At 37.7% G+C, this 116,549-nt stretch overlaps 3 protein-coding genes across 3 annotated transcripts in view; 2 read left to right on the plus strand and 1 right to left on the minus strand.

Annotated features, from left to right (window-relative positions):
* Window positions 1–627, plus strand: part of LOC145785720 (uncharacterized) — a 7,736-nt gene extending 7,109 nt beyond the window's left edge. The window contains exon 4 of the mRNA XM_082597415.1: window positions 1–627. This exon is cut by the window's left edge and continues 1,563 nt beyond it. The gene's annotated coding sequence lies outside the window, so the exon portion shown is untranslated.
* Window positions 628–14,195: 13,568 nt separating this feature from the next.
* LOC145785715 (uncharacterized) lies at window positions 14,196–21,937 on the plus strand. The gene is made up of 8 exons (XM_082597409.1): window positions 14,196–14,416; window positions 16,013–16,202; window positions 16,369–16,552; window positions 16,728–16,815; window positions 17,468–17,606; window positions 18,025–18,277; window positions 18,705–18,803; window positions 19,440–21,937. Exons 1-8 carry the CDS (start codon window positions 14,276–14,278, stop codon window positions 21,505–21,507), a joined length of 3,162 nt encoding a protein of 1,053 aa, XP_082453535.1. The 5' UTR covers window positions 14,196–14,275; the 3' UTR covers window positions 21,508–21,937.
* Window positions 21,938–23,300: 1,363 nt separating this feature from the next.
* Window positions 23,301–112,869, minus strand: LOC145785265 (uncharacterized). Its single transcript, XM_082596945.1, has 63 exons — window positions 112,599–112,869; window positions 106,166–106,310; window positions 105,703–105,842; window positions 95,513–95,566; window positions 95,028–95,158; window positions 94,642–94,729; window positions 93,911–94,140; window positions 92,870–92,984; window positions 92,468–92,641; window positions 91,765–91,924; window positions 89,162–89,347; window positions 88,902–89,046; window positions 88,206–88,401; window positions 84,777–84,942; window positions 84,346–84,452; window positions 83,116–83,265; window positions 82,352–82,474; window positions 81,418–81,737; window positions 80,496–80,683; window positions 79,709–79,862; window positions 79,257–79,417; window positions 78,884–79,008; window positions 78,100–78,268; window positions 77,315–77,504; window positions 76,495–76,687; window positions 75,557–75,646; window positions 75,246–75,348; window positions 74,307–74,428; window positions 73,643–73,795; window positions 73,269–73,479; window positions 72,582–72,771; window positions 72,004–72,196; window positions 71,643–71,732; window positions 71,126–71,228; window positions 70,766–70,923; window positions 69,434–70,238; window positions 68,302–68,488; window positions 67,641–67,833; window positions 66,263–66,352; window positions 65,789–65,891; window positions 65,017–65,174; window positions 64,025–64,514; window positions 63,158–63,347; window positions 62,492–62,684; window positions 61,834–61,923; window positions 50,722–59,736; window positions 48,964–49,233; window positions 43,204–43,440; window positions 37,834–37,969; window positions 37,425–37,579; window positions 36,664–36,822; window positions 35,868–36,047; window positions 34,236–34,315; window positions 31,136–31,180; window positions 30,305–30,481; window positions 29,790–29,870; window positions 29,397–29,450; window positions 28,637–28,663; window positions 27,773–27,905; window positions 25,654–25,752; window positions 25,010–25,090; window positions 24,600–24,668; window positions 23,301–23,833 (listed from the first exon to the last, which is right to left on the minus strand). Exons 1-63 carry the CDS (start codon window positions 112,867–112,869, stop codon window positions 23,643–23,645), a joined length of 19,182 nt encoding a protein of 6,393 aa, XP_082453071.1. The 3' UTR covers window positions 23,301–23,642.
* Window positions 112,870–116,549: the final 3,680 nt, after the last annotated feature.

Raw genomic sequence — 116,549 nt, forward strand, 5'->3', positions numbered from 1 at the left:
CAATGCTTCCTCGTGCAGCCAAGATACGGTAGTTGGGTCCAGTTGTCGACTACCAGTGATTCCACTTAGGGGCCGTAAGATGGAACATTCGTGGGAGTATGTGTTGCATGGTTTGTTCTACCGCTCCGCAGACACATATCGGCGAATTATACAACCCTCACCTAAACAGATTAGCTCCAGTGCAGCCAACGTCACATCTGATCTTGTTCAATGTGACCCATGCCTTTCTTGAGAGGTCTGCTCCAGGAGGGATGGAGAGTGCTGGTATAACTGAAAACTGGAGAGGGATATGTGGCAGCTCGTTCCATTCCTGGGCCCATGTTTCCATGTAGCTGAAGTTCTTATCCACATGTTGGTTAGCATATCGATGGAATGGGCGCCTTGATGATAGGCGTTGAGATCTGACTGGTCCATTTGTTTGGGAGTGACTGTGGAGAAGGTGTTGAGGATCGAGTCTCGCATGCAAAGCCAGTTTGTGAGAGGCTTCTTCCCTACAGACGTGAGCAGGAGCAATGCCAGCCAAAGTTGGCAGATAAGCAGTAGTTTTGATTTGTAATGACACAACTGTACAAATATTATCAGTGTGGTAAACTCTGCAGTTCCTAACTCTCACCTTGCGGAATAAAAAAAAAATTGAAACAGACGCAAAAAGTGTCGTTTGTGCAGAAGCTTTATTGGATTTATCAGCACCACAGCCTACATTACCAAAGATGTAGCCTATATTTAGAAAGGAGGAGGAGAAGGGTTAATTTTTATTTCAAGTTTAGCCCGGATTTTAGGATACAACAGGACATTTTAAGACCTCTGGACATTTTTTTTTTTAATTTCTGTCCAAAAACCTCCCTCTACCCTAAAAATTACTTTTTGCGTAAATTGCTTTGTATTGCAATGACGTCACTTTTTGTTTATGGCATTTAAAGTTTAAATATTATTTTCTATTGTACTAAAACACGTTAATAATGTTGCAAGACAGCCGCAAACAGTTTTTTTAGTCTTGGTTCATCATAAAACAAGAGAAAGTAGTCATTTCGATTTGTGCGCATGACTAGCCTATAGGCTACGCGTGCGCAAAAGCGTACCGAAACTACACATATTCTGTAGTGAAGAAATAGAGAATAGGCTATCACAATAAATTGTCAAATTGATACAAGGGTATTGCACAGCTTTTGCCCCGGGACTACAAAGAAGTCCCGGCTTTCTCTGCAGTTCCGATTTTTGCTACACAAGTATGGTTTCTTAATTAAGTTTACACAGTGGCGTATCCTGGTTGGTGGAGCAAGGGAAGCAATAAAACTCGTGGGGGATCAGAGCGTGCCGAAGGCACGTGTTTTCTAGGGGGTTCCGGGGGCATGCTCCCCCGGAAAAACTTTGCAAAATTACACTCAAATAATGGATTATAGTGCTTTCAGGAAACACTTTTAGGGTAATATTTGTATGAAATTTATAAGCAGACAAACAGCTATTAACTTATTAAAGGTAGCTCTTACACACAAACGGGCAAAAAATGCGGCTAAAATTAGAAAACACCGAAAACTCAGCTGCAGCTACCTACTGCTGTAGTAGCTTAAGCCAGAATTCATTTCAGTCAAGTTTAGCCTAGACCTCACATATCCTGTTTTCTGCCAAAGTCTATCCAGCCAGGATAGCAGTGTAAAGCCAACATTTGGCTCAAAATTTTGCTTACTAGGCCGATATTATAACCATAACAGGTTAACAGCGCCTTAATTTTTTTCATTTTCAGCCCACTGGCACAAAATCCAACAGAGCAAAGTTGCCAGACTATGAAAAGGTCTAAAAGCTAAAATAATACAAAAATAGGCCAAAACAAGAAAAATATTATACAAAAGGCCAAATGGATATATTTACCTGTTTCTATTAAAAATAATAAAATGTACATATATTTTATGACTTGTAGCGGATTTCAATAAATTGTAGCAAAAATAATTCTAAAAGTATAGCCTGAAAAATAGCAAGTATAAAAGGACTGTAGCGGATGGGTTTTAATCCGCCACATTACGAATATTAAACAAGTATAGAACATGTATTTAACAATGTTGAACATGGTTTCATCTGGTAAGGTTACAATATTTGAGAAATATTGATGATTATGCATTTTGAAGAAGTAATTTAAAAAAGCCTAATTTGAGGAATTTGGCCAATCTGGTAACCCTGCGACAGGGAAGCGATTGAAAAGTTGCTTCCATGGATGAGTTAAAAGAAACGTAAATCGAGCAAACTTTGCGCTGCTTTTTTTTCCTTTTTCTCACTTGTTTCTTAGTATAGCAAAAACGAGAGCAAGGGAAGCGATACGAATGTTTGCTTCCGTAAGCTTCCAACTTTATTAAAATTAAAGCCGAGTTGAAATACGGGGCATGAGTTAGAAACCGTTCTAATTTGTATTCAGGTAAAGAAATTACTAAATCGTTTTACTGAAAAATATCATTTTCTCTTTTTTCAATTTTGACAGGGGAAGCAATGCTTCCCTTGCTTCCATTGAGGATACGCCCCTTGTTTACACATTCTTACAAAAGTAGAACTTTAAACCTTTTTTGATAAGATAAATATGTAGTCACTAACCAAGCCACGATTGTGTGACAAACACTGCTCAATACACTTGAATTTATCAATTTAGATCTTGAAGATTCTTGTTCCATGGAAGTCACACGCTAACCAACTGAGCTATCGGAACGGACTACTCGGCTTTCCACATCAGACAGATTTTGGAAAATTTACTGAAAAACAATAGCCTATACAAACTACAGTACACAACTCTATAAGCCGACAACAACAAAAAGTCGTCAAAAATAAATTTATTGTAATCCTTCCGTGATCGAAAAAAATCATAATTTCAATTTTAGACCAAATCTTGTAAGATATCTAGGCTACAGCGTTTACAGAAATATAGCCTAGTTCAGGGATGGCGAACCACTGACCCGCGGGTCACGAAGTGACCCATCACAGATTTTCAGTGACCCACTTATCTTTTTTAAAATAATGAATTTTAAACAAATATTTCAGCAAAGAATAAATGTTTCACTAAATATTTGTAATAAGGCCCCACCCTATTTTAATCTAGTACCGTACCTAATTGCCATATAGCAATCTGACACAACTAAAGCTAATTAAAGCGAATTGTTGGAAGAAGTACAACTTTTTTTAGCTGAATAAAATCAAAAATATCCAGAGTTAAGCGAAAGTAGGCTACGTGGTTGAATGATTTACATTTTTTCGCTGATTTCACAATGCATTACAATAAGTTAAATTCTTAATTACAAGGCTGTGGAAATATTGTATTATCCGTGTTTGGGCACATTAAAGCATTTGAGAAGAAACTCGCTATTTTTTCTGTAGACCTTGAACAATGAACAAGGTCAGCTGAAATATTTTCCTCAGTTGTTGAAGCACTTTACCAGCACCAATTTAACTTATGAACAAAAGCAAACTGCACTCAACAAGTATGTATGTTTTACTTACGAAACAGCCCAAAATGTAATGTCAGAAAGGTTTACCCAGTTCCGAAATGCAGTTCATTTTTTTCCCGCATGCAATTCAATTTGAAAATCTTGAATTATCACACTTCGAATGGCTATGTCTTTACAACTTTGAAATGGAAATGATAGACTTTCAAGAAAGTGCAGTTTGAAAAACAAAATTTGTAGACTTAAATCATCTACAAAACATTGAAATGAAAGCGGATATGGATGGTTGTGACTTTCCTGCTGTTGAAAACCATGCTGAAAATATAATTCTTACAGAGTGGAACTCCCTGCCAAATTCGTTTGAAACTATGAAAAGATTTGCGGTAGCTCTGTTAACGTTGTTTGGTTCTTCATATTCGTGCGAATCTTTATTTTCGCACATGAATTTTATACAATCAAGTACACGGAATCGTCTCAGCTCAGATATGAGTGCTGCATGTGTGAAGCTAAAAACTACGGATTACTAACCAAGGATAATAAGACTTGCAGAGAAGATGCAACAGCAAGTTTCGCATTAACATGTAGTTTCGCATTAACATGTAATTAAATGTATGACCCACTTTTGCTTTTTCAAGGATTAAGGTCTCTTTTGTGACCCATGCACCAAAAAAGGTTCGCCATCCCTGGCCTAGTTGAAGCCAGTGGCGTTGGTCACAGCGGTAAACCATAATCTCTTCGTGGGAAAATTGTAACATAAAGTTCCCGGATCCGTTCGTCTGCATGTAATGACCGAAAAAGAAACACTCCTCGAAACGTCTATTCAAAAAGTGTATTCCTGTAAAATTAGCCCGCGGCTATCGAAAATGGAACGCAACACCGTACGCCTCTAAAACTGTCACTACAGAACAGATTACTTGGATAAAAGACGGAAAATTTGTCCAGCTAGCAAGCACCAAGCAAACAGTTAAACTTGCGACTGACTTCCAACAAACAATTTTACGAATGACTAAAATAATTTGCGATATCTCAAATGCACGTACACAGTAACTGTGACGCAATAGTGAAACCCATTGTCACGCAATTCAAACCGGTGTTCAAACGTAGTGATGCAATATTTCATCAGGTCTTACGACCGATGGTGCAATATTTGGACATTTTCTAGCAATTTCCATGACGTAAGATGCCAGCTAGGTTAAGTAGACCATAACGGTTTTTATATGACGTTTGATTTGGTGAACAATTGGCTGGAACAAGCGTAGCCAGGAATTTTGAAAGGTGGGGGGGGGTTGACGGCTGGCGGGCTTCCAGTGGCGGGGGGTCTGGGGAACCACCCCCAAAATTTTTTAAAAATTACTTTAAATTTCGTGCATTCTGAGAGCATTTTCAACAAAATTGTGGGTATGCATATTTCTGTAAAATGATGTTGTCCGATGGCATATCAAAAGGATAAGATCATGTTTTCTTCGGCATTTTTCGGAAATAAAGCTAAATCTCTATGTTTTCTTGTTGCAAATTTTGGCTGAGATATTTGAATGTTTGCTTGGTAGCTATTGGCAAAACTCGTTCTTTTAATGCAGTTTCGTTTACAATTAGGGCAACTTTGTTTTAGAGACATAAAGAGACTGAAAGCATCATTCTCAATATCGTGACGTCACATGCATGCCAAGGGGGGGGGGGGGGGTTGAAAACCCCCAAAACCTCCCCTTGGCTACGTTACTGGTTGAAGCAAGTGTTATTTTAAATGACTTGTGTCACTGCTGGTGTGGTGAAGCTCAAGTTGATTTTTGCAGTCAATTAATAGAAAGTTTTCTTCACAAAATGCAAATGAAACATAATTCAATTTCCCATTGATGGGTCACTTTGATGCTTCCAAGATCATCATATAAATTCAGATAGGCTATAGCCTACATCCAGCAAATCAATTTGTTTTCACATAGACATAAATTTTGCAGACGTTGTATCAATACAAATAAGAACCGATTTTGCAAAAAAGATTGTTAAAACAGATTTACCAAAATTAAGTTGGAATATGTAGGCTATTCTTGAGATTTATTTTATTCATAAGTAGGCTATGCAAAGGAAAGTAATGAAAAATATCAATAACATATATAGGTTGCAACTGTTTGCAATTGATTTTGTGTGTCAAGCTGTTGAAAAAAATCTGCAAGTCTGACTTCACCTTCTGTTATCACAAACATTCAAACTCTGTATCCGGATCCTGTTTTTCAAATAACGCCAAAAGTCCTGCTCCAGATCCAGCTCAACTTTTGCTCCCTTCTGCTACTTGGCTGTGTAAATACGTTGAGGTGCTCGTTCTGAGTTTCATTTTCAGTTTGAAATTATTCGAAAGTGTATAGGCTACACTGTATACTCAGTTTTCTGCATCGCAATTTAGATTCAATAAATTTAATTCTTTTGATGAAGTGATCGGCAATGATTTGTTGAAGTCTTGTGCCTCGTAATATGCCCGTCCCGCTGTGCTGATAAGTTAAATTTTTATTTTTTAGCAGTAAAATTTATTTGGTATTAAATAGTTTAATTTAAATATTACAATCATTTTTTTATTCACTTCTCCACTTTCCAATTTCTTTGTTGACTTTCGTAAATGGAAAATTTTGTTTGTGCACTACTTGTCCACACATATTTGCAGTTGTGAAATCAAAGAAAGATCTGCACAGAGTTGCCAGTTGTATCTTAAGGGCCAAATTTTAGTAAATCCAGAATGGCCAAATTCTATTTAGTGATTAACTTTAGCCATTTTTTTTGAAACGTAAAAACCTCTTTGGCGTCTTAATCATTGCAGCTGTGCATAGTTATAAAAACTCAAAACAATGAAAACTATTAATACTACAAAAAGTGCTCAATGCTAAACAAAAAAGCAAAGCAGAGCGAATTAAATCAAATATGGTTATTACCAGTACTATCTGATGCATAGACTCCTTAAGTAAGTCCATGATCTGATGTACTTTTGCTCCTCATAATTGATTCTGGAATCTGTGCAATTCTTGCAGACTTATAGTTTATTCTTGCGCTTTTCACAACCTTTAAGACTACAATTCCACAGAGCGCGTAGCCGCTCTCTAACAATTGCGTTTCATGTACACAGTTTTGCATCCATCTTGGTTTTTAGTTTGTTGCGTGCTGCTTGTACTTATAAGTCGTGGCCATGTTTGTAATCTAGAATTAGTTCTTAAGCTAGAATTAGTTCATGGGGCCCGGGAACATGAAGCAGCCACAGCGTAATCTTTTGATATAGTGAGCTTTTCTTACAAACATCTTGTTTTGAGGCCCAAGAATCACATTGATAAAGACTGAAGAATTGTTGGATATGCTAGAGATGAGAGAGACCATAGACCAACTGGCAAGGGCAAATGGAGTAAGATGGTATGAACATGTGATAAAGAGGGAGGAAGGAAGTTTTCTTAGAAAGGCACTAGATCTAAAGGTGGATGGGAAGAGGAAACGCGGTCGTCCAAGAAGAACGTGGAAACAACAAGTGAAGGATGAATTTAAAAAAGTCGGACTGAAGGAGGAAGATGCAAGGGACAGGGTGAAATGGAGAAGAGGGATTAAAACAATTGCTGCGCGGAAACAATCGGCCACCCCCACTAGTGGGGAACAAACCGACGATGGATTATGATGATGATGATGAAAGGGCCTAAAATATCGTCTCAACGGCTCTGGTCATTGAAGTTGGTAGAGTGAAGCTTCTGGTTGTTGGGTTGTTTTCGGAAAAATATTTCACTCATTAATTGATGCAGAATAGGCTTGTTGCTGTTTTTAAAGTGTGTAACATGTACCATGTTTTTAACTAACAAATTTATATTTTAACACTTCACCGAAATTTATCAGAATTGGAAAATGCATTTCAGCACTGCAAATTCAAAACCTAAGTTCCCACGAAACTTAGGTCACGCTTCCTGTTTAACCAATGTCACACGGAATTTAGCTCAACACATCTGTATTTCTAAAGCGACACAACTATGTAACCGGTATCACTTTGATTAATAAAAAATGTTTAATCCTATTTAATTCGTTTGCTTTTTTGTAGGAAGTCATACCCCTAGACTAGACAGACTCAAGCCTAAATTATCCTTTTTTAATTAGAGACTTAGAGTCTCTCAATATTCTTTTTTATATCCTTTTTATAAACAAAAATTACAGCTATCAGATAGCCCAAAACCCTACGCTGGGGACTTAAAATTAAGAAAATCCCTACAAGTGCGTTGTTAAAGCACAATAGCACTCTCTTTCAGAGTACCACCATTACATCGTTTTTTGTTTTGTTTTTTTATCTATTAGTTTATTTGTTTGCAAAGTTAGCTATCTCTTTCAGTTGTATATTCTCATTTATTCTTTTATCAGGTTTAAAAATGTTTTCATTGTGTTTCAGAATTTTAAAAACTATGAAATTTCATAATTTATTGCTAGTTACCACTAAATTTAAAGGCAGGTTTCAACAGATTTCTGCAGCAAAACTGAAGTAAGCATTTTCGCTCTTTCTAATTCAAAGTGTTTGTAATTTGAAATAAACATGGCAACACTACTTTTCATTCTGAATTCAGCATCAGCTGGAGTTTTCCAGCACACTGCACAGGAGAGGAAAGGCATATATAGGAGCATGAGTTTTGGGGTATTTAGGTGACCACCGCCCCCGTTAGCTCAGTGGTTACGCACGCGGCGCTGGTTCGAATTTCGGGGTGTGCGCTTGAGCAGCGCATTTCAGGACTGATCTCCATTCAGCAGCACCTAGTGAATGGAATAATTCCCAGGCTGCAACAATCGGAAAACTTCACTCTGCCAATCTCGGTAACCTGCCCAGCGTCAAGAACCTCTACAAGTATGCGAAACTACCAGGAATAACCTATCAAGGCTTTGTCAGTCCGAGGATAAAGATTCAAAACCCAACCATTCTGGCAGAATAATTTTTCCTCTTTGCGCCTAAAGAAGTTATTCGTGAATAAGTGCGAGGCATAAAATGCGATCTGACCTACTTTCGATAAATCTTAAATCAAACTATAATCCGCAACAGATGCCTCTTAAATTTTACATGAATCGGATTCAGTATTAACTTACCTTTCCGGGGATGTGCACTAATGGGTGGGCATTTGGAAGGAACTCCCAGCAGAACTTTGGAGTTCCTTCCATGAAGCCATTACGATATTGAAGAAATTAATTTGAATATTGAAATTAGCTAAATTCAAATGTTTTCCCACTACATGACGTTTGAACATAAGGGGAAAGGAGTTTTAGACTTCAACTGAAAATAGCAACCAGCTTTGAATGTTTTATAGACCGGAAAAATCTTATAACATTAACCTTTAAAGCAATAAATCTGGACAAACGTGGGGCAAAACGTTTGGATTCCTTACCAATAAACGGGATTTTTAGAAAGTTCTTAAACTCAGGCTCCTTAACTGAAAACGTAGCAGAAATCGAATTCAAAAATCCTCTGAGAACCTTATTACCACCAAATTGGATATGTTACCGTACCATAGTGATTAGCACCAAAGGGATGCTACCAATGTTGTCCCCTGAACACGTCTTCCCATGCCGATATTGTCCCACGTCGATGTCATTCCTTGAAAGCAGTGTTGCCATATGTTCAAATGTTTTTGTCTATTTAAATGTAGGTAAAAATAAGAGTTGTTTGAAACGAACTTTTTCAAGTCGAGACGAAATTTTTGCCTGTTCTTTTTTTTTAGCAAATACAGTAGAACTCGGTTAATCCGGATTCGATTTGACCGGCGATTCCATCCGGATTAGGCGAAGATCCGGATTAACCGATGACGGTTCTATCAAACCTGACTCATTTGTACTTCCAGTTTCATCCGGATTAGGCAAAGATCCGGATTAACCGAATCCGGATTAACCGAGTTCTACTGTACTTAAAAAAAAATAGCCTAGAAATTAATTTTTATTTTTAACATGTAATCGAATAAAATCAGGGACTTTTAAAAAATGGTAAAGGTAAAGGTGAGTCCCATACTTGATTCAAGCCTCGGGGAACGAGAAGATAAGGTTCTCATTAGACTAAGCCTTCGGCATTAACGAGAGTAGGGTGGCCAGTTCCTTTCTCTCAGCCGCCTTTCCTTCAGCAACTACGCCCACCCAATTTGTTACACCCTGGGTAGAGGTGAGCGGTGTTTTTCAACAACCAGGTTAAGCCGGGAGTCGAACCAGGATTGCATGATTGGAAAGCGAAAAAATGGTAGCAGGCCTCGAAACAATTTTTTCCGGCGGCCAAACATGTCCGACTCAAGCAAGCTGTTCGGTGGCCAATCATAAGCAGATGGCGGCCATCGAAACTTCGACACGCTTCAATAATGATTTATCGCATCAATAATGTGTATTGTGATGTCACTTGCATCCTGCTTATCGTCAGACATCAGTTGCTTGGTCAATCAATAATGCTAACAATTGAAGCATAGACAGTGTGTATTGTAATTTATCGGGTACTTTGACTGCTTTCTAATCCTTTGTGATTATAAGTGGCAAAGTATTTTATTCACAAGGTCGCTTGCATAAAAATTTTCTCGGAACTTCATGGCAGACAAATGCAGAAGACGGAAGGGCGAGAGCCGTGGACAAAATGTTGGTTTTTGTAGGTTAATCGCGGCGATGGCTGCCTTCAGTTTCGAGGCCTGGGTAGTGGGTAGCAGGGTTCGAGCTTAACTTTTTTTCGCACTGGCCAACCGAACCAGTGGCTCACCATTTGCACTGGTCCGCACGAAATCGCACTCGTCCATCTCGTTTACTGATAAAAACAAGATTGTCGTGGGAAGCACGAGGCCAACCCAGGGAAAACCACCTTAAAACGACAATAATGAATGGTGGCAATAATATGGAAATATACAATGGCAATAACAGTAACAACAGTTTATCTAGGCAAGAGATTCAATCTACGTTGAGTCTTCAATCTACTTGGGGCTCTTCTTCAATTTCTGAATCCGATGATAGGTCATCATCATCATAGGTTCATCATCATCATAGGTCATAAACGGAATCTGATGACGGGACGATCACAGGGTCATAATCAGACTCCGATGTGTGTTTGTCTGGCCTTGTAAACACATGGCCAGTGTCGGGCCTTCTTGACCTCACAGATCAATCGTTTGGGGTTGAAATCTTTTATTTCTGCTGACTGTAGTTGGATGGTCAGAAGATCTGTTACGTGGTCAGCCCGGAGCCTTGACCTGAACTTCGTTTTTCTTACAATTTAACACCGTTACGTTGCGATTGCTTTTTTCGTACGATTTAACACGTGATGTTGCGATTGCCTTTTTTTTTGGTTTAACACGCACGGATCACGTGTTTTGTTGTTTGAAGAGAAGCGCAAACGAGAACCACTCACTCTAAACAATCAAACGACATAATAAGATGATATTTTCGCACTGGACAGTCGGACCAGTTCGAAACGATTCGTACTGGTCCGCGGGGAACTCGCACTAGACATTGGCCAGAGGACCAGTGCTAAGATCGAACCCTGGGTAGCCTACCAAATTGATTGTTTGTTATTTTGTTTGTTCATCAACTAATTCCACAAGTTGTATCAAACTGAAAGAATAACATAACAAACACCACAATAAATATTGAAAATGTAATAGCCTACTTTCGCAATTCTGCTTTTGTAGCCTATGCTTCAGCAAAAAAGCATATTTCCAGTGAATATCAAGTCTTTTTCGGCAGCGGTATTCATAATCAGTAATTACTCACTGGGAACGACACGCGCATTGAGCAGCGTGATTTACATATCACTCGCCTGGGTCAACATGGGCATTGGCGCTCAAGCTTAAATTCAACAGCCCACCGCATATGAAGCTTTTTCTGGTGAGGTAAATGATTGCGCGACTCAATGTATGAGGGGACAACATCGGCGGGGACGACATCGTCGCTACCCGCACCAAAATTCGAGCATAATTTATTGATTTTATTGTTGAAACAGTCATTGTTCGAGCAAATGTCTCAAGCTTGCGAAATAAGGTACTTGATTAAAGCAGATTTGTAATTTGACCGGCAATCAGCGCTGGAATTTATAAAAAGATTAGTATTTATAGGTTTACGCCAGACCCAAGCATTAAATCCATTACCATATATTTATCTTAATTTTTACACCCAAAAAAAGTATAGTTTCAATGGCTTTTTCTACTGTGAAAGTTATGATGTTGCGTATTGAGTACTTCTAGAAACTGTGAACAAGAATTATTGTTATCAAATATGGCAATAATGTCATTAATATAACGTAAGTAGAGCTCGACCGATATCACTGTATCAGGCCGATACCGATATTTATGAAGTTTTTAGGCCAATACCGATATATTTTAACCAATATCAACTACGAAAAATTTGTTACCAACGAAGTTATTAAGCAACAAACCAGTCCAAGAAAGTTTATGCATTGGTTGCTGTAATGGAAAAATCATTCTTAACACTAATCACAAAAATACACCAAATAAAAAAGAAACAACCAAATGCAATACTGTTTTGTGTTCAATTCAATAATCAAAGTTTCACAGATTCAAATTGTAGGTTAAAAAACATGGTTTCTCAGCATTCGTGCCAAGAAGAGAACATCTTTTGTCATCGTAAATCGGTACAACACGACAAGAGTTTCTGCTAGGATTTGCACAAAGACCGGTGTCATCGCCACTAGCCTGATAAACAGAAGCACAACCAGGCAGCACCAATTAAATGGGCAGCTAGAAGAGCGCCCTTCCACGTGCACAATACATTCAAAAGCATACCCACATGCTGCCTGCAAAAATGGATTGCTTGTAGCCGCTTGCACTTGTTGCACGTGATTAAAACGAGAGAGTTTAAATGCGCGTTTGAGCAACTTGTGTTTCTTCTAAAGGCATGTATCACTGGTTTTGAGTGTGCTTTTGCTGGCCGATGTTTATCGGCGAAAATTAGCCGATACAATATATCGTCTACTTCTGATATCGGCCGATAAATACCAGCTGACCGGTATATCGGTCGAGCTCTAAACGCAAGTACAGCTTGGGAAAGAATTGAGAAGTAGTTTCAGAAAAAAATCTTATTTTCAAGTTGTGCTAGAAAGAATTTGGCAAGAGTGGGACCCAGAGGTGAAGCCATAGCCACTCTGTCAATTTGCTTGTACACTGTACAGTTTATCTTTGAATAGAAATGTCTGTTTATGGTTTAGAAAAGTTACCTTTCTACCCAAATTGTATTTTTATTTAGACCTAAAAAAAATTTTTTTTGCTTTACTTTTAACAAATTTTAACTTTATTTTGACTCAACAAAATTGCTTATTTGTAGACAGTACAGTTCTTCCTTGAATTGATACCAGTTACCCAAACATAACTTTTTGTCGATTTTAGACCTAAACGTAATATTTTGTTAAAAAATCAACGTGTTTTATGGATTATAAAAAGTGTGTCGTGTTTTTTAGCAATAGGAAAATCTTGACAAATTTGTCTAACTTTTGCTGAAGACGATTTAGCTTGCTTAGGAATTTTTGGATTATATACAGAATACCAATAGGCTATTCCTAAAATCCAAACTGTTGATCTTCGAAAAGACCACGTTTGTGAAGAGGGAGTGTTGTATAAAAATTATTTAAATTCGTAAATTCAATGAATAAACAATGGACAATTTGCGATAAAAGTTACTGCTGATCTAAGTGGGCGTTGTGACATATTTCCTGCTTTTATGGGTTAATATGGTTTAATTGTGTTGGAGTTCCTGATGTACAATGCTTCCACGAGGATTTTTGACAAAAATTACTCTCAAGAAACACAAAAAGTTTGTCAAAAGCCATAATTTGACAAATTTTGACTTTATTTTGACCTATTTACTTCTTAGAAACAGTCCCCTAGGTGCTGAAAACAACTTCATTCTTTGATTCAAGGATAAACGAGGTCCTTAAGATTTTTTGACTTTTGCCGGCCCTAGTGATAATGTTGTTTGAGAACCAAACTATGGCAGTACCGGTAGGAAAAGAGTTCAGGCAAAAATCTTTCTTTATCAACTAGAACAAAACACTGGAGTACAGAAACACAAACTATCAAATTTAATGATGGACAGGGGTGTTTTGAGAAACTATGTTATTTGTGTCCAGACATGTCCGAATAGATAATTTAAGGTGACTTTAAGAATTGTGGGTACTTTTGATTAATTTAACATGACTTATGGGCACTTCGATCGGCTAATGAGTAATTTGATGTGATTTATGGGTGATTCGTTGTGACTTATCGAAAATGTTGTTCGACTTTGGGTAATTTGTAGGATTAAGTAAAAACAATCTCGTCCTGTTGCTCAACACAACAAACAGTGTACCAGCCTCATTTTTTTAATCAAATATCGATTTCGCTTTTAAAGCATCTTCAGTTTGATATTGTCAAGAGCAAAATAATAATAAAAAATTCTTCAAAGGTTAATTCTTTTTTTATTATTATTTTGCTCTTGACAATATCAAACTGAAGATGCTTTAAAAGCGAAATCGATATTTGATTAAAAAAATGAGGCTGGTACACTGTTTGTTGTGTTGAGCAACAGGACGAGACTAAAGATAAGAGACAGTCAACCGCTTCAAGTGGACAGTTTGCTGGGTGGTTCACTAAAAACAGAAAAGTTTTATTAGTCAATAAGTAAAAACAAGGACTACCGTAAGCTTAAATTTTGCCAACCAGTGGTTGTAACTTACTTCAGAAAATAATATTTTTCTCATGTAATAAAGTTTAAGCTGATTGCAAATGCTTATCCTGTCACACATTGTTTGTTCATTGTTTAGTGAAAGGGTTGTATGCTCTTGTTTGGTAGGAATGTGTTCCTTTATTTAGTGTGTGGTGATTGGAAAAAATTAAAGAAGTGGTATCCTTGGAACTTTCAAAATGACATCAAAACGTAAAAAGGTGCTTTCATTTGCAAAGAAAATGACTCATTTTGATTTAATTGGGAGTGGTAGTTTTGGGAAAGTGTACAAAGTTACCATGCGAGAAAATGGAGCTTTGAAAGATCACGCTTTGAAAGTGGTAAGTATTCAACGTTTTATACCATTACCAATGCAGTACATAAAATCAATTGATAGTGCATTTCATCATATCATGACTATATAGTATATATATAGTTTTAAACATTTTTCAAATATAAATATATACTGTATATTATACAATATACATATACTTTTGGGAAAGTAGGAAGCATCATATCATCGGCAGGCCTTACTGCATTTAACATCAGAAAAACGTAAGATATTTTCCTGAGAGTGTGATGTGAAGAAAAGCAAGACAATGTGCCAGTGCTGTGTTCAGGGTTGGAAAAAATCATGATTTTTTTTATTTAAATCGGATTTTTTTGATTTTTTTTATGTAAAAAAACGTCGAGTCTACTTGGGGGAAGAGATCATTTTAGTAAGATAGCAGAATTATTTTTAACCCCTTGATTGATTGAAAGGCTTTGCTTGCAAGTGTTTAATCATTTTTATTATCATATTGTAGGCTAGCCTGTTTATTGCACATTATTTTTAAGTAGGTGTGATATGTTGCTTTATACTAAATCATAATGTGCATATCGAGATTGAGGTACGTCTCAGACTGTCATCTCCCCACACTAAGATCTTTCCTTACGTTTGAGTGCACATCACTTTGCTTTTTTGCTCAACTGATGCATAGCCTACAACCAGACATTTTGCAAAGAAAGTTTAACTGTGTAATATATGTTACCGACGTACCATACCAAAACAATAAAAGTTCAGATGACACAAAATTGCAGTTTATTTTGCATTGAGAAGTTTATACATAAATACAAGCTTGCCAGCTTTTGCAGTGCCCAATCAATTTCGAATTTCTGATTGAACCAGACCAAAAGTTGAAAATACTTGCTCAAAAACTATGTTTAGTGAACAACACTGTTTGTGAACTGCCAAGTAAACTAAGTTGCCTTTCAAAGCATGCATAGCGTATAGCCTTAAGTATTTAAATATAACTTTTGTATTACAGAGAAGCAGTGAAACGTTTGTTGATGTATTTATTTTTATTTCAGCAAATAAAAAATCATTTGATTTTTTTAATTGATTTTTTTTGTTTGATTTAAATCATGATTTAAATCAATGATTTAAATCATTTGATTTAAATGAACCAACCCTGGCTGTGTTGCATGCAGAAGTAGGCTATCATTGGTAGTAGTGTTGCTGTGCAAGACTGCAAGTGCATATCATAATCTCTGCAAATGGCTGTTTCACCATTTGAAAGAAAATCAGTGAAAATGGTGCTAGAAAGTGTTAGTATATATTTGTGATGATTTGATGTGGAATGACTCGATATGAAAGTTATGGTTTGAGAATTAGTTATTATAGGACCTAAATGCGCACTGTGTGGTGTGTATGGTACTGTACATTATGTTGTATTGATGTTTTATGGTAAGTCGTGATAAGTCTTTAATGTTTTCACTTTTTTAACCCTGGCCAATATACTGGCCAGGTAGATGCACCTTCGTTGAGAAGCCCTGATTCTAATGTGTGTGCCGTATGAGGACCACAATAGCTGTGTGCATTGTGGTTCAATTGAATTTAGAGCATATTTTCGAACATAAACTTGTATAAACAAAATCTGTTTCATATCTTTTTATAGGTGCAATGTAATTCATCTGAAAATACCGAGCTGGCTCTGCGTGAATCCAGAGCACTGAGTCATTTGACTGACCACCCCAATATTGTAAAATTTAAAGTCGCATATCTGCAAGTTGAAGAGGAACTCGATAAAATTGATCCAAACAATAAACCTAAAGGTCTTTTATCCCTCATTGAAGCTTCAATTAAAGGTATTTTTCTGGTTGCATTACTGAAGCTAGATATTAATGGCTGTACCAAAATATGTTAATTCCATTATTGCTGTAGATTATGTATTTTTTTGATACCAATCACACTATGTTTTTTTAATTGCTAAGCTAAAGCTATTTTAATTTAACTAACAAGTTCATTGTGTAGGTGAGGTAACCAAACAAATGAAGAAGGGGAAAGTGAAACTATGGTTTCAAATGGAATATTGCAATCGAGGAGACATGAATAGTTACTTACTGGACCGAGAGCCAAACTCTCAATTAAACACTTCCGTATTGCGTCAGTTGGCCAAGGGGATTTGTTTCCTGCATGAAAATAATATCATACACAGGTTGTTTATTTATGTATTCTCTTAAATTAGTTTATTATATTTTGCATTGATTTATATCTTGGCATGCTTTCGAGATCACAAGCCGAAACAGCAGGGTCAACCAGTTGTCTACAGTGACTCCTTCATTTCTCTCGCATCGTCGGCATTTTCAATTTTTAAGTTTAATATTTTACAGGGATCTGAAGCCTGAAAATGTACTGGTGAATATCGAGGACAGTGAAGATATGCCAGTATTTAAAATTGCTGATTTTGGTCTCTCGAAGGTAAATGCAAGTTACATAAATCGGCCAGCCTCGGTAACTTGTGTAAATTATTGACACGGCGACGGGTATTGAATTTTGCGACTATTGACATCGTAAAGATGGCTTCTTTATTTTCTTATTCAAATAAGCGTAACAATATCTTTTTGTCAACTGCTTATTTTAATCGCTATTGAAACTGGTTAAAATGCTATATGTCGGCTCTTTCAATTGGAAAAAGTCCTTGTAGTGTGGAACCGTGTGGAAAGAACAATCCATCTGGCATCAGCGCAAGGTTGAGTTGAGTGAGTGTAGCATAAATTGACAGCGATGGCCCACGAGAGTGGGCGCAACACATGTCTGTCGCTGTCAATTCATGCTACACGCGACTGCTGAGAAACAGTCCTTGGTGCTGTCAGCATGAAGTCACGCGACCGTTTTGCGCCAAAACTACGTGATATTGATTTTGTATCACTGTCAGACCATTTGATGCTGATGTCATTATGACGTGATAAAACTGTCTCGGTAAACCATCTGGCGACCATGGTCAACTTCGGGCTTGGGTCTTAAGTTCTGAACTACATTGCAAAGAATTTGTGTACGATTTTCTTGGTAACTTATCAATTTATATTGAAAAGAGTCTTGCATAGGTTACGTACTTTAACAATGCCAACAGGTGTGCACTGCGAACGACGAAGGGCAGAACACAGGCTTCTATCAGCGTGTGATGTCTTCAGCTTGTGGTTCCGAGTTTTTCATGGCACCAGAAGTGTTTGATAAGAACTATACGGCAAAAGCAGACGTTTTTTCTTTAGGTAAGTGACTGTTTACTTGTAATGCGTTGTTTTAATTTTAACGTGTCAAACTTCCTTTTGCAATATTGCTTGTTTGTTCTAGTTTTCATTTCTGTGCTAGATTTGCAATGCATAGAATTGAATGCACTAATCCATAATATTTTAAAGTTTAGCTGCACCTACTTTAGCAACCGCTGACATTTTTTTTTAAAGCAATAATTTTGCCTGTTTGATAAAAAAAAAGTTACATGCTAATTTAAATTATGTTTTCTTTTTATTGACATGCCACGTCAAAGAATGTTAAATCGCTGTAACTTATTGCCTCAGTGGTTAACATGATAATGCTGAAGTTAGTCCGATGCTACTTTTATAATAACAGGATTCCTGCCTCGGTGGAGGTTTAAAAGTTCAAAATCATTTGAGCACTTATTCTTTTCAGGCATCATATTTTGGGCAGTGATGGACAGGATAACATTTATATCTGCTGGAACACAAAAGCTCCTTCTGGGTACGTATGTCCGTGTGCCTAACAAGGAGGTCATCCCCGTTGGAGAAGCTCTTCTGGACGATCCTACTCTGGATGTGCAGAAACTACTGCGCGCTACATCGAAACGGAAACCCTACAAACGGGAGGACTTGTACAACGCAGACAAATCCTGCACGTTGGTGTTGGGAAATGTTGTGAAACTTCGGTATGGGCACATATGGTTTGGATTAACGTTGATTGTTATTATTCGAGTTTTTTTGGCTTGTGGAAACAAACCCATTTTGTCAAGCAAAATTGTTGAAATTGAAGAAGCCGAGACAACAGTAACACAGTAGTAGTGGTGCACCTTAAAAATGCCTTTCTGTAGTTAAGGTATCCTAATAAAAGTGCTCAAACAGAAATGAAACTCATTGTTACATCTTGTGCAGAGCCTGAAAGTAGCAACAGGTTGTGCTATATAATTTTTTTATTAAATCAGAAAAAAAACTGTTTTAATTGTTTTGTTCTGAATACAGGGATAGCTGTGATAGTGTGATATCGAATGGTCGATAACGATATCGTTGGTTTCTGTTTGCAACCCAGGTGCCACTAGCTAGAACTATACTTAACAAACTTTGGGTACTGTTTCACAGAGACCTTGTCGGCAAAATGATTCTCAAAGATGCCGATCTTCGTCCGAGTTCGCAGGTCTTCCTCAAGAAACTAGAAGCTGCAGTGAAGCCTTCTCCAAGGTATCCGTAAATTTTCTGCTCGTAGTTTGCGGTTATATGACTATATTCTCCATGAACGACTCCCACTATTTATTAGAAGATTTTGGCCACAAATGTGCCACAGCAAAGAAAAAAGCATCTACAATGCGCGAAATGCCACTACGCTACTATATTTTGCATGTTAACTCCAGTCATTCCCTGATCAGCTTTAGAATTGTGTTTTATTCCACCTATTCAACTTTGGGCCCATTATTCCACTGGGTTAAACTTTATCGTAGTCACCGATTCTGATCTTTTATTTCATAACCATACCTAAATTTTTGCTGTACTCAATGGTCGAAAAAACTTCTTTTACCATATCACTATTATTTGCAACAACACGCGTGATGCGTGTTTAAAGTTATTAATACAAAATGTCTTATCAATAATTACGGATGAGTACCTTGTCTATGACGCTTTTTGCGTCATTTGCTTGACTTGTTTGCTTTTTTTTTAATTCCTCAAACAGCAGTGAGTTAATATTTTGTTAGCTGATGACTGACTCGCGTTGTTCTGCTTGTTTTAGTCTGCAACTCTGCATAGATCTTTGAAAATATCATAAAAATGTACAAATCAATTCATGTGCTAAGATTTCAATGTTGTTGCTTCTCTATGTAGGGCGATGGCTTATGTACGAAAGGCAGCTTCCATAGCCTCCCATGCGAGGAAGACCAGGTTTTCCATCAAGAAAGAGGCACAAGCCAAGATCAAGGTGGCGTCCGCCGCTGATCATGTCCAACCGGAGTTCTTGAAGGATGCTGCTGACTTTTCTAAGCGTGTGGTTGTCAGTCCGCCCAGTTCACCGATCAGAATAACTCGAAATAAAAAGTTATCGACCAAAGGAAACCATGTTACCGGGGTCGTCCACACGATTGTTGGCGATGGGAGCTCTGTAAAAGAAGCACCAATCACTTCGGACAGTCAGAAGCCCAAAACTTGTCTATCCGTGAAAAACCCACCCCGTAGATCCCAAAATTTAAAAGCTGCACCCCGACTTGTCAAGACTACAAGAAAAGCTGCAATATTACGAAACAAAGCACTTTTGACCAAGAACAACGATGCGAGAGCAAGATGTCGAAAACGTGCAGAAATTATGAGAACTCTTCGTAGTAGCATTACTAAAAGGCAAAAGTCGCTGAGGTCCTACCAATGTAGCAACGAGCTTAGTTTAACACTCAAACAGTGGAATGTGCCCCCAAAGAAACGCCAGAAAAAAGTTTTTTCGAAGGAAGACCCTATTTCGAAAAACTCCACACACGCTTCTCCAAATAGCCACTCGGCAAATAAGCAAGAGGAGCGGCCTGTGGATGACAACCTCATGTCTGCTTCTGTTAGTGGTATATGTGAAAGCATGGAGGATGATTTTTTAAATTCATCAATAGATGAGTCGAAAAATAATGCAACTAACAACTCGGACTGGAGTCTTTTGCCACTGAAAAAGCAATATTTACCGTCAAGTCCTCGTGCTGAGCTTCTAACAGAAGTTTCATTACACTTAAACCCAGCAACTGAATCTTCTTATATTAATCGTCCATTTAATGATGGCCAGGCCTCTTCTGATGCCCCTACTTTTGTGAAAAAGACAAGCAATGTCACTTCCTCCAGACATCGCATGTCGCTGCTGCAGCAAATTAATGAGGCACCGAAGCAAAAGTTGCCGACACCGCCCAAAATGTCGGAAACAGAAAAAGCTGTTTTAATCAACCAACGGAAGAGGATCGCCGAAGCCATGATGCTGAAGCACTTACCGGATCCCACGAGAGAGCAACAAAACTCTGTCGTGTCCGACAGAGATTTTTCTAGCAACAACAGTATGACAAGATCTACGCAAGATACTTGGAAGAATCATAGTAATTTGTCACAGTACATGCCCATCCTCACGAATGCTATTGCAAGAGTCACCTATACAACCACCGTTGCAAGGACGACACACAAAGTCCAACATCCACCTTTATGGGATAAGTCCGGGAGCCAAGATTTGCTCCCTCCTCCTCCTAAAATTTTTCGACCCCCTATAAAAGTATCAGCTGGGGTGAAACGAAAGAGCCAGGACACTTTCGTTTGTGAGCCGATCATAAAAGTTCGTAAGTTTGCGTTATCTGGCCACTTTGTTAAGGTGAACAAAGTGACAGGATCTCCACAGAGGAGCACTTCAAAAGTCAAGTTAAAGCCCTCCAGTGACGCTGTTATTCAACGTATAGCTCCATCCGACCATGAAGACATTCCCATCATCGACCTCACTGAATCCTCCAACTCTGTTTGTCACTTTTCAGGCAGTTCAACTGCTGCGTCGTGGCCAAGTGAACCTGCGGTTTTTGCCAATGCAAAATTTTCCAAGAAAAGGATCGCTTCATCAGAATATCCTCTTGATCTGACGATGAATCCGTCCTCCCAGCTCCCTAATCGGCCACAGACGGCACCAACATCTCATGTATGTGGTTCCACTGGGGTTTCTGTTTTTCCCTCAAAAGTTGCTTTCTTGTCTTCCGCTCAAGTTCCTCGGCATTCTCATCCATCCAGAAATGCTACGAATATGCAAACAAACCACCTAGTGGCTCCACATGTCAAGTTTTCAGCAGTGTACGACAATGCCCACTTACCACCGGATCTGAAACCTATGCAAGGTTACACTCCGTGGCATCAAAGCTCTATGTCCGCTAAAGAGCATCTGATGGCACCTCATTAATTTATTTTGTCGACCGTAGCAAAAAGGACTCCGTTATTCGATTTGACTTCATAGTAAGTTGCTGTGTTCAAACATTTAGACATGGCTGCACGCTCAATTTTCAGTCAGTGAGTCAGCTATTTTTACATTAATCAAAGTTTTGAATCAATGTAAAAGTGACTGATTTGTTGACTGGGTTGGTTTCCCATCCACAGTGTTGCCGTATGGTTGTTCAGTTTTTCACTGGCGAGTGCTAGAGCTGTGCAAACATTAGCGTGTTACTATTTAATTACTTTTTTAATTTTGTTACATCTAGCTTTCTTTTCTGTTGAAATGCTTGAGCTTGTGTTTGCTGGCTTTTTGTTGACATTGTGGTATTGAGGATGGGAATTAACATCACAGGTCCCATACTTCACTGTGGCTGGCCAATAGGGAACGTTCAAATATTACGTAACGCCTTCGAGGGGGAGGGGGGGGGTTTATGCAAAGCGTTACGTTAGCGTCACATCGGGGGGGAGGGGGTTCAAGCAAAACGTTACGTAACGCTTTCGAGCACGGAGTGGTAGTTTTTTGTGCTGAATTCGTAGTGAAAAAGCGTTACATGGGGGAGGGGGGGGATTGAAAAAAGCATTACGTTGGCGTTACATGGGGGAGGGGGGGTTAAAAATTCGGAAAAAAAGCGTTACGTAATATTTGAACGTTCCCATACTTGTCCTGTCAGTTGCCAGTTTTATGCAAGTTTCGATACACGGGACATACGCTCTTTTAGTTGTTTGGGAGTTTCTTTTTTCGTTTGGTTAATCAAATGAATGTGTTTAGTTGAACCAAAGCTTTGCTCCATTTTTGTATTTCTACTCTGGCTGCTTTTATTTTTTCCAAGCACTTTGATTGGGTCTCTGCGTGACAATCCAATCGTTGACATTTGAAGGCCAAGGGCACGGTAATTACTTTGACTTTGTGCAGTGTTGATATACAGGTAAGCTTTCTTGAGCAAGCTTGCTAACAAGTTTAAAAAATGCTTATCGTACCGTACCTTAGTCAGAGAGTAGTTACTCTGCCAGACTGCACTGTTCAGTATTTAAAGCTGTGTTTACAAACGTGACGTGAGCTTTCTTTTCCGTCTCAAAAAGCGCTCGTGCATGACGACGCATGCAATACGTATCTCCATTCTGTGAGTTCATCTCCGTGCGTGATTGTTCGTCTACATGTATCAAGTCTCACAGGATGTTTTGAGTTGAAGCGAAGCTTGTCTCATAACGAGATTGGCTTCAAAACGGGGTTTACTGTGTTTGTGTTGTGAACTCGTTAAGTTCCCTAATGTAGATTTTGTTCCTTGATACCCGAGACTTTATAACAATACTTGGTGAAGTTTATTCGCTGTTGTGTTGTTTATAAGCTGCTCAATGAAATTGTACATGAATTGTTTCCCAATTGACTCAAAAACTCGCTGTGGCATTTGCAGGTTCAGAATCAATATAAAATGGTTTTCTTGCTGATAGTAATTTTGTTGCCTCTGCTGTTTTGTCTACTTATCGTTGACGGTTGAAAGACATGTTGTTGTTTTGCGCTATCACCTTTTCAGATTTTACTCCCATTTTTTGGACAAGAAGCAGTAAAGAAATAACCAAATTTGGATTTGATTAAAACATTTTGCCTTAAAATTAGATCTATTTCTATTTTAAAATACACAGCTGCAGATTTGTTAGTTGAACATTGTACAGTAGATGTGTGTGATATCTGAAAGGGTGATTATTTTGCAATGATTTCCAGTCACCCTCTTAGAGTTTAAACGTTAAGAATTGGCACGCATCGGCTCTAAAATGGTATCATCTGTATTTCTTTTACAATTGTTATGATACACAAAACGTTGAGCATTTTTCTGGCAGAAAATGTTGCCATTTCAACGACTGGCAACGTCACCAGACGTTGAAATGATGTAAAACGGCAACTTTTACTGCCTGGGTTGTTATTACAAACAATACATTCCACCAGCGCACATTGTGTACTTGTTCCTGCGACCACTGGATATCAAATCCACTCTATATTGGGAGACAGCAAATACAATCGCACATAAAAAAAACACATGGAACTTGTATGAGAATCATCTAGAGGTGATTTGAAGTGTCGGTTAGGGTTAGTTTATGTGGTCTTCAAAGCTACCAGGGCCACCATGTATTCCTCCGCTGGGACATTTCTTCGGAGATTGATCTTTTTCTTCTGGAAGATGAGCATTGTCGCGAGCTGCATCTTCCTGGACTCCCGGTTTTGCCCGCTGGACCCCTTGGGCCCTTTTTGCCTCGAGGCCCGGGCTTGCCTGGCGCGCCGTTTCTAGCCCGGCCTGGTGGACCTAAAACATGTCAAGACGTATTGTATTCAATTCACGTACTTCTGATGTAGTAGTGTACGCACGAATAAGAAAAACCAGTTATGTCAAAGATTTAGCAAAGTCTTCAATTTCAGGCTTTTCCGCCTGTGCGATTCAGCCAATATAAACCTCCAACATAATAATATGTACGAGTTTGTTTGTTTTTCATATCTTTATCCTGCATTGCGGGAAAGCGGACTTGAGCGCTGTGCATCGGTGTACGCCTTCCGACGTACACCTGACCCACGCTGCAGCCGACGGCAATGTCTGTTTCCGGTTGTCTACTCTACTCACGTATGACTACTTTACTTGTGCCTATCCCATTACTCGAAATCGATCACTGGGTAGAGGCAATTATCGTAAAGTTTCTTGCCCAGAGAAACAGCAGCAAGTGCGGGTGGCCGGAGTCGAACATGCAGGCTCTCGACTGCGAGACCAACGCGCTAACCACTCGGCCACTGCTGCCGACTAGATGTTTGTTAAAAGCAGTATTTGTCTAATTTCCATGTACGAGTATGTCGTATATCTTGTAAATGCATGGATGTAAACGGATGGAAGGCAGCCAACAGACGTTGCCTACTAGCCTATTTTGATATCGTTTTAAGTGGGCAGGCTAATGGTCAACGTTGCTAGTTACAAGAACTCCAAAGATAATGGCTACATTAAGAAATGAAGCACTGCAGCCTATCCCATTTTACAAACTAGATTTACACTTCCAACCATCATTTATAAAATTAACGATCCATACCTGCTGGTCCTCTGGGCCCTTCAGTGCCTATCCCAGGAGATCCTCGTTCTCCTTTGTCTCCAATTGGGCCTGATAAGAAATAAAATAATTTTTCAGATGCAAAGTGATTACCTATAATTTAGGTTGCCTTGGGAGAAGCTCAACAAAAAGTTGTTAAATCTGCGTTTAAGGCGATCTGTAAAAAGTAGCGTAATTTCAGTAGTTTGTGATTGGGACACATAGGCTATGATTTTAATTCAAAATGATAACCTATTGCATTTTCTACAAAAGTGTAGTTCACTCCCCTTGTCTACTACAGATTTGTGAAAGATGTAGCCTTAGTGGAACCACTTTGCGACAAACATTGACGCCAACTTACCATCCACGGAAGTAGGCTACCATCCACAAAAATTGAATGCAGGCGAATTTACCTGTATCACCTCTGGAACCTTTAGGTCCTAAAAGCCCTGGATAACCTCTCGGTCCATTAGAACCTTCGTAACCTTGAGGTCCTGCAATAAAAAGTTTCGAAATAAAGTCACTAGGCTACGGATTGGTGGATGTATGATTGCATGACAAACGATGCAGCAACGGGTTTAAACTATGTCTTTCCGTTCGCCCCGATAGCTCAGTTGGTTAGCGTATGACTTCGTGAACGAAGAAGCTTAAAGATCAAGTGGTGCTGGTTCGACCCTCAGGATGTGCGCTTGAGCAACGCATTCAAGGACTGCTCTCCATTCAGCGGCATCTAATGAACGGAATAATTCCCCGACAACAACACTTCAACAATCGGAAATTTTACTCTGCCAATCTCCGTAACCGGCCCTGCGTCAAAAAGAGCCTCTACAAGTATGCGAAACTACCAGGAATAACCAATCAAGGCTTTGTCAGTCCGAGGATAAAAATTCAAAAACTAAAAAAAAATATCAAAAGTTGTCTATCCGCAGAAACTAAACTACGTAGCCTACTATAGGCTAAAACATTTGTTATAAGGTGGCTTGGAGCATTCTGTGTGAGGCAATTATAAAATTCCAAAAGTTTGCACAGTGTCAATTACTGCATTCCATTGTCTAACCTGGGGGTCCTGGGAATCCCCTTTGTCCTTGGGGACCAGGTGGACCGCGTACTGTTCTGATGCGGGACCTGGACGATTCCATGCCTTTTCTTTCGTGTTCTGGTAAAATAATACATGTTTAGGTCTACTAGCAGTGGCATAGCAGCACTATCTGCCGTTTATGGATTATCGCCATTTTACTGCAGTTAGGCTACTACTAAAAGTGTAGACTTAGCTTGAGAGTTTTTACAATATGAAAAAGAAATTATTTTTGAGATAAACGAACTCAAATACAAACAAAACTGACTATTGATGTCGGCCTTATTTGTATGCTAGTCTACTTCAGTTCAGACATCTATGAAGAGTTTTAAAAATAAGTGTAATAGGCTATTAGGCTAGTTTATTTTGATATAGCCTATACAAGATTCCAGTAGGCTATCCACCCATGAACCTGTCGATAAAATAAAATCATGAATTATATTTTAAAAGTTTAAAACTCATCAAATATCTTGTTGTAACTCAAGTTAACAGAGGGTTTTTACGCTGACCAAGAAAAGAATAATTTATATGCGTAGAAACGTAATTTGATAAACTTAACAATCTCTCTATTTTTCTTATCCGCGAGATGTCGCACCTCCACGTCATTCCAGTCATTTAACAAAAGCGTGGGATGGTTTTACGACCGCCTCATACGGTCAGTTGTAATAAATATTCTATATCCAACTTTATGTTTGAAACAAGAGAAACTTTCATGGAAAATTTCCCAGATGCACGCTTGTCAAAACGCAGCAAGTGTCTTTCGACAGCCTTGAGGTACGATCCAAGGCTTGCAACAGTTGGATTGTAGAATAACAAGTAGGCTATGCATGGAGTTGCATATTTTTCTTCACTCGGTGCATCATTTCCATGCGTTAAGCAAACATTACTTTGATGTATTAGCACGTTTGCTCTACTAAACAATAGTCCTTCTTTCAGCAGACTCTAGATTCGATATTATGGCTATAAACTGACTTTCCAATAATTAGGCTACACGCTTAACAAATACCGAGTTGGTTTGTATGGTTTTAAAATCTGTCTATCAGCGAGTTTAGTAAGCAAAGCATATATCGTCACCAATTGTAAAAATCTAATATCATAATAAAATCTTTAATCCAAGACAAACCGCCTGAGATTAAAAGATTTAACCAAAACGTTACGGTTCGTTTCCGCCAGATGGCGCTTTGCACTCAAAACTACACGGTCAAGTTGGCGTGAAAGAAATTGTGACTTGGGTCACAAGTGTCACTCATCCAAGCAGAGATCAAAGACGTTCAGAAAGAGATTTATATTTACACTTCTAGGTTCACAGATTTCTTGAAGATAACGAAATGGTTTTGGCAAAAAAACGTTATGACAAGAAAGGCTACGCATGTACACAAATATTTTAACGATAATTTCCGCTGCTTTTGTGCACTGACATGACGTTTGTTAGAATTTTGCACAAAGCGTTTCCAATCTTTGAAGAAACTTTCACCCTAACCTACTGTATACAAGCATAAACAAAGCGGCATGACATGGCATAAAGGTAGAGTAGGCCAGCCAGTATTTTCATTTTATTATTTTTATTTATTGAAGTGTTTCATTGATTTTTACTGTAACTCAAAAATGAAATTCGCCGCAAATCTTGCTTGAAAGGCACTTCTAGTAATTTAAAACGTTATTTAAACACAAGAAGAATAGAACATCGCACAAAACAAAATGCAACGCACCACACGTAGGCCTACAATGTAAGTTGCTCATGATGTACAAATTTACAACAGGGTGACTTGTATACAACATTATCGTATTAATTGTTTAAATCATAAGCACAAGCGAATGACTTCTTTCCTTACAAACATGTATAGAACTTAACTTGTCAGTGCTTCACTGAGCTAGCGCGAAAATATCTATACAGAAAATGTCAATGCGGAAAATATCCCGACTGAAAAATATCCACCAGGAAAACATCCACTCGAAAAATGTTTCCTTTCTCAAAAAATAAGGATAAGAAAAATAAGAATATGTTCCAGTCGGGATATTTTCCGTATGGATATTTTCCGCATGGATTTTTACTTGCATTCAGTGCTAACTATCTAGACAAAACGTTCAAATTTTCACTTACCTTGTATCATTCCCTGACACACTTTTGTGGCAATTCTCATTACGTCATCTTCCGACAAAATTTGCTCTGACAATGAGCTACTTATTGCAGGTTCTCCAGGAGGTCCAGGCAGGCCAGGTGGCCCACGTGATCCCTAAAATGAAGTCGATTCAATTCTAACTTGCAATCGTGCAAAATGTGTCGTTTCCAAACATTAAATCTACTGTAATTTCTTTCAGCATCTGAAATCAGCCCACATCTTATTAACATAGGTGAACTAGGCTAGCATGATGAAGCGTTTTGATCTCCAAAGTAGCCTAGCTCAGATATTTTTAAATCTATATGTGGTTAAAAATCTAGAAGCCAGCAAAATGTTGATAAAAATCAATATTTGTCGTTAGCGCATAGTATCAGCTATGCTTTCATCGTTTTGAACGTTTTTAGTTTAAAGAAAATCGAGGCAAAAATTAAGTAACAGCACTTGATAGATGTAATTGTAATGTAAAACGTTACAGATTCGATTCAACTTAAGTTCAGCTTTAAATGAATATCGTTAAATGCTTGCAGTCGTTCAAGCTACCTAACTTATGTAGTGCGTTTGCCTCGTTTGAGTTGTACATGTTATGGTTTACCAAGTCCAACTTTACTTTCAAAACATCACTTTTTTGGCTTAAAAAAATTAAACCAACATCAAGAAGCTCACGTCAATTTAATGTTCAATGTCATTGCATAACTATAAGAGAAACACTTTTCATTTTATTTCATATTATTCTTATTTCATAAAAAATGCTTCTACTAAAATTCATCTACCCAGTCTATGCTCACCAAACTATAACAATCCTACTCAAACTACGCCATAATAAAGATACAGAATGTGACACTTACCTTTAAACCATCCACGCCATCCACGCCCTGAATGACATAAAATATTAAATTGAACATAATTACTACAGAACAGACTAAGTTCATGTTGGAGAATCTGCATAACTGGGATCTTGCTATGGAGAACAATTGGGACAATTGTCGCTTTGATAAAAAATACTTTTCATAACCTTAACAATTTTAACTTGATGTGTTAGCATCAATCGATTACAACCTTTTTTGATACTTCAAGTGATTTAGGTCGAAAAATATGCCTCGAGAAAGTTCTCCTGAAATAGCTGTCTCAATTCAAAATGCCATTGCCAACCCATTAGAACCGCTACCGGAGCTCAACACAAGTAGCCTATGGCAGCATTATTATCAACAAAACAGTAGGCTAACATATACCATTCAGAAATATAGGCTATTCACAAGTAGGCCTAACACTTTAAAAAACTAAGCATTTCCAACCATTGCAAATATTGTGTCTGCAGTTGCGCGATTGCTGCCAATGATTTATTCTTCGATTGATCCTGAACAAGCTGTTTTAGTGGGAGAACCCCTTTTTAAAATCTACCATTCAATCGAGGTAAGCGTTTGGCGTGCCATGTCAACATTTGTTGAGGTGTGTTATTCCACTTCACTATGCGTTGGCCTATTATTGCAAACATACTGTAAGTTTACAGCCGTACCAACCACGACAACAACAACTCAGATTTAGCCTAATTGGAATAGTTACTGCTCATAATATCAGTGAAATCACACAAAGTTTAGTCTAGCTTACCGGAATACCGGGAAAACCTGGTTCCCCTTTGCTTCCTTGCGTCCCAGTTTCACCCTGAATGAAACGTAGATATGTTTAATACTGTATTAAATACAAGGCGGGTCCAGTAAGTAGCCTTAGGTGGGGGGCAATTTTAATAGAAAGACAAGAATGTGTAGGGGTCTACATTAATCTGAACTTGCAAATACATACAACGTGAATAAAGTTACTTTTCTGTGTTTTCTTTGGAGAAGGAGTGCAATCTCCCCAATCGCCCCCCCCCCCCCCTTCTTGGGTCAGCCACTGATTAAATAGTATTGACTACATCACTTGCACTGTAGAAAGTTACTAATTATGTTGGTTGGTGGCTTGCAAAAATACAATTTAGCACAAGACAAAACATCACAAATTTACCTTCATTCCAGGTGGCCCAATTGGTCCTTCGACGGATGACGCCTCAGGTTGCAGAAGTGCGCTGTTGGTCCGAGAAAACTCCTGTTTTACACAGAAGTAGACATTTAACGTAAATCGCAAAGTTTATAATCATGTCAACAAAGACCGTTCAAGCAGCTTGTAGGGTCTGTTCTAAACTTTACAAAACATTTACAAACACCCACTCGAAATAGCCTACTTGTCGCACGTTGAAAAACAAGTTAGGTTCACGCAAATGCTTAAAGATACGGTAAGTCTCTTAAAAGCAATATAGGCTTCTCAAAAGCAGCTCCGTCTCTTAAAAGCAGATACGGTAAGTCTCTTAAAAGCGTTATAGGGCATAGGCTTACTGTGTTCTGATTACAAGTATTTACTTTAATACATTATGATCTAACTTGATCAGTTATGAAGCTGTACGGTGCCTGTGTCTGCTTTCAACGGAGTGTGAATATGCTTAGACTCATAGGTTGATCTTATGACATTTTACCAAAACAAACCTCCAAAGAATCCTTGACAACTGCTTTGATATAGTCATCAGGAGGAGGAGCATTATTAGTGTCTCGTGCAATCAAGTTTTGATTAGCACCAGATGAAGTAGAGTTGATGATCCCGGGAGGTCCAGGAGGTCCACGCTTTCCTGTTGCTCCTTGTTTTCCACGAAGACCCGTCTTTCCCTGAAGAAATTTGATAAAACAGTTACTCAGGAGGATCATAGACAGTAATAGTAAAGACATAGAGAAATATGAGATTTGTAAATGAGCGTTTATGAATTATGTTTGATCTGATCTTAAACAAGTTATCAGGTTGATTGACTAAACGCCGAAATTCACATTACTCTCTTGCAATATCTTGCGCTATCTTAGCGAATAAGCCAGGCTAGAAAACCATTTACGCTATAAATACAAAATGTTTCTGGGCAGCAGAGTGTAGCGTGAAGTAACAACGATTGATAGACACGTGTTTCTCCTATGAAGCTGGGCTCATCAGTCGGAATGGCCCGTTTCGGTGAGTCCGATCCCTATTCGATGAGTCCGATCCCTATTCGGTGATTTTTTCAATTTTTTTTTAAATTATCGGGTACCGTAGCCTAATTATCATTGCCGTTTTAGGGTTAGGGGTTAGGAGTTAGGGTTAGAGGTTAGGAACTCACCGAATCGGAATCACCGAATAGTAGCAGACCCCTCATCAGTACCGCGTCACGATTTCATGCCACAGAGCTCTTAACTGGATGTTACACTCAAAAAACTAAATTGTGTGTTTGATAAAAAATTGTTCGAATATTTACTACAGTGCTAACTTTACAGCATTACTATAAAAATTCATCTTACCTGAATACCTCTATCACCTCTATCCCCTTTGTGTCCACGAGGACCCTAAAAGCAAGTTAGCTATTTCAAAATTCTGGTTCAGAAACTTAAAACAATAGACGAAGGCATGACCGTAACAACAAATACTTTTAATTTCGCAAAATGGAGAGAAATTTCTGAACTTCCAGATGGCCAGAAGAAAAAGTTTTTCAACAAGTGAATCAAACAAGGAATCAAATGCAACTCATCAAATAGCTGCGGTCTAACTTCTATAAACTCATCAAATAGCTGCGGTCTAACTTCTATGTGTTAGCAATGAATGTTGGTAAATATTTCTGGAGGGGGTGTTTTCTAGTGAGTATTTTATGGAGGAATTTCTACCGATTAGTGTTAGCAACAATGCAATGCACCTTCATCTATGTAGTCATATGCATACTTGCAATGAAAGCTGAGTTGCAGATTTTACATGTCGTCTAATTTTATGACTTGGGTAATAGAATATTAAAGTGGTGAATGTTAGCTCACATATTGTCGCAATTTTATTACAATGTAGTAAACCCTTTAAAGTTAAAATTGAAGTCACTTATTACACCTACGTGTTATAAAATTTATATATAGAAATTTTAAATGGTTCAAATTTTTTTGTCAACATTGCAGGCGTCGGGCATATGAGAAATTGACAAAAATGTGTGAGAAAATATCACTTTGATACTTAGATTTCACGAAAATGCTTTATAAAATTTTAACCAGCTGTGCAGTGAAAAACACTTCAAGTCTTGATCATATCAACAATAAACATCATCCCACTACAGCTGCAGTTTGACGGCAGATTTGAAGAAGCAATTGTGTAATACTTCAATGATAAAGCATCAAAAACAACAAATGAGAAACCATAAGTGGTATGTAGGAAATACAATCCTTTTACACACTCAACTCAAACAGTCTTTCAACCAATTGCAAGTCTAGTCTCACTTCTTTCACATTGATTTTTGATTTGACACTAAAACGAGCCTATAACAGGTTTTTCAAACTACGAAACGTTCTTTCAATGAACACCTTAAAAAATATGCTCAACGTTTAAAAATTTTAATTCCAGTCAATATTAGAGATGTGAGTATTTTTTAAATAAGGCATAAGTAAATATAAACTTGTTTTCTAAACAATTTGTAAACAAAAATTAAATGCTGGAACAGAGTTCTGCAAGAAAAAAAAGAAGAAAAAAAAACAGGAACAGCGTGGGATAAGTACCCGGTCGGGTCATACCAAAGACTTTTTAAAATGGTGCTGAATCTTGTTTCTGCTTAGCACTCAGCAGAGGAGTGGCCGAGTGGGTTCAGGTTGATGAAGTCAGTTGAGCTGACGTTTGCAAAGCGCTGGAAACATCTTGATACATTTGGGTGCTGTTTTAATTTGATTAACCTTCTCCAAATCATATTTTCTCTTTGCTGCCTGGTTATGTAGCCCCCAGAAAGCATCACGACCTACGAAAATAGATGGCCTAAACATGCACAAACTTTCAAAACTGAAGACTGAAGTTCATTTCAGATTAACCCTTAGAAGGTTGGGCTCTCTGGAGTCTTGCTCAGTTTGGGGGGGGGGCTGTCGATTCTTCTTATGCTTTAGGAGTGATATCTCTGTTATTTTTTAAAGCACGGTTTCAAAACTTGGGATTCACTTTGTAAAATTATTCACGCTGAGCATATCCGAAAATTAAAACTATGTGAGTTTTAGAACTGCTCATATACGTTGAGATGTTGAGGTGACTTATGACGTTTGGGTTATTTGGTATTTTTTGGTAGAGTAATGAAAAACATGCATTGCAATGTTGTGATTAAATTTTTTTTACATAATCTCAATTTGAATCATTTGATTAGCGAATCATTTGATTAACGAGGCCAAATTAATTACTTTCATCCAGCTGGTGGGAAAATTTTGTTCAATAGAATAAGAAATATTTCAGAGGATGTGCTGAGAAATGCCTTATATCTCTCAATTTATAACCTTTATTCGCTCAAAATTTCAGCTCAATAGAGGTGAATAAAAGTTAGGAAAAGTCAAGAAGTCTCATAGTCGCAGCCTCAGTGGTTTTAGAGATACAAATGTTGATACAAAAAAGTTGAATTGACAGCCCCCCCCCAACCTTCAAAGGGTTAACATGTACTTGGATCCCAAAATGTTTTTATTCGGTTGTTTCCGTGTTCTAGTGTTTTACAATTTTTACAAAACCCCATTCAGACTGTGCTGAACAATCTTCAATATCTGCGAATGTGACCAATCAAGTTGTTCCTCGAGTCAATCATGATGCCTTGCAGGTCGTATGTCCCACAAATAGCTTATTTTACTTTTTTACAAAGGCAAACAACAACAAAGTTATTCATTCATCGGATAAATGAAAGCAAGTTGTCAATGAATAAATCTTTCATCACCAGTAGTTGTATTTTAAAATAAAGTGAGACATAAAAAGTACGACAAAAGAACGCCCAACGCCAGCATCTGTTTGACACTTGAATTTGACAAACAGTTTAAAAAACTTTTCCGGCTGTGCCAAGATGGGGCAGTCTCTGTAAACTGAATATCATTGTCAAGAAAAGCAAAGCAATGGGTTTAGAGTTGATAAGACAAAATGAGAGTGCGAACGTGACTGTATCAAAACTAAAATGTATCTAAAATGAGCTTGCACCCCGCATCAGCGGTGTTTAAGTTGCAGTAAGCTAAAACAAAGTAGATGACTTAACACAATATTAAGCACCAAAAAAAAACAAGCAATCTGCCCTTGAAGCTTCTGGTAGCAATGCATGAGGATATGTTGGATGTTGTACTATATAGGAATGTATGAACACAAATCAATACTTTTGTTCAATTCGTGTTAGGAGTAATCGGTAAAAACCCGTAAGGAAAAATTTATACAAGAAATATCATCTGAAAAATATCCCAACTGGAAAATATCCATACGAAAAATATTCCAACTGAAAAATACCCATAAAGAAAAAAAATCTCAACTGGAAAACACTCATTTGAAAATATCCAACAGGAAAATATTTACTCCGAAACTATTCCTTCTCTCGAAGAAAGGATATTTTTCGAATAGATATTTATATCTACATTCCGTTTCAAGACTTACCGTTTCGCCAGAACTTCCGGGTTTCCCGGGTTTTCCATCCTTGCATCCGCATTTTTCTGCAGGCTTTGGAGGCATGCGATCTGAAAAGTAAATGAAACGTAAGAAGAGACATAGTTCTTTGATAGGCCATGATTCAGACGAAAGGACGAAGATCTTTGCAATGGATGATCAGTTAACTGTCGTGCAATGTACTGCTTTTCTTGGAGATACGTATGTGTTTTCATTGCAGGACGGGGGACAACCCAGTCAAAGATTTAATCGATTTTTTTCTCTCCAGAATTTCGTAAAGTAAGACAAAAATTGATGTTAAAAACACCATTTTGCAATGGTACGGACATTACACAGAGTGTTTTTGAAAGGCTAGCCTTCCAAACCCAAAATTCAATGTGTCTATTCACTCGGTAAGCTTACGTCATTAGAAAATGGTGCGTGCTTCACCAAGCACTTATTGTTTATCCTTAGCAACACAGGAAAATCACTACTAATAGATTTACACCTATGTCAAGAGAAGTGGAGTGTTTTTTGCAGTTCAAGTTTCTCTCCTCTGTTTATTGAAATAGTTTTCTGTATAATAAACATTAAAGCGTGCAAATGGTTTGATAAGAAAATATGTCTTTGGTTTGAAAGGCCAATAGTAGACTAGACCAAGATGAGTAATCTATGAATTAAGTTTTGAAAACTCAACACCAGGTTGGTTAAACGGCTGACATGAGTTTCAACGCTTGTTTCTATATCAATGTGATTTTTCAAATGTTTAATGACCTGGAACTCACATAAAAATAGATCTTTTGCCAAAGATTAATCTGCGTAATATAATATTACAAAGGCTAAACCTTTCAGTTTGAGCCACATCGCTTGGAATTCATCAGGATAACAGCCAAGCTAATACAATAGTTAGTTATTATTGAGACAAACAGACCGCCCGGACGATTTAAACCGGCTTCGTAATTGAGATGAGTATGCAATATACATTCACTGTGTCTACGGTGCAGAATAGACGCAGGGAATCCACTTTAGCACATTTAATTTAATTTAAGCAGCTACTTGTCGAAATATCAACTTTAAGGGTGGTAGAAGCTAAGAATGAATAAGGTGAAAAGGTCTTCTAGTTTTCCTCTTGCTAAACTTCAAATGACTCTGAATTCAATAAGAAAATGCTTTCAGCACATTTTTTTCGAGGAAAAGTACAAAAAAGAAAGAATGCTCTGCAACGCAACCCTGCACTATGCATTGCATAGCTAAAAGCAGTGGCTTCAAATTCGCATGAATTCACACAAAAAAAAAATCAAAACGATACACCAGGGAGTCACCACGCTCCATTTTAAAATTGTTGGTAACAATAGTTCATTTCTAAATCCACTTGTACATACTTTTCACATGCCCAATCGTTTAAAACTATTCGCATTGTCAAAACTATTGTGGTAAAATGTATTCGCTTCAGCATTGTGGTAAAGTAAGATCAAACACAGCTGGCAATTGTGCAGACGACGCAACAATCAAAAGTGGATTAGCTTCCAGTGACAAACTGGTTACAAATTCCTCCACGTAGAACCGAAAGTCGAAAACGAATTTTAAAACAGCGGTTACCAGAGAATAATACGCTATGCAAACACACTGATGACGGCGTCTTACCGAGTGTTGCTTTATGGGTTGTTTCTCGACATATTTTCCATTTCATTTTTTTTCTAATTTTCTCCAATTCTCCAAAACTGTTGACATGCATTGTTGACTTCCTCCCTGGCTCTGACGCGACGCTTTGCAGAGCGTCTTTGCTCACGTCATCACCAATACCAACGACTAAAAATCTTACACCTTTAAAAATAAATTGTAGTTTATTACATGAACATTGAACATACTCTAATGTACTTTATACCCGTGAAAACATGGATTAATTCCAGAGTTGTGGAGTTGTACCCTGGAAGATCTTGACCTATGTAGAATTTGCTTCTTAAAAAGTAGGTACAACTCTGCAATGTTGTTAAATGTCTTTCAACAAGGTTCAAAATTCTGAAACTAGCCACTAACTAACAAGCGCAAAGAACGTTTGCGTAAAACAGCCAGTTCGTCTGCATTTGAACATTCTCACATGAAAGCTAATGCGGGAAAACAGCTTAAATAATGAAGCTAACAAAACTGTGGCTAGTTGTACCATAGAAGGATGTCGATGTGATGCTAACAAGTTCAAGTCACTACAGTTTGTTATACCAAGATGAGGCTTTTCGAGCATGCAAACCATTTCAGTCAAGGTCTAACAGCCTCAGCTTGATTTTAGGCAGGGTCATAGGTCATATCAAGTCCGATTGCGTACAGCAGAAGAGAACGTGTTCCTATCGTACGTGCAATACGAAATTGAACATGCAGTCACTAAAAACCTTAACTATTGCAGAGTAAGGATACAAACATCATGCACCACTTGATCGCAACTTACCACTTTGCTTCAACCTGGCAGCTGCCACTCTAGTCTTTGCATCATCATAGTTTCCGCTTGTTGTTAGCAACACCACAATCTTGAGGGACCCAATTCGACTCCCGTTGAGAACGTCCGTTCTCACAACGTTAATGGCATTGGCAACATTAGCAGGACCCTCTAAGAATGCAAAATAAGAGTGAAAGTTATTGGGAAAATAATTAGGACAGTGTTTGAATGTTATGTGATTATAATAATTGAAAGTTAAAATTATTCACAAGATGCTAGTGTGTCAATTTGATTGATTTATAAAACCAACTACGCAGAAACACAGCTGGTACGCTTAAAAGACCATAAAACATCTTTAGGTATCACAACGGGAAAGTTTAGAGTGCATCTCTCAAGATCTAAAATGTATTGCTCAAAGGACACGATGAACTGTAATTCTTTGTGCTAATGTTATTTAAGCTCGATTATGTTAGGTATCAGAGCATTTATGCATGATTCAGTGACATATTCCATCATGGTCTGGGCCTGGCTACTCCGCTGCTAATCGAGGCCCTTAAAATCTTAAGTCATAGAGAGATCCCTAGTTGCCATGTTGTTACAGTGGGCCTTTGTTATCAATTATAAAAGCAATAACAAACTAACCACATCTCACGTGAAACTCAAATACTTTAAGAATAAACTCAAATACTTTAAGAATATTACCATTCGCCCGACGATGCCTGGCTCAGACGAGACAGCTGGTTATTATTAGCCTACTAAATTTGACTGCGTACCCATTTGGTCAATAGAGGCAATCTTATCCCAGACTTTGAACCTTGATGTTGACTCATCCAGCCTCAATTCAACTTTAGCTTCATCTGAGAACACAACCAGACCCACCCTCGTCTTTTCTGAACTATCGTTCCGTTGATTGGCATCCGCATTAGGTCTGTTGCAAAAAAAAAAAAACATTATAAAACTTAAAACCAGGAGCACAAGTTACAGAGAAGCAAAGCTAAACTTCTTCCACTAAAGTAAATGTTAAAACTTATTTTCTTTCATAGGAAAGTGTCAGCTGTATTGTTCCTAACAATCTTGCTTTTTGTTTAGCTTGATTTCTATCATAAGTTGAATGAATGAGCTTATTGTATCTAAAATCCTGTACATCACATTTTTAGCAAATCACTAGTAGTTCATTCTTACTTGTTTTCAACTAGATCGTATGCTTCTACCAACAGTGTTAACCAATCACGAAGCTCTATGAAGTCTTCTTCAGTCACCTGATCCGATCCATCCAATAGGAAAACAAGCTCTGTCTTCCCAGATAAGCACACTGGTTCTGCAAAACAAGAGTATTTAAAAATAAAAATGTTAGAAATATTTTACGATTTGGCACTAATCAACGACATTTTTCAAAATAACATTGCAACAATATTCACAGATATGCTATAAGTTTTATGCAGCCACACACACGTACAAATTTATGTTAGACTATTGACAAAAACTTTCTATTGCATGCGTTGCATTTGTATGTTTTGTTGCTTATTTTTGCGTATTGTGGCTACCTTTTGCCATAGCGTTATTACAGCTCTCAAACTTTCTTCTTCGCTCCGGACACGTTTAATAATAATAACATTTATATAGCGCCATATCTACAGGGCAAACTATGCTCCTGGGCGCTGTACATGACAATGGTGATAATTAATACGCTACTTTCAGTCATAATGCCTCTAAATGAAAACAAATAAAATAGGATGAAATGTAATAGTAAAAAATAAGGTTAGAAAAATGAACAACTGTTGTGGTAACGTAAAGTTATAGTTAGAACGGATATGAAATTAAACTGACTCCAGGAGTTTAGCCAATAGACCACACAATGGAATAAGTCGTACAAAAGCATCTAAAAGAATAAACAGCTTATAGAAATATTACAGAAAAATATTAAGAACTTGGACAAGATCAAAAGAACATCAGAAACTAATGAAATGAAATGATCTCCTGCTCAAAAAGCGCAGACTCTGATCAAACAGAAAAAAAACTTAGAACGCGTTTTTACTAAGGCTACAATATGTTAAAAGCATATTACTTTTTAGTAAAAATACGAATAGTATAAGTGTGATCTTGCGTTTTTTTCTCTGAGTTGCCTGCAAGCAGTTGACATAACTTTGTCCCACGTTAATCTTTGATATCTAAATTCGACATCGACAAGTACAATGTCAAGAACAACTTCATGATACATCATTTCTTTTTTACAGAAGGTTAATTTTTTGCCATTAATTGGAAACTCTAAAACAAGGGACCTAATCTGGAATCCGTAAAGCGAATTGAATTCTCTGGAAGGAAAGCTATGACAGTATAAGAATCGTGGCCCAGTGGCCCAATACAACGATTACGACCCAATACCCTATATTCCAACACCGGCCCAGAGTATCACTCTATTTCAAAATGCGACCTAAAACAAATAAAAATCTTGATAGGCGGTAGGCCTGTTATAATACCGTAGCACGTGTGGATATATGCAAAAGCTTGAGAATGTGATAAAATTACAAATGATATCACTTATTGTAAATTTTGCAACGTCGCAACTATTACATGGCTTCGCTAAACGCGGAAACAGCAAATTATTTTCAAGACGAGGTTCGCAATAATAATATTTTGAAAATACACCGTATGACCTTTTTGTTCAACAGTAAACAATTTGGTTTTTACAGCTTTTTTGTCCAACCAACATTAAGTTGACAAAATAATTTTTGGTTTAATTTTCGTCAATAAGCATTGAATTGATTTCAAAAGTAAATCAAAATTTATTCACAACGAAACATGATGTTTGTAGCTTTAATATCCCCATTAGCTGAAGAGACCTTTGAAATTCACTTAAAGGAACATAAAAGGCTTATAAAAACAATACGACTTCAATTGTGTAAAGTTTACACGCTCTCCAGGCAGCGTACCTTTAATCGGGGCCACCGTGAAATTTGGCGGAAACCAAATCGCCTGATTTCAGTCGAATTATTTTTGTTTACTCGGTCCTTCCGTTTTGCTGGTTTAGGTACAGGTTAAGGTTTCTTAAGCGGATAATAATACGAAAACAAAATTGCCTGTCAAAGGCATTTAGCGGCATTGACATTAAGGCTCTTTAAACTTGATACTCAAACGATTATAGTCGAATTTCACCAACAAAGTAGTTCTTACCGAAAGCTGAAAGTGAAATAACCTTTGAAAACATTCATATTCGAATATTTCAGGATTTTTATATTAATTTGAAATAAGTACTGCCATATGATTGCGTTTGAGCACACACTAAACCAACTTATACACAGTAATTTAAGCATAAAATCATTTTGTAAGTTATGTATTTTAAATTATATTAGTAGGCCTAATTCGTTAGTCTCGTACGAGTGCAGTTTTGAAACTATATTTTAACGACACTTAAATGCATAAGAATTTAATTGCTCATCCGTCAGTGCAACTGTAGTACTGTACCATTGTGGCAATGATTCAATATTTTAAATAAATCTCCAGCAAAAAAAAACATTTAATCGAGATAAAATTCTTGTACTTATTGCTAATTTTGCTACTGCTGTAAAGGACTTGCGTCACAAATAGTCTAGTTGTTAAAGGCATAATTTCCGGGTTTGTTGAAAATAGCAATGGGCCTATATTGCACCTTTTGCTGTCGCTGTTATGAGATTAAAATCTATATGCCTTTACATTTTTATACAGCAATATCGTTGCAAACTTTCCGTCTGGATGAACACAATTCATCCCTGAGGAATAAAGTTATTCTATTTAAGAATCCCGAAGCTAAGGAATGCAGACAATGAGACAATGATGTGTGATGCAACAGATACAGAATATGAACCTTTCGTAAAAGATGATCACGGGAGTCGTGAGGATTCTCACGCTACCTCATGTGATTTAAAAAAAAAAATGAAGTTTACATGAGTGATTATATTCAAATTCTAAAATGGCATGACATATACCTTTTGCTCGTCTCATTGTTGGTAATTTTGGTTTCAAACGGCCTAAGTAGAAAACAAATTGCAAAAAAACTCAAAAACATCTAGTTTTGTTTCAGGCATAAACGAAATGAATAGAAATGCAACTAGTTTTGTAGCAACAATATATTTTAAAACTTCGAGAATATTATAATAGTTTTGTAACTTCTTTTCTTCAGCCAAATGCTTTACCATAGACCTATAACATATTACAAGTATAGAATGGGTTTATTTTGGCCGATTGCACAAAGAAATTCCGACAAAAGTATTTGAATGCGTGAGGCACACTTCCATTTCGCACAAAGCAGAATGTTTGAACAATTAAATCGGGTGACATCATAAATTTTATGGCAATGTTAGCTCCACAGTGACTGAGGGTTCATGAAATGTGTCACATAGTCGCTTACTACAGTTACAGAAAGATTTAAGCAACCAAAATCAACTTTGATCAGCTGGTATAAGCCTACAGCCAATAGGAAATGCCTTTGCCCGAGGACGTATTCCAAAAACTTACTATAATAGCAAACGGAAACACTTAACTTTACAAACAAATGATGCGCAACAAGGCCAGGTGAAAGGTCACAATCATGACTTTATGAGTCACTTTTCTTTGAGCGTTTAGCACACAGCAATTTAAAACAAAACTCACAACCTACAAATAAATGATAGGTAATTTCCTTTCAAAATACCAGAGGCGAAAAAACAGCTCTCTAGTTCAAAATAACTTAACAACAGGCAAGTGTGTGGAACACTGTGACAGACATTCGTCACAAAATAAGTTTACTACATATTCTTTCCCGAACAAAAATTAAACATTTTGTCCACACTGAAACCTAACACATAAGAATATTTTTAACAGAGTTTTTTTGACATTTTCTGCTGTGAAACGGTATTATTTACGTATAGATTTAAGTAAAATCAAGCTTAGATGGAGAACTTCTGTCTTTTTTGGAAAAATACATTTCCTTCCTCTAATGCTGTGTGTAGGCTATTCATTGTACGCCAATAGAAAGCATCTATGAAACATGTTTTGCTCTTGAGATTTCATAATCCCATGCATCTGTGAAGAGCGGAAATATAGCAATTGTCAACGTCAAGTCACAACTACTGATCGAAGAGACGGCTTCTGTAGGGCGATGAACAGTGTGGAAATTTGACAAAATACAAAGATAAATCTTTCAAAAAGAGTGCATTACAAGATTAGAAAAAAACACAGCTAAAATGACAGAACATTATGTTTAAAATGATAGCACGGCAAATATTTCGTATTCCTGCCCTGATTTTCAATAATAAGCTAAGTTAGTCATTACACTCATCTACCTTTTCACAACGCAATAAACAGGAATAATGTTTAGTATATTTTTAATTCATGCAAACATTTCTAAGGGTAGCCTACTGATGTCTCGAGCAACGTTTGCATATGATTACTTGCTCTTAGAAAAGGCGTTTTATGTCGAATGAAGCCAGAGATTCATAGTAGTACTGTAGTAGTAGTAGTAGAAGTTAAACTGCTTTATAGTGGAAGTAATTCTATGAATTCTTGAGTGAAACTGTAATAAAGTAGTGAAATTTTAACGTTGTTGGTATTATTTGGCTTGCATCAGAAAGTGTTGCCATCGTGATTGTTCACTGAATGTTGATATCATTAAACATTGATCAGGATTGTTTTGTTTTTATCAGTTGCTGCATGTTCATTTGACAAAATAAATAGTAAAAAATATGAAGTGCTTTATAGGCCGACTTTACTGAGTTTTCTGTTTTTATTTCTGCTACCTACTGCTGGAAAATAACTATAGTTTGTAACACGAACAAATCGTTCTTTCAACTTCTGTAGAGTATTGCCGGGCTTCAAACTCAAGCAAGATAATACAAAATGTCCAAAAAGCTTTTTTTTAAATGCTTTGATAAATCAGGTTTGCAACAGGACTGATGTGACCTAATTTTGCCCAATACTCTGTGCAAAGTATATGTGCCATTCCAAGTCACAAATAAAGTACCGTAGTTGAGAGAAAAGAGTTAATTTCAAGTGTCGCGTGCTAGCTTTGGCATCTTGATATTTTATGGTACTTTGTGGTAAACATCACTTAACCTTTTAACGAATTACCAACAACTTAAAGCAATCTTCGTGAAATTGCCACATTTACAAAAAGCCTACGCCAAGACTTAAGTATTGTTGAATAATAGCCTATTTGCAACCATGTGGAAGTCCTTGTGATGTTTTTTTTACACGTGGATAGCTTTTTGTTAAGAGCTGCGGAAAAATCTGCATTTATATTTCTCAAATTGTTTTTGCGTTAATATTTCTCAAATACTATTTCACTTGTTTAAATAAACTAACGCGCTTTTTTGTTCTTTTAAACAATAAACACATCAAAGAGCTGATGCTCAAATGCCTCATTTGCTCGATCGTATAAATTGCAGGTTAAAAGTCACAAAGTGAATTGAAAGAAACTGGGGGAAGGTACAGACGTTGTGTTCAACTGACTAGCCAGACAATTGCAGTCATGTTGCTTCACACACAATTGAACATTCAAGTCAGAATACACGTCACGTGATTTTATGCATCATCGCTTACCATGCATGATCGGTTCTTCCATTTGCATTGCCCCAAAGTCCATTTGCATGATGTCATCATCCATTGCCGCCATTTCATCAGGTGCCATATCCAACATGTCATTACTGACGATCACAGTCATTATGTCATCCTGACAGCTTACCAAAGCAATTGCAATCAGGCACAGAAACTGAGTTGTCAACCTTGATACGTGATGCCGACGATACCCATTCATTCCGACAAGATGTGGATTTAATCCTTATCTGCCCCGATTACAAATGCAGTGTCTACAGCTATTTGCATAAATCCCTGCTTCGTACAGAATGTATCATTTTGCTAAACTATCTCTGGCTACTTCAACATAAAACTGCGTAAAATCAAGCTTTAGTTAAATAAAAGTCGCTATTATATTTGCGTACCAAAACAGTAGCCTTCAGCACACACAAAGCCGCTAGTAACTATTGTATTTACAAAGCACATTTCTGCAAACGAACACCAAACTTAGTACCCGAAGTACAGCACCTTGGATGTGAAATAAAAGTTGGTTTGCTTCTTCATTTGGCGAATAAGATCTTTATCGAAGACAAGCGGAGCAAAATTTTGTGTTAAATAAACGCTTAGCCACATTGCAAAAACGTCTTATCAACGTAAAAACATCAGTTATCAAATTTTGATTACAAGTTCAATGATGGAAAGTGGCAGTTGGGAACCTGCTGACACAGTTTGCACTACACTAAAGCAAACATATGCTTTTCTAAGATAGAAGAAAAGTGCCGTTTCTTAATGTGTTGGCTTTGCGTGATATCAAAAGCTTCAATGTCTCACAAGCCAACTAGCCTTGAAATTAGTCAACTCAAATTTACCACACATCATGTGCATATTTGCACACGTGAAAGTGGATAAAGCACACTTATGACATGATACGCGAGTGCAATCAAGACATTAATTGATGGTTTTGGACTGAGCAACTATTGAACCGAGTAATGAGATAAAACGACATTTGTTTTAGCATTAAAATGTCTTAGAAATTGATGATAAACTTTTTGCATATCGCGATTGACAGTAGAAGTTATTTTTTATGAACAGTTAAAACTGGAACATGTAGTTGGCGAAAGAAAGTGTTAAACAAAACCTTGCACACCAACAACCAATACACTCAGTCCTGGAGTAGCATGAGGCCATTGTGGACGCACGTCTGTTATTTTACTTACCCTAGTGAGAAGGGTTTCAGATCTCTACTTTAAGGTTAGCGGTGTGCAACAATTGCTTTGGGTTATTAATGTAAAAACGCAAGACTTTATCTCGTTTATGGTCAAGTAAAAATGGCAAGTTAGACTTGGTTACTTGACTAAATATTTCACATTATTTCATTAGTTCCTCCGCCATGGTTCCTCATTTATTTAACTAAAGAAATTCAACAGCTCGGTATCAAACGCTCACGTTTGGTTTGCCTGGAAGCACTACAATGCCGTAATCACAAAGACAAAAAATGTAAAACCTTCAATGACAACAGATCTATAAACTTTTGCGGTTTCCATTGCTCATTGTAAACAACAGAGGTTAGGACTTTTAAAGTGTTACCAATGATACAAAACCACAATGAACTGATGATTTAACTTTACTACAAAAATACTATTCGTCAATTTTCTGTATTAAATCCCATGCTACATCACTAGGCAAAGCTTGAACTGCAACATGCTAGCCTTGTCTAAACAAGAAAGAATGATGGCAAATACACTTAGGCCTTTTATTCTGATCCAGTCCGAATTTCAGCAAATGTTTGAGCTGCAAACCTGTTGTTTGACTACATATTATTTTCAATGTCAGATCTTTCATGTTTTTTAGTCACAGATGTAAAAATTGTAATGCTGTGCAGGCTACTTCTTGTTTTTCGTGCAAACTTTTTTTTCGCCACGCCAAGGCTGAACAATAGATTTGTTAGCGAAAAAAGTTTTCTTTAAGGGAAAGTGCCTTTCACCCTTGCGTTAACGTTACTAAAACTTGTAAAATAGATTAAGCAAATTTGTATGAAATACAAACATATTTTCTCTATTGCTCCATTTGAGGTAATTCATTTTAAATTTAATTAAACCATAATACCACTAATCAGCATATCACTTGTGTAGCGATTTTTCTTCCAGCTTTCTATAGTAAAAAAGACTAAAACTATGCTGAGGACTCAGTAAGCTTTATATTACTATTTACAGATATTTCTGTGACAACAAATAAAATCATAAAATAATTGAGAAAGGTCTTTTTTATTGGGCTGCTATTTTTTAAATTTCTACTAGTTTTAAAAAAGCAAGTAACATGTGGTCGGGTTTAAAGTTTATTGATAAATGGTAACATAATTTGACTTGGTGGAGAAGCTTATTTGTTTACAAAAGATGAAAAAGCATTTAAAAATGAAAATTTTACCCTAATTTTAGCGTGATATAAATATTGAGTTGAATAGGCTACTGAGCGTATTTTTTGACAAAAAAATTGCTTAAAAGTATGCAATTATTTTCTTTTTCAACCAAAAATGCTAAAAGTGTGTCTTGTGATATATAAAACCTTCTTAAACCTAACCTTTCTAACAATACAGTAATAGCATTGTTTAGTGACTTAGTCATACCCATGTTTTAACTGCCTTTTGCAAACACTTAAAAGCTTAATCAACAACTGACATCGTAAAGATATGGCAACTTTTTTAAGCCTTTTTTCTGCTACAAATACACTCTGCTTGCAAGCCGAAACCCTATGATTTACATTCCGTTTTAACAAACAGGAGCTTTTCTTTTTTTCTACAATCCATCAGTATAGATGCCTTTGCCCTTTGATATAACGTTTTCTTACTATTTTGTGGCCTTTGAAGCGCAGTGTGACTTTCGAGTCAATTCAACAAGCATTAATCAAATGTTACCTTGGCAAACACGCTACAACCTTTTGACATTTAAAATCTTTGAACTCGATTTTCGTATTTTATTGTAACTAACCTTCGTAAAGACATAAAAATGCTTCAATACTTTACCTTTCGAATTTGGCTATTTGAAAAAAAGCTCGACAAACCATCTCTTTATTCTTGTCAATGAGTCCTTGTCTAGCTAGAACTGTAAAATATAAATGCGAGAAGCCCTTTCCAGGTAGTAAGTTGTAGTTCTTGTCATTGTTTCAACCTCGCCAGACGTTAAAATGATGTGACAAGGGAAACTTTATCTAGAATTGTGGCCAGCAATCAACACTTCACTGTTATTTTACAGTGGATCTCCTGTTGAATTATTGTCTTTCATCGACACCTGTTACAAACGCCCGTAGATTCACAGTGACCTTTACTTTTGCATTGTTCGACTTTCCAAGAAAAGCAGTTTTGGGTCAGTATAACAGTTTAAATCTAAATTATGTTTTGGTATGGATATTATTTCATGTTGTGAAACATCCAATGGTTAGATAAGCCGAAAAAAAATTAATGCAAAACTCACGGCTGAGAATTAGCAACACAAAAGTGTTGAACTTCTATATTCCACGTAAAAATGCCATGTTAAACATGCCTAACGAGTAGCCCAAAAGGGAACTACTGCATCACAAGGTTGGGTTCAAACTACGGCGAAAAACCTCTAACGTTGTGAATATGTTTGTCAAATATTGCACCAATTAATTTTGCAAAAACGTTTCAGTAGTACAATAAGTGTGATATTTTAGTCAGCCTATAAACTTTCAGGTCATAACATTTGCAACTTTTTTTTAGCAATTTTAGTGCATAGATGAGTTGGTATGAAGTTGCTTTCGAATAAGTTAGCGCAGTTTTACAAATTTTGAAATTGTGGGCTAATTTAGGAAAATATATAGACGAACGCCAAGCAATACATTTGAGTACTAACTCTACTCACATCCTAAGAAAACTCCAAGATGGTAAAATAATAAAGTACTAACAGTCTAACATCCTATATTATTTAGCACAAGAGTCTCAAACTTTGGCCCGGGAGGACTTTTGGTGCGGCCCACAATGCATTTTTAAACTTTGACATAATTAACAATTACAGCACTTTTTTGCTATACATTCAGAAAGTCAAAACGGATTAGGGTTCTGAAAATGCAATCTAAAAATGCCCATCAAACTTCACAGGACCTTTTAGCGCTACTGTCGCGCCATTTTATTGCTTGCGAGAAACTCGTATTGTTACATCACAATCACATTGCCTATTCACTTATTGTAATCGTAATGGTAACCTTGGTATTTGCTGAAGTCGGTTCTTCAAGAGTTTATTTTTTCCGCGCTTTTTGAAATTTAATTGAAAGATTTTTACTCTTCAGTTCTGTCGTTTCGTTTGCGTTTAATTGCGTTCGTACAATGTTTTACCATTGCTTTGTTCTTACTACTTCTTTCTTTCGATCTTATGTTCTTGGTGCGTTCTTACTACCTTTTTTATTGCGTTTTAACTGTGGATTTTGTTTACTGATTTCTTATTGTGTATTAGGGTGGCTCGTTTTTGAACTTTTTTTTTAAATTCTCTTGGGGTAGTGGGGAAATGGTGCCAATGAGTGAGAAAACGCTTATGACGAAATTTGAGATGCGTAAAAAATTGTCTTCAGCCTCCTCATGGGGCCCAAAAATCGAAAAATGGGGTCAAAAACGCATTTTTTTTCAAATTTATTTTTAGTTTGGGTAGATACAATATTGTGTAGATATATCTAAGTAGCCTAAGAAAAAAAATTGAAGTCATTTGAACTATTCTTTCAGCTTCCTCACAGCTTATGAAAATTTCCATTTTGCTGAAAATTTCGCATTTTTGTGGGTGGTTACAAGATACATAATTGCGTTAGACATTTTGCCAGCTATGAAACGTCATTGTATTCCTCTTTATAGACCTGCCCTGAGCTGTTGCGTCATTTTTTAATGAAATTGGGTTAATTTGGTAGGAAAAAGTGACGTCTTATATTTCAATTTACGTCACTGACGAAGTTATGTAACCACAAACAAAAATGCGAAATTTTCAGCAAAATGAAAATTTTCAGAAGCTGTGAGGAAGCTGAAGGAATAGTTCAAATGACTTCAATTTTTCAAGTGGTATCCATCTTGATTCTTGACTCTGAGCGTTGCGCGAAAAGAAAAAAAAAAAAAGAAAAAAAAAAAAAAAAAAACTTCAATTTTTTTTTATAGGTTATTTAGATATATCTAAACAATATTGTATCTACCCAATCTAAAAATATTTTTGAAAAAAATTGCGTTTTTAACCCCATTTTTCGATTTTTGGGCCCCATGAGGAGGCTGAAGACAATTTTTTACGAATCTCAAATTTTGTCATGAGCGTTTTCTCACTCATTGGCACCATTTCCTCACTACCCCGAGAGAATTAAAAAAAAAAGTTCAAAAACGAGCCACCCTATTGTGTATTCGGGTTAATTTACGAGTGTTCATTTGGCCTTCAGAGGAACGAGTTTAAGAACCTTGCTTTAAAACATGTTTTCATTTCAAATCTATACAAAACTTCAACACACTGAGGTCACACTCAATCTGAAACACCGATTGTACAAAAACACTGGAAAGATCCATTAGGCACAAAAAGGAAGCTGAGAAGTTTCATTCACAGAGCAGTTTCCCAGCAAAATGAATCAACAAAGTACACCATCAAGATGAGGATTGATTAATGGCCTGTATGATTAAATTGGGTTGATAATGGTGACAATATCATATCATCTTATCTTGATACAATCACGTGATTTTTCAATTGAATTTGCTGTGTGCTGAACATTTGCAGCCATGAAAATAAATTAAAATACTTTAAAAAATAACAAACGTACCCAGACGTTGGCCTGAAACTGTTGTTGGAGATATTTCACTTGAGTTTCCTTTAAGATCATCATGATCATTATTAACGTCATCATCAACATTAGGACCTATTGGGTCTTGATCGTCAAAGCTCAGTTCTGGTTGAAATGGGTAATCTGCATCAGGAAGTTCACTAAACGGCTCATCGGCATCGAGATCAGAGACAAATGGCTCATCGGCATCGAGATCAGAGACAAATGGCTCATCGGCTTCAGGTGTAGAAATGGTGGATGACTGTCCTCCTGAACAAACAAAAACAATCTGCTTAAATACTTCTTTTTTGAACTTAACTTTTATCAAATACTGGACCCGTTGTGTTGTGTGGACAGTGGCGTATGCAGGGGGGGCATTGTCCACCTCCCCTTCAACAATATTAAATTTTTTTAGCGTTGTTGTGAATGTGTAGTGCAAACATGTTATTGTTCAAGAGTGGTCTTGGGTAGCAGGGCCGTATTAACCGTCCCTGGTACCCTCGGGGGAAGGTAGTCACGGCTGTTTAGGGGCCCACTCATTTCAGTTTGTTTAATGTTTTTTTTTTGTCTATTTGAAACAAGAAAAATGTATTAAATAATGCTACAGAAGCTCGATATTCAATAGCTTAAATTACGCAAGGACCTATTTACCGCTTCCAAAACCCCGGTTAGTGGGCCCAGTTTCTGTTTAGAGGCCCAATCATATCAATATTTAGTTGGTGCAGTGTTTTTCGTTGATTTTAAATATAAAATCTGACAGTATTGCTACAAAAATTCCAATTTCATAGCTTAGGATGCATCCATCGATTTTGCATTGCTGGTCACCATTTGGAATGACTATTTTAAATCTGTTATTTTGTTGGAGTTTAGAGGAGAAATAGTACAGTGACATACGCAAAGACGGTGAGAGCTTATATTATAAAGACGGTATTTAAAGACGGTGAGAGTTTATATTTCACGAACAGATAGCCTCGGTTACCTTAAACTTTGGTCAGACTATACTGTAAAGTAGCATTAGCCTACTCTTGATAAAAAAAAAGTTAAATTATATCAAACGCCCCCCTCTCCCAGTAAGAATTCCTGCGTGCGCCACTGAACGTACCCTCAATACGCGTGGTTCACTGGGTTGAATAAGTTAACTACGTCGTCTACGTAAAATATTATATGCGACGTCAAGTCAAGAGTGTTGTATCACATTTTTTGTTTTCAGTACAAAATCTTTCTGAATGAGTAAACTAATTGTTGCAAACTGAAAAAATATTGTCAATGCAAGCTATGGCACACAAATCTTGCAATATATGACTTACTCTTTATTATCACAAAATGGGCGTTTTTTAATTCGTTTTAGGTTCGATTCGAACAACTTTTCGAAAGCCCCCCCTTGAGAAAATCCTGCGTACGCTACTGTTGTAGACATGTCGTATGTGAGCAGGATAGGCAGTTTTCAACGCTTAGATTAAACAACATTTTTTATGTTACGCTGTGTTTTTCTAGTATTTTCTCATGCAATGCTTTCTTTTAAAGGCTTGAAAAGTACTATATAGGCTATGTATAGTCGAAAATGTTGGTTTAATTTCAATTTTGTGTTATAATGTTAAATGTCGTATTGTTGCTGAGATATGTCTAATTATAAACAAACAATTAAACTAAATCAATCTACATGTTTACACTCATCGAATTGTTATTCCCACATGCAACACACTTTAAAGTGGCCACAGTCAGGAAATATTATAAACACCAGTGCATCAAGAACTTTACCTGTTGTAAATCTTTCCAGGACACCAGGATTACTTTCTACTCCAGGAAAAACTGTCGATGAAACAGATGGATATTTCTTGTTACCAGACGAGTCTTTGCTTTCATCATGTGGAACGACCTCGGGATTAGATAAATGTTTATCTCGGCGGATAGGGTCTCTGGCAGTGGCATTTGGATTTCTATCCCGAACGTCCGTGTCTTTGTCTCGACCAGTTGAATCCTTGTTTCTATCATTGGGTTCTCTGTCCCGACCATTAGGATTTTTGTCTCGATCATTGGGTTTTCTTTCTCGATCATTGGGATCTCTGTCTCGATCATTGGGATCTCTGTTACGATCATTGGATTCTTTGTCCCGATCATTGGGTTCTCTGTCTCGATCATTGGGTTCTTTGTCTCGATCATTGGGTTCTCTGTTTCGATCATTGGGTTGTCTGTCTCGATCATTGGGATCTCTGTCTCGATCATTGGGTTGTCTGTCTCGATCAATAGGGTCTCTGTCTCGATCATTGGGTTCTCTGTCTCGATCATTGGGTTCTCTGTCTCGATCATTGGGATTTTTTTCGCCATCATTGGGGTTTCTGTTGCGATCATTGGGTTGTTTGTCTCTATCATTGGGTTCTCTGTCGCGATCATTGGGTTGTCTGTCTCGATCATTGGGTTCTCTGTCTCGATCATTGGGTTCTCTGTCTCGATCATTGGGTTCTCTGTCTCGATCCTTGGGTTCTCTGTTTCGACCATTGGGATCTCTGTTGCGATCATTGGATTCTTTGTCCCGATCATTGGGTTCTCTATCTCGATCATTGGGTTCTTTGTCTCGATCATTGGGTTCTCTGTTTCGATCATTGGGTTGTCTGTCTCGATCATTGGGTTCTCTGTCTCGATCATTGGGTTGTCTGTCTCGATCAATGGGGTCTCTGTCTCGATCATTGGGTTCTCTGTCTCGATCATTGGGTTCTCTGTCTCGATCATTGGGATCTTTTTCACCATCATTGGGGTTTCTGTTGCGATCATTGGGTTGTCTGTCTCGATCATTGGGTTCTCTGTCGCGATCATTGGGTTGTCTGTCTCGATCATTGGGTTCTTTGCCTCGATCATTGGGTTGTCTGTCTCGATCATTGGGTTCTCTGTCGCGATCATTGGGTTGTCTGTCTCGATCATTGGGTTCTCTGTCTCGATCATTGGGTTCTCTGTCTCGATCATTGGGTTCTCTGTCTCGATCCTTGGGTTCTCTGTCTCGACCATTGAGATCTCTGTTGCGATCATTGGATTCTTTGTCTCGATCATGGGGTTCTCTGTCCCGATCATTGGGTTCTTTGTCTCGATCATTGGGTTGTCTGTCTCGATCATTGGGTTGTCTGTCTCGATCAATGGGGTCTCTGTCTCGATCATTGGGTTCTCTGTCTCGATCATTGGGTTCTCTGTCTCGATCATTGGGATCTTTTTCGCCATCATTGGGGTTTCTGTTGCGATCATTGGGTTGTCTGTCTCGATCATTGGGTTCTCTGTCGCGATCATTGGGTTGTCTGTCTCGATCATTGGGTTCTCCGTCTCGATCATTGGGTTCTCTGTCTCGATCATTGGGTTCTCTGTCTCGATTCTTGGGTTCTCTGTCTCGACCATTGGGATCTCTGTCTCGATCATTAGGTTGTCTGTCTCGATCATTGGGTTGTCTGTCTCGATCATTGGGTTCTCCGTCTCGATCATTGGGTTCTCTGTCGCGATCATTGGGTTCTCTGTCGCGATCATTGGGTTTTCTGTCTCGACCATTGGGATCTCTGTCTCGATCATTAGGTTGTCTGTCTCGATCATTGGGTTGTCTGTCTCGATCATTGGGTTGTCTGTCGCGATCATTGGGTTGTCTGTCTCTATCATTGGCTTCTCTGTTTCGATCATTTGGTTCTCTTTCTCGATCATTGGGATCTTTGTCGCGATCATTGGGTTCTCTGTCTCGATCCTTGGGTTCTCTGTCTCGATCATTGGGTTCTCTGTCTCGATCATTGGGTTCTGTGTCGCGATCATTGGGTTGTCTGTCTCGATCATTGGGTTCTCTGTCGCGATCATTGGGTTCTCTGTCGCGATCATTGGGTTGTCTGTCTCGATCATTGGGTTCTCTGTCTTGATCATTGGGTTCTCTCTCTCGATCATTGGGATCTTTGTCGCCATCATTGGGGTTTCTGTTGCGATCATTAGGTTGTCTGTCTCGATCATTGGGTTGTCTGTCTCGATCATTGGGTTGTCTGTCGCGATCATTGGGTTGTCTGTCTCTATCATTGGCTTCTCTGTTTCGATCATTTGGTTCTCTTTCTCGATCATTGGGATCTTTGTCGCGATCATTGGGTTCTCTGTCTCGATCCTTGGGTTCTCTGTCTCGATCATTGGGTTCTCTGTCTCGATCATTGGGTTCTTTGTCTCGATCACTGGGTTCTCTGTCGCGATCATTGGGTTGTCTGTCTCGATCATTGGGTTCTCTGTCGCGATCATTGGGTTCTCTGTCGCGTACATTGGGTTCTCTGTCTCGATCATTGGGTTCTCTGTCTTGATCATTGGGTTCTCTCTCTCGATCATTGGGATCTTTGTCGCCATCATTGGGGTTTCTGTTGCGATCATTAGGTTGTCTGTCTCGATCATTGGGTTCTCTGTCTCGATCATTGGGTTGTCTGTCTCGATCATTGGGTTGTCTGTCTCGATCATTGGGTTCTCTGTCGCGATCATTGGGTTCTCTGTCTCGATCCTTGGGTTCTCTGTCTCGACCATTGGGATCTCTGTCTCGATCATTGGTTTGTCTGTCTCGATCATTGGGTTCTCTGTCGCGATCATTGGGTTCTCTGTCTCGATCATTCGGTTTTCTGTCTCGACCATTGGGATCTCTGTCGCGATCATTGGGTTGTCTGTCTCGATCATTGGGTTGTCTGTCTCGATCATTGGGTTGTCTGTCTCGATCATTGGCTTCTCTGTTTCGATCATATGGTTCTCTTTCTCGATCATTGGGATCTTTGTCGCGATCATTGGGTTCTCTGTCTCGATCATTGGGTTCTCTGTCTCGATCATTGGGTTCTCTGTCTCGATCATTGGGTTCTTTGTCTCGATCACTGGGTTCTCTGTCGCGATCATTGGGTTGTCTGTCTCGATCATTGGGTTCTCTGTCGCGATCATTGGGTTCTCTGTCGCGTACATTGGGTTCTCTGTCTCGATCATTGGGTTCTCTGTCTTGATCATTGGGTTCTCTCTCTCGATCATTGGGATCTTTGTCGCCATCATTGGGGTTTCTGTTGCGATCATTAGGTTGTCTGTCTCGATCATTGGGTTCTCTGTCTCGATCATTGGGTTGTCTGTCTCGATCATTGGGTTGTCTGTCTCGATCATTGGGTTCTCTGTCGCGATCATTGGGTTCTCTGTCTCGATCCTTGGGTTCTCTGTCTCGACCATTGGGATCTCTGTCTCGATCATTGGTTTGTCTGTCTCGATCATTGGGTTCTCTGTCGCGATCATTGGGTTCTCTGTCTCGATCATTCGGTTTTCTGTCTCGACCATTGGGATCTCTGTCTCGATCATTGGGTTGTCTGTCTCGATCATTGGGTTGTCTGTCTCGATCATTGGGTTGTCTGTCTCGATCATTGGCTTCTCTGTTTCGATCATATGGTTCTCTTTCTCGATCATTGGGATCTTTGTCGCGATCATTGGGTTCTCTGTCTCGATCATTGGGTTCTCTGTCTCGATCATTGGGTTCTCTGTCTCGATCATTGGGTTCTCTGTCTCGATCATTCGGTTCTCTGTCTGGATCCTTGGGATCTCTGTCTCGATCATTGGGATCTCTGTCTCGATCATTGGGTTCTCTGTTGCGATCATTGGGTTCTCTGTCGCGATCATTGGGTTCTCTGTCTCGATCATTGGGTTCTCTGTCTCGATCATTGGGTTGTCTGTCTCGATCATTGGGTTGTCTTTCTCGATCATTGGGTTCTCTGTCGCCGCGATCATTGGGTTGTCTGTCTCGATCATTGGCTTCTCTGTCTCGATCATTTGGTTCTCTTTCTCGATCATTGGGATCTTTATCGCGATCATTGGGTTCTCTGTCTCGATCATTGGGTACTCTGTCGCGATCATTGGGTTGTCTGTCTCGATCATTGGGTTCTCTGTCGCGATCATTGAGTACTCTGTCGCGATCATTGGGTTCTCTGTCTCTATCATTGGGTTCTCTGTCTTGATCATGGGGTTCTCTGTCTCGATCATTGGGATCTTTGTCGCCATCATTGGGGTTTCTGTTGCGATCATTGGGTTGTCTGTCTCGATCATTGGGTTCTCTGTCGCGATCATTGGGTTGTCTGTCTCGATCATTGGGTTCTCCGTCTCGATCATTGGGTTCTCTGTCTCGATCATTGGGTTCTCTGTCTCGATTCTTGGGTTCTCTGTCTCGACCATTGGGATCTCTGTCTCGATCATTAGGTTGTCTGTCTCGATCATTGGGTTGTCTGTCTCGATCATTGGGTTCTCCGTCTCGATCATTGGGTTCTCTGTCGCGATCATTGGGTTCTCTGTCGCGATCATTGGGTTTTCTGTCTCGACCATTGGGATCTCTGTCTCGATCATTAGGTTGTCTGTCTCGATCATTGGGTTGTCTGTCTCGATCATTGGGTTGTCTGTCGCGATCATTGGGTTGTCTGTCTCGATCATTGGCTTCTCTGTTTCGATCATTGGCTTCTCTGTTACGATCATTTGGTTCTCTTTCTCGATCATTGGGATCTTTGTCGCGATCATTGGGTTCTCTGTCTCGATCCTTGGGTTCTCTGTCTCGATCATTGGGTTCTCTGTCTGGATCATTGGGTTGTCTTTCTCGATCATTGGGTTCTCTGTCGCGATCATTGGGTTCTCTGTCGCGATCAATGGGTTGTCTGTCTCGACCATTGGGATCTCTGTCTCGATCATTTGGTTCTCTGTCTCGATCATTGGGTTCTCTGTCTCGATCATTCGGTTCTCTGTCTCGATCATTCGGTTCTCTGTCTCGATCATTGGGTTCTCTGTCTCGATCATTGGGTTCTCTGTCGCGATCATTGGGTTCTCTGTCTCGATCGTTGGGTTCTCTGTCTCGATCATTGGGTTGTCTGTCTCGATCATTGGGTTGTCTTTCTCGATCATTGGGTTCTCTGTCGCGATCATTGGGGTCTCTGTCGCGATCATTGGGTTCTCTGTTGCGATCATTGGGTTCTCTGTTGCGATCATTGGGTTCTCTGTCTCGATCATTGGGGTCCCTTTCTCGATCATTGGGTTCTCTGTCTCGATCATTGGGTTCTCTGTCTCGATCATTGGGTTCTCTGTCTCGATCACTGGGATCTCTGTCTCCATCCTTGGGATCTCTGTCGCGATCATTGGGGTGTCTGTCTCGATCATTGGGTTGTCTGTCTCGATCATTGGGTTGTCTGTCTCGATCATTGGGTTCTCTGTCGCGATCGTTGGGTTGTCTGTCTCGATCGTTGGGTTCTCTGTCTCGATCCTTGGGATCTCTGTCGCGATCATTGGGATCTCTGTCTCGATCATTGGGATCTCTGTCTCGAACATTGGGTTTTCTGTCTCGATCATTGGGATCTCTGTCTCGATCATTGGGATCTCTGTCGCGATCATTGGGTTGTCTGTCTCGATCATTGGGTTCTCTGTCTCGATCCTTGGGATCTCTGTCTCGATCTTTGGGATCTCTGTCTCGATCATTGGGTTTTCTGTCTCGATCATTGGGTTGTCTGTCTCGATCAGTGGGATCTCTGTCTCGATCATTCGGTTCTCTGTCGCGATCATTAGGATTTTTGTCATGATTATTGGGTTGTCTGTCTCGATCATTGGGTTCTCTGTCTCGATCATTGGGTTCTCTGTCGCGATCATTGGGTTCTCTGTCTCGATCATTGGGTTCTCTGTCTCGATCATTGGGTTGTCTGTCTCGATCATTGGGTTCTCTGTTGCGACCATTGGGTTCTCTGTCTCGATCATTGGGATTTCTGTCTCGATCATTGGGTTGTCTTTCTCGATCATTGGGTTCTCTGTCTCGATCCTTGGGATCTCTGTCTCGATCCTTGGGATTTTTGTTGCGATCATTGGGTTCTCTGTCACGAACATTGGGTTCTCTGTCGCGATCATTGGGTTCTCTGTCTCGATCATTGGGTTCTCTGTCGCGATCATTGGGTTGTTTGTCTCGATCATTTGGTTCTCTGTCTCGATTATTGGGTTCTCTTTCTCCATCATTGAGTTCACTTTCTCGATCATTGGGTTCTTTGTCTCGATCATTGGGTTCTCTGTCTCGATCATTGGGTTGTCTGTCTCGATCATTGGGATCTTTGTCGCGATAATTGGGATCTCTGTCTCGATCATTGGGGTCTCTGTCGCGATCATTGGGGTTTCTGTTGCGATCATTGGGTTCTCTGTCTCGATCATTGGAGTCTCTTTCTCGATCATTGGGTTCTCTGTCTCGATCATTGGGTTCTCTGTCTCGATCATTGGGTTCTCTGTCGCGATCATTGGGATCTTTTTCGCCATCATTGGGTTGTCTGTCTCGATCATTGGGTTCTCTGTCTCGATCAGTGGGTTCTCTTTCTCGATCATTGGGATCATTGTCGCGACCATTGGGTTCTCTGTCTCGATTATTGGGTTCTCTTTCTCGACTATTGGGTTCTCTGTCTCGATTATTGGGTTCTCTGTCTCGATTATTGGGTTCTTTGTCTCGATCATTGGGTTGTCTGTCGCGATCATTGGGTGCTTTGTCTGGATCATTGGGTTCTTTGTCTCGATCATTGGGTTCTCTGTCGCGATCATTAAGTTCTCTGTCTCGATCATTGGGTTCTCTTTCTCGATCATTGTGTTCTCTGTCTCGATCGTTGGGGTCTCTGTCTCGATCATTGGGTTCTTTTTGTCGATCAGTGGGATTTCTGTCTGGATCAGTGGGTTCTCTTTCTCGATCATTGGGATCATTGTCGCGAGCATTGGGTTCTCTGTCTCGATTATTGGGTTCTCCTTCTCGATCATTGGGTTCTTTGTCTCGATCATTGGGTTCTCTGTCGCGGTCATTAGGTGCTTTGTCTGGATCATTGGGTTCTCTTTCTCGATCATTGGGTTCTCTGTCGCGATCATTAAGTTCTCTGTCTTGATCATTGGGTTCTCTTTCTCGATCATTGTGTTCTCTGTCTCGATCGTTGGGGTCTCTGTCGCGATCATTGGGTTCTCTGTCTCGATCATTGGGTTGTCTGTCTGGATCATTGGGTTCTGTTTCTCGATCGTTGGGTTCTATGTCTCGATCATTGGGGTTTCTGTTGCGATCATTGGGCTCTCTGTCTCGATCATTGGGTTCTCTGTCCCGATCATTGGGTTCTCTGTCTCGATCATTGGGTTCTCTTTTTCGATCATTGGGTTCTCTGTTTCGATCATTGGGTTCTCTGTCGCGATCGTTGGGTTCTCTGTCTCGATCGTTGGGTTCTCTGTCTCGATCATTGGGATCTCTGTCTTGATCATTGGATTCTTTGTCACGATCGTTGGGTTGTCTGTCTCGATCATTGGGTTCTCTGTTTCGATCATTGGGTTCTCTTTCTCGATCATTGGGATCTCTGTCTCGATCATTAGGATTTCTGTCTCGATCATTGGGTTCTCTGTCTCGATCATTGGGTTCTCTGTCTCGATCATTGGGTTCTCTGTCTCGATCATTGGGTTTTCTGTCTCGGTCATTGGCTTCTCTGTCTCGATCATTGGGTTCTCTGTCGCGATCGTTGGGTTCTTTGTCTCGATTGTTGGGTTCTCTGTCTCGATCATTGGGATCTCTGTCTCGATCATTGGGTTTTCTGTCTCGGTCATTGGGTTCTCTGTCTCGATCATTGGGTTCTCTGTCGCGATCGTTGGGTTCTCTGTCTCGATGTTTGGGTTCTCTGTCTCGATCATTGGGATTTCTGTCTCGATCATTGGGTTCTCTTTCTCGATCAGTGGGATCTCTGTCTCGATCATTAGGGTTTCTGTCTCGATCATTGGGTTTTCTGTCTCGGTCAGTGGGTTCTCTGTCTCGATCATTGGGTTCTCTGTCGCGATCGTTGGGTTCTCTGTCTCGATCGTTGGGTTGTCTGTTTCGATCATTGGGATCTCTGTCTTGATCATTGGATTCTTTGTCCCGATCATTGGGTTGTCTGTCTCGATCGTTGGGTTCTCTGTCTCGATCGTTGGGTTCTCTTTCTCGATCAGTGGGATCTCTGTCTCGATCATTAGGATTTCTGTCTCGATCATTGGGTTTTCTGTCTCGGTCATTGGGATCTCTGTCTCGATCATTGGGTTCTCTGTCCCGATCGTTGGGTTCTTTGTCTCGATCGTTGTGTTCTCTGTCTCGATCATTGGGATCTCTGTCTCGATCATTGGATTCTTTGTCCCGATCATTGGGTTGCCTGTCTCGATCATTGGGTTCTCTGTCTCGATCATTGGGTTCTCTGTCTCGATCATTCGGGTCTCTGTCGCGATCATTGGGTTCTCTTTCTCGATCATTGGGATCTTTGTCTCGATCATCGGGGTCTCTGTTGTGGTCCTTGTGATGTCTGTTGAGATCATTGGGATCTCTGTTGCGATCATTGGAATGTTGGTCTCGATCATTGGGGTCTCTGTTGCGGTCATTGGGATGTCTGTTGCCAATATTATTTTCTGTTATGTCTATGAATGGTTCATCTGCATCTGGTGTGCCAATAATTGGCTCATCAAAATCTGGTTCATTGTTGTCTGTTCTGTCTATGAATGCTTCATCTGCATCTGGTGTGCTAATAAATGTTTCATCTGCATCTGGTTTGCTAGCGACCGTTTTGCCATCATATGGTTCACCGACATCTGTTGTTTGATTAGTTTCTAGATCATCTATGAAAGGAAATTCATCTAAAATGTTTTCTTTAATGGTTCCATCTTTGTCCGATTTTCCAACTGATCCTGATGCATGTTCTAAAATTTGTTGAACTTTTGGTTCTTCCTCCGTATGTGATGTTGTTTTCACTACAATTCGAATTGGTTTACTTTTTTTCTTTCCTGGAAAAAATAGAGATTTTTTCGTTTAATCGTCTAAAATTTTTTTTTAGCCTATGATGTTACCTTTACTACTTTTTTTTGTTTACTTTTGAAAAGGTTTGATCAGTTTCCTACATAACCTAATCAATGGTTTGCTTTGTTACAAATGCTAAAACCTTAGCTTGATCTGGAATGCTCCTTATTTTACATCAGGATATTCAGAAGGTTACGTTGTTGTACAGTGCCAGAGTTTAACATTTGTTTAATACGCATGCAAATAATAAATAACGTTTGGCTTCGATAAAGGCCTTATCACAAAATATAAATCTGCAACTAAAATTTTCACAATAAACTTGTGATATCACAGAAATTTTCATTTTATCATAATACAACTTCTAATTCACAATTTTACTATAGCATGTAAATTTCCTGACGTCTCTACATAGAATTTGATTTATTTTTTGGTTTTATAATCTTGCAAGTAATCTTAAATTAATCGGTGTCGGATTATTGTACAGTTTACTGCAGTGAGGAAAAGTAGAACTGTCCTTGAAGTAAGTTGCTCAAGAGCACACCCCGAGAGCAGAACTATCATTTTCTGATCTTGTCATTTCAGTTTTCACAGTCGGGTCCTTAACCGACTTAGGTATCAGGACGGACAATGACAGGTTATCAAATATACTTGGCCGACTCATTTCTTATTTCATTCAGCAGCGAGTAAACTCAACACAACAGGTTGAATTGTTTTTTCGTGTTATATATAAAATTTTACTTACACTAGAAGTAACTTTAAAATCAATTTCACCCCAATGCTTGTAATAAGTACAGTAGATAGGTTACCTGCAACAGTATACCCAGCAAGATAGAGCTTAGAACTATCAGGAATTTCCAATAGAAAAAAATATGTGTTTTCTGGCAGTTCAATAATCTTTTGTCGACTTGCCGTTCCTTTGCTTTTGTATCTGTGTGATGCACAGGTGGTTACTGCAGAAGGTTGAATTGAAGCGCAGGAAAAACAGTATTTTGTCAATCAATTATTGCTATTATTGGTATACTCTGAAAGAGACACGTCCTAGATGGTTGAGACACGTTGTACAGAGAGATGAAGATTATGTTGGCAGAAGAATGAGACAATCGAAAGTTGGGAAACAAGAGAGAAAGGCCAAAGAAAAGATGAAGAGACTTTGTGGCTGAAGAGAAGAGCTTGAAACAGTGAAAGAAAAGGCTTCTGCTGACAGAGTGTTGTGGAAGACTTCAATCTGCACCTGTGACCCCACTTTAAGTGGGAATAACGCCAGAACAAGGAGATTTTTGTGAGTGAAGCTTCTCGTTCAGAAAAAAAACTATCAATATAAGCTTTTGATGGTAGTCTGGAACATAATAATTTTAAAAACAAAGCAACGACGTGATGTTAACTGAACTGAAGTTTAATACTACACTGATCACATCCAACGCAGTGACATAACCAGAAAGAAAATTTTAGGAGAAACAAAGGCAACTGTTGGAGGGTCAAACATTATTCTGCATAAATTATAACGGTATTAAAACGTTGTAATAGTATTGAAACATATTTTGGGGAGGGGAAAAATAAAATTATAGGAGGGGACGATTGCCTCCCAAACCCTCCCTTGGCCACGTCCATGATCTATTGCAGCTTAAGCCAGGTCTGATATAACTCGAAATAAAATAAAGCCAGAAAATCTTTGAATTCAGACCTCACCTAAAATGAAAGCCAGTCCATTTGCCCAAAGGTCTTTGCCAAGATATCTTATATTGTATCCCCGACTGTCGTGTAGCCGAAAGCATAGTTGGAGGTAGCGGTGCTGGAGTATTGATATAATGTGGTTAATTATGATGACGACACATAAAAATTGTGGCTCGATTTGAACAGGCTGTACAATTACGCGAATTGCAAACCTTAAAAAGATATAATTTCACCATAGTATATTTTATAATTTACATTGATGTTTTACAGCTTGCAATCAATAACTTCGGACAAGACTGAGCGAATTTGATAAGGAGTTTCAAATCAATCTCAAACAATCAATAACGTCTTTCTAAGATAGAAATATTATACATTGCTAACATGCTACTACAATGATATTGTAGCCTACTAACTTGTAGTAAATGGCACGGTAGAAATATCGCTCTCATCTTGATTGTAAAAGGCAGTGACGGAGGCAATGTAAGGCGTTCCAGGTTGAAGGCCTGCAAATAATATAGTTATTAATAAACATTAGGCAAGTAGAAAATGTAGATTTTGTATTGTATGTATTTTGTATTGTATGTATTTTGTATTGTATGTATTTTGTATTGTATGTATTTTGTATTGTATGTATTTTGTATTGTATGTATTTTGTATTGTATGTATTTTGTATTGTATTTATTTTGTATTGTATGTATTTTGTATTGTATGTATTTTGTATTGTATGTATTTTGTATTGTATGTATTTTGTATTGTATGTATTTTGTATTGTATGTATTTTGTATTGTATGTATTTTGTATTGTATGTATTTTGTATTGTATGTATTTTGTATTGTATGTATTTTGTATTGTATGTATTTTATATTGTATGTATTTTGTATTGTATTTTGTATACAGTATGTCATACACATACTTTTTAAACTGGAAGATTATATTGTTGTGTTGTTTGTTCATTTTTAAATTGAGCTTGGGTATTTCAAGAAGCGAAAAATACGTACTTCAAGTAGAGAAATGATACAACTTACTGCGTGCCAAATTTCATAATCGTAATATCAAAATCTGTAGCGTTACCATGTATGTACGTCCGTCGTTTTGTGGATGCGCCAGAAAGGAATTTTGTTTTGGCAAGATGGCGCTGTGGAGTATCTTCGTGGATAAGAAATTGGTAATCTGCCGCTGGTGGGCGGTATGACTTCCAAGTTATCCGTGCAGAAGTGGAATTCGTATATGTGACGTCATTCAGAACCGGTTGTTTAAGCTTGGTCTGAACAAAGTATTAAAACCATCTAGTAAGATATTATATTGCAGAGTGGACACTCACACACCTTCAATAGAAATAAATACTGGTATTTAGATCTGTTGTTTTCTGACATAACTGGATTTTTAATTCTTAACTGGATTTTCAGAGCTCAAAAAACTTTGTAAAAATAATTGCAAATTATATTTTACTATCATCCAATACAGTACGACTGAGCGCTGGTAGAAATATGCTCGTAACATGGCGACCACTGTTGTACTGTGTTTACATCGCTATGGTTTATAAGAAGAAATTTAAGTAACTTAACAAAAGCGCAATTAGATTAATACTTAATTGTTGCATTGCACGGCAGCTTTGTATATTCGGATAATTTGTGTTTGCACATTTTGCGCAATGCAATAATTATGTCTCAAACACATAACCTTCATTCCTTCGTTTTATATTCAGCCATCGTAACAATGTAAATTGAATTCCCTCACCTTAATGATCACTTCAGATAAGTCAATTTCTTCTTCATTAAGCCCTTTCGCGATTCCTCTCAGGACAAACTTGTAGTAAGTCGCTGGTCGTAATTTTCCTAGCGCTTGTTTCACTGCACCAAGATGTGGATATACGTTTCGGTAAAAAATGTAATTATTCCCGTTCTTCATCGAAACACGTATGCGATACCTGAACACGAAAGAGTTTATTTGTTGTGTTTTATGGCTTGGGGAGGTAGGGTAAAGATGAGTTCCATACTTGGATCCAAGCATCGGGGGATGAGATAAGGTTACTAAGCCTTTGGCACTGTCAAAAGTCTCTCGACCGCACTTCCTTCAGCAACTACGCCCACCCTATTTATTACATCTTGGGTAGAGGTGAGCGGTGTTCTGCAACAACCAGCTTAAGTAGGGAGTCAAACCAGGATTGCATGATTGGAAAGCGAGAGAACTAAGTTAAGTCACACCAAGCTTTTCCTGATCAGCTTTTATTTCTTTATCTTTAATGTTCTTGTATTATTGATATAAAAAGATATCAAGGTTTTAACATTTCAACCTTACAGGTTTCTATAGGTTTCTATATTTCAACCTTGCATTATCAATGAACATACCAATCTTGTGCAATAGATGGAGTTTCGTTTTTAGCAGCATGATAATTGCTTACGACGTTATAGCACATCGTTATAGCCGATTCGTCATAGCACATGACTAAGGAACTGTGTTGCAAAAGCTAGTGCAATTCGCTATTACCACAGCAAACTCGCAGCATCAGACTAAAACAGGTCGTTAACATCTACATTGTGAGTCTTGATATTTTGTTTATATTTCGGCAAAATAATTACTTCTAGTGGAAATACTGTTGGTTACCTGATCACTTTTTCTTGTACAACGTATGGGTTCCAAAACAGTTTAACAGAACGATCAGTTATCTCCGTTGCCCAAAATTTTACCAAAGGATTCACTTCTTGTGGTGGAATATTTGAATCTTGTGCTCCAGAGCTGCTGTTTGGCTCCGTTGTGGTACTTCCCATGTTTTCATTTGATGAAGTAGGAGGAGTTGTAGAATCGTCACCATGAGCGCCGGATGTCGTGATGGTAGTTTCTCCCGCAGGGACTATCTCATCCAGATTGTTGTCTCGACTAGGCTCTGGCGCAACTGGCTGTTGATCTTCTGATGGTTCTTCCCGGAGTGGTGGGCTTGTTGTCGTTTGTTCAGAGCTGTTTGCTTCTGAACTGGTAACCTCATTGCTGTGCTTGTAGTCGTCTTCTTCATCATCTTCATCCACTGTCTCGATTTCGGGTTGTTCTTCAGGTCTTGTTCTTACAGCGAGCCTTGCACCTTTGCTTCTCAATACATCTATAAAAACATACGTTTCATGATTTTCTTTGCATTTCTGCAGCATCAGTCTCTTGTAATCACTTTAGTGTTATGAAGAGGTAACACTTCAGCAGGTCAAAAAGAACAAAGATAAAAATACCGTGGTTATGATAGGGGAATGCAAAGAAGTTTAGACATGCATTTGAAGACAATTCAGTGGGGCAGTCAAATTTGTGTTTTTTTAAGCCTAACTTATGTACCCGGCACTGTTTTCGTTTAGTTGGATTCTCAGTACAGTGGTTTGATTTTCAACGGGAACGTTCTTCGTACAATGACAAATAGGATAGAAGTACATTGACAAACAAATTAGACTACTGTCTTCCGCAGTTCAAATGTAGCCCAAAATTCACAACTGTTCACTTTGACAACACAGGCTAGTTGGAAAGAATTTAGCTTCACTGGTAGGCTAGCTTTCAGGATTAAGGTTATAAAAAATGTTTTCCATTTCCCTTGAATCGAGTAACAAATGCAACATTCATACCCTTCGCTTGATGGTTGTCATCGTCTGAAGCTTGACGCTTTAACGTGTAGGCAACAACTCTAAGACGTGAATTGTCCGGTATATTCAAGGTAAAGGACTGCCGATCTGATGCCAGGTAAAGAGCCTGCAGACTTCTTGAATCTCCTTTAGTGTAGTGTCTAAAATAGATGTTCAACCACATTATAAAAGTGTTTCCATACAAAGTGTTCACTATTAGCACCATATTTTGTACTCCATTTTTTGAGGGGTAAGAAAAACAAATTACCTCTACTTGCGTATTTTAAACCCAAACAAGTAGATAAACTAAAACCACTCAGCACTTGGTTTACAGTGTGGCACGTTTAGACAGGGTTGCCCCTTTCTGTAGTGATACAAAGATTCTCCCAAGCTACAACAAAAGATGTGGAATTTTTTCTTTACAGTTTATGGATGTCTCTGGAGATGATGTACACGTAATTGTAGGAGAGTATGAATTAAATTGCCCATATGCGGTTATCGAACATGGCATAGTCAAAGATAGCATTAAAGGATTGAATTAAGTTGAACAACTCTTTAACAAGTTTTTTGTCAATACCTAGTTTAAATCTTGAAGCAATCCACTGCAAACGATCTTTCATTTTCCACACGCTTCAGACAATTGTTCGCTTTGTAAGCTACAATTCACATGTTTTGCAACACTAAGTTTTATCTGTTATTTGAAACAAGAAATAATGTAAAAAAAATAAACAGGTCATTTGGTTTCAAACTGCACCAAGCTTTTTATATATTAAACCTTATCTGAAATCCGGAACTTCCACCATTAGGGTGCTCCCAAGACATCCTATACTGCGTTCCTACTTCTCGTGACACCGCCAGATTCAAAGGCGGAAGAGGCTCTGAAATAATATTAAAACATCCCGGTTCTCAATCTCACATCATAATGAATTTAATTATCGTCCAAGGTAGATGTTAGTTTTTTTCTGTCAGAGTCATGTTCAAAACAAAAACTGACACTAAAACTTCGAAAAAATATATACCACGACAATGGTGCTACTACGTCGTTGGGTCGATGTGTCAGCAGGGGGTAGTTAAAACAGAGATACTTCACACATTTAACAGTGGGGTCTTCTTCCTGTCAGTTGGCTTTTCCACATGAACCAAGTAATAATTCTCAATTATTGCATAAAGAAAGGTGCACGACATGCGTCAACGTAATAGACCACTATAGTGTTTATTGCAACTCATATTGCAACGTATGCCTACTTACTGGTGGTAAATTGCACCACTGATGCATTGCTTAGATCATCTTTATAAGCAGAAGTTACTTTTGCAACGTAGTCAGTTCCAGCTTCAAGGTCTAAATATAAAAATTGTTTTTATAAAAATTCAGCACGCAAAAAAGCTAGTCATATGGGTAGGCTACTGAATGTAAATAAAATACTAACAAATGTTTGTAAGGACAAAGTAAAATTTAACTTCTGATGATTTTTTTTTTCTAAACTGAATTAACCCAAAACATCTTTTAATTATTTGGGCTTAACATGTTTGATAAACTGCAGTAAGGGAGAATGGGGCTAGTCGGAAAGTTTTTTTTAAAGCGAAATTTAAAAAAATTGGTGCATAACCTGACAACTTGAAGCGGCTTAAGTTATCACCTATGGTGTCCTCTATCATACAACCAAAAATAAGTATTGAGTCAATTCAGCTTTTAATGAAAATTTAAAATAAACAAAAATACAATTGATTTTTCAACTAACCCCATGCCTGGGGTTAGTTGAAAAATTACAGTTTAATGCCCACTAATGAACTGGATACTATTTTTTAACCAACAGACATTTACATGGGGTTGTAAGCAAATATGTTTACTTGCTTTAAAATCAAAATACAATGACTTCTACACTAAATCATCGTAAAAACATTTTTTAATAAACGCATTGTTAAAACTTGTGATACCGCCTATTGCACTTTCCAAGTTATTCAAATTAAAGTTTTACAATATATGTCTGCTTAAAACAAGTACATTGGAGCTTATACTACTTATTATCATACCACGACGATATACTCGTATCATACTACATAGTCATACCGTTATCAAAACATTTTCCAACTAACCCCATCCACCATTTTTCCACCTAGCCCCATTAGCATATGACAAACTATTTTCCTAAAATATTCAAGCATGGTGCATTGGACTAATATTTGTTTATTTCTTAGTGTTGTAGAACACCTACAGCGGACACACCAAAAAACTTCTGCCTATCTTTAACGATATCGACGCATAAGATGTTTTTTAATACGCTAAAATATTTACTTCGAAAGTAAGAAAATACAAAATTGTCAGCCAAACAGGCATACCTTGACCCAACAAATCGAAACTAACATGGATTATGTGTATTTATAAACTACTTCACATGTTGGCAGTAAATATTTAAAAAAGTTATCGAGAGTTAAAAAAAATGATGATTTTTCAACTAACCCGCCTTCCAACTAACCCCACTCTCCCCTATACCGCAGATTTGCAGGCAATTGCATAAAAACTATACTTGGTGCATAAAAATTTTATTCAGTCGCACCTGCATAACAAAGTAGTCAAATGCTTGATTTTGTAATTTTTTTTTTGTACAATGAAACATAAAACATTTTACCATGTATGTAAATGTACTTCTTCACAGATGCACCGAGTTCAAATCGCGTTGTCACTAAAGGTCGCTGTGGGGAATTTACATGGACAAAAAATTGATAATTGGTCGCGGGCGGCGTTTGCGGCTTCCAAGATATCTTTACTGAGGATGTGTTTGTAAACGTGACTTCGTTTAGATCAGGCTGTTGTAAGGTGGTCTAAAAAAATAGCAAAGATTTAGACAGAGTATAGCTATTGGTTGTGCAATTTTCAGCAAACAGAACATGATTTCCCACAGAACAACCCTAGTAATTCCTCATATTTGTTGACGTTTTGAGTTGTTGATAAAAGATCGGTTCAAAATAACTGCTGAAAGTTGACAATACAACAATACTAATACATACTTTATAATACTGTTATTATGTATATTCATACGGCACTGTATCCACCACAGATATGCGTTACGCTCAGAGTTTTGTAGACAGTGTGAAGGCAGCGCAGTCTTATAGAGATTTAGCCGATGACTTTATACGAATCCGTTGCTTTACTGAGTGTCAAGCAGGAAGATTACTTAACACCACTTTTAAATGTTTTTGGTGTGACCAGATAGGGACCCGAACCCATGCCTATCGATTCAGAGACGGACACTCTAACGATTAAGCCACCGAGCCAGTGAAAATACAAACCTTGATGATTTTTTCAGCCAAATTGACAACTTGGTCAACATCTCCCTCCACGACTCCTTGAAGAACAAATTTGAAAAGAGTTGCAGGTTCCAGATCACCAACAAATTGTGATGTTCCTCCAATTAGTGGAAAAGTTCGATATTGCATGTAAGTGTTTCCAATCCACATTGCAACTTTCAAACGATACCTAAAGTGTTTTAAACTTTTAAGGAAAAAAATCTAAAACTTAGAAAAGTGAATACTTATAATGCACATATACTTATAAATCACATAAAAACAATATCACAATTCAGTTTTAGCGATGTTTAGTGGGTGGTTGGTTGAATACTATACTTTTAGTTGTGTAAAGAATACTGTAATACAATTTGAATAGAGAGGCAACTTTTTTTAAACCATAAACAGACATAACACTGCAACAACAGTACATTTAACATTATAAAAACAAAAAACAAAAAACAAAAAGAAATAAGAGAACGTTTTCGGCTAGTCGTACAGCCCTTTTCAAGCCTATTAGAAAAAATATTTTCAAAGAGATGCTAATCGTACAGTATCACAGCAAAAAATACGATTTTTTAGCATCTCTTTTAAAATATTTTTCCTGTAGGCTTGAAAAGGCTGTATGACTAGCTGAAAACGTTCGCTTATTGTTTTTGTTGTTGTAATGTTAAATGTAGTGTTGTTGTTTAGATATGTCTGTTTAGTGTTTATGGTATAAAGAATAAATAAAAAAAAAATCAGTAAGCAAAAGAGGTGGGATGACAGGTGGTTTCTTGACACCATCACACTCCACTGTGCAACAGAGAATGAAACAAAACCGGTTAACACAGAACTTTTCTGCCAATACAGAACCTCTATGAGGACTGCACAGCGTTATGGGGCAACAAAAAGGGATGGCAACGCCTCTAATAAGAACAGACGCTCTATCATCCTGCAGTTCGACATAGAAAGCTACACATAAAGCAAGAGGAAAGTTGTGTAGTAGCTTGTCCAATGCCCATACCAACTAGACAATTGTCACCTCTGGTGTGCATAAGGATCTCAGACTGCAACACCATTAACGTCTAAAAGATAAATTACCAAACAATTAGGATAAAAACCTACATCAAAGTATTGTAAAGTTCATTAAACAAACCTGATTCGTTTCCCAGCTAAGACATACGGGTCCCAAAATAACTTTAAAGATGTATCCGTTATTTCATCTCCCCATATATTAACCAAAAAACGATTGCTGGCTGGAGGCAAAGAGGTTGGGTCTGAAGTTACACTTTGACCTGGATTTTCAACAGTTGTTGAATCTCCATCTTCTGGCTGCAACGTTCCCGCTTCGTCTACAACGTTTGAATTAGGTTCGTCTTGTTCAGGCTCAGTAGGGAATTGATTATCCTGACCTGGGTCTTCAATGTAAGGCTGATCGTATTCGAGAACTTGTGTGGGTTGATCAGTTTGCTCTTGTTCCGATTGACTTTCATCGGAAGCTGGACCTTCCTGGACATTGCCTTCTGATCTTCCAGTGGTGAATGTATTGGAATCTTCCTCTTCCGCAGAAGGTGATGTTGATTCGGTTGTAGACATTGATTCACTGCCTCTTAGTGTGGAAGAAGCTTGAGCTATTGTACCAGGAGTAGGCTCAATAGTAGGAGGAACAACTAATTCAGTTTCTTGATTCTCTCTTTCATTGTTGCCAGGGATGGGGTTGTTTGTATCTTTCTTGACGCTGGCATCGTTGCTTTGTGGGTTTTTTCTAATAGGAATTTCAATACTGCCTGTTGTATCATCGTCACTATTTTTCTCATCATTATTATCTACGACAGCATCACCGCTGTCAACATTATAATCATAATCATCCTCTTCATCATTTACGTTTTCAAGTTGGAATCTTCCTTCGGCTTCGGGGCGCGTCCGGATGTATATCTTTACAGCTTTACTCCTCAGAACATCTAAAACACAAATCAGTCCAAATCAAGTTTCAAAACCGTTTCGAAAATTTCAAAAAGTTTCACAACTTTCGAGATGGCTGATGTTAGTTATATCTCTGAAATACAAGAGTGGAGTTCGATACTGTTTAAACAGCAAAGAAAATTACCTGAACATATACTGTGGATGTTCACATTGTATGAAATTAAACACGCCTACCATGTGTGGAGTGGACAAACAGATTGAGTCAACATACAGTACCCAGAAAACAATCTTCTCAAAATAGCACGAGAAAAAGTTTTACAAGGAATAGAATGCAACAGTTTTTGAGAGGAGCCAAATGAATTTGGTTACTTCGATCTTACCACACCCGGGTAACAACAACTTGTCTCATTGAAAAGTAATAGGAATAAACTTTTAAAAGTTTCTCAAACATCAAGTCAGATTTTGTGGAAACGATATTTAATCTTTTTTTTGTATTTTCAATTTGTTCTTAAAATGTTATAATCGCAAATCAACAGATACGATTTACAGCCAGACGCTAGTCTACCTTTTCTAGCATGACCCCCAGATTCCATTGCCTTGTCCTTCAAAGTATACCCTGCCACATAGAGTCTAGAATTGTCCGATATATCGACTGTGAAAGATTGCTGATCAGCTCTGATGTCCAATGTTTGCAAATCTCGTGAGCTTCCTTTTATTTTGTATCTGAAGAGCAACAAAATTAGTTGATAGTGTTTTCATCTGTCTTCCTTCCAAACAAATCGTCACTGGTCATTGCGTAATGCACATTATGCAACAAAATATTTTTGACAAACTTAGAATATTTTACAATAATTTATGAAACAAAAGAATCAATTCTTATCTTTAGTTTAAAAAAAAACAAAAAAAAACTTGTAATGTCGTAAACCTGAATTTGTAGCCAGTTCTTCCACCGATAGAGTGCATCCAAGATATTCTGTATCTCGTTCCTGCTTCACGGATTACAGTGAGATTGCGAGGTGGGAGAGGTCCTAAAAGAACAAGACGTAGAAAAATTAAACCCAAAAAGTACCACAGTAACATGCATGCACTATTTGAAAAACCTGTTTGAAGAAAGCAGTAACTGCTTTTTTGATATGAAATCCATGGCTATGTAACAAAACTGTCCTTGTAAAATTTTAGAGTTCTTTGTTGCGTTAGTATGTTGTGAGCTCTACCGTTTTAAACTCAAATACAAGCAAATTGCCGCCTCAAGAAACAAAAAACTAGATAACAAAAAGTACAAATTGTGTTTTCCAAAAAATCCTTGTTTTATAATCTTTTCTAACCTTTCGTAACTTCCCTCAAACAACAAAATCTGTCATTTCTACATTGATTCAAAGTCTGAAGACGTTGAATTGATGTAAAAAAGACGGATTTTGCTGTTTGGGTCTATTTTTACGTACTTGTTGTAAACTTCACTGCTGAAGCTTCGCTTATTTCATCATTGTAAGCAGCATTTACAGAAGCAACATAGTTTGTTCCAGCTTGTAGACCTGAAAAAGTATTATCTTGCAAAAGAATTGTTTATACTATTGTTTTGAAAGTGAATATAATTGCGGTCAGTAACTGTACACACTCAAGAAACTGCTACTAGAAAATACGCAGGCAACCTGCGTTTGACACAGCAGCGAAATTATATCATGGCCGTAAGCTTTACTTCAAAAGCAACAATTATTTCAAACAACTCAGAACAAAATAATGTACACTGGTACTATCACCTGTAAACATCTTATAGTTTCTTAAATGAGCAGAAAAAAACTTTACCGTTCACATAAGTGCTTCTTAATACCGATGCTCCACGAAGAAGTTTTATTGCCGCTAAAAGGCTCTGAGGAGTATCTTCGTGAACCAAAAAGTGATAATCCGCCGGTGGAGGGCGGTATGACTTCCATGTGATTCTTACAGATGTTGAGTTAGTGAAAGTCACTTCATTTAGAATCGGCTGCCTCAGTTTTGTCTAAAAGGAAAGCAATGACAGCAGGATCAATTCTATAACGTGAAAACACCAACAACGTAAACATAATGTAAAAAAGCACCATCAGCAACGTTGTTCACGTTTGGTTCTAGCTAGTAAACAATTCGAAACAATTTACTGGTAAATTCAAAATGTATAACTGACTTAGCAAACATATTTCAAAAAAAGAAAAGACACAAACGAAGACAATAGCTTATAGTTTGGCAAAACTACAAAATAATGTATCGCGTACCGTTTTTCTGTTAAGCCAAGCTATTCTCGCTGCTACTACAACTATGAAGTTTAAGAGGAAATGGAAAGCGTTTCTAAACAAAGCAGGCTAAGCATGATTCATGAGAAAGTTAATAAAGTGTTTCAACAACTTTACCTGTACTACAATCAAAGCCAGATCAACTAGGTTTTGACTGCGACCTCTGACGCGAGCTTGAAGAAGAAACTTGTAATACGTAGCCGGGTCTAGTTTCGCAATAACTTGCTTCAGTGAACCGTGCGAAGGATAACTTGTTCGAGGGGACACATATTCCTTTCCATTCCAGGCCCAAAATTTAATTTGATATCTATAAAAATTGCAAAAAGATACGTACACAAATGAAAGCTGCATAGTTTAATTGGTAAAAGATCTGACAGTCACTGAAGAAAGCATCGATTCAATTGCCAGAGTTACAGAGCTACAAGTAGACAGTTACACAAAGGAGGTGGTAAATATCTATGGTGCATCAAAATAAAAATACATGTATAATCTTTTCACACAGACCTTTAGCATTACAGCAACATAACCTACACTGGGGCATGTTTCGCCCTCCCCTTCGTTAACTGCTTGACCTTGACCTAGTTACAGTACTAAAGAGAACGTGATTATGTTGCGACAAGATGCTCCAAAGCATTCTTGCTGGTGGCCACGTTTAAGATTCATATCTGCCTGTTAGCAGTACGCCTAGCCTATTGGCTTTAGATACTCAAACTCATAAGAAACTAAACAATAATTAAACGACAATACTGGATCTACGTAAAGTCACTAAAAATAAACAACTGCGTAAGAACACACTCTTCTCACTTGATTCTCTTGCCTCGCACGACATAAGAATCCCAAAATAATTTTAAAGATCTGTCAGAAATTTGACCAGCTCTTAAGCTGACAACAGAGGGATTGTTTTCATCTGGTGGAGATCTTGAGCGGGTCTCATCTGCATCTGGTAGGTGGTCAGAGGTTTGCGGCTGAGTTGTTGCAGTATCAGATGAACTGTTTTCACCAACATCACCATCTCCTGAAGATGTAGTCAATTTATTTGTGTTTGAAATTAAAGAACATGGAACAATTAAAGAAAAATTAAAGCAGGCATTTGGGCAGCCATTGGTCCCACATTGCATTTGCACCGTACTTTAGCAAAAAAGAAATCATTTTATTTAAAGCTTGAACTTTATATTTACCCTCGGTGTTTCCAAACTGTTCTTCAAAATTGTCATCATCGTCTGTGTCATCATAATCGCTCCCTGATGAAACAAATTCATCCAGAAGTGGTCCTCCTTCGTTTGTTGGTCTGGTCCTGATCTTCGCTCTAGTGGATCTGCTTCTTAGAGAGCCTACAATTGCAAAACAATTTTTAGCAAGTGCAGATCGTTGTTGTTTTATGAATCTGAGGCTTTTTAAATTAGAACTTGACAGATAATTTATGTAGAACGAAGACATTTTACTTTCGAAGAAACTGCTCCGTAGATATCTTGCCATGAAAAAAGAGGAATCTTATTAAAACAACAAAATTTCAAAAATATTTCAGTGACAATTAGAGTGATTTCGCGCTCAATGTGTCGTTACTTTTCGCTTTGCCAAGGAAAGTAAATCGTTGACTGCTGTTTATTCACTTAACATTTTAAATTGGTTGTATATTGGAAAGTTATTGTTAAGGTAAAAAACGCAACAGTTGAAAGCATTGACTAATGACTACAATAATGAAGAATTCAAGCCTTCCTTTTAATTACCGATTATGTTTTGATTACAACAATCTTATGGTATAATATCACTTTTATTGAAATAAAGAAATACCGGCAAGTGCGGCTACTCCTTTACCACTATTTTGCACATTTATGTCATTACCTTTCAATGCATATCCAGCCACAAAAACACGGGAATTGTCGGGAACTTCAATGGCAAAAGATCGTTGGTCTTGATCCAGGTTCACAGTTTTGATGCTTCTGTTTGCTCCTAGCACTTTGTATCTGATGATTCAAAAATCAACAACAATGCCATTAAGTTTATTGCGTCATTGTCACAACTACAATAATGCCGACGACTTTGTTGCCCAATAGAAGAGCAAAACCTTTTATCGACTGTTCCTTTTTAACATATTTAAAAGAAAATGTTTAAAAGATGTAATTAAAAGAAAAAGCGTGAGAAATCAATTGCAGCTCTACGAGCACAAATTTTCAGTCAAGAATGCGTTCATGGGTAAAAATCAGCGATAATTTCTTCTTTTGTCTCGTGGATCTTGCTATTCGTGTTACATCAGTGCTATATCTCTACTTAGGCATATTGCATTGCGATTTTCTGTGTTGCTTTACGTACGTAAATTAATAAAAATCGTTTGCAGCAACTCTGTGCTATCCCAGACAGCAAATTTTGTCGTTTTTAGATTGATTCAACGTTTGCAAACATTGAATCAACGTAAAAATGACGGATTTTGCTATCTGGGATATTCCACATAATGCACACCAAAAAATACAATGCAATATTGTTTGTTCAGTAATTGCTGTTTTGGTCACATCTGTCCATTTGTGTATAGTGTATTCAGTGAAAATCTGTGACCAGTGCAGACATTCCAGCAGTACATGAAAAAACTAAATCCAATCTAAGTCGTTTAAGTTTGATTTGGTTAAGCCCATTTCATTTTTTATTTGTAAGTTTCTGCTGTACATGATATCAGTGAAAATGGCATGTTTTAATTGATCACTTTAGAATTGTTAATTTTTCTTGCATTTTTTGGGTTGGTGATACCACATCTCCAACAAAATCAAAATATAAACTTATTTTATTTACCTGAAGCGATACCCGCTTCTTTGGCCGCTTGGGTGGGTCCAAGATACCACGTATCTCATTCCCCGCTCTCTGGTAATAGACAAACCAACTGGAGGAAGAGGCCCTACACAAAAGAATAAAGAACCGTCTTACAAATCTATGTTTTGACAGAAAAAATACTGAAAACACAATTGAAGATTTTATCACTTCTGATCATTCATTTCTATGCGTATGCCTTTAAGCAGAAGGTCAACTGTTCGATTCCCCATCTAGTTCATAAATCGCCATGTACTGATGCAGTTTTGAGATTTATGGAAGTTAGAATAACTTACTTGTCGTGAACTTGACAGTAGCAGAATCACTGATATCACCATTGTAGGCAGCGTTGACTGTGGCCTCATAATCAGTTCCAGGTTTAAGACCTAAGTAATAACACAGACAGCCATTAGTCTAGTCGTAGGACTGTGTTATACTTTATATGCAAAACTTCAAAGTGATGTGGTCAAGTGTATTCAGTTTAGCGGGACGTATCCCAAAAAAGAGCTGTAAGTATTTTTCTAGAGCAGCGTACTGTTCATAACCACAAGAGAAATCAAGGGCTGTAGTCGAAAGGACGCGATTTCGCAATTGACGGCATGGCTTTAAGCGGTGTCGAACCGGCGCCCTATCAAACGTCGAACTAGGGCTTTCATCACTGGACTGTATAAAAAAGCAAAATTTTATTTAAATCAGATCACTGAAAATTAAACGTTATCTTTATCTTTTCGTTTCGAATTAAGATTTTAAGTGAAAAACGTTGTGTTAAGGTTGCTTCAATAACGGTCGTTCCGAACATACGTTATCAGCAACTTACATCACGCAATACCAACTTAAACTTTACAAGAACCTGATTTATGTCGTAAGATCCTGTATCTTCATGCAACACAACTTCCCAAACCTTTTACTTTTATTTCCTCTCGTGGATCGTCAAAGGTGAATATTCACCACAATTAGATTTTTTGAAGTTAGATTTTTGGCATTCCTATGTAGATTGACTTCCATACCTTAGCAAATTTACTCTCTTCCCAAGTCCAAATAAAAAAATTCCTCTCAAAGGTACTTTTATCCTCGAAAGGTAATTTTATCCTCAAAGGTAATTTTATCCTCAAAAGGTACTATCTTTAAAAGGTACTTTTACTCCTGCTTGAGCTTGACAATCCGTGTCACTATACAATAGACGATATCTTAAATAAAAAATGGTAGCATTACTATTACGTTTAATAACGTTTACCATTTATGTACACTCGTTTCTTAATGGATGCTTCTGGAACAACTTCAATGGTGGCCAGGTGTCGCTCCAGAGTGTCTTCGTGGATTAGAAATCGATAATCTGCCGCCGGAGGGCGGTATGACTTCCAAGTGATCATCACAGAAGAGGAGTTTGTGAAAGAAACCCCGTTCAGTGTTGGTCCACGTAGCTTTGTCTGATGGAAGGAAAGCACTTATGAAAAATCTCTCAGTTTTAAGATCAAACATTACCAACTCTCAAAGGCGTAGTTAAGAAGAGGTTAAGGATAATCTCCTTCCACCTGGCAACTTGTTGCAAATGACCTCCAGATCGGGTTTCTTTACGTTAAACACAAGGTTGCTGAACTAAAACTCTGACCAATGGGATCCTGTCATATATGTTGAGGCATACTCCTCCTTTAGTACAAATTACCCATACTGGACATTATTAAATGCATAAATGAGCTTGTGTCATAATCAAAGTACACACCATACTTTACATCTGCTACGTAGAAGCCACCATAATAGAGCCTTTTGCATTTGTGAGATCAAAACTTATCATTCTGTCCAAATTGCAATACCACATGCAGTAGTTTCCAAAATCGATTCTACATTTTACATTCATTGAAGAATATCAACGTATCTCATAAATTATATCAATTATATAAAGTTTTCAAACTGGTAAAACGCCAAATCATCATGGTAAGATTGCCCAAATAACTGAACAGTTTGCCCAATTTTTTTTCTTTCAGCAGGGGAGCGACCGCCCCCCTGTTCCTCCATCTCCTAAGACTGTGTAATTTATTGTTTGCTAAATTGTTTACCTTTACAATCTCCACAGCTAAATCAACAGTAGTTTCCTTCTTTCCCCTGATCACCGCTTGCAAAAGAAACTTGTAATACGTTGCCGGCTCCAACTTTCCAATATTTTGAGTTGTAGACCCCAAGGGAGGATAAGCGCTTCGATGGGAAGTGTAAGAGTTTTCATCCCAGACAAAGACTTTGATTTCATATCTTACAAGGAAAAAATTATGCGGTTAATAAAGATTGTAAAGGTACCAAATGAAGGTTAAGTTGACGATCACGCTTAATTTTACAAAATTATTTTCAAATGAAGAAGGGGCCATTAGAAAAGTTTCAAAAGCAAATAATAAAAGAAAACATTACAGTAACTGGATACCATAACAGAAGGTAAGTATAAAAAGCTCAAAACGCCCAGAAAAATGTTACAAAACGGAATGAAAACGACAACAGTTTTTCATTTGATAACACAATCTTCCATTTTTTATTCTGTTCTTTTGACAAGTCCACTCTATGCTAGGGTTCACGAGCAATAGTGACATAACCTAAATTAATTTATTGCTCTGTTTCATAAAAATAATTATTTCTGGAAGAATGTTGCCTACCAATGTAAAAACTTTAGCTTTACAATGGCGAAAGCAACGACTCTCAAGGTACCTGACGCATGAGGTTTTCCCTTCATAGGCGTGTGGTTAGTTTTTACAAAATATGGATTTACGAATATTATTAGCCCAATTTTGTTTGGCTCCACGTACGCTCAGGCTAATGGTAAAGCTTCCCATGTTTTTCTTTTGAGAAAACAACTTACTTAATTCGCTTTTTACCAACGATGTAAGGTTCCCATGACAACTTGACAGATCTATCTGTGATTTTGGTTACGTCCATGTTCACTAAAGACGGACTTGTTTCATTTTGTGGAAGGGGCGACTTGATAACTTCACTCCCTTCAGCTCGGGCAATTTCGTCGTTTACTTGGTCTGAAAAGTATACGTTGAATGAACATTAACATTAAAAAAGGTAATAAACATTAGAGAGCACTACACAAAAACATTCTACAGTACACTTGACTAAAGTAACATAATTAACATCAAGTTCTTAAAAAAAGGTAAAATTGTTTTTTATAATTTCTAGATCAAAACACTGATCAACTGGTCGCCGGACTGCCCTAAAATATTAAACCCACTACACAATGCATAACACATTTACTGCTTAATTTCAACTGCAACAAGGTAATGTTTTACTTGTTTACATGAGCTTCTGTATTTATCAGGCAGGTATCACAATGAGAAAGATTGCTTAAAAAGTTTCAAACCATAACGACAATTTTATTTAAGTTGTACTTTTGACTAAAAGATATTGTGAACACGTCTGCTAAAACGTGATTAATACTCGCACCCCAAGCGTTTCCGAATAAGCATCTTAGAAATTAACTGTTAGGTGTAACCTGCTGTATTGGCTGATGTTTTGTTCCAGTACCAGTAGGAGAGTCTCAGTTATTAGTATTCATAGTTAAGGTAAAAGGAAACTAAATTTATTTTCTTTGAGTTTGTATATTGCATTGATGGTAGAACAACAGGAAAGCTGAAGTTTACCTAACACAACATTACTAAATTGACTTCTTTCTTCAGATATAGCTTTAAAGTCTGCGATAATGCTTGGGACCTCCAGAGGAAGAGAATCAAAATCGTTGATCACGTGTAGCTTCAGGAACTCACTACTAAATGAAAACGTATGTATTATATTCTGTTGCAATTTCTTGATTAAATTCAATTTGACTTAGTTCCTTTACATTTCTGTTAAGACGGCAAATTAGTTTAAAGTGAGAAAACACAATCGAGGTGTAGGCTACTCGAGACAACCATATAAAAACCAGAAAACACATTCAGCAAGCAATAACTTTAAAAACGTTTACAGTGTTTTGTGGTGCCTGCCCTCTTTCTTATTTTCTTTCTTCGATGGTTTTACCTGGTTTCATGAGGAAATGAAGAGGGCATTTGAACGACAACAGATGAAACCCATAAACCACCAAGTCTTCTAAGGGGTGGCATTATGTTAGTGTGGTGTTGGTTTGTGTTAAGAAGAAGTATTATCTTTGGGGAGCTTGGTCTGGAATGTCTGAAAGAGGCCTGAAATAATAAAAAAAAATGCATTAAATTGAAAACACATGAGAAGATGAAGAGATTAACACAAAACGTTTTAAAAATATGCGAATTGAATGAAGTTGTTTTACAGTATTGTTTTCACTTTATCAAAGGAAACAATTGATTTGACTTGATTCAGCAATTAATAAGATGACTTCATTTTAACCCGTTAAATTTTAACACTAAAACGTTTCATACCAGAAACGTGGCTGGTTAAAATTGAAATTGTGTGTCAAGAAAAAAAAAACACTAAAAACAAGAAGCATCTATGCTTACTTCTATTGATGATAGCAATGTGCGCTTTTTCAATTGGGCTGTTCCTGATGTTTGCGTGATTTTGAGGAGTTTTGCAATCGTCTCAGCCTTGTTTGTGAAGTCAGAGAGTGGAAAAACTTCAATTGGAGGATCCGATAGCAAAAGAGCACCAATTCTAAAGAAATGCAAATTATTATTCATGTCCTGACCTGCCTGAAAAAAGAGAAATGTGACAACTTTATAATGTAGAAACTTATTGTCTTTTTAGGTCATAAAATGATTTGTTAAGGGATTTTGTTGATAGCTACAGTAAGTGGTAAGAAACCTGGTACGGGGAGCTCAAAAGGGCGCTTGTTCGACATTAATCAAGAGTAGGCTATGTGGATGTGGTTGTGCAGGACACTTGTGTTCACCTTCAAGGCTTGTCTGATGGTAAGACACAAAGATTGACTTTCTTACCTTTTCTTCTACAAATCTTCAACTACTGGGTGCAGTATGGATAAAAAAAAAATTGACGCTTGCTGGTCTGGTGGTAAGAGTGTTCAGTTCAGTTTGCTTTTATTTCTGACCATCACAACGAAAAAAAGTATATGCCAAACATAGCAGAAGTCCAGAAAAAGGTAGTGGTCGCTTTTGAGTGCTCGCCTTTGAGTCGATATACACGGGATCGGTACCCTGCTGGCGTATGCATAGAAACACAGTAGCTCCATATCTCCTTCCAACTTGGCATTCAGCATTGATAGTAGTTGCTATCACGGTTATTTGAAATAAATCACTCTTTTACAATAGTTCCATTTTAAAATCTGACCTGAGATAACCTTCACTGGTATCGAAAGCGTTGGTCAGGGTGGATAGAAACACATGCACTTGCTCCATCTGGTGATCGGTTAGTTGAGGTGCAGCTTCCACTAAGAGGAGCAAATCAGCGTTTAATCTTGTTGAAAGAGTAGTTGCTGTTTGTTCAATATACGAACTTTGTAATCCAAACGTTTGTGCCTAGAAAAATTTAAACGTATTGTCAACGGTCGATATCTGGATTTTACAAAATAAGTTACGTTTAGATAAGTTGAAACCAGTAGTTTGACTGATTTCCGAAAACGCAAGAGTTTGAACTCATGTCTAACCAATTCCTGTTATGTAAAATTGTACATCACCACCATTCGGTGGTACAACAACCTGTTTGTTGCCATTAACGATATGTTTAAATGCAGAGGAAGCAAAAGCAGCTTACTATATACAATATACAATATCTTCACGTCAAAAAAACAGTAAAAGATTGGTAAACCTTGTAAATTTTAAAGCTTACAGTAACAGGTATTGAAAAAGGTGGAAAGGTGCATGTCTGCACAATAGCGTTGTCAGGGGGTCTAGGAGGTATTTGTAGACCCAGGATCATTTTAGGGGCACCAAGGTTTATTAGGGGCCCAAACGAAAAAAACACCGCACATTTTTTGGAGATCTATTGTCTAGTTTAGAGAATTCTTGTTTGAAGAGCACGGGATTTCCGTCTGTACCGGGCCCATCCTGTTCTCTCAACGGCCCTGTACTCTGCACGTGCCGTGCCTCTAGGCTGACAAATGAAGAATAGCGAAAAACAACGAATGATAAGTAAAATAAAACAGATTGCAGTGTTTATTGTTGTTTTTGCTTTTCTTCATTTGTCTGCCATTGTTTGTCATCAATGTCAAAATGACGAATTTTGCGTTTTGAAAAATAAACGCAATTCAGACCTGAACTCTGATCCGATAGTTTGTTCCTGGCAGAAGGTTGAGGAAACGAGCTTTCACAGATTTTGGTCGGATCCAATTGTCAGTCACCGCATTATTGTTCATTGGGCCATTTCGTGGGTTGAAAAGTACGGAATGAACCACACGGTCATAGTCGTCTAAAACTTCCACCAAATACTTGACTGGATCTGAAGCACTCCCGTCAAAGTAGTCAGGATTGTAATTTTCGATGTCAAGGTTATACGTCATCAAACGCGTCCATTCCACAGCCAGTGACGTTTCACTGACGTCATAAACAACAAATCGGTCAGGCGGAGCTAAACCTGAAAACACAATTAAAGTAAACAATCTCCCGTGTCACAAATAAACAATACTGGTATTTTTAGAAAAGTGACGAAAGACAGCTATTGATAGATACCTTATTACGAAAACAGACAATTTAAACTGTTTAATATTCTAAATATAGGCTACATACAGTCATATATAAACATAAACATAAAGTAAGCACTTAAATCCTTTGCAATCCTCACAACAACACAACTGAAAAGTGGATAAAGAGAAATGTGAACAAGAACTTCGCGAATCACGCCAGAAGCCAACACGTCAACTGCACCGAGCAGCGCAAAATCCATTTAACGCAAACAACCAAAAGAGAGTATCAGAAGTTTTACAACACCCACATTATCTTATTGTTTTATCAACAAGAAAAAAACAGTTTGTACAATTTTTAAAACTTGCTGTAACCCCACCTGAAATCGAACCTAGGCCTACCTGAAGCAGTAGAGGACATGAACTAGTCGGCTATGGAGCTAATTTTAAGATTGTGTTGACATGACATGATGGTAAATATAAGGATTGGCTTCTTTGTCTTCCCGTTTATTCAATCTAAATTTTCAAACTAGTCTGGATACGAGAAAAAATGACACACAACGCCTACTAGTTTCAAACTGCACAGTGGCGGGTTCACTTTCTTCCATGTTCCGGTACCGCGCGACCACGCGAACGAGGTAACTGTTCCCAGGTACCAACCGATTCACCGTCAACGATGTTGCATTTCCGACTGCAAAATATATCGAAAATTAGAGTAAAATACTTTTTTTGCAATTCCAATCGAAGTTGACTTTATGCTTGGCAATCGAGTGGGAGCACAGATTGAAAGCAAAGGCCTAGATAGGTGCTTTGACCTACGGGCAAGCCTCATCAGCGCCACAACACTAATTCATGCCAAGTTGTTCATTTAATTTCTGAAATGAATTACTGCAATCCCATAATTAGTCATTTTTATTACCTCTAACCAATCACTGTATGTTGACAACGTAGAAAGTTGAACTCAGTGCAGTATTTATCAACAGTGGCCAGAGTACTACAGTAAGAGAGATATTCAGATTAAATGGTGATGGCAAAGTTATTCTTTAAGCCTTTCAATTAGGCATGGAAATAAGGTCTGGAGCAACAGTTTTTGACCAGTACCAACATTGCAAACTAAATTATTTTTACGTGATTCTAAAACTTAAATCGTTCTGAAAACTTAATTTCTACAAAACACCAAATGTTAAGATGTTAGTCAGCTTGAAACTATTAGTATTAGTCTTCGTAGCGTTACTGGTTTACTGTTATTTAAATCGATGTGAGAAGTTTCGACATTTTCATGTAAATTATAGGCGATTACAAAACATTTGAAATAAAAAATCATATACTTACAAACACTTAAAGACATCACTATTTCTTGAGTACTAGTTTGTTCAATAAGCAGTTTATATCCTGCGACGTCACTCGGAGGTTCTTGCCACATCACCAGCGATGACGTGGACGTGACGTTCATTACTTCCACAGCCCTCGGTGGAGGCAAAGCTTGGAGAAATAAATCAGTTAAGAAACATGCTACATATCCACAGCAATTGCATTTTATTTCGTTTCCAATATCTGTTTGCACGGAAAGGTTTTCTACACTGTGTGCCGAGGCGTGCATGTAGGACGACGCAACATGGACTTTAATAGAGGGCAAAATTTTGGGATCATACAACATTAGTTTGGTTTTGAATCTTTATCCTCGGACTGACAAAGCCTTGACAGGTTATTCCTGGTAGTTTCGCATACTTGTAGAGGCTTTTGACGCAGGGCCGGTTAAAGAGATTGGCAGAGTGAAGTTTTCCGATTGTTGAAGTGCTGTTGCCGGGGAATTATTCCATTCACTAGGTGCCGCTGAATGGAGAGCAGTCTTGAAATGCGTTGCTCAAGCGCACACCCTGAGAGCCGAACCAGCGCCGCATAATCTTGAGCCCGGCGCGTAACCACTGAGCTGACGGGGCGGACAACAAAAGCAAACATGCTTATTTTGGTGCAAGCATGGTACGATAGCTTGCTCAACAATCTCAGTCAATTGCTTTAGTTCCGATATGTTATAAAACTGCTCGTTACAGGCGATCCAGGCCATTTCTAAAAAACCCGAGTTTTCGAAATGAGAAAAGAGAGATTTGGGTAAATCCAAAGTTGACCATTGCATGTAGCCGAAAAAATTTCAAAAAGTTTTGTGTTACAGCATTGCAGCTACGACTACACGAAACACGAGTCGCCGGTTAAGATAAAATGCATAGATTGCAGGCTTCAATCCTTTCGAAAACAAATATTTTATATTACGGTCCCAAGCATCACCACAAGAGGAAAGATCAAAGATAGTCTGAGCAACGGATGGCTTCATTGTAAAGCTCCTATTTCATCTACGTTAATCAACCCACGCACACGTGTCTTCGCAAGACTTTATTGCGAAGACCATCATCCGTGAAGATGAGGGATAGCCATCTCTCTCTCTATTTCATCTACCACTTTAGCGATGGAACCTTTTGTCATGTTGTCGTAAAATTGCAAATTTTACATAATATAATAGTTTAACTTACTAAAAAACTAGGCTACTATGATGGTTTGTGTACTTACTTGTGGTAGCATTGACAGTAACTGCTTGGCTTCTCATTCTACGCCCAGTTGAGTAAATGGAAATAGTTACAAAGTCTCCAGGTTCAAGACCGGATATTTGAAATAACCTTCATTGGAAGAAAAAATAATAATGTTGTGAGTGAAATTGCTACTAAAAAATGCAACTGATTTGTATATTCCTTTAATTTAAAGCTTGGCATCCCGTCAGTAATGAAAATGCTCATGAAAATATGCATAAAATAAGAAATACCACCTTCCACTGAAATATTCACAGCAATTATGATTGAGAACACAATGCATTGTGCTTTTAAAAGCTATTTTTTCTTCCAGCACATAGCCTGGATTTATTTCAACAACAACTGATTTTAACAGACACAAAACTACGATTGTAGAAGCGCAGGACACATGACTACTTTGCTCAACAAAATCACCTATCGTCTTTGGCCAACCCTCTTCTTTCAATTTGATTCCCATTATCCCATGTTATCTGGTATCCTGTCACAAAGCCTGCATCTTGTTCCATCCATTCCAACGTCACTGACTGGTCATCAACATACGTCACTCTGACGTTTTGAGGAGGATTTAATCTCGAAAGATCTGCAACAAAAATCATCATTCATATCCACTTTCTTGTGATCTGGAAAAAACCTACAGTAGAAAATCAATTTTTGTGAAAACTGAGTTGTCATATTTTTTAACTTATAGATTTTTGTGTAGCTACTTATGTCTTGAAATGTGTGAAACTGTTTTTTTTTTGCAATATCAGATATCCTAAGCAAAATTTATATGGTGTTCATTAGCTGACAGCAAGAACAAAGTAGTTTTTATGCGATTTATCGAAAACAACTTTGACAGCCTTAACCTACTACATTTAGTTATTCGAAAAGTTATTGGTAAGATCTTTAAGAATAGAAGTAAACTCACCTTAACGCTGTTTTTTATGTGCAGTTTTAATCGGTAGATTTAAGTTTATGACAACAAATTTCTATGAGATATGTAATCTGTTTCAAATTTTTTTTTTTTATTGACAAACAATATGTAATTGCTTTTGCTTAAGTGTAAACAAATGTAAATAAATATATAAAAGACTATTAAATAAAAGACTATAAAGTAAAAGTAAATAAAAGACTATTATATATAAATAAATATATATATATAATAGTCTTTTGTTCATTGCTTACTGTACAGTAGCCTACAAACCTTTCAAACTAATTCTATTATTGGGACTTACATATACACATAAAATATATTGGGACTTACAGTATAACTTTTCTACCAAAACTTTCCATCTTTACCTACTTTCAGTGATGTACGCGTATACAAAAAATATCAGCGTAAACGCAAACGTTCGAAAAACATACGCCGTATGCGTCAACGTAACTTGTAAAAAAAGTTGGCGGCGTCAGCGTCAGCGCATACACTAGCGTAAACTAATTTGGTTTGCTAGGTGCCAAACATTCACACGGTATAAACCACTCGAAACAAACAAGTTTTATTTTGAATTTCCACGAAGAAACACAAGCATCTGAAAGTATTCATCTGACATTTTGCTGCGTTTTGGTTTCAATATGTCTTTGCCCGTTGAAAACATTTTTTCAACTGCAGCGCTGGAAGGTATTGGCGTGTTGTAGCGAAAAAAATACATTAAAAAGTATACGTTGACGCCATAGGCGCCGACTTTTCAAAAAACCTTGGGGGGCGAGAAAGGTGATGACGTCATAACCATAACGCTATTTCACTCAATTAAAATTGTCTTTGATTAAGCTTAGTGTCTTGTTTATATTGACACCTAGGTCGCAAACCGAATTAATTAGAACCGCTGCTTGAAACAATCAGTTTTACGCTTGCAGTACGCCTAGTCGAAAAATTTTGATATTGTTAGCTCATAATTGAAACAGTTGGGATTAATTTCCTTTTCGTGCGAGTGAGTAACAAGGATCAAGACTGTGAAGTTATCGAAATAAAACGCAAAAAATCATGATCTCAAGCAGAGTGGAAAGTTGGAAACCCGGTATCAGTTTTATTAAACTCGTTTCGCTAAATACTTATCTTCAAAGCGTTAACAACGGCGAAGTGTTTTCTCTTTCTGTTTTTTATCGAAAGTCTTTATAGTCTTTTATCAATACTGTATATACTCGAGATGTTCGCAAGTTATTTCCACCTCAAAATGACAGGTTCAACTTATACACGGGACAAGCTGTTGTCTCCAGCTCAGCAGTTTTCAAAATGAACGCATTTTTGCTGTGGCAAAATTATTGCGGAGACGTAGATTACGGAGTGTGAAATGGCGTCGGCCGAAGTAAAAGTTTTGAATACGTTTATTTGCAGTGATTCAAACGTAATTTTCAAATTTCTTGTCAGTTCTAAACTTTATGCACTTCTTGAGCAATATGCAAAGCTCACGAGACAAAACAGCACAAAGAGCTGTTTTAAGAGATCAGTTTTTTTAATTTTTGCGTGTAGGATATAATCGTTCTTATTACGTAACATTCCATGATCGTTGAAGTCGATGTCAAACCTTAGCGGCCGCATTGAACAATGATGTGAGGTTGGCTAGGTGATAATAGCGGTAAGAAACATCGATAGTGCAGCAATATCTGCGATCAAGACCATTAAACACCTTTTCTTTTTGTAGTGCAGGAGTGTATATTGATGAGTGTTTGAGATTTATATATTTTCACAATATGTACATCAATACAATGCTTATTGAAGGAAAATACGCATGACACGTGGATGACACTTTTCAAAAACGCATTTTTTCTGCTGTATTCACGTAATTGTTCGTTGTGTCGTAGTTTCCACTCGATAAAGTTTGCTAAAATCGATTTTATGTTTGAAGTCACAAAAAATTTAACAGACGTATGGATAACTCGTGAAATGAGAATAAACATTCAACCTCGCATTTGCTTTATCCCTGCCACGCGTTTGGACGTTGACGTTGCTCCTCATGCGCGGGAAGATAAGCAGTGTGTGACTGTGAGCGTGCACATCTCAGTAATAATTCACGTTCCAGAGAAAGCCATGTGATCAGCTGCTGTTTGGCGAGCAAGAGCAACGTAGGCTGTTTTTCGCTTTCGGCATTCTTTAAGTCCGTTTAAATGATCTAAATTTCTTTTGCGAAGTATTTTATCTTTGAAACACCACTTTGTAAAGCCATTTTTGTTGCCCCTCAATCATAGATTTACGGGAGGCGCGCCTCCCGGCCCCCCCGGAAGTCGGCGCGTATGGTTGACGCTATACGCTAAAAAACCGCGAAAACTTTACGGTGTAGCCTCAAGCGACAACTATCCAAAAAAATGTGGCCGTAAGCGTTAGCGTAAACAAAAAGTCTACGCCACAAGTCTACGGCGTAGAATTTGCGGCGTATACGTACATCTCTGCCAGCTCTGTAAAATGACATTTCTTTTGGCTATGCTTATGAAAAGACAGCAATCTCGTTTCTTGATGGAGTCTAGTGTTAGGCTGGTCATAAAAAAAACTAAATAGTTTGAAGAGTGAAGGGATAGTTGCTATCTCTGCATTTCCTCTGTGTACTATTAGCAAACCTTCACCACGAATTGTACACTTTATAGTTATCATTTTAATATCTTTACAGTACTGTACTCGGCTGTACCATCAACACGGCTGCACTGACACTGTCTGCTTTGTAAAGCGCTGAGGAGCAACGCTTACCCGAGATGAATGCAACGCTATACAAAAACACACATTATTACTGTATTACTAGTAAGTTAGTGTCATTACTTGTTCAAGAATTTCCAACATCTTTCACAATCGTCTGCATTTGTTTTAGCAGCTTCAAAATCAAGTGATATCAGTCTCCAAATGTGAACGCATTTTGAAATGAGTAAACAGCCACTTACGTTGTCCACGTCTTTCCAGAAACTTCGAGCACACTGAATTGACCAAAGTTGGTTGAAGGTCTAATAGGTCATCATATGTGTCTACGTGGTATGTGTGTGATGACGTAGGTTGAGACGCCATAGATACCAAGTCATTTTGACTGATCTTTGACCCCACGCCGACCGATATAATGCTTGTGTCGTTGTCTATCAGAATCTAAAATACAGTATAATGATACAAATATATGCTATATGTATCAGAATAATACTTTATCTTAAAGTTTCTGGGCAGCCAATTTGTAGCAAGAATTGACAGCGATAGACACGTGTTTCGCCCATGAGGCTGGGCTAGCGTGGAAGCTACACCGTTATGGTTAGCGAATCGCAACTGCTGCTCGCTGTACTAGTGAGTGATCAACCTTGTGCATCATGTGTGATAAAAATATTGCCAGGCTTGAGCGAGAAAAGAAACGAATCGTTGTTTAAACTAAACCAAATTTTCTATATATTCTTCCACATTTGGTTATACTTGGACATTGTAGCATGCCCTCAGACTCGACTTTCTGTGATGCTCTTTAGATATAATATAAGTTTTTATAATATAATATAAGCTTTAATATATATAAGTATATACAAGTTATAATAATATATATAATATAATATAAGTTTTTATTCTATTAGTTCTTTATACACCTACTTTAATCAAATAGCGCTTACCCCAGCATTTTGTACAACATCATCATCAGACTTCCCATCGGTAACAACAACCACAAATTTAATGGCGTCTGGTCTGAAGGATTCGAATCCTTGGACAAAGGCAAAGTTTAGAGCTCGGCCAGTGTTGGTGGGACCCCCTGAGTACCTATGGAAAAGATTAACTTGAACTTGTTTATAAAGATACGATACTAAAGATACTTGAAAAATCAAAACATTGACGTTTCAGCAAGTGCCAACTAAGACGGCTGGTTGGTACTTACGTTAGGGAACTTAATTGTTGATGCAGGCTTCTCTTATTCGCGTGATCCGAAAGGGGTGCAACTAGTCGGGGATTTGCGGCGTACAAGATAACACCTATCCTAGCAGCAGTTGGACTAATCAGGAAGCCATCGCTGAATGAAATGAGAAACTGCCGAAGCTTTCCAAAGTTTTCGTATCGTACGCTCCTGTAAAAAGAAGATCATGAGGATTCAACCCCTTAAAGTCAGTATTACTGCAATTGTTACCAAACTTAATACTTTTATGAAATTATCTTCTATCCGTATGCAATTATTTTAACAAGTAATCCTATTCTATCACTTGCAAATGCACTTAAGCCATGTCTAGGAACGTTACGTTGAACAGCTTCAAAAGCAATGTAATAAGCGCGTAACTTCGTGGACAAAGAAGCTTCAAGATCAAGCGGCGCTGGTTCGGCTTTCGGGGTGTGCGCTTGAGCAACGTATTCTAAGGACTGCCCTCCATTCAGCGGCTTCAAATGGATGGAATAATTCCCGGGCAACAACATTTCAACAAACGGAAACTTTACTCTGTCAATCTCGGTGACCGGACCTGCGTCAAAAGCCTCTACAAGTATGATAAACAGCCAGGAATAACCTATCAAGGCTTTGTCAGTGCGAGGATAAAGATTCAAAACCAAACCATTTTGGAACACAAAACAATTTTAAAATTAACACCACTTCAACAACAAGTTGACATCATTCTAATTCATGATTTAGTATTTTATAAATCGTGTAAAGTTATTAGATTTAAGAAAAAGCTTATCAAAATATCGCTTTGAATTTGCATGATGATCTGACAGATGAAAATAGCAATATTTACGTAGCAAGTTCTACAGACAGAGAGTCAACAAGCACTTGAAAGCAATCTTAGTTTATGTGGATTGCCACAATTCTTCAGAAAGTGCGTTGCTACCAATGCCATGTCAAATAGTTGAAATCCATATTTGCCCTTTAATAAATCTTGATAGTATAAACGTAAAACATATTTCATATTAGGGCGCATTGAAATATATCACGTAAACCAAAGCTGGGTATATGATGAGATTTATTGAGTTATGAGAGAAAACTAAGTGGCTGGCACGAGCAACGTTCGTCCTACCTTGCCTCACAGCAACCGTCACCATATGGGGTTCAATACTGTGTCTTGCCAATATCACAAAATTACCACTTCAGATTTTTTTTGCTTGATTCTCATATTACAGTGGCTCACCAGATGAGGTAAAGTGTTCTGCTGCAACTGAATCTACTTCATGGATGCAAAGTAATTACAGATATATTATTGGACAGACTATACCTCCACGTGTGTTCTTCAACTGTGACTCATAACCTTTGCTCAAACCAATATTTACCCAACAAATCTTAAATTGCTTTATAGTTCTAGTATTTCATAGCTAGTTATATAAACTGCAAGCACCTGTGGTTTACCATTCGAAGTATAGCACCATGAACAATAAGATTACGTTAGTCTCTAAAAACTGTTACCGGAGACTGATAGTTGACCTGAAATTCCTTCATCCCCTTAATGAAATTGCAAATGGGTAACGAGGCGTAAAATTGACTTGCACCCGCAAATGGATGACGTGGTATGTTCATCTTGAACATGCTGCCAATCATCTAACTGTTTGAAGAGTTACTTTTTCAAAACGTAAATACATTGAAGCAATTCTTTCAACTTTTAACTCGATTATCTGCTGCTAACCAACAACTAAAAAATCATTGGAGAATTAAAAATAGGCTTCACTTAGTCGGCCGTTTAGTTGTTAAACGTATTAGAGATATTTTTTCTTATTGTTACGGACAAATGTATTTTCTAGTTCGCCCCGATAGCTCTCAGTTCGTTAGAGCCTGACGTCGTGAACGATAAAACTTCAAGATCAAGCGGCGCTGGTTCGATTCTCAGGGTGTGCGCTTGAGCAACGCATTCCAAGAAATCCTCTCCATTCAGCGGCACATAGTGGATGGAATAATTCCCCGGCAACAACACTTCAACAATCGGAAACTTCAATCTGCCAATCTCGGTAACCGGCCCTGCGTCAAAAATCTCTACAACTAAGCGAAACTACCAGGAATAACATATTAAGGCTTTGTCAGTCCGAGGATAAATATTCAAAAACCAAAAAAAAAAAAAAAACGAAAACTGAAGCCCTGCCTTAGTGTCTATCCCATTTAAAATTCAGAATTCAAAAGGCAGCGCTCTTTTTGCTTCTTTTTAAAAAAAGAACAGCTGTATGCCAAGAAATCTCATATGTTTCAAACGTATTCACTATTCACTCAAACCGTCGTCAGCGTTGTGCCATCATACGTTGCGTTGCGGAATCTATTGCAGCACGTTTATTTAAGTGTGATCTAAATCAGGTTTCAATGCTAGACATGGGTTAAGTATATAGCTGAAATTGTACATACATGCAGTTTTGTGTTACGGTTTGATAAATGTTGTGTTATATCTGGATTTTTTGCTTATAATTATTTAATTATCAAAAGCCAATGCACAAATGCCACACCACCAACCATATGAAAACGCTGAATAGGATACTTATTGAATCAAGCCAAATAATTATAATGAAGCCAAACCGTAACCTCACCAGGACTCATCTCCCAGTACCAACATGTCCACCTTTGCTCCAGCGCAAGCCATATTAAACGTCACTTCCGCTGGAAGTGAGCGTTGATTGGAACCGACGGACATGACGTTCATGGTGTAATCAGCTGACGTAAGATCTTCTATCATCATTTCCTCTGATCCTGAATTTGAAGATTTCAATTTAAAAATTACTTCTGTATTAAAACTAGAGATGTACCGATATATCGGTAACTGCAATAGCGGCCATTTTTTGAGTATCGGTATCGGCAAAACTTGGCCGATACTGTGGCCGATACTAAATATATAAAAAAGGCGTTTGCTGCGGATTTTCTACAGAAGCAAAGATATAGATTTTTTAAAGTTGTAACTAGCGTCACATTGATGTAAAAAAATAACAACCTTTCAAGCGCTCATTTGTAATCCGACAAAACAACTCATGCCTCGATAGTCTCAACGGGGTCTAACTATGGTTTTGCTTGCATATGTTCACAACATGAAAAAGTTGCATATATTCACAACACAACAACGCAATTCAAGATTATTTTTCAAGTGCGTCAGTTTTATAACTGCTTCATTCTTGTTACGCTCAACAAAATGCCACAATACCACGGAAGTCATAACAAGTTATTTGGTTATAAATACTTTTGCGGCGAACAATTTGTATTTCGTTGAAAGGCCCAGAACTAGAAACTGTTATTTCTCACCTATTGCGGTCTGCAGCTCAATTATTTCATCATCGGTCGCTGAGATCGGTTTGTATTGCACGGCGTATGACGTCACCAAGTCTGCCGGCCGCTTCCAATGAAGCATTACTGCATTTGTGGAGACCACACCGATTGTAACGTGGGAGGGGGAAGACAAAGGAATTGCATAAAGTTCTAAACAATGTAATAACATACTTAGCATCAAGAACAGTTAGACTTTAAGCGGTATATCACGAGAAAGGAGCTCTTTTTGCTTATCTTTCTCAGGCATGAAGCAGCAATATATAACCTAATCTGCTTATAGTTTGCTTTTCTAGTTTACTCTACTTCTTATACCACATAATTCGACGAGAAATTAATAGGTTCTCTCATAATTTAAAAAAATGTTGTTTTTTTCGTTACCGGAAAATTTTTGGTAAAATTTTTGCTGCAAAGTTGGCCAAAGTTCACACAGTTGAGAAGTGTTTTCGACAAGAATTACTCCACTCTCATCTCCGGTGACAGTGAGCAGTTCCTCCTGCAAGAACATTCAATAATCATGTGAAGCTGAAAAGGCTATTTAGCTTTTTTTCTTGTTGTATATGAGATGAACGTGGTCGCAGTCTCGTTATTCAATCAAGGCACTGCACCCTTTGGATTTCAGCTTGTAATTAAAAAACAGTTCTGCTTGTTTTAAATGTTCACTCTCTCGTTATCAGAAACAAACTTGCACCAAAAGCGGGCGGAGTGGCGATCTACTCTAGCCTACCGCATCCAATTTATCTTTGAAGAAACGCACAGGTTGAAACTCTAGCCGTTTTACGTTTTTAAATGTGGTTATTGTAAAAGAAGACTCAATTTCACGTTTAGGCCTGCGACCTGCGTGCTGGATATAAGTTTTGAGCAAGTTTGCAAAAAAAAAAACTACAAAGAATAAACCGATTTTGCATGACTAATCAAACATGTCACTTATTATACTTAGACAGAAATGGTTCGCTCATTTACTCAAAAATAGAAAGCTAACTTCAAACATTGGTCTCAGTATTAAGATGCTTCATGACATTCTTCTTTCTTGCTCTGACACATTAAAGCATGTTTTGTATAAACATTACCAATACTACTCAGTCACCGGCAAAAACAACTTGAAACTGTGATTTCGTCATTGCGATTGAACGCTTGAAAAGTTTGTTTGTACAACTCTGCATGCACCAGATGTTTTTATTATTATTACTGTTTTAAAATTAAAACGTGGGGATAGGAGCAGAGAGCAGTAGCTAAACCTGCTAAGACCAAACCAGCCAAAACATTTATTAAAGTTTGAAATTGTTTTCATCTTGACTTGATTATAGCATTGAGCCTACAATAAAGAAATCAACTACATTCTATTCACATGGCCATTAGGGTCATTCATTACTAAGTGATACGCCGGATTTTCAGCCGGTTAGGTAACTTGAAAATACTAACCTGGCGTGCGTCATCAATTCCAATAGCAAGGATGATAATGTTTGGAATATTTTGCAGCTTTTCAGCAGCTTCTTTCAAAGAATCAGATGATCTGCCTTTAGTGAGAACTATTACTAACTTCGGGACGTTCTCTCGACCTCCCGCGGCAGGTACAAGCATCCTTTGCCGGGCAAATCGAAGAGAACGACCGAGATAGGTGCGGCTTCCGTGCTGCCTCATGGCGTCAATTGCTAGAATCAACAGAATATCATCATACAACTTTATTGTCAAGTTAAACTTGTTTTGCAACAAATGAATAATATTATCAACGCCATTGGGTTTTTGTAGGGATAAGATTGAAAAAGCATGCAAACTAATGTGAATCAAAACTGTTTTTTGTTGAAATTCTGGGAGTTCTATCGACTCATTGATTCGTTTTGGGCTTCCAAAGTTGTTGTGTCCCTTTTTGAACGCTTAAAATTGAGTAAGTTATCAATCACACCAAAGTAATTAAGTTATTTATCACACTTTATTGGCTTGATTAAACTGAAAATCTTTACAGGCGAGATGAAATTAAGGGAAAAAATTGAGATTGCATGATCTATTCCTTTGGTTGTGGATACAGAACATGATGATTAAAGTTATAGTATGAACAATCTAACATTACAAAACAATTAGTTTTTAGTGCTGAGTTTGCCTATGATTTGAACACAAATAATATGTAGAATTAAATTCAAATTCAAATTACATACCAGAAATGACTTCAGCATTGGTTTGGTATTGCCGCAAATTAAATTCAGACCTCCGCTGAGCTCCAATATGCATGGCAGCTACTCTGACCTGAAGCTAAAAAGGCAAAATTACAATCAATTTATAGATGTACGTCCGTATGATTTCTTTTGTAATAGCAAGTTCAAAGTATCATCTGCACAAAGTAAAACTGGTAAAGTTTAAAAGTTTTCTCTTTTTTTGTATTATTTTGCTATCACGTTCTGAATGAGATTGAGCACACTGCTGCAGCAATTGTGTGAACGAGTTAGCAATAATGTATAAACAAAAATTGTACAGATCACATCTCTTTGTTAAAAGATAACCCACAAGTAACGTTAATTTATGTAACTTTACATCACGTAGTTACCTTTTGGTAGTTAACGTCAAAATAATGAGTCAAACTCTTGAATAAGCACTTCACGTTGGTGAAGATTTCTTCAGGGATTGATGTGGAGCCGTCTACCATGTACAGCACGTCTAGAGGAACGCTAAGCAGTTCTGGATGGGATAAGAAATGCATAAAATTAGTATAGATATCATGTACGAATAATATAGGCCTCCAAGGAATGCAATTGAAGTGAAGTCACTCAGCTTCATCGTGCTACATTACGGCCAAGTCAAATGGGTCTGATTAGGCTGATGATTCCATCAAAAGGGAAAAAAGTGCACAGAATAGTTTACTTGGGGCCAATTAAAAGTGATCTGAATAAGTGGATACCCAACTTAAACGTAGGCTAACAACCTTCTGGAACAGGGGATGATGTGTACTCCATCCAATCAGCATACATTTTCAACACCCAATTTCTAGCATAGTCATATTGTTGTCACATAACATTACTGAAGTTATCATACCTGGAGTGTAAGAGGTTTTTGTCGGCAGCGGCACGAATTCTGAATGCTGGGACTCTATAAACATACCAACAAAATTTATTTATAAGTCTAAAACACAGCAACATATTGCCAATTTGTTTAAAAATCTTAGTTCAATATTTTATCAATGTGAATTTTAGTTTTCTGTATTCTAATAAAAGTTTCTGACAGTATTTGTGATTTGACAGTGCATGAGCTACCTACCAAATTGTATCCTTGCATGTGGCTAATTGCTTGAAACTTTTGTCTGCTAAAACTCAAAGTTTCGATCTTGTACAAAGTGATTAGGTTCACAACAATACATTGTCTTATGCGCAGCGATTTACGCTTTCAAGAAAATTTCAGTAGAAGAATCACATTTTCTTCTCATCTTTAAGTTGCGAATTGATGTCATGTATCAACATGATTGAAATGAGTAAAATATCATTCATTGGAGACTGAAATAATCCCAAAGCAAAATGAAAACATTGTTCGTCTAGCAGCGCAGCTCAGTTGGGAGGCATTTATTTCAACTTACAATTTTTGTCAGCTTTTTGAAGGACTAATGACAGATAAGTTTTTGCTGTGCTCTGCTGTTAAAACACACGAATAACATTTTTGTCGTTTGAACGTCAAACCACGTTGGATAATAGAAAATGCAAAGTTGGGTGACCGAATGATGCCTTGAGAGAAATAGCAACGACAAACAGAATTGGAATTGACCATTTCTTTGCTTCAAGTTTCACATCACGAAAATGTGAATATAAAAAAATATAATTACTGAACTGCTTGAGAATTATGTTGAAGAAAAATAAAGATTTGGTTTTGGTTTTTGCATCTTTATCTTTGGACTGACAAAGCTTTTGATAAGTTATTCTTGGTAGTTTCGCGTACTTGTAGAAGCTTTTGATGCAGGGCAGGTTACCGAGATTGGCAGGGTGAAGTTTTCCGATTGTTGAAATGTTATTGCCTAGAAATTTTTCTATCGATTAGATGCCGCTGAATGGAGAGCAGTCCTGAAATGCGTTGCTCAAGCGCACACCCCGAGAGCCGAACCAGCGGTGCTTAATCGTGAGACGGGCGTAACCACTAAGTTAATGGGGCGGACAAGTAGCGTTAAAAGTTGCTTGCCGCTTCTTCGTAATGAAACATTTTAATTTGTCTCGAGCATTGCTCATTGCCATTGGACACTGAGTCGTTTATATCTAACCAGTTAACATTGTGTTGTTTTATTATTTACAGTGTTAAAACAAAGCTTGCATATAATATGTCAACTTCCAACAACTTGTCTACAAAACAAATGGTCAGACCTTAGCTGAGTATTAGGATCTCAACTCCGCTGAGCACAACAAACTCAATTCAATTGATTTAATAAAAACAACAACTCAGTATAAAAAATTTAACTCAGCTTTGCATTGGCAATTTAACTGAGTTTCTAATGCTTTTAATCAGCACTCAGTGTAAAGACTAATCATGATGAAGTGTCTTGGAGCAAGATGTAACTTTCTTCCACATGTACTTATTCGAAATACGATTTCACCCAAAAAGCTCAAAAATTCATCCACGAATAAATCTTTAAAAGATACTTATTGCTATTATTTATTTGCCTCGGACAAAGCTGTCCATATCCAAAACAAAACAACGAAATAGTACACAAACTACAAATGCACAAAGGTTACAGAAAGCCACTTTGGATGTCGTCAGTTTAAGAGCTCACTAAATATCTACTGTTGCAATTGCAAGGGGAAATGGAAAGGGGAACATTGCAAAAGTTTGTTTTGTAGAAGCCAACTTTAGGATTTGGTTCAAATAAGTGACAAAGGACAACCAATTTAATTTAAAAACTACTTGCAACACGTAAATTTAAAGCTGGGCTATTTAGGTTGCTAATCTGATACTTATTGTCGCAGCATTGCTTGAAGGCATTGAAATGGCAAGACACTGAAAAATCATTTAAGATTACCTGGGTTTACCAAAGGAGGAAACAATTTATTATCATCAAAAGCAGTCTGTTCCTCTTCCCATCCAACATTTTTCCTATGTCCTGCTCCTCCAGACAATTTAAAGAAAACACAGATACAAAATATCGTAATCGATCTTTGCATGGTGTGTTTATTCCAACGGTATTTCTACCATAGCTACCTGACACAAAGTCTTATCACCAGTTTATTTGTTTATGCTCAATGAGATCTAGGAAGCTAACAACCTACATATCAAACCGAAAGAGTTACATAATTGCTAAAATTTCTCACTCTGCCTCAAAGACAAGCTAGAAAATTTAATAGCATTGCTCATTATATTATTCTCCTAATCAAAATTATTACTCATTCCTAAAGTACTTATATAACGTTATATTTTACATATTTACAAATAGCTTTAACAGTCGAACGTTTTCGGCTTAACAAGCCCTCATCAGGAATCTGAAAATATTTATAAAAATGCAATAAATTTCAACTTCTTGAAGGTGACTAGTTAACTGACTATAAGCATCAAGAAATATGCAGTGATTAAAAGCAATGCTCAACCCTGTTGTATTGTTGTGTCTTGCCTGTCTTTGGTACAAGAAAGAAACTCTCTTCCGAAACTATATTATATAACGTTGAAGGTATAGGTTAGCGCTACAGGGAAAATCAATTTTCATTTTCATTCACTGAGTTCCAACGTCTGACTCAGGCTATGTCGGATACCAGCCTCTGCGGCACGAATCAGATATAAAACCAGCGTTTTTGTTCATTGCTGCAACGTCTTGAATCTATTGAAACAAGACTGATTTACTGAAAAACAATCTCGTTTTTATCACGCGGCTGGCCGCAGAATTTTTAACATACTCATGTTTGTTAACTCAGGTCTGTTTGAAGTTACGAAAGACTTCCTTATTAATGTCAATAAAACTCAGACATATTACTTTTGGTGAATTTGTTGTAGAACATTTTTGAAAAGAGTGTAAATATTAATACATGAAATCTCAATTATTTGAAGCACTAACGCCGGCAAAGATTTATCTTCAAGGAACATCGTCCTAAAAATGTCAATCAACTGGTAAACAACAGCGATAACGCTTAAGTTAGCTCATTAGTGAACGCAAGACAAAGCAACTACTTGGTTGGAGATAAGAATCCTATCTGTAAACAGACATCCAACATCGATTTCAGACACAACATCTTGAAAAGTGAAATTGTTTCCTTTTTTTGATCGGTCTGGTTCACATTGAGGTTGACAACTTGCAAGTTATTTTAACTCCTTTTCTGATGCCGGTCTGATATAAAACTTGGCGAAACAGATCACATGCATTCTTGAAGCAAATGCTTATACAAACAGCGATTTTTACTATCACAGCGCTAAAAGTGCACACGACAAGCTGCAATCTCTCACATCTGCCAGTGACACATTTTTCCTGACACCATCGGTTATCATATGTCACTCATCGTCAAAACACAAAACCGACTGAGATAAGCTTACAAACATACGCTTAAAAAAATAAATACATATACAATGCAAGTATTGCATTTAGAAATTAAACATTAATAAAATACTAAAAAAAATATTTAAGCTTCATAAACCGTACACAGTGAAGTACTTGTTTAATTTTTTTTTTTATTGTATTTTTGTGGAAAGATCAAATGAAAACGAGCACGTGGTGAACAGCGCCTAGCTTGTCTTAATAACCCCAAGGATCATCCTCTCGATCCAACCGCATTTTTAATGCAGTCAAATACCGCGATAACTAGAAAGAACTGTGCATGAACGCCTAAGCCAGAAACAAGCATGGTACATAAAGAAAAAGTGCGTAAAATAGATTAAAACAAGCAACCGATTTAATATCTACTCTGTTTGGAATAGCCACCACTAGCCCACGTTTTTGTTTCTGCACACGAATGTACTATTACGAAGCCTCAATTGCAGCATTCATTTCGTGCAGAAAACTCCACACCTAGCCGGCGGTCTAACTCTAATGGATCAGCGAGACAGCTCAACCGTAAAATCGCCGGCAAAGAATTCATTTCAAGTCAAAATCTCATTCTAAAAAGTGTATAAAAACACTTATCAAAGACTCATAGATACGCGTAAGTCTGTTCAAGTATATATTATTTCTTGACGTTTAACCAAAATCCTACGTGCCAAGTTTGACAGAAGCAATTTCAGAACAAATTGACTAGGCCTACAGCTTACTTGACCAGGAAGACTCCGAGTGCAATGCACATTGAATATTTTTTTCTTTTATACTTATCTTTTGAATACAAGTTTGTTTGTGACACTTGTCAAACATGGTGGGAAACAAGCTGAATGTAAATGAATTACCGTGCTAGATTTGCAAATATTACCACCTGACAATGTCGTCCACTTCCGCCCAATACCGGAAGCGTGATAGTCTACTCTAAAGAAAACAAACTTTGTGCACGGGAATGCTGCAGCTCAATTATTGCATTTGATACCCAAGATTTGTTGCAAGATTGTCATACATGCTTTGACGCTGATTGTTTCGTAAAACTCTACTGTACCTTTTTACTGTAGCCAACTAGGTGACATGAATATACCTCGTGTGACCTCTCTTTGCTGTGCTTTGGGAAGCTTGTCAAATAACTTTTTGTTCGCAGCAATCGTTTTTTTCGCTGCCTTTCACACGACTTTTTTCTACTTTTGCGTTTTTCAAGCTTATCTTTAAAGCAATGTCGTAATCTATCTCTATCACTTATCTGAAGAGCACTTTGCCGTCTTGACACTCGATAACGAGAGTTGTCAGAATCTGAGACTAAAATGTCAAAACGACTCCATCTTTTTCTGGAGTTCCAAACGCATTCAAATCAGCGACTTTGCAAGCAAAACACGTTAAAGTACGCTATCAAACCACAGTTGAATGAAAATTGAACGAAAGCTTCCCAGAGAACAAAATTCTTCATTTTTCATTCTTCATTTTTTGATTCAACGACGTTGAATCAATGTAAAAGTGAGGAATTTTTCTTTCTGGGTTTGTTTTCACGAAAGGAGGTGATGACATTTTTAAATCCACTATAGCAAACAGATTTTAAGTTTTTAAAATGGAAAGTGAACCACAAAACAATGTCAAATATGGTACTTTTTGATGATGCAGATTAGGTTTAAATAAGCAAGCAAAAGAGAAGCAAAAAATACAATTTTATTTTAACCTTAACCAATAACCTGGTCAACAATTAACCTCAACCATCTTAACAAAACAAACCAACAGGTTCTCCTCGGGAGTTGAACTATGATCCGTACGTTTCAGTCAGACGCCTCTACCATTCAAACCACGCAGCAGTCACAAGTTCAATTTAATTGCAGTGCTCGCGGGTGGGTCACAACTCACAATCAATGACGCTTTTATTAACATTAAGTTAAACAAAAAAATTCTTTAGCGTTTCCTACCATTGATGTGACACTTATAGTCAGCAGCACGTGCCTCTGGCAAAGTGGCTGCAGAGAACAACTACAACCAATAGCATTGAAGATAAAAAATACCTAGTTTTCAGAACGTTTGCTGAACCTGAGTTTGGTATCCTCACTCGGACTCTTCATGTTTTCAATGGATTGACCTAGAATTTTCAACCATTTTTCTCCAAAGACTATATTCTTCTGCAATAACGAAACCACCTTATGTGGTCGGACAAAACCATCCAGACAGGCAAACGTTGTCACTTTCACATCATTTCATTTTTGGGCTACTTGAAAACTATACAAAAAGCATAAAAAGTTTTTATCAGCTTAGAAGACCAAGCCACTTTTGCCACCCGCGTCGACGACTGGTTTGAGCCACAACACAACGACAACTTGAACTTTATCAACAAACTTCTTCACTTGATCTGGGGGTAACTAAGATGTGTTCGTAGGTACTGCATTGCAACGTTCCGAGACGTTGAAACAACACAAAGGCCACAACAATTTCAAACTTTCAAAGCGTATGTCAAAAAACTTGCTGAATACTGAAAGGTTTGGGTGTTCATCAGGACAATGATCGTTTGTAGCACTAGTTGCAACGTTAATCTGATGAAAGTGAAAGTAAAAGCAACGACAAACAGGTTGATTTATTGCTTCACTGACGTTTCGTCCACCAATGAAAAATTTGCTCTCACAAGAAAAAGAATCAAAAAATGGTCCAGAGTCGCGTCAGGTGATATGCAACTGACCTGAATAGAACAAAAAAGGAATTTATAGCAAACATGCAATGTTTTGTTTCGTTTGGTTTACAACTTGACTTCGTCTGCCGACTGGGCTGTCTAGTGTTCTATTTCCAGCCAGAAAATTAGTCCCCTTTTACGATTGCAGACGTTGAATCAATGTAAAAGAGATTGAATTCGCTAGCTGCGTTGCTTCCCAGAGTATTACTTTGCATCTGTGGGAAAACAACGTAAAGTGGCAAGTCCGCTAGAGCCGTGAGCTTTGTTCAGTCCATCCAATAGCTTTTAAACTGCGTATTCCGAGAGTGGAACCATTGTCATTAGGTCTCCCTTATTTTGCAGAGTTGGGTGAATATCGATTGCGTTAGAGGGGGAAACAATGCTGACTGAATCTATCCTTCAAAATAGAGTGCTGTTGTTGGCAAGGTATGATCAAAGACGCGTATATTAGAAACGATAGCCCATCAAAAATAGTCATCACTTTATGGAAGAAGAGCATTGTTTCGTAAATGTCTAGTTGATTCGTGGTTTAGAGTTGCAAAATCAATGCAAGAAGATGTACGTTGTTGGCTAATAATCAGCGAACAGCTTTCAACACCTGAACGGTTTTAAAAGCTTTAACGGCTCCAGTCTTACTTTAAAATTCTCATAACTTGAGAAGAAAATGATGTTATTGGTTGAATTAGCGGTGTTGTGCAATGACCCACGACAGAGGTCAAACCGGCATTAAAAGGCTCAATGTTTGTCTCCTTTGATAAGGCCTGATCATAACATCTTGGTTTCCAAATAATGATTTACTGATGGCTTGATGATAAGCCTACTGCCTTACACAAATATAAATTTGAGAGGAAAATAGTGTATTTTAGTGATAGATTAGAGTACATTTTTCAGCTAGCAAAATTGGTTCTTTTGCATAAATTAATGTAAAAAGATCAACTTTTGGAACTGAATTATGGCTTGACAAACAGGTGACTTCATTCATTAAAAAAGCGGAGTTTTCGCACTCACTTTCAACATTCATTTTGAAATTAATGACTTGGCGAGGCACAAAAAATAAGAATGAAAGCAGAAAAGAACTTTTAAAATAACAATTTCTTGAACCTCGTTTATCACATGCTACAAAACGGCATCGAAAGCAACTTGTTGAGAAGGAGCGATCTTCCTGGCGTCAGCACTACCTGACTACTGCCTATATAGAACAGCAAGCATTGTGTTTCGCTAACCATACCGATGTAGCTTCCACACTAGCCATCAAGACTTTTCCAAAAGATGTTTCTCGGCAGTCGAGTGTACCAAGAAATGAATTAGTGGTGCGATACTGATGAGCCCAGCCTCATGGGCAAAACACGTGTCTATCGCTGTCAATTCTTGCTACACTCGACTGTCAACAAAGCAACTTGTTACATACACCAGACGCAGCCACGAAAAAAATTGCTGCTCTTCACAAATAATGTAAAATGAATTTTTATTGCACCACTTGATCAACGACGCGTCACGTGTGAAGATCATTGCATTATAGGTCAAATTAATCACAAAACTTGTGCACTTGATCATGGCAATAAATCACAAAACTTGATCATGGCAATAAAGCACTTCTACAGGACGAAAACAGCCTTGATTCCACCATAAATGATTTAGTTTATAGAAACAAGGTTATTGTTCAAATACAAAAAAAAAAAAAAAAAAACAACATAAAAACAAACATTGTAATTTTATCTGCAGATGGCCTTATATGCATATCACAGATAAAAAAAATGTCTTTGCTAAAACAATCTTGTTACGACGGGACCACATATTTCACATTTTGAAATTCATGTAATTTGAAATAGTTTATGGTTTGTTTTCAGTTCGAAAATTCAAGAAACGTGCACACGAACCCGAACCTGATTTAGAACACTCAGCAAAGTAAATGACCCAGGGAATTCAAAAACAAAAGCCGACCCATTATCATCATACCGGATTCTTTAAAGAACACAAAGTTCTTCGCTTCTGATAGGCAGTGAAAATTCACATCAGTTGAAAGCGCGTATATCTCTATAAAATGAAAACAAAATTTCACTTTTATGCAAGACAGTGGGTGTCTGGTCTACAGCCAAGCGGTTCACTGAAAGGTTCTCGAATTCTCCCTGGGTTAATCCGCTTTTATAATCTATCTCAGCGAGCAGTGAAAAGTTAAAAAAGTCTATTTGCAGCGATTTGCGTCTCTTGTTAAGCCAGAACTACAAAATGCGTCAGTAGTCTGCAGACGTTGAAGCAAATGTGACTAATAAAACTCTTCTGTTTTTGTGAACCAACCCAGCAAACTGTCCACTTGAAGTGTTTAACTGTCTCGATCATTAGTACAATACTTGTTACTAAACGCAACAAACTGTTTACCAGCCTCGTTTTTTAATCTTAAATCGATTTCTCTATCACAGCATCCTCAGTATGATCATGTCAAGAGAAAAATAACAATAAAATTCTTCAAAAAACTAAATGAAGAAACGTAACATGTAAAATTAAATAGAATAAAAAACAAAAGAGTGTATAACTTTTATCAAATGCAGTGAAAGATAACTAATAAGTTTCTTCACTGTAGATTCGACATTCAAGAAATTTTCAAGTTACTTCGTTAGTAATTACGTAGAAATCGATTATATAATTTGTTTGATGGCGCAACTTGCAATCGTTACGCCACAATACCTAAACTTGAAACCTTTGAAGGATTTTATCATCATTTTTGCTCTTGACATGATCATACTGAGGATGCTGTGATAGAGAAATCGACTTATGGTTAAAATATGAGACGTTAAATCAATGTAAAAATGACTGATTTTGCTGTCTGGGAACATGAAATTTCTACAACAACGTTTGGCATTTCGCTTTAACACAAATAAACCGCTGAAAGCTTGGTTTCCTAAAATTTGTGTTTCCACAAAGAAGGACTTTCAAATTCCTTTGCTTGCAAACCACAAATTTCAAGTGAATCTATACATCAAGAAAATATATTTACCGCAAATGTTTACATTTCCTGCTTTTTTAAACAAATCCTTAGCTTGATATGTCTTTCGTTTTGCTGTGCTTCAACGTTTAGAAATGTAAAACGGACGAAACACTGTTGCCACTAATCACTCACAAGATCTGTTTGCAAGAAATGTGTTTTACTCCGACTCCTCAAAATAAAACAAACATGGAAAAGAACTGATGTTTTCAGTGAAAAAAACCGCAATTAAAATTCAAAACGCAGTAGACTCTGTTCATATGTAAAATACTAGAAAAATTGGCAATTTTCATTTCTACTTGTACTTTTGTTACTGAAAAGCAAAACTTTTGTAGATTATTACATCATAATGAACTAATATTAATAATGACCACTTATTCGAGAATGTAACTTAGTTGACATGTTTAAGTTGCGACGACATCGTAAGCCTGGGATGGTAAAAGAATCGACCATCGGTCCTAGAAACTTGAATGAAGAAGAATACAGCTGTCAGAAATTACATCTACTTGGTCGGACACCACCACGAATTAAACTCCGCATGTTTTTAATCATCTTTGTTGAATATCTTATTATGATTGCTGTAGTTACATTTGTGTGTCGCAACCACGATGACCATGAAATTATGACTTAACATGTAAAAAAGGTGGCATGGATGAAATTTAAGTGATTGCCCTATCCGACAACAGTTGCTAGACATGATTCTGTTGCGTCCACCAGATCGATTTTTGCCTGAAATGTTGTTTCAACTCTTTGAGAACACCAACAATTAAAAGCATACAACCAACAACGTAATTATTTTTCGCTTTCATGGTCAGAAATAAACTGAACTGAATTGAATTTTTGGCTGGGCGGGGAAAACCTCACTAAAAGGGACGCAACTTGAGCGTACTTTATACTAACGCAAAAAGTTAACAATAAAGGCCCAATTTGCCAATTTTGTTTGCCAACGGTGCAGTTTTCTTCCTGACTCATTGTCATTCACGTCCTTGAACACAATAATAAAACATTTTTGTTCTGTTTGATGCAGAGTGGCGTCTTCCTCTGGTGGTGATCCTAAGCTTATATATGAGCCTACAACTTACCGATGGTAAACTTGCGAGTGATGGGGTTACTCTTGTACCTCCCTTGTAAGCTTTGTATGGAAAGACTGTATTTAACTCCAGGAAGAAGATCGGTGAAAATATGACTTCGCACTGAGCTAGAAACGTCTATCGATCGGTGGCTGCAAAATACGAAACAAATCGACTCCTTAAAGTTTAGAAAATATATGTTACCCATTAACTGTTTTATCTTGGAAGGACGTGTAGATTCAGGTTGGAAAAATTTTGATTTTTCATCATTATTTATTTAGGCAGACAACCTTGGTATCAATCTTATACAAACAGCAACGTAGCCAAAGGAAGTTGTAAACTTTAAAGCTCCTCTGTTTAACACTTGAGTGACGTCATGATAATTAAATCAATAATAAACCGTGATTATAATAATGTGAAGTTCATAAACTCCTTCCTCTTTTTGGCTACACTATTGCACAGAAGAATATTTTACCGGTCAGCCGAGAGTGGTTCTTGCGGAGACAGTTCCATATGATAGGAAGTTATCAAATTGGCGTCAGGTGACGCCCTCCACTTAGCAACCACCGTGTTGTTGCTAGGATACTGATAAACGTACAGTGACGCAGGAGGAGAGACTTCTGCAAAGGAAAACGTCATCAAATAGGTCATAATCAGACGATTTTGGAAAAGCAAATTTAGGTGTTTCTACTTCTTTGAAGGCACGCGTTATGTTATGTTTAAATATATAACGCAAGAAGAGAAGACAAGGTCAAGCAACGCTGGTTCGGCTCTCAGGTTGGACTGCAAGTGTGAACAATATATCTAAAAGACAGTTCTTCGCTCAGCGGCATCTAGCCAGTAAAATGATTTACCGACTACAAAAGGTCAGCAATAAAAAGAAATTTCATTCTGTCAATTTCGGTGGCCGAACTTGAGCCAGTGGTATAATGGCTCTACAAGTATGCAAAACTGTTGGAATTAATCTTAAGAGGCTTTTTCAGTTTGAGGATACAAACCCTGGCTGTTAGCAATCAAGTAAACTGTATGTACCAAAGTGCCGAATTAGTGATTCTATCTTTGTAGAAGGATAAACGATGCCAAGTATTTATATTAAATTTGCATTATTAAACAGTTCTCTAACTCCCTTCAGTGACTAAATTTCAAGATTTTGAAAAGTAGTATTAGAATTCATTAGTCGGCGCGAACAAGCGTGTACTGATGTAAATACAACATAATAAAATGAGATGCATGAAAAATTTCCAGAGCTATATTGTTTTATGTCATGCCAGTGTTAAAGTTTAATTTGCAACAATGTATTTTTTGTGTTCATGGACCACCGCACAGTGTGCTTGGTCAACAGCACGAGCTCAAAATTAATGTTCAGCTGCTTACGGAAACACACGGGTGAACGGCGCCGGATTGCCAAATTGAACTAAATCAAATTTGTGCTTTTAACAAGTTTTACATGGACCCACTTAGACATTGACATTGTACACAAAATTGTTACGAGTGACTTCTTTTTTTTGGTTGCTGGATAAGATAGCCTATCCCAAAATTATGTGAAGTCCTCTGGCCTCAAATCAGAAAACTTCCAAGAGACACGCACTATACTTCAAAAAGTACAAAGTGGTTTCGTCAAGTCATTCGGGTCCCTTGGGAAGGGTACGGGCCTCTAAAATCATTAAGTCGAGTTCAAAAATACTCTCTGGACTTCCTTGTCAACGCTGATGGACGGATGTTTTTTTAGAAGAACAATTGAAAGTACTTTGCTCTGCAAATGCTGCTTCAAAAATCACTTAGTTTGTTGATAGTAAAAAAGTCCATATACGAGCCAAACACGGAAGTATGGCTTCCCGTTACACCAGGCATATGGTAGAAATCTTCGAATGATTGCAAATAAAAATATTGAGCTTTACAAGACTCAAAAATTACAAAGCTTGTACAACATTATTCTACTTCTCAATGGAAGTTGGTTGTAATGTTGTTTGTTATCATTTTCATAAGTCAATTGTTTGGCTGTATGAATCTTGCCTTGATTTTGAAAAGCGGAAGTATATATATGGAATTGCCTTGTTCACGAAACGATTGATCCTGCTCCGTGTTTGCTGGAACATTGTTCAGCAAGTGATTGGTGTGATAGATGCAATTGTGTGGTTTTATCTATTTAAAAACCAAACGAAAACGTAAAAGATTTAATCAGTACAAACAAAACAAATGATATCTTGACCCAAATGAATAAATTCAAGTTCTAATGGACCATGGTTGTTTTCAAACAGCAAAATCTGTCATTTTTACATTGATTCAACGTCTGCAGACGTTGAATCAAAGTAAAAAATGACAGATTTGAGGTCTGGGATTGTTTGTCTTTGTATTGCCTCTTGTCGGAAGTAAAACCGTTGTATGGTGACAATAGTAAGCCGCAGCACGTGCTAAACCGGCAGCACTGTCCAAAAAGCTAGCAATTCAGCAACAATTGAGTGTTGTAAACATCAAAGTACACTTTTTTTAACAATTTACAATGTGACGTCAATTTTTTACCGATTGCTTTACGTTACGTCATCGCAATCGGACAATCCAAAAACTTTTAAATTTTATTATAGTTCTGCTTTTAAGTGTGCAATTTTTTACAGGAGATCTTGTCTCATTCGTCACTTCAAGATTATTAAGAAAAAGATACCAGGTAAACAACTGACCTATTAAGCGACCTTTATAACAACCACATACAAGGAGCTTGACCCACTTTATGACGTTTATTATTAAATACAAGAGTCAAGAGTCATAGACTTATGCAGTATACATATCATCCAGTAGACCTACACAGAAAATTAGTGGGATTTGGAAAAAAAATTGAGTGGGCATCAAAGACTTAACGAAGTAAATTTGGTAAAACAAAATGGACCGCCGTGGATAGACAATGTAAAAGTTTAGACCCGAAGAATACAACAGTTTGGTAGAAGACCGGAAGCAAACCCCAAAAAAGTTTTGACATATTTAATTTTGTTTTGGTCACTTTTTCAGCCAAATAACGTTTTTTTGATAAAGACTCACTTACACGTTATATAATAGGCCATCAGCTCAGTGACCGAGTGGTTTTGTGTTCGGCTCTGATGCTTGTCGATTTAAGATCGATTCCAGATCGGGTCAAACCGAAGACTTTAAAAACGGTATTAATTGTGTTCTTTCATGCATAACGTAATGAGAATGAGTCGGGTAATAATATGATGGCATCTAACCCTGATATAAAATTAAAAATGAGCCCTGTCCTGAAAAGACTGTAGTTATTGTAGAGCGACAATGAATACAACCATAATATTACTATTATATTATATTTGGCCAAATTATAACTGGATTTCTATAAAAGTTTGTAGCCTATTAGGCTCCAAGGCTTGATTTAAAATGGACGTTAGGTTTTAAATATTTTTTTTATGACCAAGAAGGATTTCAGCAATTTACGAGTTGAATTGTCGGCCTATGGTGTTGTGTTGTTTGTAAGTAAATTTTCGAAAATCCGTCTGAGGAGTCACAACCAGGGAGTCGAACCGAACCCGAACCGGATTTTTGTAAACCGGTTTTGGTGCGATTTTGTCTGAACCTTAACCGGAACTGAACCTAAAATTTGAGTTAGCTTAAACCCTAACCGAACCCGAACCGGTTGAAAAAAGCGGTTCACTCCAGCATTACGTCATTGTTCGCATTGTGATAAGTGAAGTTGTACGTAGCATGTTGTTATCTTGGAGGCCACATTGTACGGATGAATTATAGCCTATTCCGTAACACACAATCCACTATCATCGATGCTTTGGAGAGAAATTTTTTGAGGTAAACAACTTCTGTTCTGTGACATCATAGACAATATAGTTTGATTGTAACTTGTGCAACAAACAACAAAGGCAAGTTAATTGAGCAAAGCAGTGTTGAGATCAGTGTTGCCAACCTTGCGGTTTTCACGCCCAATTGGGCTAGTTAGTAGTTGGGCAATAGTAGGCCTAGGCCTAATTTTATCGGACCCGAACCGGAACTTATAAAACCGGTTTTAAGTTTCTTCGAACCTGAACCGGAACTGAACCTAATTTTGAAACAATCTTTGAACCAGAACCGGACCCGAACCGGAAAAATCAAACGGTTCGACTCCCTGGTCACAACCTTCTCCAATACAGTGTAGCCTACTAGTCACATTCTATCTTGTTAATTCATCAACACTGAAATAGGTCAATTTAATTTTGAACTAGTTAATTGAACAAAACAAAGAAACTTTAGCAGAATTAACATGTTTTAATACAAAGAAATATAACACAATTAAAAAATCAACTCAAACGATTTGGGACTAAGATCATGGAAGCCTTAAGAATCAAACGTAACAATCCGTCTCTCAACCGGCAGTTATTCGCCTGTGGCTCATCGTTCCCTTTGTGTGTGTTCTAATTGTTTGTCACATGCCTGTACTTTACACCTCATGTGATCTGTTTCCTGTCGTATAGTTTACTTGTAATCATTCTTGTATCACTTGTTCAGTTTGTGATTTTCAGTCCGTAAGTCCGGAAGTCCGGAAGTTCAGTGTAGTCCGGGAACATCGTGAATCTGGGGTGGTAAAAGGATAGACGCTCGGCCCCAGACGCTCACACGACGACGACGACGACGACGACGACGACGACGACGACAAGTCCGGAATATTGTTACAGTTATATTGCATAGTCAGATTTATCTCATAATTTTCATTTTTTGCATAGTGCAGATTTAAGTAATTCCTGATGAGGACACACGTACGTGTCGAAAACGTTTGAGCAGTGCCGGATTAACCATTAGGCAAAGTAGGCACGTGCCTACAAGGCCAGTCAAAAATCCAGGCCACTTTAAAATCAGTAAAAATTTAGTCATGTTAAAATCAACACGTTTTATGTGATCATCGACCAACTGAATGCACTACAGAAACGTATTGATGCATAGGCTATTCCATGGTGCTGCAGAGGTTTGGAGTTTTGACTGAGTACGACTCCATGTCTGTTAAAGACATCGATGTTGCTTTTGCAGGTCTGGTTGGTGTGTATTCAAAGGACCTGTCTTCCGACTTCCCATCAGAATTTCGTCAGTTTATGTGCTGATATAAAGAGCCAAGACGCGATGAAACAACAGCAACAGGAAGTGCCCAGAAGATGTTTAAAATGCTGCACACTACTGGTGTTTATAATGCATTTCCGAACACTGAAATAGCACTTAGAATGTACTTGTCTGTAATGGCTACGAATTCCTCGGGGGAACGCTCGTTTTCACAACTGAAACGAATTAAAGACGTTAAACGATCAACAATGTGTCAACAACGTCTTAGTACACTGGCACTTTTGTGTATTGAAAGCGATCTACTCCGTAAGATTGACCTCCAAAAACTAGTTAACGAGTTTTCAATCGCAAAAACGCGCAAAGGTGCTATATTTAGTTAGGCATATGACCAAGTTTTTGCACGGTACCCTGTGTTATAGTTGCAACCATAGGCGTAGCCAGGAGGGCGAAAGGGGCCATGCCCCCCCCCAAAATTTTCAAAGTTTGGATTCCGAAGTTAACCCCTTTGTGGAAAATATAATATAATTTGTATAAATTTCTATCGTTTTCCAAGTCATCTGGCTATTAACACCCCCCAGGACTTGTTTTAGACACACAGAAAGACACCAATAAATTTTGCAAATCGTAAATCGCGCAAAGGTTACGCGATTTACGCTTCTTTTAACTAATCTGTGGAAGCAATTTCAGAATCGCTTGCTCTGTTGGGTTTTTGTGTAGCTGAGTTTTTTGTGTTCTCTAATTTTAGCCGCAGTTTTTGCCCGTTCGTGTGTAACAACTACCTTTAATAAGCTATAATAGCTGTTTATTTGCTAATAAATTTTATACAAATATTACCCTGAAAGTGTTTCCAGAAAGAGCTATAATCCATTATTTGAGTGCAATTTTGCAAAAATTTTCCGGGGGAGCATGTCCCCAGACCCCCTAGAATGCGCGTGCCTTCAGCACGCTCTAACTCCCCACCACCTTTATTGCTTCCCTTGCTTAACCCACCAGGATACGCCACTGCACATAAGGTGGCGATGACTTAAATCAAACACTTTGTCGTTCTCTCCAATTCATCAAATATTTGCCCCCCCCAAAATTTTTTTTCTGGCCACGCCACTGGTTGCAACAACGATCTTTGTGGCAATGGTTTGGCAACACTGATAATTCTAATTTTTTAGTTGGCAACCCTGATTTTCGGGCCACTTATAAAATGTGCCTACAGGCCAGCAGACCCTTAATCCGGCACTGCGTTTGAGTTAATTTTTTAATTATGTTATTTCTCTTTGTAATAAAACATGTTGAACCCGCTAAAGTGACTTTGTTTTGTTTGTCTATGGTTCAACAAAGCAAACGCTCTATCAAAGCTTTATCATTAAATGAACAATGCGTTTACTTCGGAATTACTGCAACATTTTTTGTTGTTTTTGAGCACGTAAAGATATCTACCCATAAAATCTAGGCCTACTGTTGAAGCCTTGCGTGCCCAATGGTACCAATTATATTAATGAAATACGATGAAGAAAAGTTTTCAAAACTAGAAAAAATGTATGTTTTATTGATTTGAGGGAGTACGTAACCATTAAGTGCCCCCCTGGATCTTCTATTGCACAAAACAATAGTAAACCTAACGCGAAACTACTTATAAGGGGAGCAGCTGACTCGAAGACTATATGTCACTTTGCTGCTTCCTGTCGTCTGTTGTATCGCATCTGTGATCGCAGTGTACTGTATGTTATCGCAATGGGCGCAAATAAAAACACGATTATTATTATATACTGAAAATTCACATCGGGGATCCCACATCGTGGGATAAAAAAACAGAAAGATTGTAGACATTGCTGTATAAGTGTAGCAACTAACTATAACTGCTCCAGTAGCCTACTTACCAAGCACATCACGAAAGTTGTGGGGTCGCCTTCTCTTGACGTCTCCTAAAGTATAACGATAAGGAAAGCCAAATACATTTCCTCTTCGGGGTGAAAATGGGTAGATCTGTGTTTTTTGCCTAGCGTTTTTGAGTTCGTAATGCGAGTTTCGCTGCTGCAAGGATCCTGGGTATAATTGATTGTACTGATATCCAGCCAATTGTCCATGTGATGTATCTTTTCCACAAAGAACGACAAAAGCCAGGAGGATCAATAAAGTCCTCGAGGTCATCCCGACTCTTGATCTATATTGTGAAGCAAACTGATCATCAAACCTGCCACACTACAATCCCTTATGATGATATTCCAAAGAAAAGCGATCAACTTTGGCTTCCAGACAACCTTCAGATTAAAGGTAAAGTTGCAACCAAAATCACAGCAACAAAATCGTTAGTTTCCAAATTGCACCAAGCCTACTTTTAATGAGTGATTATCGTTACAATGGCAGAAATTCAGTTTTAAAGTTAGCATAACTTAGAATATTCAGATTAGATAAACTACAAACAGAGAAGCATTTACACGACAACCAGAACAATTCCAAGTTTAAAAACTTTTTCTCTTTTTCCAAATCAAGCGTGGCTTCTTGAATTGTGGAAACATTATTTCTCGGATTGATACAATAGGTTTCTATTCTAATAAAGTCTTGTACGTTTACCACAATTAGCCGAGTGGTGAGATCACTTGCATCGCACTCGAACGGGCGCCGGTTCGACACCGCTCAAGAGCACGCCAACTTTGTTTTTGGCAGGACACTTAAAGACGTGCCTGAAGGTGGACATGAAGATTGGCTTCCTTGTCTCCGTCCACTTAATTTAAATCTTCAACCACCGAGCGAAAGCCTGGATACGAATAATAACATAACTCACAAGCTTTATTTGGGCGTGAAAGCATTGCTATCTGAAGCAATCTCGACCACTGAGATTGACAGTTTGAAGTGGTCCACTTGTTATTCAAGTGTTCTTACCAAGATGTTATTTCATCCCATCAGGTGTCCCTAAACGTAGACTTATGCTTGTAGCTGTTCGTGCCAAACTCTTGCAGGTTTTCACAATGCAGAGTCAAAATACATAGAATACTTGTGTTAAATATTCTTTTACTTAGACTGCCTGTAATAAATAGCCTACTGGTATATTTAACTGAATCTTCACGTGTTTTTGCTTGTCCATTTTGAAATTCTTGCATTTCTTACTGTATTTCAGAGCAGTGTCAATCAGTTTTTTAGGATGCCTGACAAGGGCTAGATGTGTATTGCCGAAAACGTTTGCATTTTTTCGTGTCATAAAATATACCTTGGTTTTTCTTGATTTTGTGTGCTTATGTTTCAACAAACAAACCTTCCTACCAAGTAGACAATATCACACTAAGTCGGAAAAATCCATTATTTAAGTAGAGCTTTCGCCACACAATATTGTAGCTTGGTCAGTATTGTCTTATTCAAATAGAATTTTATTTGAAAAATACTATGCTGCTCTATTTGAACCAGATGATACTATTAATTCTATTTGAATAAGACCATACTGACTAAGCCACGCGTACGTGGCAAAAGATCCACTTTTTAAACTTGAATTTGCCAAACTAGTGTGATAGGCTACTGTCTACTTTTTTTAATTATTTCATCACACTACGCATCCTTTTGAATCATCGGTAAACATGAGGAAAAGTGTAGTAACGAAGTTTTGTTTCGGAACTTTTTACAAGGCTTTATTGTATTGTGTTTATTTATTTATTGTTAATTTGCTTCTATTTTTAGAATTTGACTGCAAAAGTTTACTACAAAAAACAATATTTGACCAAAAAAAACAAACTTGCCTTTCAAATGGAGCTAATCAACATAAAAGATGCAATATTATCTGTATCTAACTGTATCACCGCTTTCACTGTCCAGACATGTTGAAACCATTTTTGCATTTACGTCAACTAAAATGTCCAGTTTTTACTAAACGTCATTAAATTAACTATTGTTATGACTAGCAGATATCTTTGTGAATTTCTGTTTATCCATTTAACGCTGAAGCTAAGTGAGTAAAGTAACCTAAGTGATTTTGTGAAACAATTACACAGAAAAAACGTATTTGAATTATTTTGCAAAAGAAGCAAAGAACCGGAAAAGGAAAAAAAGAAATTGCCTTCGAGAAATGTCAAGGCCTGGCAATTTCTACTTCAAAACCTTCAACAAAATTTTTGTCGAGGTCAATGGAATGCGATTTAATGTTGTTAAAACGTAAGCGATTTCAAGCATGTATTTGCAGAACGTGGGAATCCAGGCTTGCAAATGTTCGCTCAGTCTCCAATCAACTTTTGAAGATGATGTCAACGCATTTAATGATTGCCGTTTAAAAAGCCATTACGTTTGATTTTGACTTTCATTAGAACAGCATTACTTGAAGGTATGCATTAACTTGCTCTGCGAGATGTCTCAGAAGCACTTTATCTTCATAGCCTACTTGCTTTTCTTTCGTAGGAAAACATTTTATGCTTAAAACACTCCATAGTAAGTTAAAGATCTTCTTTGCCTTGGCCTTCAGTTAATTTAACATTTATGTACATTCTACAGTATCTTCTGGTCAAAAGTGCTAAATCTTAAGCACTTGAAACTTGAGGACAAGACTAAAGTGACACAAAAAGTCAGCCATCTCAATGACCTGCACGTGTTTGTAAATTCACAAAGGCCTTGTTCACACCACGACTTAAACATTGTTCAAGAGGGTGAAATAGATCGAAGGTCTACTGGACGTTTGTGCAAAAGCTACATTGAATCACGTTGAAAAGATGTACATAAAGCACGGTCAAGGGTATGGACTGCAAACCACAAAAGGTGCATGCTTCGTTTATGATGGGTCATTGCAGTTTCGCTTTTCGATACACTGGGACCACAGGCTTCAATTTCTGTGAGATCCAGAAAAGGTCACTAATTAAGAAAAAGGTCAACAAGAAACGATCTGGTGGATATCTGGTTGGTTGTTGTTGAAAATTGAATTTCTGTACAATAAAAAATGAATAAAACCATTGAACAAAGAAATAGATTTTTATTCTATACTCTAAAAGCAAATTCAAAATTGCTTTTAAAGTCAAATAATGACATAATTTAAAGTTTATAAAACAACAGTAATAAAGAAATTTAGAGAGCTGAGAATAAAGGTGAATTTGTTCATGAGATAAAAATCCTTCACTTATAAACATTCAAAATCCAAATTTTTTAGAAACAGATAAGTCTTAGATTTGATGTCAACGCAAAGTGACCAAAGTCCTTGATGAAAAACGTTTTTTGTTCGAGATGCGAGCGCGTTCAACCAAAATGTGCAAATTTTATTGCCTAAAAGTCAAAAGAAAAGACAACATCCACTTTACTTAAATCTGGTTGGATAAAAGCAGGGCTACTTTTTATTTTGCAATTTCCGGGTTCATGCAACAATTTGTTAATCCATTCCTGGGCCTCTAAAAACGACTTCACAACAAATCTATTAGACTATGTGAAATCTAATTTTGTTTCGGTTTTTATTATAAAGCGAAGCTCGTATGATCATAATGAGTTTATAATAATAAGTTTCTGAAAACGTAGGTGGTGGTAAGAAAAGGAAGTATCTATTTGAATAAGCTTAACTGAAGATGATCTAGCTTCCAGCTGATCGAATCGATTTTTAGCTATATATGATTGAACTGACTCGTGTGAAAATAAATTTCTTTGCATATTTGATACCAAGCATGGGCGCATGAAGTGATAAAGTAGCCTATTGCTTCTTAGCCTTCGGAACTAACGAGTAGGGCGGCCGTCTGTCCTTCAGCAAGTAAACCCACCCCAACTTATTATACCCGAGGTAGAGGTAAGCAGTGTTGTTTAAGTACCAGCCTAAGGGGGAAGTTGAACTAGGATTGCATTCCTGGAAAGCAAATTCTATACATCGCGTTATCCCG

This window comes from Aplidium turbinatum, chromosome 16 (assembly GCF_918807975.1).
Source record: "Aplidium turbinatum chromosome 16, kaAplTurb1.1, whole genome shotgun sequence".
Classification (NCBI taxonomy): domain Eukaryota; kingdom Metazoa; phylum Chordata; class Ascidiacea; order Aplousobranchia; family Polyclinidae; genus Aplidium; species Aplidium turbinatum.

Bases quoted from the DNA above. Each gene is read 5' to 3' on its own strand.
- LOC145785715 (XM_082597409.1), top strand. From the start codon at position 14,276: ATGACATCAAAACGTAAAAAGGTGCTTTCATTTGCAAAGAAAATGACT. The intron at 14,417-16,012 runs GTAAGTATTCAA...ATCTTTTTATAG, and splicing joins AAGATCACGCTTTGAAAGTG to GTGCAATGTAATTCATCTGA. The intron at 16,816-17,467 runs GTAAATGCAAGT...CAATGCCAACAG, and splicing joins CTGATTTTGGTCTCTCGAAG to GTGTGCACTGCGAACGACGA.
- LOC145785265 (XM_082596945.1), bottom strand. From the start codon at position 112,869: ATGACCTCGAGGACTTTATTGATCCTCCTGGCTTTTGTCGTTCTTTGT. The intron at 74,429-75,245 runs GTAAATAAAATA...TTGAATCATCAG, and splicing joins AGAAGCGGGTATCGCTTCAG to ATACAAAGTGCTAGGAGCAA. The intron at 61,924-62,491 runs GTAACGCTACAG...TATTATTTGCAG, and splicing joins ACGACGGACGTACATACATG to GCCTTCAACCTGGAACGCCT.